At 38.9% G+C, this 144179-nt stretch overlaps 4 protein-coding genes across 4 annotated transcripts in view; 1 reads left to right on the top strand and 3 right to left on the bottom strand.

Moving 5' to 3' along the window:
- Positions 1 to 16848, bottom strand: part of TSPAN13 (tetraspanin 13) — an 18008-nt gene extending 1160 nt beyond the window's left edge. The window contains exons 1-6 of the mRNA XM_058832688.1: positions 16694 to 16848; positions 4720 to 4887; positions 3595 to 3675; positions 2775 to 2888; positions 2330 to 2440; positions 1 to 1203 (exon numbers count right to left, since the gene is read on the bottom strand). The exon at positions 1 to 1203 is cut by the window's left edge and continues 1160 nt beyond it. Of these exons, the coding sequence (XP_058688671.1) occupies positions 1129 to 1203; positions 2330 to 2440; positions 2775 to 2888; positions 3595 to 3675; positions 4720 to 4887; positions 16694 to 16756 (612 nt within the window). The 5' untranslated portion in view covers positions 16757 to 16848 and the 3' untranslated portion in view covers positions 1 to 1128. The remainder of the gene's footprint in view (positions 1204 to 2329; positions 2441 to 2774; positions 2889 to 3594; positions 3676 to 4719; positions 4888 to 16693) is intronic.
- A 17583-nt stretch (positions 16849 to 34431) lies between these two features.
- On the bottom strand, positions 34432 to 91295 carry BZW2 (basic leucine zipper and W2 domains 2). The gene is made up of 12 exons (XM_058830542.1): positions 91155 to 91295; positions 71213 to 71277; positions 64841 to 65017; positions 63659 to 63762; positions 60467 to 60532; positions 53712 to 53847; positions 49621 to 49730; positions 47688 to 47858; positions 47164 to 47310; positions 42981 to 43119; positions 36526 to 36648; positions 34432 to 34888 (listed from the first exon to the last, which is right to left on the bottom strand). Exons 2-12 carry the CDS (start codon positions 71268 to 71270, stop codon positions 34860 to 34862), a joined length of 1260 nt encoding a protein of 419 aa, XP_058686525.1. The 5' UTR covers positions 71271 to 71277; positions 91155 to 91295; the 3' UTR covers positions 34432 to 34859.
- A 174-nt stretch (positions 91296 to 91469) lies between these two features.
- On the top strand, positions 91470 to 115860 carry ANKMY2 (ankyrin repeat and MYND domain containing 2). Its single transcript, XM_058830540.1, has 10 exons — positions 91470 to 91695; positions 94939 to 95003; positions 103033 to 103171; positions 104944 to 105042; positions 107096 to 107256; positions 108385 to 108599; positions 109654 to 109789; positions 111530 to 111658; positions 112000 to 112141; positions 114347 to 115860. The coding sequence occupies exons 1-10, from the start codon at positions 91485 to 91487 to the stop codon at positions 114568 to 114570; spliced, it is 1521 nt and encodes a 506-aa protein (XP_058686523.1). The 5' UTR covers positions 91470 to 91484; the 3' UTR covers positions 114571 to 115860.
- Positions 115861 to 116003: 143 nt separating this feature from the next.
- Positions 116004 to 134482, bottom strand: LRRC72 (leucine rich repeat containing 72). The gene is made up of 9 exons (XM_058830543.1): positions 134446 to 134482; positions 132872 to 132945; positions 129380 to 129449; positions 127360 to 127441; positions 126016 to 126129; positions 121719 to 121808; positions 119612 to 119776; positions 118382 to 118409; positions 116004 to 116932 (listed from the first exon to the last, which is right to left on the bottom strand). Exons 1-9 carry the CDS (start codon positions 134473 to 134475, stop codon positions 116767 to 116769), a joined length of 819 nt encoding a protein of 272 aa, XP_058686526.1. The 5' UTR covers positions 134476 to 134482; the 3' UTR covers positions 116004 to 116766.
- Positions 134483 to 144179: the final 9697 nt, after the last annotated feature.

The following is a 144179-nucleotide window of genomic DNA, read 5'->3' as shown; positions in this document are numbered from 1 at the left end:
AATTCAGTATGATTAGAAACAAATGGAACACTGCACACCTTGGGAATTTAGATGTCTGTTTCAGCTGATGCACCACTTCTTTTACAGGCAGCAAGAAGGACCATGCTTTCCTTCCGCTCAGGCAATACTCTTCTATATGGATAACGTATCATTCTAACTTGAATTATTTGTTTTCAGAAAACAAACTACTGAAACCATTTTTTTTGTTGCTGTTTTTCTTTCTTTTTTTTTTTTACACATCATTCAATCTCTCATGAAATCAAGACTGTTATCTGGATGACACAGAAATATACACTGCCAAGTTATTACAACAATGACTTTACACCATCTGAAAAAAGAGCTGTACAACAACTTTCCAGACATCAAGTTTCTTACATCAGAGATGACAGACATTGATTGTGCAAATACCGAACTTCATTCACTTGTCAAGGGAAAAAAGTTTCAAGTTAATCAGCTGCTGATTACATTCTCCTGGTTTTCTTCATTCATTGTTCTCATAATGACAATATTCATTAACATTGTTTTTATTCTCAACAAAATTCTAAAGCTATCAGAAAACCAAAACAAACAGGGATGGGGAGGGGGGGTGGGGGTGAAGACTACAGTAGTCATTAACATACACTTATGTGCACTATAGAAAATAACATCTCTAGCTTCTATTTTTACCTTAGCAGGAAAGTGGGAGACAAAAAAGTTTACTAGAATACATCCTAAAATCTAAGTAAATCATACCCAACCATCCACTGTAAATTTTTATCATTTTAATGAGAATTCATGTGAATTTTCGTAATCAACCAATACAGCAGAAAATACCTCTGGGTTTTTTTTTTTTACACCAGATAACCCAGTAGTGCTTTAAAACTCATTGTATAGAGCTCACCACAATTAACAAAGTCTTAACAGCAGTTCAACTCTGCCCAGCTACTGAATGCACCCATCTACTTTAAGATAGAGATTCTTAGAAGAAAAATAGTAAAAATTAAATATTAAAACTACACATTTCTTACAGAACTTGAGTTTTATTTTTGGTACATGTAGAATACCTATTATGGAGAAATACCAAATTATGAAGAATCAGTATTTTTAAGTAGAGGGTGCAGAGATAAGATTTAGTCCTTTGTAAACTTATCAAATAAATGCACTAGGGTTTGCACGGGGATCCTTTTGGTTCCTGTATCTGTAAGTCAGCCAGACTCCCAGAATCTGAAAATAAAAACCAAAGATATTATTAAACAGAGGGTCTCCATCCCATCCTCTAGTTTTACAAAATTTGTTTTAAACATAAAATCATGACAATGAATTTCCAGTATACAAGTTTAGGGTATTTTACTGTTGCTGAATTCCCACCTTTCTTAATTAGAAAAAAGGAATGCACCCTCTCTCTCTGAGAAAAATCCTACCCTAGCAACAGAGAGAAAAGCAAAACAAAAACCACAAAACTATAAACAACAAAAGCCAAACCCATACTCACAATGCAATAAAAAATTTCCCATTGTTATAATGTAAGTTAAATTATTTTTCTCCTCTTCCCAAATGATAAATACTCATAAAGCTGCTTTGAGCATAATGATAAAAAAGTCTTCCGAATTGTTTCATTTTACTGTTACCACTTAACTATATGGCTATTCTTGTGCATTTTCAAATCTTGCCAACTACCTTCCCCCCTCCCAGCACCTTCACATTTTTAGCTGAGATGGCTGAGGTCAGCATGATTCTGTTTAAAGTTGCCATATCTCTCTTGCTGCCGTCATGTGTACAAACCTTCTAAAAACTGCACTAAGCAGCAGGAAGAGCATTTTCACATGCTCTACTCTGGGACTAGAAAAGACCTGCTCTGAGGACTTTTATACTTCAATTAATAAAGCAAGTTATGCATCATCACGGTACTAAAGCAAAGAGCCAAAAGGCCTTTTTAATTTTAACCTACTGTTTAAAATACAGTTCACTCCTCATGGAACTCTATCTTTGCACTACAGGTGGCACCAAAAAAGAAACAAACCTCAAACACCATGTGCTAGAGTGGAGAACAGGTGGGAAGAAAAGGGAACAAGGTAAAGCAACAGCACTTTCTATTACTGTTGGAGAATGGTTTATTCTGAAAAGCTTAAACTTTACAGCACCACATTTTAATGCTGACAAAGTCGCAAGAAAAAGCCTTCCTTTTTACAGACTTAAGCAAGCTCATAGCTTTGAAAAATTTGGCCCAATTAATTATTTGACTCCTGAGACGGGACTGAGGTTTCCTATAATAAACCTGTAAAACTGTGTTTCACAAAACAAAGCTTTAGAAGTGGGAAAAAAGCACTCAATTTTCCAACCACTCACTGACCTCTGTGAAACTGAAGAAGAGTCCTATCCCTCCGACAAATCTCAGTACCATTCCAGAATATTCTTCCATTATCGGTGCACATGGTCTACAGTGGAGACTTCTAAGACAATCCTGTAGCAGATACAGAGAGTTGTTAATTTGCTGATGACACTTTGCTGTTTGAAAGCATCTAGTCTGCTCTAGAAGAGACTGCTACCCATGGACAAAACTCCAGTTGTTTTAAAAACTCCAAGAGAGCAAGTAGATATAAATGACAGAGGAGTACAAACTCTGCAGGGTGCCCTATAATTGTCTTTCCAGTAAGTTAAGAGAAGAGCCTAGCATCACTGTAAAAACTACATTAAACATCTGTTAAAATGCTGCTTTCTGTGACTATGAAAACAGTTGTACATTTTTGAACAGCAGTGTGAAAAAGTTATGGTTTTTCCATGCTTGAAGAACTTACAGCGGCGCAGGTTTCATTTGGATAGAAAACTCTGAATCCACAACAATTCAGATTTCTCTCAATATCTGTTCTTGCGCTGTTGGTGTTACTCCATCCCACCTCCAGAAGTTCACTCTAGAAGCCATAAGCAAATACATATTACATTAATTGGACTGTTTTACACCGCAAAACAATAGACAAAATCAAGTTGATAATGTCCTAACAAAAGCCTTCAGGTCTTGATGCTTAACAGGAGAATATAAATATATTCCTTTCCTTCCTTTGTTTTTGCTAAACCCAACAAGATCACCAGTAAAGGGGGATGCGACTAATCTAGCTGGGACTGCCCAGGCTACACACAAAAAACAACCTCATATGCAAAAACTGATTGTTTAGTCACTGTGCCCTTACCCACTTCTTATGCAGTAAGAACTGGTCTTCATAACACACAGAAGACTGTTTTATTTTCACGCGTAACTGCCTAATGTAGTTATGACCTTTCCAGTTACACAAGAACAATTCACTGACTTTATCAAATTTACACCGTGATTACTGCATATTTCATCAGCTTATCTGAAATTGCTGAACACAAGATCTGTTCAAGATATCATGCTGCTACACCAGTAACCATAAACCTAGAAAGGAAGCTTAAAAACAAATAAATTTAAGAAAAAAAAGTCATTTTAGGAGCCAAATGCATTTGTTTCTAGCTACCAGGGCCAAGAATTGACCAAGGTCTACTCTTTAATAAATAGGACAATGCTGATTTTCTTAAAATATGCTCTCTCCATTTTATGGAGGACTACATACAAATACATACGTGCCAGGAAACTTTTCTTACCTGCTGTTCCTCATTTAGTGCCAAACAGGCACAGGAGACAGAAAACTGGACAATAAAGACTAGCAGAAGAATAATCATGTACTGGAAACAATCAATAGTTAAGGAAAGACTCTCAAATTAATTTTGCTTTTATAACATATACACCTAATGGTATTCCTTATTTCACTGGGTAACAGTAAGTCCTTTAAAACAAAAGAACTATGGAAGCAAATTCTGACTGGATGTGGAAAAGATGACCTAAATAATGTTCTCAAACCCTATCACCATGTATTATCTCTTTTTGGCTACTACTATACATAGCTGATATTTCCGGGTTAGGTATTTCTTGTCCAGCAAGAAAACATGAGCAGAGAGGCTAACAAAAGAAGCTTTGAGAGAAAAATCTCCAGCCATTTTCTCCAGCTTTAGGGACTCATGTAATTTCAATACACTTAACTTCAATACAGCAGTAGAGGAAACATTTTTCTGGAAATCACATATTCAGATTACTTTTTTTCAGTGACAGAGCCCTGTAATTAATTACAAAAAATAATTTTAGCGTATATTAAAAATAAAAAAGGTAAGGGTTGCTCTTGGAACACAGTCTCACACACTTTTGGACTACTGCAACTGAAGATAGCATAAAACAAAAAGAATAAACTTTGATACTGAAGATCATGTTTTGAAAGTTGGAGAGTAGTTTCAAAATTTGGCTGCTGTGTACAGAGGCAGATACTTCACACAATTCAGCTGTTTGTAAAGTGGAGGTCAGTTCTTATTCACAGACTACAAAAGTTAAACATTAATAGTTCACCTATTTTAGCTCTGTGTAGGGTTGAGCACACAGTAAGAGGCACCTGTGACACAGTGAGCTACCATAAAAAGCTCTCAAATAATTAAAATAGTCTTATTTTTAAAAAGAGATGTGAATACTTTTATCTTCAGAGCACAAACAATGGAGGGAAAAAAGGAAACTGAAATAAAGTTAAGTGGGAAGGAAGTCTAATTTAGACTGCACTTGACCAAAGTAAGAATGTGAATTTCTGTTGTTTCTGAAACACCTCCCCCAGCAGTCTCAGCTGACAAAGGAGGTTGTTTACATAGCTCGAACCAGGCTGCAATCAATGCAGTGCATCAGAAGGATACAAAGAATAGCAATACTTGATGATGTTTCACTGCACCAATCAATCCAACTAAGGCAATAAAGAAGAGGAAGACTCCCACTGCAATCACCACTCCAACAACTCTGAAACTAGAGATGAGGCCGAAGCCAATTCCCCATGCTGCAATTCCAATCAGCAGCAGGCTCACCAGCTGGAGGGAAGAGAAAACACAAAGTTAGACTGCATATTAAAATAGGCTGTAATTATAACCAGATAATTTTTTTACATTAAAGTTGTTTTTAGAAAGGTACAATTTTTCTTTCTGGTGCAAAGAGATGAAACACAACCCTAAACAAACCAATCCTCCATACCATTATATAGGTAATTTCAGTTCAGATGTTTTAAGGCATACACATTCTCCCACACTGTCAATGTGGAACTGTTACAACTCAAACTACCTGTAAGTCACGACATGTTGTACTGTCAGTGACTGACGAGACACTAAACTGTAGATCATAACAAAATTGACAAATAAGCTAAAAATCATCAGCTTTAACTCAGAGTGGAAAAAGAACAACAATTTCAGATGTTTTGTGAAACTGTGGCAGTATATTTAAAAAAAAATAGAATATACAGCTGTACAGCCCTGAAAAAAGGGCACTTTGCCAAAATTTACTATAATCAGCTGTATTAATTCACTAAAAAAGTTTCTACCTACTTGATGATGTGTAACACAACAGTTTACATGATCACACAAAAATACATTTCAGATCTGAATTTCAAGGACTTTATGCATTAAAACAATGAGGTCATCCTGTCTCTTCTACATATTTCTTCAAGAAAACAGCTCTACTATTAGTAAAGTGAATCCTATTTCAACACCCAAAACACTTCTGCTGTTTACTTCCTTGTAAACATGGTATTCAGGGAAGGCAGGCAGGAATCTGTCCCAGTTACTTCAGAGAAATATTGTTTATATGGGCAGGAAGCTCCAGCCTTTCCTGTTTCCACACCAAAAAAACACAACCCCAAGAAAAAAGAAATTCCAACAGGAAAAGCTGCAGAGAAATCTGTAACGAAGTCCAGCAGGAGGGAAGCAGCAGACAAAGCCAACCCAGATGTCCAAGGCACAAGATGCCCAAGACTCTATGGCTTGAGACAGACCTATGCGTAACATCGCTCGTCACATTCTCTAACACCAATTCAACGTGCAAGTTTTAACTTTCCAAAACTCTGATCTCACCAAAAAATGCCCAGCTTTATAGGTATTTTAAAAAAATCCCAAGCAACAATATAAAACAGTAGGCACTTAGTCTAGTCCAACTACTTGGTTTCATTTAACAACAGGTATAGAGCAAGCACTTACACTTGCTCATCATTTCCATTCAAACAAGGCACATTCTCATGACATTTTACTGCTTACCCAGAGGCAAGAAGGATTAAAAAAAAAAAGAAAATAAAAGAAAAGAAAAAAAAAGGTAATTCCCGATTTACCACTTTAGTATATTTACCCTACAGGTGGGAATACTTGTTGGTTTTAATGCCAAATACGTCTGTCTATTTTTTCCATTTAAGTACATTTTAGAGGAGTAAACTATGTAATGAAGCTTTTGAAACACAGAAATGTAAGGTAACATCAAGAAAGCTAGTAAAACAACTAGATCATCAAGATCAAAACAGGGCAGGTGGATTTTTTTTTTGTGTTCACATAGGAATACGTCTCAAAAAACGTTTTACCAACTTTTTATCCACTCAAGAAATCTATGAGCCTGCAAGCACAAAAGCAGGATATTTGTCCTACCTACACTTCTCTCAACACATAAGCAAGACATAAAAAGGAATTGTTCAATACCAGCCGAGTTTTAGGATGATTTCACATTTGTCTTTGTTTCTCTTAAACAAAAAGCCTAAATTACCACATTTACTTAAAGCCAAAACAACAGGCCAAGGTGTCATGAATCAAATTTATAGAGAGGATTGAAGAAAAAAATAAAATAAAACACCTTAGCTCTAACACAGACAATTTTTCTGAAACCATGCTGCACAAGGCTATAAACTTCCTGGTACCAGTACATTGAAAATTAGCCTTGCTAATCAGACAGTTTATTGCAAGACCTACCTTTCCTGATCTATGCACACTCACTTTATTTCAATGTCTTATTCCACTGGAAAGATTTATTTTTCCATGTAAGTACAAGAAGTAAGTAACAAAAGAAACCACATAGCCCAATTTCCAATCAAAAAGTACTGTCTGACATCCCATGCTCTGCATCAGCTTCTAAGCACTGAACTCACACTGCCACTACATAGATTTTTTGAAAAAAAATAAAAGTCTCACAAACAATGTCAAATTTCAATTTATTTCACAAAGAAGAGCAGATAAAACTTTGTTTCTAATGACTTTCACCCATACTTTTCTGTCCGAGGGCAAATCTTTCACCAATCTGCCTCCAGGATACCAAAATATGAGTTTGTTCAGCTTTGCTCATTTCATAAGAGGTCCAAAAGCATTACATGAAATTAGTTTGTTCTTAAAATACTGAAATCAAAACAAGAGACAAAATCTCTGTCTCTAAGACCTACTGGATAAACACAGTCCGAGGTGCAGGGTATGAGTTGCTTCCTGCTGCCATTACTGATCTCACCTTACATTAATCTGATGATACATGTATAAAATTAGTTGCATGATACTAGAAGCATCCTGACACTCTGGCACAAAAAGCTTTTCTGGTAGAAGCAGCCACATGTTGAATCTAGAAAAGGTCTGGTTTTCAATGAAGTGGGGAAAAAAGGTCTCTCTAGACTTTAAATCCATTATTGAACACCATATATTCAGGAAATAACAGAAAATAGTTTAGTTTCACATTTGATCACATTCAAGTTTTAGAGCTATCAATCTCATTTTCAAGTGTTACCTTCATAATATCAAGGCTCTGTTTTCTTTCACTTGACAAAGTTGTCCACTGTCCAACTCCTTAAAACAACTGGAAATTCAGTGTGATCACAGATCTGTGCTACTGGGCTCTGGCTGACAAACTATGTGAAAAAGACTGTATCCAGTCAGGCAGATCCATGATTTGGATCAAAATCATTACCAGCTACTCCTTTCTTGCCACTTGAAATCATGAAAAATTGACTGTTTCAAAACTGAAATGGAGACTACAGATTTACTAACCACTCCAGAAAGTGATTTAGTATTAAGTTTCTGTCTCCTCCACATGTTTACTGAAAGATGAAATTATGGTTATTCCTTCATAATCAGGTTTGGCACAGACTATCTGAATGAGAGAAATAACTCTCTCTATATAGTGCCGTAATGCAAAAAAAAAATAAAGTAAAAGCACACTACTACAAAAAGGAAAAATAACTTCAGCTGTTTTGAGAGGAGTTTTTAGAAGTCTGTAAAACAATGCAAGGCTTTGCATTGTTTTATGCAAATAGTGTTATGCACTGCTTAGCTACTAGAAATGAACACTCAACAGTGCTTATTCCAGTGTTTTGAGATGAAACTATTTAAATGCAATTTTTCTAAACCTGAAGCTGCTATAACTTTACAGCATAATATAAATTATACTATAAATTATAATTCACTTGAAACAAAATTAGTGACCCTAACCACTTCAAATGAGTAACATGTACATTCCAAACATACAAGCTTTACCTACACGCAAAAAGGCCATGTATTTCTGTCAAATAAAGGAAGAAGGACTCTCTACAGAGCTTCTGAATGTCATATTTTATTTAGCTGAGAGCGCATTTCACAGCAGCAGAAATCTCCCAAAGTAAACAGTGTCATCCTTGGAAGACTGAATTATGAGTGAAACTTCATTTTACCTATACGAATTTACTTACACAAATCTAGCTTTGGTTAGTAACGCTTCAAATATTTGCTCTATGTATTTAACAAAAATATCTGAAACCACAGTGCAGTTTTTAGGGATTAGGGCTAATCCAGTTTCCCACAGGAGGGTTGGAGGGTTGGCCTGTTAGATTGAATGGCCACAGGCCAGACTGCTGAACTTGAAGAGCAGTAATTGATGGCTCAGCATCCAGGTAGTAGCAGGTAAGCACCATCAAAAGGCTGGAGCCAAAATCACACAGTATATTCATCAACAACCTGAATATAACACAAAATGAATTCTCAGAAAATATGTGGATGATACTACACAAGGAGGAGTGGTTGACTCTCCAAAGAGAGTTAAACTCAGATATACCTTGATAAACTTGAGGAGTAAGCCAATCTTAGGAACCTTGCAAAGTGAAAAATTTTGCTCCTGAGTGCTTCAGTGGAGCCTGGGATCAGACCAGTTGAACAACAGCCTTACTGAGATAGACATGGAGCTCAAACTGTTTGTCAGCTTGAATAAAATCCAGGAGTCAGCTCTCACTGCAAACAGGGAAAGCCAAGAGGAGTACAATCAAAGAAAACAATGCTGGTGAGACTGAAGCTCAAACACTGTGCTATTTCAAGTCCCTCAGGTGGAAAAGGAATTTGAGAACCTGGTAAGAGTCAGTAAAACGGCATGGAGTCTTGAGAATGAGAGGTTTGAGAAGAGGTGATGGATCTGGGTATGTTTAATATGACAAAGAGGCTGCCTGGGGATAATCACATACTAACTAAAGCTGAAGGCACATTACATAAACATGCAGTCAAGCTCTTCTGAGTATCACAAATAACAGCTTGAGAGGTTAAGACTGGAAACACATCTGCAAGGTGATGATCTTTGTTCTCACAGGTTTCCAAGACTCTGCAGACTAAGTCACAGACAGAAAGCTACTGTTATTCATAATCCTGCTCTGAGCAGGAGGTGCCTGGACTGATGAGCCCCAAAAACGCCTTCCAACCAACACTCCCTCCCACACACCACAGCCATCCCTTTAACCATGCCACTCTCTCCAAAGCAAAAATGTAAGTTTTAACGGGTAGATAAGAGGTGGATTTAGCACTGACCAAAGACTTATCTGCACCATCTAGCTCACTGAATAACTTCTAAACTATCTATCAGCAAAACACCTTCTTCCATGCAGTAAGAAAGTCTCTCAATAAAAGAGCAACAATTTATTCTTCAGAAGTGGCATAAAAAAAAAAAAATTCTTGTGCTTAGAAGGGATTTAAAAGGTCCCACTCACTAAAGGAATGCTCACATAAAAGCCAACAAGCATTACGAGCTAAGAATTTATAATAACCTTAAACTGGAGTAATTTGTGTACAGAATGATGCTATAAGCACACACTGTCCACAAACCAGAAAAACAATACAAAGCCAACACAATACAATGGAAAGTGTATACATGTGGAGAGGTGACAGTATTTTGTATTTAACATCTTCATTTACTATATATTATCTTCTCCACCAATTTAAACCCTAGCTACCTTACTTAAAGGCACACACATGCACAAATACAGGCTTAGCATAATTCAATATATAAACTAGTAATTTTGAAATTAAGTAAATGCTTTACTAGAATAAACCTTTAGGTAGCACAAATTCTAAGAGAAGATCAGTGGTTTTCCCTATGAGATAAGAGTATTTCTACTTTGAAGTAGAAAATATGGGGAAAAAAATCAAGCATATTGTCAGTAGACAAAACTTTACTCAAATGTCAGTATCTATATAGGGAAAATTTTAGGGAAGATTTAAGTTCAAGATCGATGGAAGAGATCAGACTCCAGTTTAGGTATTATCCCCCTTTTTTATACACACACACATATATATACACACATTTGAACTTCAGATATGTTCCAAAAAATAACAGTTTCTCTAAAAAATCTCCTAATTTGCTCTCTTCTTTAAATCAAAGTTCTCTTGTGCACATAGCTGCTCATTTCCCGCATTCCTGTACTGGAAAAAAACATACTTCTCTCCACAAGTATCCCTTCTGTATTTATGTACAAGTTTACAGTCTACATTACAAAAAAGAAACAAAGATACTGACAAACTATTTCTCTATACAATGCCATGAGAAACAATTCAAATGCTAAAACCACTTCCTCCTTTCTACAACAGCAAGCTGCCAGCAAATCTGCTGTCTCGACTAACTGGCAACTTTTTGGTATTTCCACTAGCTGAGAATGCTGGCTAGGAAGTCATACACTGAAGCTGGTGCTCCCACAGCTTCCTTATCACCTCAGTACAAAGAGGAGTTGGTAAAAACTACATTTCAGAATTTAAATTTCATGAACTACTGACTCACCATTCCCAGGTAAAGAGATTATATAGCATTTATACTCATATCAGCAAGGGAAATATTTACAGAATAGCTGTCAGGGTGGATATGGAACAGGAACTAAAACCAGAGAGATTACACAAATTATGAAATACATCCTCCCTAACCTCTCTCTCCGCATATAAATTCATATTCTACTACTTTTAAGGGTGCTTTAAAATTTAAATGCCAAATGGCATATATACTGAAGGTAGAGGTTTCTACCGCTCTCCCCTTCAACTTGGGCAACCATTTTTGCACAGACATAGATAATCTAGAAGACAATTCTGATTCCTGGCACTTAATTTAAAAACACCACATGAAAACAACAGGTGGTACACAGTGGTGTAACCATAACCTTTAGCAAGTTAAAACGAAGCTCAATTGGATTCTATCACAGCTGTGAACTACTTAACCTGTAAGCAACTTTATTTCTTTACAGTACTCCTTCTGCTTTACTGAGAGCAAAGGAAAGCTCAGGGTACCTCCAAAGGATTTCTAACAGAAAGCAAAATCTTCCAACTTTATGTGACTTCCTTAAATGAAGAGTGATCAGCAGTCTGATTACTGGACAGCCTTGAGACACATAGTGTGGAACAAACAATTTACGTGAAAAACAGCATTCTTGACTCCTGTCACAAAAGCCTGTTCTTTCACTTTCGGGCCTTGTAAAGAGTTATTCACATTATTGGCCATGTAACAAACTACTTACACATTAAAATGTCAGATTTAACCCTTGCTTAATACTCTCTAGTCTTTGGAAATGGAATCTTTCTGCTGTGCAGCAGGAACAATTATGTTCCAAAATGTTTATTTTTACTTGCATATTTATTCATTGTTTTTTAAGAGCTTATGAAATGTTTTCACAAAGCCTGGTGAGCCCACAGATCCTTCTTCCACACATCATATCTCCTTCAACAGAAAAACAAGAGTACAAAACCCCACAACTAATGATGTAAGCTACAAGGCTTCTATGGGGCATTGAAAGGGGTTCTCAATAATTGTGCTGGTTTTAAAGTGCCCACCTGCACCAACAGAATGGCTGAAAAGATGAGCAGTATCAAAACACACTGTGTTCCATATACGCTCTTCCTCTGTGCCCTCTCGTTCTCCTGCTCTTTTCCTAAGGACAGGTTACCTTCTTAGCTCCAAATGCCACTACACACTCTGCACCAGACAACGAAAAACCAAAATCCACTCCCAGCTGGTCTATGGACCCAGCACCACAAACCTCTGTCACTTTGGCTATAAACTGACACACATTATAGTTGAGGGCCTTTCCAAGCCCTGGAAAAACATCTTTAAATATCTATCCATACTTTTGCTGTACTCTTCTGTGTTCTCAAGTGTGAGTACAAAAACCTTCCCAAAATGCCAATAAAAACAAAAAGGCCACAAGACTGGCATGACCAATATCACCTTCCTTGACTAATACCTGGGAGCTTCTGTACCTGTTTTATTTCCACGTCAAGACTAGACAGCCCACAGCTTATACTGCCAACTTCAAAATGTTCTTGAGAACAACAGAAATGGCTCCACCAGTCATGACAATGAGGGAGACCAACACAGAGCAGGCTGGGCTTGGGGCAAACTCTTGATGCTGCACACCTAAATGCTGACTGGAGCCTGTCAGACAGGGCAAGCAGCAGGTTATTTACATCTTACAGCTGAAAACAAACTTAGGACAAACCAAAATGGAACTGCACTCAGAGACTGCAGGTTCACTCACCAACGTGAAAGAAATTGCCAACTGCGGCAAGAATTGTGCTTCTCTAACTCCCATGCGCTTGTACCTAGCTCTGTGTAGCCACTACACCAGTCAGGAAATACCTGAGAACACAGAGACACATTCCCTTTCCCAAGGAAAATCCAGATAATCACCCTGTCTCTAACACCAGGTTTCCCCTAAGCAGCAAAAAGATGAAGCAGACAGATTTGCATGGAAGATGCAACATTCCTCCGCATCAGGAACTCTGAAAGTATGACAAACATTATTATAAAATACCTTAGTAATTAAAAACCCTCTTAAAAAATCTTCAAGGTCAGGATGGATGAGGCTATGAACAACCTGGTCTAGAAGTAGGTGTCCCTGTCCATGGCAGAGGGGTTGGACTATCATGATTTTGAAGGTCCCTTCTAACCCAAACAATTCCATGACACCAAGCACACACAGTTCAAATCTGAGAATTTCTGTGTTTATCTTTGCATATTTCCATAATACAGGGAAAGTGAGTTTGATAAAGAGGGCAGAAAGCCCAAAAGCATTTTCAATAATTACAGCACCCAGAGAACAAGAAACAGTGACAGGAAAAACAAAACAAAACAAGTCCAAAAAACTCTTTCAAACACAATGCTTTGAAAATGGAATAGACACTTAATAGGCAATCAAAAAAACAGGTTCAGAGAACAAAGCAATATAAAAAGTGAATTATTTTGATACGGTGCTTTCTAGTGTTACAAGTAAATGTGGATGCTATTATAGAATAACTTCGTGCTACTAAAAAAATACACATTTCTAATGGAAAAGGTGCTGTATGGTTTAATTGAAATCAAATGGCTGCTCTAGGTGTAAGAAAAACATAAAGCCTGCTCATCAAAATGTGAGATGTTTACATACTGCCAACAAACATTTCATGTTTTCTGCTGCAGCAATAATTAAGTAGCTGCTTGGGTGACAAAATCAGCACACACCACTCAAATGAACTGTCAGTATTTTTTTATTTGAATATTTAATCTTGTGCCTCACCTACCACTTCAACCTTTCACCACTAGTTAGGGACTTCTCTCTCAGAAAATCAGATATGAACAAAGATATTGACTGTTTGCACTTCAACACAAACATTGAAGACTTTATTGGAAGCTTAAGTTTTAAGCTACAACCATATCTCTGAATTTGGATTAATTCTGTGGACAGGCACTTTAAACAGTTTGTATGGATTTGCTATTTGATGGGCAATGTAAATATGACTGACTAAATAAAAACTAAATAGGCCAGATACCCAAAATTAGTATTTTAAAGGTTCTTGTCTTCAGTTCTTCCATGTAAGTCTTTATTCTTACAATATACATCATCACATACCCGGTCAATAAATAGTCTCAATTTTTTTTTTTCTATTCTTCCTCTACCCGTAAGGAACCATACCGAAGTCAGCAAGACTCAGCATAGATGTCAGAATTACTCATATAAAATAGACTGAAAAACAGAATCAGGGCCTAAGGATACCAGCTTAGTCAGGAGAAGAACCAAAAGTCATCATCAAAGTTACATCTGAAAAGAATATTAAGTGAGCAATTAGGTTACTGGTTTCTTGCCTTAACCCAGTAACTGATTTATTACTGCCAGGACATATATTTTTCATGGTGTACTAGTACAAAAACTCAAAAAAAGCAGTACTAAAAAATAAAAAAATAAATTAAGCTCCAATATAACCTCTATAGTCTCAGAGTGTTTTAATGAAAGTTGGAATATAAACTGAAACCTCCAGTTTTCAGGGTTAATTCATGTCATATAGACACATCTATACCTTCTTACCACCACTACTCCCTTCTCACCACTTACTAGTGAATCAACACTACTTTAAAGAGACAGTTATGAAGTTATTGCTCTGTCTTCTGTACTTTTTTTCCAGCTGGGAGAAAATAAATCCATCATTCACTGTGCTGCTCCAACCCCTGTATTTCAGGTTTCTGTCTAACCAAGGAACAGAGAAGCCCACACATTTTACTAGAACTACTCTACCAGGCCAACTAAGCACCTTAAGTGTTATTTCTCCAACTACGGATTTAAAAGCATTACGTCTTGTAACTTGTCTATAATTAATAAACAATACTAGCAATAACAATTAGATATTCTTGTGACTGTCATTTAAAGACGTCATTCCTTCCCTTCAGCAAAAACATACGTTCTGTGTAGGTCAAGTGACAGAAGACCAAGTGACACCCACAAAGTAAAGTCTACTCAAAGAGACATCAGAGCAGAGATTAAGGTTGTAAATATACTGTACAGGTACCACAGACAGAACTACAGAAGTCCAAAAGTTCAACCCAACCTTGCTGCGGCCAGATATGCCCAAAAGACCTACCAGACTCATTACACCTGGTTAATACACGGCTATATGACTGTAGAAATAAATGATGGAGTCATTAGAAAAAAGACACCTGCTGTCCCTATGATATCACAGGAAGATTTGTGCATCCACCTGAGAATGATCCATACTTTTTTCACCCTTCTGTTACCCAAGGAATGATAGCAATGATAACAAAACCAGTCTTGCACTAACTGAAAAGCAAAATTGTCAGGGCATAATGCACCCATAACCCACCTTCTGGGACAGGAAAATCCCATGAAAAGTTGACTGCAATGATATTCTGGGGTCTCTTTCAACCTGAGCTATTTTATGATTCTAACTTAGCTCCATCATGACACTCTACATACAATAAACTTACCTTCAACTACAGATATCAAACACCTATCTGCTCCCCTTTGTTCTGGTTGGACATAGCCCAACAGCAGGAGGTACCAGAGGGATCCAGGCTGACTTTCACAGTGGGTAGGCTGGGCTGCCTAAGCATGCTCCAGATTTTTTCCGGGACATACTTCATTCCTCAATCTCCTCCAAGGACGGAGTCCAATTAATAGTGCAGCCTCTCCTATATAAAGGTTTCTCTTCCACTCTTTTCAGAGGAAAAGGGGGGGTCGGGTAACCTTGTACACCCAAGAATGTAACATCAACCAGCCCTGGCTTCAGCACAGGTGCTTCCACATCCCTTTGTGGTCCATCCTGGTGAGCACCATCAGGTCCAGTTACTGCCAGCTACAGTTTGTTCTGATGAACAGCGTTAGACCTGTTTGTTCTCCCGTCTTGCCTTCAGCCGAGATGGGGCAGTGCTTTTGGAAAAGCACAGATACAACTGCCCACAAACGCTGGCTGACCCCAATTTCAGTCTGCTCAAAGTCACTCCCAAGCACAGTTGTTAACTTGAAATATTAGAGGACATTCTACCTCTCCAGATGTGCTGTGAGAGGAAACCATTACACTTACTCCCGTTTCTTGCTATTTCTGAGCCCTTTAAAAATAGATGGCGAGGAAAAACATTCCTGTAGCTACACCACAATTGGAAATTTTATTTTTATCTGTAGAAAATAAGCCCTCCAACATGCTGGAACAAAATCGGGCACCTGTCTGGAGCTCCCCAGCAAAGTCATTTATTTCAGTTTAACATCCTACTTTTTTTCCCCTCCTCACCTATGTTGCCACCACCCCAGGCAGCCCGACTTGGCAACTCCCAGGTCCATCCCAGGGAACACCGGGGTGCCGGGGGCCTCGTTACTGACCGCACCGCACTTATTTGGGCGCTGATCCTTGGCTGAGGAATAACAAAACAAACCCTTCCCACCTTCACGCCTGGATTGGTGCAGCGCCCTTTCCAGACGCAGAAAAAGGGCACCGGCGGGCCGGGCCCCGGGGCCGCTCCTCCCAGGAGATGAGCCGGCCGCCGCCGCCCCGGGCGGTCAGCGCTCCCGGGCCGCCCTGGATTTTGATCCCGAGCAGCCACGTCCTCGCGGTGACAAAGCCCGGCCTAACCGCTGTCACCTCCTCACCCCTCCCACCCCATCCTCCCCAGCCGGAAGCCGCGACCCCCCAGCGGCCGCAGCGCAGACCCCCCCACCCCGCGGCCACATCCCGCCGGGAGAAGCGCAGCGAACCCCGCCACCTCCCCTCCCCTCCCCAGCCAGGCCAGCCCAGCCGGCGGCGGGAGCGGCGGGCCGAGGCAGTGCCCGCGGGCGGGCCGAGCGCGGCGGGCACGCACCGTGTAGAGCAGGTTGAGGGCGCACAGGCAGTTCTTGGAGCAGGCGAAGCCGCCGCACGCCATGGCTCCGCCACCGCCGCCCCGCGCGGCAGCCGCTCCGCCAGGAGGCCGCGGCCCCGCCCCCGGCCGCGCGCGGGTGCGGCCGCAGCAGGTGAGCGGCGCCCGCTGATTGGTCGCTGCGGGGCGCAAAGGTACATGTATGCAAATGAGGTTGTGACGTCAGTGCCATCACCCGCTATCCGGCGGCTCGCGCTATGCGGGCGGGACCCGCTCAGCTCTGCGGTGACTGCATGAACCCCGCTTCCCGTTCCCTATTCCCTATTTCCCGTTCCCTATTCCCTATTTCCCGTTCCCTATTCCCTGTTTCCCGTTCCTCGCTCCAGTGACCACACGAGCCCCGCTCCCCATTCCCTGCTCCCTATTCCCCATTTCTCGTTCCCCGCTGCAGTGACCACACGAGCCCGTTCCCCGCTGCAGTGGCTGTACGAGCCCGCTCCCCGCCCGCCGGAGCCCGGTCCGGCACCGTTCCCCTCCCCTCCCCGCACGAGCGGCGGCGCCTCGCCGATGGCGGCGCGCCCCTATAATCCATGGCCTGCGTAATCCCAAAGAGAACATCCAGGGATTTACTTGTATAGACCGTGAAAGTATCCGGAGTGTTGGTAGTTTTATCAGCGCTTCATAGAATCATCGAGGTTGGAAGCGACCACCAAGTCCAACCATCAGCCCGGCGCTGCTGCTGTCCTCTTACTTCTATTTTGAATGTATTTATTTATTTTTACTAAATAATCCTTCTACTGTGTCTCCTTACATAACTGTATTTCCTTTGGTTGAGGGTTAAATATTTTCAATTACAATTAATCTACTTTACAAAATCTTCCACCCGTATTGATAATTTGCTGCGATTCAGTACCTAGATTTTATTAAATGTTCCTACTTGTCTTGAATGATATCCTGGTTCACAACTATCCAAAATCCCGTCTTCACAGTCCCCGTGGGCTGCAGCCTGCCGAATGATGCTTTATAATAAACACAACAGATCTAATATCTGCCAGCTATTCCAGTGTGGACATGTATTGCAGGATTAGTGTCCAAGATAGTTTCTTATCTTTTTTGCTGGGCTTCACAAAGAGACATGGAATTGCTTGTTCCTCCCTCGGGATGTCTGTAAGGGTACATGGCACAGTAATACTTTATCAGATTTTGATGCTGGAGAACTTGTGATGGTCAGTTCCTAGTAAGCAAAGGAAGCTGTATCTACTTTCTGATGAATTCATGACAATTCTTAATAGGAACTTGTCATCAAAACACTTCAGGGAGGAAATTCCAAAAGAGGTTTTTTTCCTGTAATTTGGCTGACCTTCATCTGCTAAGGAAGTCCCAGCAGGCAAATAATCCTTGCCAGCAGTGAGATGTTGAACAGCAGCACACTTTGTCTTTCCTAGTCTGTCACTCAGATCTTTTCTTTCTAGTTTTAAAAATCTTTTTTTTTTCCATGCTTTTTGGTATTTTGCTAGACTTCTCCAATTAAATACAATACACTTTTTTTTCCTCATGCAATAACAAAGACTTGTTGCTTTTCTATTGAAGTATATCTACCTTGCTGCTGCTAGATGGACTACAAATTCAAATTCTGCAATATTTGTGACCAAAACTTAAATCTGAATGCTCAACAGCTGCCGAAGCTTTATGTTTGTTTGTTTCTAAATTTGACATCCCTGCTGTGGAGCTTTGTGAAGTGAGAGGAAGCGTTAAAAATCTGTTGAGATTTTTTTTTCTCTGATAATTAAACTGACTTAATGTTGTGGCTAATTTGGTCTATTGGGAATGCAGATTCACTGACTGGAAATACTGCCTTTACTGGGCCATGCTTCTGATCCTTTGGGCCCATCTCTGGCAGAGCATAAACTCAGTATAAAGTCATTTGTTTCAGTGTAATTTTACTAGCAGCTTGCAAAGACTGGTTTCAGAAATTGTCTGCTTGATAGAAAAGTGTATTTTGGATGTATGCCCTTTCCTGAACACAAGCAGCCGTCAGCGTATCAAATGCTTTTGTTGGATTTTGTTGCAAATGCTAACATCTAAAGTTACTGTGCCATTGTTGCTTTGGTTATAGCGCTGAATTATTCAACACGATCATTCACTACCCTTCTTTTCAGAAGATCTCTTTCACTTATCAATTATTAAAAGCTGTACCTCCACTTTCTTAATTAATGCTGGTGTTTCTTATTAAGGGACCCAGCTCCTACAGCCTGTTGTGGGTGGGAAGTACCTTTTACATGTTCACTGCTTCAGGTAGGCACCTAACCACGTGTGATGCAAGGTGGTTCATACCCAGCTCTCACTGTAAACTCTGGGCATAGTTCAGCTGATGTAAGCACTCAAAGGCTTATTAAGTAAATAGCTCTATGACAAATGTAGCAATCCTCCATCCCCCTCCCAGTTTTGTTCACAAGCTATAGTAAAAACTTGGAATAATATAAAATAACACTTTTGGTGATACAGCAGTTGGCTGTGCTGATGCCTGTGATTTCTGATGGTGGTCAGGAGGGTGTCTGTGCTCCCATTTCACATCAGCACTTAGGTTGTATTCTGGCTAGAACTAAATTGGCTCAATTCTTTTAAATGGCTAATTATGACTTGCTAGTTATGAAAAGACTTCCTTGCAGTTGGAGAGAAATCTGTCCTTCTTTGTAGGGAAAATACAGATAGTGATATTTGGATATTTCTTTAAGATTGTTTAAGTACCTGGTCCAAGTGAGGATCCTACCTATTCGTCTTCTCAGCCTTTTGTCTTTATAGGGGATAAATTCTGCACTCCCATGTGTTACACAAATCCAGAGCTGCCAGACATAACCAAGAGCAAAATATGCCTTTTCCTTTTCTTTCCTCTTTTTTGTCTTTATGGTGCTTATTCTCCGCTTCCTTGCACAGTCTTTGTTCTCCTGCCCTTCTATGGTGCGTTTCAATGGTACTGCTGGCAGCAGGAGGAACTACAAACAGTGTGAATTAGTTTTTCTTTCATGGGAAACTGCAGTGGGGGGAGACTACACTGGGCACTTGTAATGCTGCTGACGTGCACTTACAAGACATTTACAAAAAGTAAATGCTTCTGCAAAGGGAGAGGGGAGTGGAAACACAGAGTTACTGGGCCTCAATGTTGGCACGCTTCTTATTAGTCCACAAAGCTTAAAATGAAGCTGTTTGTGTAGTTTACTCTTAATTTTGCAGTAAACTCACATCAGCTGGATTGCTTTCCAGAGGATTGCTGCATTAAGCCTTTTACTGTAACACACTAAATGAAAACTCAGCTTATAGGTAAATCTGTTCTGTTTCTGTAGGCTGTGGCCTCACATGGGCACTGCTGGTTACCGATTATCCGCCTGAAATCTAAAGGTCTGTGTCACTTCTGAGGCACAAATTTGAAAAGTGAAGGCTCAAGTATGTACAAAGTTCTCCTAAAGTGTATACTATTGTCTTAAAATTAAGACAGTGTGACCTTTTTCGTTACTCTCTGCTATTATGGAGTGTCTAAAATGTTGTAAGTGAAATATTGTTTGCAGAAATTGATTTTTATCGCTTTATTTTTCCCAGGTTTACAATAAGCCATTGACAGCACTTTAGGTATTTAATTTCAGTCTTTGTCTTGTAAAGTCATTTTTCTTCCCCTCATTTGTATAAAGTTTCTCATGCACATCAAAATCAGGGAGGGGGAAAATAGGGTTTAAGAAAGCCAGGTGTTTCTAGGAACAGTATTTATTGTGTACAGTTGACATATTAGATGTTTGTCTTGAGGTGAATATTGTATATGCACAGCAAGACAGGGTTTCAGCTGGCTTTCCTTGGAGTAAATAAAGGGTTTATCCTTCCTTGGCAGTTGACCATTAAAGCATGTTCCCATGTTAGTATTTGAGTAGTTAAGTATGCCTGGAGTTTAGTGCCGACCGTAGTATCTGTCTGTGAAGTAAAATGCTGTTTATCATCAATCGTGTTTCTCCATGGATGTAGAGTTTCCAATGTCCAGTCATTTCTTGTGTCACTGGGCTGGAAAATCTGATTCATCTCAGTCACCTGAACTGCCTCAGTTATTGAGTCATGTCAGTTAGTCACCTTAGTAACCTATGTCAGTAACCTATGACTGACCATATGGAATCAATTAAACATACACTTAAATGTTATCTGCTGTAACAATCAAGATTTCTTTTTTTTTCCTCAAGTTCAGTGCAAATGTCCTGTGGACATACCCTGGTTATTTCCTGATGTGTTAGCAATGAGTTGGCTGTGCCATGGTTTTTGCTTGCAGTCATGACATTCTCCTTGCTTCCTGGAACAAAACCAGTTCCCAGCAGTGCTATTGCACTTGTGCCATTCCATCACCAGCCTCAAAGAAGCCCTTTCTGGCACTAGGCAGTGAGGACAAGCATGAGTAGGCGTAGCTGTTGCATGGATCTTTGGTGTCTTACAGGTTGACACACAAGGTGTTGTGGTGCTGTTTCTTGTCAATGATCATTACAAGCCAGACCCAGTGGAGAGGCGAACCTGGCATACAGAATAAATTTGTCTGTGTTCGTTGGATCAGTGAATCTTCTCCGCAGAGAAAAAAAATGTACAAAACTGTCTGGCATTTTTATTTATTTCTTTAGTGAAGTGGAGCACTGTAGATAGAGAAAGGGAAATTAGGACAGGAAAATAGGGCGTTTAAGTACTGTGGCTAGAGCAACCCACAGCTAGGTCAGAAATTAGCTCCTCCAAAAGCATAAAGACATAGCTCCCGTTCAGTTTAATAAATCTAACAAATGGTAACAAAGGAAATAATGGTTTGTTCATCTTTGCTCTTGGAGAGACAAATAATGAGTGTATTCTTTGACAAACTTTCTGACCAAAATTCAAATGGCATAATAATAGCTCTTGGACTGAGAAGTTGAATTGCTATTAGGAAACTACCTAGAAGGGAGACTTACTCAAGCAGAAGCAGCTACAGGCAAGTGCACAACTGTTGTCCTGGATGGAGTGGCTCTTTGCTCAGCCTTGCTTTTTGAGCCATTCTTTATGATCCCCACCACATTTACCACACTGTCGTGGAAAATAAAATTGGAGTGTAACAATAGCATGTCTTCTTATTAACTCAGTTGATGCCCATGCCTTTTGAATTGCCTCATGAATAATGCTTGCAAGAGATTATAGGCTTCGTGAAGTTTGTCCCTCTAAAGTTTGTAGACAGGTGAGGGGGAAAAAAAAAAGAGAAACAACAAAACAAAGAACTAAAATAGCCCCAGGATAGAGACTTTAAAGGGAAAGTGTATATCAGAGGCCAGCCTGCTAAAAATAGTAAAAGAGGCAAATACTTATAAGTTCAGAAGCTATATCTTGGGATTTCTAAAGATCTTAACTGTAAGAATCGCCTTTCATCACATTTAAAATCCACTCTGAATTAAGCTGATAGAGGATTAGGATAAGGAGAGTTTGTTACATCTAACGTATTAAAGAAACAACTGGAAGCTGGCAAGAGCAGTACAATGGTATTTTGAATACTAGTACATAACAGGCTTGACCAAAAGTCCAGTCCTTCTATTCAGGACCAAGATTCAGAAATGTTCTGAAATTGGGCTGCTTTTAGTTTAGCCTGGAAGAGAAAAAGGCAGAATTCTAGATCCTGGAAGTGAAGTGGTCTAGGGCTTCCTTCAGACAAATCTAAACTTACTTGGCCTGTTATTTATAAGGCACTTGTGTGTCTCTCTGGAGAGGTGGATAACTAGTCTGTGTGTATCATACCTTGTTTCCATGGGAAGGGGATCATGGCAACATGCTGGTACCTGACCCACCGCCACATCTGTTCTTCAGGTCTGAAATAAACCCAGCAAACTTCAACAGCAAATATCAGTTAATCACTCTCTGATTATCAAGATATTTGAATGCTTGTGGGCTAACACTGGGGTATAAGATGTGGGAGATTATTTACTCTTTCAGATTAATTGCAGATTTTATTTGGTTTATGTTGTGTCTGCTGTGGGATTTCATTACCATTGCATCCTGAAGAATTCCTATTTATCACATTCAGGTGGAAACCATCACCTCTTCAAGGGAAAATGGACACCATCTGCTGAATGCCCTTCCCGGTGATTTCTTGGAAGAGTTCCAAGAAATTCTAAGAAGCAGAAATTCTCAGTCTTTATAAGTACATAGCCGAACAGAAGAGGATGGTTTGACCAGGACCTTGTATGGTGGAAGTGTAAGGGTGGGGAGAAAAGCTGGGCATCACAAAGGAAATTTGAGCACCAAGGTTCTGATGTAAGTTGATTTGCTAAGTGATCATCACTAGGTGTGTGTGTTGGCTGTGTCACTGTTCCTCCTGTGCCTGTGAGCTGTGCGATGAGCTGTGTTGTGCCTGTCACAGAACCACTGAGAACACAGGTTGGAGGGGACTGGTGGGGGTTGTCTCATCCAACATTCAGCTCAAAACCCAAAGCAGTTTTCCCAGAGAGATCTTCAGACAAATTCTGAATGTCTCTAAGGATGAAGGGCAACACCAACTTGTTCCAGTGGTTGAGTACTCTCACTGTGAAAACCTTTCCATTATCAAAATTAACCTTGTTGCAACTTGTGGCCATTGTCTTACTCTTTTGCTTTGTCAAATGAGAAGTTTGGCTCTGTCTTCATTCTAATTCCTTTCTGGAGTTAGAAGAGTCTTCCAGTTTCTGGAGTGGAAGACTGCAGTAAGATCTACCCCCAGCCTGCTTCTGTGTAGACTAAATAAACACAATTCCATTGTCATTCCTATGTCATTTGTCCAGGAGACAGAACAGTAATTTTTTTTCCTTGTGATATCATGACTGGTACTTTCCTTTGATATCCTGCTAAAGAGGCAGAGAGAGAAGAAGAGGGAGAAAGACAGAGATGTTTAATCCAAATCAGCAAACCCCTGGTGAAACAAATTAACAGGGCAAAAAGAAAGACAGAATGCAAAGCTTTGGTATATTTGTTATTTCTTTCTGTGGTTTCTATAAAGCACAGTAAGTGTTCTCACACCCTGCCCCATTAGCATGGCTTAGCTGTGGTAAAGTTAGCTGCTTTACTCCTTTGGTAAGAACTTTTCAGAATAGATAGTTCGGTTATGAGCAAAACCTTGAAATCATGAACAGTAAATGTCTCAAAATTCAGAAGTTAAATTTAAAGAACCCAATTTCTTTCCTAATATCAAATCTTAAACCAGTGTTATAACTAATTTAGACACCTGACATACATTTTGAAGCAGTTGGTTCCGTGATCGTGTTATATACCTCTAGCAAGTCATTTTCTTTAAAATATCTCATTAGAATAGCTTAGCTTCTTTTCTTGCAAACAGAAGACCTATAGCTGTGAGCTGCCAGTAATGTGAATTCAGCACTTCTGAGTGTGCGTGAGGAGCATATAGAAAAAGCTATGGCTCTTTAGTTAGGAAAACAACCTGCTGCTGCCAGCCAGCTCTGCTGCATCACCACCATCATCTGTGCGCAAGCTGGGAAGCAATTTCATCATCTGGTCTTTTCCCTTGACGGCACTAAAAGCGTACCAGGTTCTCACATAAAAAATTTAAAGCAACAAGAGTGCTCAGGAGTATGTTTGTCTATAAGAACAGCTCTTTATTTCCAGTAGTCTTCTTGCAGGCGGATGACACTAACAGCAGAATGGGTATCTAGTAACATGGAAATAGAAGAAACAAACCTTGTTTGTTACTTAAGTGTCAGATGGTAACCCAGGGTTTGACAGTGGAACACTGAAGTCTCATGCTTATTCTGAATTCTCTGCTTTGCTCTAGGCTATATAAATCCAGCTCCAGTACAGTAGCAGACATTTCACTGTGAAAATCAGCCCATTTGTATTGGTGTGGAGTGCATTTCTGGCTTTATGTAAGCTAAGCAGTATATAGGCTTACACATTTAAGCTTAGCTTCCTATTTTATCCTACAAGTTAGCTGCTTATGGAGTCTACTGCCAGTGCTTTTTGCTATCAGTGTCCAAACATCTGCATTAGGGACATTACACAAGCTGACAGTCAGATACTTGTATCTGCAAAAAATAATTAATCCCTTGAGCACACAGGAATTTTCTGTCAGTCAAATTGTCTTGGTACAATTTCTCTAAAAGAAAGATAAAGCTGATAGGTCATGGCTTATCTTTCACCAAAGTTTCTTCTTGGCGTCACAAGATTTGTTTCTTTTTACCATCTGGCTTCTCAGCATGCAATCCCAGTTTAGGGCTTGCCCTCTGAACGTGCGGGTTTCTGATCAAGACAGCCATCAGTTCAAAATGGTTTTATATTAATTTGCCTGGTATTAGCTTTGGTTTACTTTCGTTTTGTTTTTTTTTTCATTCGCAGTTTTTTACTACGCAGTTTACACAAAGAGAAGTGTTCTGCCGACGTGCAAATACAGTTTCCATTTAATAGTGTACTTCACATAGGTCAAGAACCTTTCTGCAAGAGGGTAAGAGAAACAAGCAGTTAGGAATGAAGGAGGAATAAAGTGGGTTTTATATTGTTCTATTTTTTTTTTTAAGAAAGTGAAGAATCCTAAAATAGAATATTTGCAGTTACTCTGCTTTACAGAATGTACACTGAAATCTAAGCAAATCTAAACCTAATTCTGCAGACAATTTTAAATGGTGGTGGATTTCCAGGTTTAAAATAATTAGTTTACTTCCTAGTATCAGCTGGAAAGTGTTTTTGACACCATTTTGTGTTTTATTTCCACCTTCTATGTATGAGTGAGAGGTGGCAGCTTGGGAAGCTGCCAGCCTGTTGCCACAGGGGTGGCTTTTCTCCTAGAGTTGTATTGAAACTTGATGGCACAGTTTTTCTAGAGCAGCCCAAGTCTTCCTTCTTGATGCCAGTGAGACAGACACAGCAGCTGACAGAGCAATAACTGGGGTGCTGATGGGAAACAAGGCTGCTTCAGCAGTAAGAAACCATTTTAAATATGAACCAGTCTTTTTAGAAGATCTAGCCTTAAATTAGTACGTACTCTGAATAAAGTGCTCTTGAAGGCTACTTTTCCCCAGGAAATATTTCTTCCCATGATTTAGGGACAGCAAGTAGTCAGTCATGTTAGGAGTGGAGAGATCTGGAGCACTGGCACCTCTGGGTGCAGTGTGGTGCTGCCTTGCACCCATTCAGTGGGACTGCTGGCATGAGGGATAAAAGATTTGCTGTCAGGTATTACAAGTGATGATAGAAACAGGCTGACAAAAGTGGGACAGACTTTATTTTATGGCCCTCTTCTCAGCAGCAGCAGGCCAGGATTTGTTTCTAGTCTCAATTCTGGCTATGGGTACAAAGAATTTTTTCTTTGAGAAAGGAAGGAATGGACCTCAGGTCTCTTACCTGCTTCGCATTGCTATACCTATGTTAGGGCAGAGACAGCACCACTGCACCCTGCTAAGTCTCTGCTGTCAGAACTCATCCCATGTTTACAGGCATCTTAATGTCTTCCTAAAGTGTCATCTCCATTTCTGAGTCAAAGGACAGTAAAGACACAGGTCTGACAGAACAAAGAAGATCCCTTAAAGGATTTACTCCAAATGCTGAGTAAATCCTTAACTACTAAGACAGTTCTTCATTTCATTGCTTCATTTGACATTCTTGTATCAAAGGGATGTGCCCTTCACTAACCAAACACTGCACTAACCAAGGCACCTCTGCATTTGGGGAGTACACTTGATATTTTTATTCAGCAGTTAGGGTTTTTTTTCACAGTGCTTTATCACTTTATCTGTTTAATATTATTTTCCTGAGCTGGATGATTTCTTACGTTTTTTTGCCTCTGAAGAATATATTTCTGTCCATTACAGACTAGCACAGCAGTAAAAAGTGGTTGGTGAGAGGTAGCTCTGTAATGATGCTCTCTCCAAACACCTTCTCCAAACAGGAAGGTGTCTCTGGCTGTGATGAGAGAATCTTGTTCATTTTGGGGGCCTGTCTGGATTCTTCCATTTTATGGGCTGGACTAAAACCCCTTGGGAATTCAGAATATCTCTGGCTTCCTGATATTTTAAGTGACTTCTGCTGAGAAAAGTTCACATGACTTTCAGTACGGAAACAAAACTCCAGCTTAAATGTCATCTACAGCATGATTCAGACCTCCCACTGTTGCAGGACTGGCAGGTTGTTGCCCTGCTGTCTGTTATGTTTATAGAAGGCCATACTTTTGTGCTTTTCCGCTAGTTTACATGTAAGTTCCTATCTATACTATTAAAATTGTCCCCAGTGGATTCTTCCTTTGATATGGGAAGATGCTATCCTTTTGTTTCCTCTCTGAGGATTAGTGTTCCCCAGAAGACCATACTTTTCCTCTGTGCTTTTTTTCACTAGTGCATCAGCACCACCATTTGTCCCTCTTCAGTCAGTTGCCCATACAGCTCTCAGACCTCTCCCACACCCTGTTGAAGCCATTTGGAGTTCAGGGTCATGAGAACCAGTTGCTTTAGGACTTCTTTAGTAAATATATCCATGTCTTTGATTTATCCACGCTGATTCTTCTTGCCTCAAGTAGGTGAAGTTGCACACAGGCAGAGCATAAACAAGTTTGGTTTTTTTAGTACTTGAAGGGAAGATAGTTTTATTCAGCTTAAATAAATCATCCAGATGTGTGCCTTTATCATCTGAGCTGCATTTTGCCTGAAAGGATTACCATGAGCTGCTGTTTCAAAAAAGTTTCTTAAGAAACTAATTGTTGTAACAGCCACTAAATTCTAACATAAATATGACACAAATACTACAAAAATCACTAAATTATTACTAGTTATTATAAAAATAATAAAACTCACCCCCACAAAATAAAAACATGCAAAGAGAACTGTGGATGTGATTATACACAAAATGCTATTGAAAGTGGAAACAGAAAAGAAATAGAAATAAAGCAGTCTCTGCTCATCAGTAACAGGGATATGGTGTGACTATAAGAGGGGCAACATGGGAGTGTTACATAAGTGCTCTTTGGTGCAAGAAGGGACAACATATGACCTTGAATTATGCAGGTATTCTGAATTACCTTTCTGTCCTGTTTTTTGTGTCCCTTGCTTCTCTTGGGACTGCTACTTCTCTCTCTCCCTCTGTCTTTGGAGTGTTTACTGGCATTTCCCCTACAAGCTACTGGCCTATTTGGGATCTCTAGGGACTGCATCCCTACAAATCTGGCTGCTGTGATTATTTTAGTACTCGTCGTGCAATTCCCCGAGGAGCAGTGGAACTGTGCCAGATGTGGTTCATGCTCTTTGCTTCCCCTGGGCCCCACAGGAGGCTGTGTGCCAGCTGGAGGGACACCAAGAGGGGGCTGAAGCAATGGCATTGGTGCCTGCCTCAGCCCCTGGGAAAGGGAGGATCCCCTTTGCTTCCTCCAACTGAGGGGCTGCAGGATGTGTCTCTGCGCAGGCTCTTCAGCAGCATGGGAGAGCAGACAGCTCTGACTGCAGGTCCAGAAGTTTAGCTGAGTGTGACAAAATGCTTTCCCAGTCTTTCTGGAAATCTGGGCCAACCTGTGAGGTTGAGGAAATTGAGAAACCACTGTAAGTGAGAGGTGATCTGTCTGGGAGCAGAAGACATTTCCATGTTGGATTTATTGAATTATGTGTGATTTGTGATGGGAGAGAGAAATCATGACTTTCTCAGCTGGGTACAGGATGAGATACCCTTTGATTAGAAATCAGCATTAATGGGTTCTTCTGGAACAGCTTTACAGGTTCTATTTTCTGGATTCACTAATTTCTTAAACTCAAAGCAAAATGCAGAAGATATAAAGTCTGTGATAACAAGGGGAAAAAAATGGTTGTTTCTATTACTCCCAGCATGCTATTATCTTGATAAAATTACAGAAAACTGAGGGTATTTTTCAAAAAGTGGGAAAAGTATGATCTTCCAGGTCTCCCACTGCTTCCATTTCTTAACACCAGAAAAATTTCTGGTTGTGGAAGTAGTGTCATTTCCAGGCTCTTTCAGAAGATGTCTTTGCATTGCTGTTATCCCAAAGGCCTGGATCCTAGAGACTGAAAGGAACAGAGCTGATGTGGGGATGGGCAGCAAGCCTCATGGTAAATTCACCTTCTCTGTCTATGTCATCAGTAAAAGAAAGGGATTCTGTGACAGCTTTTTACCTTTCCTTTCAGTGACTGTCCTACTTATTCCACAAATTGTAAATTATCTGCCTTCTCTTTTCCCTTTAGAATCTCCTTCAGTATCACATATACCATCTATTTTCTCTTGGGTGGTCCTACTGATACAAATCTAACTAAATTTTAGATCAGTTTTTCTCAGTCAGTTTTTATTTTTTCAAGGCTGCTGCTTCTATTTTGGACCTGAGGAAAGAAATGCAGTTGAAAGCTTATTGATTTTTCCCAGCTAGACTAGTGGGTTTAATAATGTAGGTCTGGCTAAAAACCTTATTGTGATCATATCCTGGGATACATCAACAATACTGTTTTGTTATTTCATCTAGTGTAATTTATGGCTGTCAGTGCTATGCAAATATCCCAGCAATAAGTAGGAATTATATGGAGAGTGCTATGTTAGCCCATTTCATCAGGGAAAAAGAAACAGAAAAATCTCAGGCAACTGATGCACTTTGAGAGACTGCAACACAAATGTATCTTTTTGTTATGAAGTTTCCATGATGCAGGCTTTTGCTCACTGTGGATTGAATCAAATATTTTTTTAATTCTTGAGTGCTCCTAAATCAGCAAAATTTAGTGTTCAGGGTGTGCTTCTCCCTGCTGGTTCCAGAGCAGTTTGCAGTTTCCCTGCAGTCCTCTGGGGTGACGGGTGCTGAATAGCATGGAAGCAGACACTCAAATCTTGTAACACTGCCAGTAGAAGAGCTGTGGTGAGTGTAGGACACAGTAAGCAGTTGATAACATTGAACTCTTACATGAGACACTTGGGCCGAGGCAATTGAGTTTCTGGCAGCCATGGGAGGGACAGATCCAAGTACCAAAGTGTTACCTGTCAGTCTGCAGCTGTGTCATATTAGCAGCTCCAGCACTGGCCTCTTCCCTTGTGCTGACTTGGAGATGATGGATCTTGGCATATACAGCCCAGCAATGCCTCTCCTATGGGTAGGGGACACGTCCTGTATGTCTGCAAAACAGAGCCATGTGTGGGGTGCTGATGCTGACCACTGACACCTACAAGTGCATTTCTCTCTCGCATCCATGTGGGAGAGGCAGCAGGAAAACAAGCACGTACACTTCACTCTCCTAATCCTGATCTCCTCAGATGAGTACTAAGGACACTGCTCTCCCAGCATGGCCTCTGGGGCCCCAGGGAGCAGTGGAGAGGTGAGACTCCAACCCGCACTGCTCCTACTGAAGTTCCTGAAGTTCTGTAAACTCAGGACTTTTCTCAACAGGGAAAAATGCTGGTAAACTGGAAAGGAGCACCTGAACCCCCTGCTAGTGTGTGGCGTGACGTGAGCTACCAGGCCTCCCTGGGAGGAACCTGAGGCTGTCACCGTGGTGTTAATCAGATTCCGGCCAGGAAAAAATAGCAAGTGAGCTATTTTAGTTATCCAGGACACCAGTGCAGTGGCTCTGTGACATGGACCAAATATAGGTTACATGCACTTTCTGGGAGTGCTCACCTGCCTGAATCGTGTCTTCTGCAGGTGTTGGCATAACTTCCCCTCCTGGGATTTGTTTTCATTTACATGAACCTATAAAGGCCCATGTGGCTGGTAAGAAGCAAGAATTAACTTTTGCTTAAAATATCATAGCAAAAACAAAAGCAAAAGCTTGGTGGATAAGTGGAAGAAGTCAACCCTTGCTTTTTTTTTCCCTTCAAAATCAAAAGATGTGGCTTTTTTTGGAGAATATACACTTATGTAATTTGTCCTAATTTTGGTTCTTAATAACCAGCACAGCTCAGTGAGAGCTGAATGGTTGCTGCAATTAACCCATGTAAAGTTTTTTGTGGCTCCTTTTGAGAAAGGATGGGTTTGTCTCAGCCCACAGGACTTATTTTAGATAATCACCATTTTTAAGTGCAAATGTGATTTTAAAGGTAGTTATTCTTGTCCATGAACATGACAGGAGCTTAAAAGCCTTTGAGATTCCAGAAGGGACCTGTTAGAATTACCAGGCAGTTTACCAGTGCCTCAGTTAAGGGCATGCTTGGGAGCAACAGATTTTATTCTACAAATGCTCTTTAGATAAACCTGGCACAACTGATTCACTATGCGTCCCCATCTGCAAGCTTAGGCTGAACCCACTGGTTCTGGTAGCTCACATTTTGAGGAAGGGGTTCAAGCAGAAATCAGAGTTCAGCAACCCTACACCCTTACATTAGCAAACATAAGGGACTGGGCCACCTTTTCTTGCCCCCTGCTTGCCTTCAAGTGCTGGCCTCTGACTACTGAAGTGCACAAGCTGCCCTGAAATAAAGCTCTGCTGCTCAAATAGAAGCAGCTTGTTTCTTGCTGCTAATGAAATACCAAAGCTGCTTGTCAGTGCCCTGACCTAGGCACCACCCCTTGGGAGCTGTGCTGGGAGTGAGAACCCCATGAAGAACTGCACCAGGCACCCTCAGCCTGAGTGTTAGCTGGAGAGGGGAGGAAGGGCCTCCAACACATCCCAGTCCATCAGTGCCTCAGTGCTGCTCACTCAGTGCACGGGCATTTCTTCTGATCAGAGCTCTGCCCTTAAACTCTGGATTATGGCAGCATTGAAGGAAAACACAACTCCCACACCCACCCGTTTATGAGGCATTGTTTAACACTACTTTGTCACTAAATGGACTGGGGAGGGAGAAGGCTTTTAAAGATTTGAGAAAACGGCTCTATATTGCTTGAAGAGCCACTTTTGTGGAAAAATCTTAATTGTGCACACACACAAGACCACCTACATATCCCTCCCTCTCCCAAGTGGGGTCATGGAGTGGACCCTGGGATCTCATAGGGGTTCTCACCTGGCAGATGCTGGTTTGTCTGGGTGTTAAATGCCTTCCTTGCTCAGCCAGCCTGCAGCTGCCATAGGGATGAGGTTGGGAGTTTTCCACCACTTCTTTTGGCACGGGTCTGGCTGCTGGGTTTGAGATGTGGTGGCCAAGCAAAAAAGGGGGGATGCTGGCACAGCAGGTCATCATCTTCTTGGGGGTAAATATCAGCCAAAGCACAGTAAGGGTGAAGCAGGACTGCTGTTGAAAACAATGCAGGGAGCGTCAGCTCGATGATGGTTTGTGATCTGTGGGATTACTGACTGCAGTGGGCTGGAAGCCCCCTTTGCACAGGGCTTGACATAGTTAGACAAGCCTGCAATGCAATTAGGTAGTTGGAGCAGCAAGAAATAGGAACTGCATCAGCCCCTTTCAGATTCATAACCAGCACTTTAACCAACCTCACTGTAAAATCTCACTGTTGCATCCCAAGGGTGATGCGGTCTCTCCCCTGGAGAGCACTTTTACACCAGAGGAATGTTTTAAAACAATATAATTGGCTTTCTTTGTTAAAACCTCAGCACGATTTTAGAAGGGAGAGGCCAGAATAGAAGAATCACCTTCAAATTCAGCAACCCCCATTTTAAAGTGCACCCTATTGCAATTTATTGTAATGTAAAAGATGCACAGTTCTGACATTAAGATTGCAGTTTCAAAATTGAATGCAATATATTATATGAAGCACATTTTCTGTGAAGTATCTTTTTATTTTTACAAGACAACTGATTTCATATTTAAAACATGTATTTGGTGCTGAATGTAGCTTTGATTTCTCTAGCAAAGAAACACTAATTCAAGAGCTGTGTTGAGGAAATGCCTTGGGTTGGGAACATTTTTAACTGAAATGTAGATTCTCTGAAGGCTTCAATGGAAGGGCACTTTGCCTGAAGGGAGTCACATCAAAAGCTCTGTCCAGCTTCTAATCTACAGGTTTCCTGAAAAACCTTATCATTACACACTTTTGTACTGACATTCAGTCTGATGCAAACCAGATCTATTTGTATTTGTATCCCTACCTAGTTCAGTTACCAGCATATATGTGAAATGCTGAATGAAAAAATAGACATGTTAAGTTCCCATCTGAACTGATCGCAGACATGAAGTGGGAAAAACTCCTGAAAACTAGATTCAGAAACTTAGTGCCTAATAATTTTCCTTGGAGGACAAGTTGAGAGGGGCTCCCAGGAGCTACACATTAGGCATGATATGAACACAGAAGATGTAGGGCTTTGGGCACTGCGTGACTGAAAAGTGAACAACTCCTGTCAGCCCAGAGTGCAACTCTTCACCCTGCTCCAAATCACAAGTCTCAACTTGGCCAGCAGCCCTGTGCTAAAAACACCCATTTCTCTCCAACACAATGTCTATAAATGGAGCTAGGACAACTGTGTCAGCAATCACAGAATATCCCAACTTGGCAGGGACCTGAAACGATCATTGGGTGCCACTCAGGTGCCTGGCTTGGAGGCACCTGAACTTGGGTGCAGTGGATCCACTCAGCTTTGCTTGTACCTGCAGTGTGCTGGGGGCAGGCACCCCAGATTTGCTGCCTTTGGCCTCGCGGTGCCTCTTGCAGGCGATGATTTCTGTCTCCAGCAGATGGCCCAGCCAGCCTGCAGCCAGCCGTGCCTGGCTCCCCCTGGCAGTCTCACTGCAGGGAAATGGGATTGTGATCTCTGCATATTACTCGAGATTGGCACCTTCAAAATCAGCCAACGTTTAAGGTTATACAGAAAAGTGGGTTTACATACATTAAGTAAAATATTCATTAGTAACTCAGGAAAGAGTGATTTTGGATTTAAGATGTTTTTAGCAATAGTGGCTGTGTATCAATGACTCAATACTACCACGTCATAGTTGCAGAGTTTTGTGCATGTGTTTTCATGCCCAGCAAATTTATTTTCTGTAATAACAAGGACTAAAATGGAAAGTATGGAAAATATAAAAAATGGAAAGCTAATGCATCACTTCTGCTTTTTAATTTGACTGGCTCTGGTCTTCTCAAACTTACTGGAAACATCACCAGGACATATTTCCCCTTCCAAAGATCAATACCTATTAGGAAAATAAATGCTACACTAGATGGAAAGCTGGCACTCAACACTTGATTTCCACTTGCCAACTGCTGTTTACAGTAAAACTAGATACACACTGAGATACAACACTTACACTCATATGATCTGTGGTTTATATGAACTGTTTATATGACTTTCCCTCAGAAAAATCTGTACTGTTGGCTTTCTGTTTTCTAATGACAAAATACACCACTTCATTAATTGATTATGCCCTGTCATGCTTTTCCCCTGTAAGAATACAAACCTGACTTTTCTAAACCTGATGTAAATAAATTTCAGATTTCACATGTAATGACTTTTAGTCATGCACGCTTTAAAGCTAATTTTTCTAAAATGAGACAATTTCTCTTTCAAAATTCAGTAATTACCAATGACTGAGTGCAGTTTGAACTGAGCACAGCGTATTATTATATGTATCATTTGCATAAACTGTACCTGCAAAATTAGGACTCCATAGATTTGTTCCTGTACATTTTCTTTGAATTAAGGAGCAGAAGGAATCAACATTTGCTACAGAACATGGTTAATCTGTCCAAAGTTATATATGTAAGGATGGGAATAAATATTTGACAGTGATCCCTACACCTACAGCTGCTGATTTTTTGGGGAAGAAGTATGAAAATGGTCTGTTAGCATTTTTGTGTAATTTTCACTTGAAGAATCATAAAAACTTTGGCAAGCCAGAACTTTACATATACACTAATACCACAAAACTAAGATATAAAAGCCATTTATTCAAAAAAATGTGGTGGTGTCAAATCACATACACAAGCCAATATTGAGCTACAAACACAGACCAAACAGTTCTATAAACAGAAATTGGAGTGTTCATATACCATAGTACCTGAAAAAGACCGTTAATAAAAAGGAGTCCATAAGTATTTAATTTCACCTTTTCTATATGGCTCCTTGCTGAATGTCTTTGCCTAAGTTAGTGTACACTGAGCCAGAGGTAGAGTCCCAAGTAAAGCATCTAATGCCTCAGGGCTCCATTAAAAACCTTTATTCTTCTAAACAAAAGGAAAGTCTAGTCTATAGTTTTCTGTATGACACTGAAGTAAAGCCTCTTTGCTTGAACAGTACGGCATTCCCAAGCGCATTTGGCATTAACCTAGATTGAGACTGTGCTTTGTGGAACCACCTCAGTTCTCCTCCCCTTCAGACTCCGACTCTGGAAGAGAAGAGAGTAAAACACTTCATATAGGTTGCACAAGGACACTGATGTGAGTAATTCTATAAAAAAAACAAGATAACCTTCCAAACTGAAAATGAAAATTTTCACCACACCTAGTACTTCCTAGGAAAGTTTGGCAGATCAAACAGAGGAAATAAGAAAGAAACACAGCTTCAGGAGCTGCTCCATAGTGAAGTTCTTCATTTATAGATCTGTCACTAAAATTTTCACCATGTTGCTATGAATGATTCTGGTCCTCATCTACAGAGCAATACAATGTGTACCTGAGCTGAGTTTAACAAAGGATCACCATTATTTGCTCACTCATCTAATCTCTATGAACTGCTCTCATCCAGGAAGCACCCTTAAAACTATTTGCTTTGCAAATATCAATCAGCATCACCATCCAGCCTATCTAGAAAGGCTAAGTGGTGTTACCCTACAGGAGGTATGAAACATGTACAAACCAAAATTTTAATGATTTTTATATCATAAGATAAAATTCACTTAGTAATAGAAGCAGAAGAAGTAGAAGTAACCTAGAAGCAGGAATACACATACTGGTTTTGTAACCTAAAGCTACTTTGCATCATATTGTATCTCTGTGTTCACCTGACAGGAAAGGGCTCACTGCCAACAAATATTACACCATAGATCAGATTTCTGAGAGCAAACACAGTCTTCGTGTTCTTACAGAAACATTTTGTCTCCGTTTGTAATGGACTTTGTAATTAAGGACATCTGGCAGAGGGGACATGCAGGAAAGCATAAAAATAAAAAGCAGTCGAGGCATACAAGCAGAAAATTAAAACAGGGAATAAAAAAGAGCTTAATTAGACCAAGCTTGCCCATGCAAAATCTCAAGTGTGAAAGCAGCTGCCATTTTTATACTGCTACCTGAACACGTGAATTGCTGCTAAGTTTCATCTGTTCCTTGTCACTAGTACATATTCCCTCATTCCCTCCAAGTTTATAAAATTAACTATATTAAATGGATGCAAATGAACCCTAATAATTCTATCCCTATCTACTACACGTGGATTTATCTTCCCAACTGAGGGGAATTCTTTTTTCATGCAAAAAAAGATACCTTACTTATTCAATATAAGTATTTTCCTATCAAGAACATGATGGAAAACCAAGTTAGGGACTAAAGAAACTAGTTCCCCTTCTGAATAACCATTTTAAAGCAGCAAATACAAACCACATAATGTTAACCTGACCATTCAGCTAAAGCCAGTTTCAAGAGACAGGGTGCAGGCAAGCTCATGCTGTGCCATTAAACATGATAAGAGCAAGAAAGGCACTGAGACAGAAAACTGTTTGGCTGCAGGTCTTAGCACCAAGGTACTCGATGCTGTCATCACTGCAGAGTTCCTCCCGGCAGAAGCTAAAAGAGTTTATCTATAGACAAGTGGTACCCAATGAATAAAGGACTTCACAGGAACACCATAATCATTAAAAAAGCAGCAAGTGTTGTTAGGCTTAGGCATGCCTGGAAACAATTGAGATGGTCATGCCTGATGTTTTGTATTTCAAATCCTGAATACTTCATATCCTAGTACAACTAAAATGTGGAAAAAAAAAATTGGTTTTGCAAAGAGACTACCATAGTTCTTCAAGTGAATCCATACCTTCTTCAGCATTTTGCAGCCACTCCACAAATTTCTTCATCTGGTCGAGAAAAACACTTTTGCCTTTAGCAACATGTGCTTCTTTATACCACTTGAGGATAGCTTCTTCACTCAGAACATCAGCTGAAATACAGATCAGTGTTTGTTAAAAAAAAAAAGTATTTTTTTAGAGATTAGCAGATTTCAAACATGAGAGGAGAAAGATTTTTTTAAAGGCAGCATAAAGCTAATATGATTGTAGTGGAACAAGCTTTGCATTATCTCTATTAGACTACAAATGCAGAATATTTGATGCATATAATGGGTTCCAGATGCAATAAAATGTGTAATATATTAGGCTTAAAATAAAGTATCAAATACTGTGCTTCCGTCAAGAAGAGTTCTTTATTCATCGGTTTTAAATATACCACATAAGATTGCTGGGTAAAAGAAATATAATAATCAGCCTGCACATCTTGGAAGTTACCACAGCAAGAATTACCATGCTTTTTCTTGCTGCGCTAAAAGTCTGAAGGGACAGATACCTCCTGACTGAACATTTAAGAGACAGCCAGTAGGGATTTCTGCAATCATTTTCCCCTAAAGGTCTTATATTGTTTTTAGCTACTAAGTTTTAAGGTCGCTATTCAGACCACCCATTTTAAGGGATTGGCTTGGATGGAGATTTTTATGTCAAGCATCAGGAACAAAATAGCTGTCAGTGAGGACATGTGAGGCTGAGTACAATTCAGAATAAAGAAATACTAATAAATAGCAAGGACACTTATTGTTACCAACATATGCAAATCTAGGTCTAGCAACAGACCTCTAGCCCCAGGACAAAGCTCCTGTGATCCAGCCAAGCCAAGTATCTCAGTAATTGATGGCTATGGAGGCAAAATCTGGGATCCACAATGGCATTTTGGCAGTTATGTAATACAAGAGGCAAGAACAAACAACATCAACAACAAAAAAATAAAACTGTATTTGTTCTATAAAAAGACTAAAGACAGCTTTCTACACCTCATTAAAATTTCCATTCTTTTTGCCTTTGAACAAACTCCCTCCCTGCTCAAAATCAACACATTTATGTACTTCACTGCTTCCCTGAGCTTCTTGGTGCTGTCCCACACACTAGGTATTTGTTTGCCAAGGCACCGACCCTGACCATCACCTTCTGCTTCAACCTAAAGTTAGAGCAGATGTGGCAGGGAAGAAGACAAACTGAAATAAATGACACTAAAACCCCTAAGCATCTGATCAAACGAGACAGAGGAGACACGTTTCACATATGCTGTTGAATAATAAACAGATGGAAGCAACCAGGGATGCGTTTGAACTTAATCAAAACTATTCCAAGAGATTCAACAGTAACTGAACATGAAATCTCCCTGAAAATTAGGAATTTAGTGAGTGTGTGTGATTAGAAATTACCTTATCTCTCAGGCACTTTTCTAAAATAAAACCTCTTCTACAGTTTACTGCAGCTGACAGTAATGCTGGGAAAATGAAGGGAAAATGGGACTGAGATGGCTGTAGGCTTTTTTCCATATATATAAATTGTGCTTAGTGAACGTACAAGAGGCACAAAAATCCACTGTCTTCCTGAAATCACAACCTGCCACAATGAACTTTTTCTCCAATGTTACAGAAACACCAGAGACAAGAAAGAGGTTTCAAACATGTTGCATTAAATACTTGCTGGTAGTCCTTAGCAGCAGCTCAAAGATATTAGTATTTAATGAATCTGGATTTTAATTTAGCAAACCTGAAAATATTTCACATGGACTCATCAACCTGTGGTTTAATGTAAAAGTGCATGTGAAAGGTTTACATTTACCTCAGAGTCCTAAAGTTCACACAACTACATCTGCAAAATTACTCAGGGTATTACACATAAAGACAGGCAAAGAAAATCAGGGGAGATTTCAGAAAAATAAACAACAACCAAAAAAACCAAAGTAGAGCAACCCTGTCCCCAGCTCAAGCTCTGAGGCACTGTGGACCTTCAGAAGTATGAAGCTGCTGTATAGAAGTGCTAAAGCCTGTTGCTGCATGGCAGGTCACATTATGATACTGTCTGTACAAGGAAGCACCTCCAGGTAGGCACATAGTTCAAAAGCTACAGGACTTAAATCTGTTTTTTTCATTTGAAGCCCATAAGCTCAATGATTTTGTTGCCAAAGGGGAAAGTGCAATTTCTCCTTCCCTTCCCAAAACCCCAATCTGATAAAAGCCACATGTAATCTTACTGTATGCCTCAAAGATTAAAACATTCTCAAGTCTGGAAGATGAAAAATTTGTCAGTATTTAACTCCATGGCAATAATCCTCCTACCCTAACAGAGAAGAACAAAATGCCCTGAACTACAAAAAGGACAACTGCAAAGCTCCTTCAATTTCTAGGAAATATTATGTGTAATACATTCATGCCTCCAGTGCTCATAAGGGATACCATTCTCCTGCCAGCACAAAGATGCTCAATTCAACAGTCATGAAGGACAGGGTGTAGTTAATCATACCTCTAAGCTGCTTTGAAGCAGTGGGAAGGGAAAATGGAAGTAGGATGAAGGGAATGACTCATTTTGTATATATATGGTTATTCCTCATTAAAGTTGATTATAGATATATTTTAATGGCTGAAGCTGAGCACTGCGGTTTGTGGGCGTGTGCACATCGTTTTCACTGCAGTCCCAGGTGATGTCAGCCCCAGAGAGCTGCTTTTCCTGCAGGTGCAGCCAACTGCCACTCAAACCACCCACGGCCAGAGCCTCCAGGGACGTCCCTCATGAAAGGGAGAAGCTGCAGAGCTGAGACTGAACAGCCCAGTCTCTTTTCTTCAGGGGTAACTGGAAAGTTACTTGAAGTTCAGGTCTCGGCTTCGCACTCAATCACCCCGTTCAAATGAATTTCTGCTTTTAACTCAAACCACATAGCCACAGGCAGTAAAGGGAAAAGCACACCCTGGCAGCTGCCAACACAGTCAATCATTCTGCAAAATTCAACTCTATTGCAGCTAACTCAGCTGGGAGAACAGAGCCTTCAGACAAGGGTTCTTTCAATGCAAGGAATGTCACCCACAGTACAGTTAAGGCCTTTCTGGTTTGTTTTGGGTTTTTCCCAGGAAAATTTTGCATCAAGTACTGCAAAAAGTACTTGAATAATGAAGATATTTAAAGATAATTGTGATCCATCAAAAAACAAAACCCCTGTATGAAGTGGAACTTGAAGATTCCATTCTTCTAAGTGTTCCCTGCAGAGTTTGAGAATCTCTGTCAGTCTGCATCATTTGGTTGTTGTATCTCTGTACTGCAAAAGAATATCTCTGAGTCCCAATTATGTCTCAAACCAGAGCCCTACTTCATGTGTACTTGCAATCAGCCATTTCTTGTATTTTGTAAATGTTGTCTTGAATTCTAATGAAAAAGTACAGAGGCTTTGTGTTTGCCTTTAAAAGGGTGAAATTCTGATCCTCATGAAAGAAATGATCATTAATTTCAACAATGTCAAGATTTCACATTTGAAATTTCAAGGATACATACGAATTAAAAGTATTAAAATGAATATGATATGTAGCATGTATTCCAATAACAACAGTACTGATTTTACCAACAGTTAAGGGACACACTGCAACACAAAAGGAACTAACAAACAACATACATCTTACAATGCAAGGAAACCAGCAAGCTTACTGAGTGCCACTCAGAATTCAACAACTCTTATTCTGCAACTGGCTTTTAGATCTTGGCCAAAATGCAGCTGTCAGTTTAACAATTGTTCTGGCTTTAAGTGAAAACTAGAGAAGCAACATCATAGCTGGGGATCAGCAGAACTGGAACAGTTCCAGAGGACTGGACAGCTTATTTTTCTCTATACTGTGTCAGGAACACAAGGGTAGAGTAGTAATAATAAATAATAATGTCAACAAGCTTTAACCAACTACAGAACTGCTTTTGCAAATGATACCTACAAGCTGGTAAGAAGCTGTTGCTACTTAAGGGAAAAGAGGGCTTGGGTTTACACTGGAGAAAAAGTGGATGCTCCTTCCTGTTTAGAGACAGAATAATAAAAAAAACAACACCACAGACTTTTAAGATGTTCTAGGTGCTGACGAGCCCCAGCTGTCAATGTATTTAGGTATTTCCAGGTAGTTCACAGGAAAGTAACCAAAGGGCTATTTTATGATGGAAATACGGAAAGCATTGAGATGCAAGATGTTGGACATGATGATGAGAGCAGTCATAGAACTAAATTAGTCAAAGCACGACTGGCATTAGGTGCCTATCATCATTGCTGACTATTTTTATGCCCAAGAAGCACTCCCTCATAATGAGTAACAAGCAACAAACTGTCCACATTCATGCTGGCACAAAGCTGCATTTCTATATGCCCATTCAGATATTCAGACACCTTTATTTGTCACTAGATGAAGTTCATTAGGGACCCTGAAACCTCTCCATATCTTGTGCATGTTACACTTGAGAACAGAAAGGAGAACAAGGGTGTCTGCTGTTCCCTCACCACTGACACAGCCAGTAACAGCTTTAGGGGGCTTTTTTCCTCAGCTATTAGGAAGCAGAAGATACGCTGTCACTGGGAAGTTATCTAAATAAAGAGTACATCTCTAAAAAGACTTGATGGCTTGTTTTTAGTGGATGGATATGAACTGGGGAGAAGGAGAGGGTGAAATCTACCAGCACTGAAACAAAGAAGAGGCAGGCAGCACAGCACTCCACAAGCCACACCATGAGCCATTAAAGCTCAATTAGAGTCATGTAGAAGAAACAGGAATTGAAGGCCTGGTGCTCCCAGAATCTTCCATGGTTGACAAAGTAACATGTCCTCACCTAATGGACACTGTTTAACTCCAAAGCTGCCAAAACCAGATGGAGCTGATGCTCCCTGCATCGAGCACCCAGAAGGGCCCTATGGCAGTGGCTATAAGGTCAGGCAAGCAGCTGCCAGCAGGCAGCAAGTCTGTCAAACAGGGCAGATCCAACTTCAGCCTAAACAGGGTCAGGAGGGGCTGGCAGCTGTGCTGCCGCATGACTGCATCAGATGGCAGAGGCAGGTGCTGCAGCACACCCACCCCGGATATTCCAAGCAGGAATACAGGCACAGCACATATTGCATATGTTGGACAGATCATACAGTAACTCCAAACACTCCTCTAGACATCATGGGAATCCTAAACAGTATCGTGGCACCTGTAGTGCTGAGGCTGAAGTCTTCCCAGCCCTCTGAACAAGCCTGCCCAAGTAATCTCCAGAGTCAGAACAGGAGCACCTGGGGCTAGCTGAGTAGATGGAAACTAGGTTCTTCAAGCACCTTAAGTTTAATATACAATTTAGTGATTTATTTTCTTTTTAATTTTGAAATGCTTTGGAATGTCAGGGTTGCTCTTGCAGGCTAACACAGTAATGAATCTACAAAAATTCTGAAGGCAATCCTACACAAGACTATTTCTGGTTTGAGCATCAGTTATGCTTTGAGCACACTGCAATTATGCCTCTCATTCACCATGTCCGAAGCAAATGTTCTTTTCCAAAGAAAACTGAATCAAGTGATTGCTGCAGCTTGCAGCTTCAAGTTGTTCTACAGTCATTAATAGCATTTTACAAATTGTAGAATTTGAGGGCAGAAGGACAAGGTGCACTGCTTTTTCATTTATCGTTGAGGCCACGCTGTATTGAAAGAAGGACAGAAATAAATCCACATGACTCACTTCCTTTTACCTTTTGAAACCATGAAATTATTTTAACAGTTGGAACTCATTTGCCTTGAACATGTACCTGGATTCAACAGGGTGAACAAAGATCAACATTAGGTTTCTACTCCTGCTGATTTTTCTCCTCCAGCTATTTATAGCAAGAACGTCAGAACAAACTGTTTGGCACCCACCCATCACACGCGGTGCAAGACCATTAGTCTCTATGACAACCTGATCAGAATAAACTTGTGAAAAAGTCAATTTCACAATAAAAATGAAATCCATCAAAACTATAGCACCTGCAAAAAACTGGCAGGAAACAAAGAATAAGAAAAGCTCCTTCTGGTAGGGAGAGAGTAAAAAAAAAAAACTCCAAACCCCTGAAAAATCTTCCTGCTAGGAGGGTTTGCATTTTCAAGGTTTCTTAAAGCCAAGCTCTGCTCTACTTCTGAAATCTGTCAGAAATTTATAGAAATGTCTTCCTAGAACTGGTTTTATACAAGGACTAAACTGTACTTGAAGTGACTGGACAGTGCTTAATCCTACTCATCTTCTTGAATGTGGGATGAAAGCAAGAGAGGGAGAGAAGAGCTTGTTTTGGCTTTTCCTGCTGCCACACACTCCTTTGAACTAAGCACAAAGCACAGAGTATTCCAGAGTTCAACACCAACACAGTCTTCTCATATGCACTATATGAAACATCATAGGAGAGTGGTTGACAGTGAGAATTCAAGTGCAGAATACAACAGTGGATTACACACTTTTACCTTTATAAAAGAGTACCACTATCTTCTGAAAGGCTTTCATGAAGTGGATGTTGTCATAACAGTACTCCTGTACCTTCTGGAGTAGGATCAACTCTGACTGGCCTTGAGTGCTGAACACAGCAAGCAGAGGGGCATATTGCTGAAAGGAAGAGAGGGTAAAAAACAAAATGCATGTCAGTACACTTAAAAATGAACTTTTTTAGAATAAGCATCATGAATTTCATCCCTGAAAATGTTTCACTGAAACCTTAGATTTACTTGCACACTGCATTTTCTAAAACACATACAATGCATATACACAAATACCAATGATTTTTGTAGCATGTCCTGCATGCTGTAAGCTAAAATTCAGTACCATTTAGTTACTGAATTCTGTAAAATCAATTTATAAAGCCCACAATCTGGCATTACTTCTGTCATACATTTCACAATGCAGCATTCTGTTCATTCAGGAGTGATGCTTTACAGATGTTCATAACGTAAGACATCCTAGGATGCAATACATGAAAAAAAGTCTCTAGTTTCAAAGGGGTTTTATAAGTCCCAGGAAAACTGAAATAAAGTAAATTATTCCAAGTTAACTGTGATCAACTGTCCTTATTTTTTTTTCATTACCACAATCAAGAAATTCATTATACTCTTCGGTAAACAGCAATATTTTCCAAGCACAGTATTAACTGCTAATGTTACTTGAACAAGACAGTAGTTGTCTTTTCCTGGAGTTTACTAATATAATAAAAAATAAAGCAAGAATGTATTTGTTATGCAATTTCCTCCTCTTATTTCAGATCCTAAAACTAAAAATTACACTGAAGGACCATATCTTTCATTAAAAGCCAGTGTCTATATCCATATGTCTCCAATTTCCTGTCATCTTAGCCTGTGATGAGTCCAGCTAAGACTGGACTTAAATTTAAGGTAATATTAAGAGCATTTTTCAGAGATTAAGTTAAATTACATTTGATCCTCAGAGACTATAGCCAAATATACATTACATATTACTATTTCTTCTGCTCTTGCACTAATCAGGCTCAGCCTTTTTCCAGGTTTTCAGTAACCCTAGTTTGGTATTCTGCAGCTGGATTTGTAATGGCCTGATAACACAGAGTTCTGGTCTGAGTGACCAGGGCTGCTGCTCGTCTTTGTCAGGTGACAAACTACCCATCACCCATAGCACTGATGTGCATGTTTAAAAGTACACTTCAGCACCTCTCTGCAAGGGGCTAAATCATGAGGGTTTTACCCAATATGGTCCATGGAAATAATTACTAAAACACACAAAAATCAATTGAAATTGAAAGGTTTGCAATAATTATCAGCTATTTAAGAGAGCACAAAATCACAATAGCAACGAGCAGCTCAGTAGGCTTATGGTATTTAGTACTTTTGGAAGAAACTCCCTTAAAATGGCTAGATATATATCTAACACCAGAGGCCAAGTTTTTCCGCTCCTGGCAGGTATAGCCACATCTTTAGAAGCAACATCAGTGCTTTGATAACAGCACTGAAAAACGCGTGCAGGCTGAGTAGCTCTTTTCCCGTTTTAGCCCTTGTAGCATCGAGCTGGTATCTAGGCAAATTGCAGGGAGGCAGGGCAAATACATAGAGCAGTTGGTTTATTTAATAAAATAAACCCTCCGCAGAACTCGCCCCCATCCACATATTGTGAAGTGCTGCTGTCTATAAACATTAATAACTTCTAATAAAAATCCTATGTTTTCAGTTTGGAAGTAAACTGTCCTCATTTTGTCACATCTGACTTTATCCCCTTCACATTCCTCCCTCACTTCTCAACTGGTACAGGTTCACAGTTATGAGTTTCACAAATGTCTCACTGACTAAGAAACGTTCCTCTCATTGCTGGCTGAGCAAGTGGCATTATTTTCCATTTGCATCATATTATGGAGCAGGGGGTCAGCACCCACACTGTTGTGAAGTTCACCAGAGCCTTGCCTCCCGTGTATTGTCTGGAGGATTCTCCTCACCCATGGAGAACATCTCTTCTTTGCACTGGAGGAGGCCTAGGCACTAAGCCCCAGTGTCATAGTGAGGTTACTGGGACAATGAAGAGCTTATTCTGTGAGATCCATGGTTGAACAGCTTGCCCTGTCTCTTCCTGAGGTCAGCTCCTCCTGGTCCTGCCATATGGATGGCACACATGACTTTTACTGTACTGCCCAAGTATGCTGGTTCATGGCTGCCTGCCTCAACCTTGCCACCAGGTAGCCACCCATCCAGCAAGGCTTTTTAAGATCTGTAAACTAGGTCAATGCTCTGTGTTCTGACACATCTTTTCAGGGGTGCCTTGTGTACAAATTACAGAAATAATCTGGTAAATTAGAGACTGGTACCCAGATATCAAAGCTCTGGCAACATTCTTTGTGAAAGTTACCTGTAAGCTAGAGCCATATAAGAATATATCCCACCATCTAACATGTCACACACCAAGTACGTATTTATACACAGCCCAATCACAGCACCAGGTCAAAGCACTCCCTGACTGTTTCCTGGGACATTGACACACAGGAGAGCACAGGACTGAGCTCTGTATCTTCCTAACAGTGTTAATCCATTTTCTGGAGTTGGCTCATACACTGAGATAGCTGAGAGCCCTACGAGAAGAATCCAAGATCTGTGGATGAAAAATGCTGTCTCATTTTTAAAGACTGAACTGTAAAAGAGCAGCTATCAAAGTCCAAATTTCTATTGCTATTGCTTCTATTAAAATCTTACCCCTGAGTGCAAATAGTAAATACCCCATATAAATTTTCTTCTGTTTTTAGAAAGTGGATGTACCTAGAAAGATGCCTGTCTTATATAGGCAAGATGCCTTACCTAATTCATTGGGGATACACACAGCCGATGGACCAGGTCAGTGAGATGCATAGGAATAAACATCCAGTCAACAGGATTTTTACAAAGCCAGCTGTGTTTCTCTTTTCCCAGAGTTCAAATATTCCAGAAAGTGTTTGTTAATTTGCCCTTCAGTACTAGACAATAAATCTCAATGGATACTTTGTTACAACTCAAAGAGAGATAATAAAATTTTACATCAAAAGAGCAAGAAAAACAATGTCTCTCCTTCTTCTGGAAACTATCTTGTCTTTTGCCTGCTATTTGAGCCACTTGAGAGAACTTGAAGGCATTCAGTCTTACCATCAAAGACTACACAATATCCCAAGTGACTGCATTTCTAAGATTACTGATTGGGAAACCAAATTAAGACAAAAGGACAACAGCAGTAGGAGCTAAACCAACATGGGAACACCCAAATATGGAGTGACATCCAATATGAAGAAAGATCTACTTTACCATAAAGAATAAAGCCCAGATTGCTTCTGTTCAAAAGCAAACCTTTGAACCCCTGGCTGTGAGGGAGTATTCTCTTATCAGGTCATAGATTACCTGCTTAAAAGGGCTAAGTCTGCTGAAAAGCCTCTGCTCTCAGACTCACTGTCTTGCACTGCACACTGACTTCAGACTTAGATGAAGAACACCAGTGATGGCAGTGATTGATGCCTGTCTTTCTACGTATTCAGTTCCCTCATCCTCAAGGGCAGTAACTGGATGAGAGTAACCACACTCTATGCACACACATACAAGCCAGCTCCTGGCTTGTCACTTGACAAATCCCTGAGTATCCAGCTACAATAGCCAGCCATCGGCAACAACCGATTCATGATTCTGGACTCGGCATTCCTGCCTGGATCTATCCAGCCCTCTGCACAGCCAGCACAGCCGCCTCACCATGCTTCCAAAATATCTTTGCTTCTGGCAAAGACATTGCAAAGGCAGTTCCTACAGGCTTACTAGTCAGGTTTACTAGCCAGCTCTGAGCAGGTTGAGTCCCAGCAGATGCTTAGCCCTGCCGCAGTGCAAGGAGCCTCTCAGGGACCTGGCACCCTGGGAAAGCACAAGGAAGAGGTGCTCAGGCTGTAACGACCTTGGCTGTAGCCATTTCTTGGCTTGCCCTGGCACTGTGGGACTCGAGGCACTCAATGATCTGAACTACCTCCGTTTTGCATCCATTTGACTTAAGTCAGACAATACACAACGCTTGGTATGCTCAACGTCAGCCTTCAAAAATCTAAATCTCCTGGATTTAAACAGGTAAAAACTCAACAGCCAAAGAATGTGTTCTGTGAATTCATAGCTTTCTTCTCCTCTTCACGCATGCACTCACCTTTAGATGTTTGAGGGCCTGCTCTGCAACCAGCTCTTCTTTCTTGTTCCATTCCACAGCATTCATGACACAGGTCCAAAGGAGACCAATCACTGCTGGCTCTGGCAGCTCATTTCTTTTCATTTCCTCTTTTACATAAAGTACTACCTGGAGAAGGAAATAAGGGACATTTCCAGTGAACCAGAAATGATGCTGACGTTCCAAATACTTGTAGTCACTTACAACACCATGGTGCAGGAGTATAAAGACAAAATTAGAACAAGATTTTGTCCCTCCCCTCCAACCTAACAGTTAATGCAGTTAAAGGAAATACATCCTCAAGGACAAATGAAGGAAAACCTCCCCATCCCACAGACAACTACACTTGGAAATTGACAGGATATTTGCTTGCTTTAGTCTTAAGCGCAGAATGAACTGATGAATAAAGTAAAATAGTTTAAATAAAAGCAGAGGAAATCTGTTCTGTTTATTTTACTCTTTGATTATGATTATATAAACAGAAAGCTGTAAAAAACCACTTTTACCTCCTTAATTGGGCATTCCTGAGAGAGACGTTCTTGTAGTTCTTTTTGAAGTTCTTTACGAGTCCCCAGTGACTGCTGAACTCTAAGGAAATCTGAGAGTTCTTTTAGACCTGCTTCAGTAAAATACTTGGCAAAATGGTCCACATTCTGCCGGTTGGCTGGAAATAGTTCCTGAAAAGACAGGAATGCTCTCTGTTAAATAACCAACCATGACTCTTGACAGAATGGAAAGAACATTTTTTAAGAATGAACAGTGAGAATAACCTGTTACCTCACTTAAAACACTGCATGTATCCACACTGGAAAAGTCAACACTTCATTCAAATTGCAGTGTTTCACTGTAGTGGAGGGAAAAAATGATGTCCAGTTACGCAAATAAGCTAACACCCACTCCATGTGAAGTGCATGTACTTATGAAAAGCCATGAGCCAAACATGTTGCTCAAAACAGTCCTAAGAGGAACCATACTTTTTCCAGATTTTAAGAGTCTTGTAAGGAAAGCACAAAGGAATAGGTGGCAAAGCTATTATAGGCAAAGCACATTTATCACACCCTCCCAGCACATCCACACTTATCTCTTAAGAAAAATACATTCAAGAATAGATAAGTGGCCCAGGCACCCTGGCCTACCACTAATGCATAATTTAACAAAAATCACAAAATCCACTATGTACTGCTAACATTAACTCCTGTAGGCATTTCTAATTAAAAGACACTGTCAATTTATGAAAGTCCAGCTACTTAGAAAAGTTAAAATTATTCTAAAAAATCAATATAGCAAATGCTCCATCTTGGAAAGCATTTGACGGCATTTGCTCCCATCCATTCTTGGAGTTTTAATAATGATCTGTGGGATGTATAGCATTCTTTTTAACAAAGAAGCTAGAGACCCTCCATCTACTTACTGACTAATGAAATTCAGAAGAAACTTTCATGAAGGCACCTATGCTAGGCAACATCATCTGATACTTTACAATTGTTTAATAGAGCAGAGTAATGAGAGCCAACAGCTGAAAGTTTAAGTCAGTCAAGCTTGAAATAGAAATAAGATGCAGTTTTCTTCCCTGCCCTCCCCCTCCAATGAACAGTATAAATAGCCTATTTGCCAGCTTAATGGCAAATTATTTATGACTTGGACACTTAAAATCAAGTACAAATTCAAGTGATGGAGGGGCATGGGACGCTCCTTACTTTTGGAAGATGCTTGCTTAATGATCTATTATTGAGGTAGAAACAGGAAATACTGCTGAGTCTCCAGGCAGTGCTACCCAGGATGTATATTTGACTGCATTATAGCAACAGCAATCTTTCTGAGGATTGAAAAGCCCCAAATGATCTTCAGAAAGACACTGGGAGAAAAAGGCACATGGAATTGCTACATATTCATATATTCTCTGAATAAATTGCTACAAACTCAGAATACAGGTTTTGAGCCTTAAGGCTGAAAGCCTCCTGCACTGTACCTACTAGGTCTGCTGTCACCACTGCAGGACCATTTATGCTACCTAGATGGCTACTGCTGAAAAAAAATTAGCTTACTATTAATTTACTGTACTATTTAAACACATTCAAATCATAACTCCTTATACTTTATATACCATTAACAAAAAGAAAACATATTTAAAGAAATAGATCTTCTCATGCCCATTTGCTGGTATGTTTTGTTAGCAGTGGTTAGAGAAAAAACAGTCTCTCAGAAGGCATCTGACTACAGGAAAAATAGAGACAGAATGTAAAAACATGTGATACTTAATATTCCTGAACCTGTATCAATGCTACAGCCATAACAATATTGCTGTGTTTCAAAACATTTTAGAAACGCTAACAGAGTCTGAGGGGGAGTTAACATGCTTACAGCAAACTACCATCTGCATTTCATTTCCTTCTTTTTCCCTGGGAGAGATAAAGATTATTGAAAATATATTGTACTTACTAGCAATCTCTTATCGAGGTTGGCTTTTCTTAAAGCAGAGGTAACAGAATTGGCATCTTTTTCTGCCATCCATGCTTTAAAAAGCTTTACAGCAAAAGAGGCTGCAATCCCTATTAGAGAAAAGCACAAAACATGTTTCAGCAATTTTCAACATAAATTAAAGTTGACTATAAGAAGTTCAAGGTTACAAAAAAGTTACAAGACTATGGAATGAAAATACATTTATGACAACAGAAACAAACACATAGAGCTGAAATGCCTATTTTTTTCTTTAATGCAAAATTAGTTTTCTGAATTATACTATTGTTTGAAAATATTTTCATTTAGTATTGCCCATCTCCATTCAGCTGTTCAAAGATTTTCTTTGCAATTATTTTTCCTACATTCCCAATTCACAGACTGAGTACAATGAAAAAGGAAAAAAATATGCATTAAAAGGATAGGAAACAAAGGCATGAAACAATAAAGGATAATCAGGAACAAGAATTAAAAAACTATCTTCAAATGTTTTTTAGCAAATCCTGGAATAGGGTTAAATACCTTCACAACTTCAAGGTGATTGATTGTACTATGTCCTCCTAGGAGGCATTTAGTAACCAGCTGTACCAGGCACAAACACTATTTTTAAGTGAAAAAACTCCTTCCTCAAGGCACAACTTAGTATTTTGTGTATTAAATCAAATTAACTCTACCTCCACTAGCTGTGGATTTCCCAGGGGAGCTAAACCACTGAGCCCACACCTCCTATTTCCTAGAGCTGCACCACTACCATGACTGCTCCAGATTCTCCACTGCAAGTGCAGGGAGCTGAAGGAAGTTGAAAAATCTCAGAGATGGAGCTCATCCTTGAGGAAGGTCACCTGTAGGTCAGTTATGATTCTCCACACTATACTCATACCAACATCAGGGCTACTGAAGGCAGTGATAATGGTAATGCATAATAAAAAGTACAATCCTAGGCTACAGCTGGCCACTGTAGTTTTCTGTCTCACCTCCAGATGGTCCAGAAGCTCTGAGAGCTACCTGGGACCTACTGGTGAGAAGGAGCTTCATCACTCTTAGCCACTTTATAGATTGATATTCATTATTTTTATTTCTAGGATACTTGGACTAAATGTGTCACCAAACAAGAACAGAAGAGACTATTCCCAGACCACTGTAAAGCTCATTGACAGTCTTTACACATCTTGACTGTTATGGCAGTTTTGGCAAGCTTATTTCAGGAGGTTAGTTGTAAGACACGATCCTTAAGGAAGTACTGAACGGAACCAGGGATGCACAATGCCATGCCAGGTGATGCCTGCAAATACTGCTTTGGGCTTGTCTTACATATTGGACATGATGCAGCAATCCTAAATACTGCAAGCTGACTAATCAAGATTCACAAAGCCCCGTCAACCAGTAGGTGACTTAGGCATAGCTTCCACTGCAAACACACTTTAGCATATCCATGTGCTCATGTGCTCAATACCAAAATTTAATGGAATGGTCTCTGCCACCAAGCATTGTCCCAGTACACATATCGTACACATTTTTTCTAGTTTTAGCTTAAAACAAAATAAGTTTTATGCCAGTATCAGTATTAGAGGGTGTGCTGTTTTCAGCTGGGGTAGAGTTAATTTTTTTCACAGTGGCTGTATGGAGCTTTATTTTGGATTTATGCTGAACACAGGGTTGATAATACAGATATGTTTTAATTATTGCTGGCTTATAAAGAGCCAAGACCTTTTCTACTTTTCCAACTGCCACACTGGCAAGGAAGTTGGGAGGAGACACAGCAGGAATAGTTGACCCCAACTGACCACAGGGATATTCCAGACCATATGACATCATGCTCTGTATATGAAGAGAGGGGAAGAAGCAAGAAGGGGGGAAACATTTTAAGTGATGGCTTTCGTCCTCCCAAGCACCCATTACGTGTGATGGGTTTTGGGATTAAATGCTGTCCTGGAGGTGGCTGAACCCCTGTCCATGGGAAGCAGTGAACTAATTCCTTGTTCTGCTTTGTGTGTGCAACTTTTTCTTTCCCCATTAAACTGTCTTTATCTCAACTCATGAGTTCTCCAGATTTTACCCCTCCCATTATGTCCTTGATCCTGCTGGTGTGGGAGTGAGCAAGAGGCTGTGTGGGGCTTGACTGCTGGTTGGGATTACACCATGAGAGAGGCGGGTTGTTCTAGGGCTTCACTACCCACATATTTTCAAACTTCTCATTTACAGCCCAAATTTATCACTGGCCTGTTCCTATACTCTGTGCACGTGCTACCACTCCTTTCCTTTAAATAGCTTTTCTCTTTTTGTTTGCCTCATTCCTTTTCCCCCTTATTTGCAGACAGTAACTCCAACCATTTATTTTATTGACTAATCCCATTAGCTGTTCTTCGCATTTCCACTACTTAGCCAGCACAGGAGACAAGAAGGGTACACTTAACCCTGACAAGATTCCACCAGCACCTAGACCTTTCTCTCTCTCTACCACAAATATGTCAGCAATCCACGAAAGAGTATTTTGTTTTCCATGTATATATAACAGTGGAATTAATGACAATGCTGAAATAAGGTAATCTAAAAATAAATTAGGTATTTGTGCTCAAACTTCACAGATCTCCTGTCCACACAATCTATCCATATCTCACTTCCAGCCATTTCTTAGCCAATGTTACAATTCCCATGCTGTACAACTCCCTCAGCTCACCTAATTGTTTCCTCGTGTATTTTAGCTTCACCTGCCTGCAGCACTATTTTTCTGTAAATCAAAGAAATCTTTGAGTTTATGCATTTATGAGATACTTATTTTGCCTTGCTTTGTTCCCCTTTTTTAAACTGTCTTTGCATCTTCAATTATTCTTGCATAAAATATCTACCCCAAGATACTGACTGAACAATCTCTCTTCAAATGCTGTCATGAATACATATTTAGTATATATAAACCAAGAACTAAAAGTATATGTAAGCTCTGCCAAAAGTTTAGGGCTCCTAAAAACATAACTTCATAATGCAAATAAGAATTGCATTCTTAAAATGCTAAATTGAAAATAAAAAAATTTCCATGATTTTTAAAAGCTGGGTTTTCCAATGTCTCATCTTCCTGTAACTAGGAAGACTTTCATTTAAACACATTGCAGACAATCACCCTAAAAACATGGATTAGTGCTTTTGTTTGAGATTTTTGCTAGTTAAATTCTGATTCCAAAAGCTGTGAGTGATGACAGAGCAAAGCTGCAGCTGTGGCTTTTCTTTCTGCAGCATTTAGAAAACAAATGCAATGGTTAGCATGCTGCAAATTAGAACATGAAGTCAGAATAATATTTTTTAAAATGAAAATTAGAATACATTTTAGCTAATAGGGAGTTCTTTAACAAAACCAAAAAGAGGTCATGAAAACTGCTCAACACTACCAGTACATTTGCAATCATGCCAGGTAGTCAGAACTGTCAGAGAATTAAATTGTTGAGAAAGCAGTTGCAAAATCAGGACTCTGACGTAGATGGCTAAAAATATATAACAAAAATCCTTTAAAAAAGTAATCTCAAAAGACATTGTACCTTAAGACTGAACAAACGCATGTACTCATCATATAATAAACACAAATTAATTTTTGTGATGAAAGTTTATCAGTCACTGATCACTACTAGCATGAAGGCAAAATGAGGGATTGATTTTTCTTCTGCAATATCCCATTGGCCTGCATGGGATCTCTGTCCCACTTCTCACTCACATGATATTAGCAACACTTGGAGAAATGCCAGCAGATCTCTTAGGAATAGATATTATACTTCACACCTTCATAATACCACAATAATACATAAATTCTACAATTTTGCACACACAAGTATGACTTCCATAAAACCATAAATCCTTTGGGGTTTGGTTTTTTTTTTGTGGCTTTTTTCTTTCTGAGTGGTCTCTTACATGATATCACAATGTATGTTGGGCAATGCTGTCTGTATATGCTTCTGCTTTAAAATACTGATTTCTGTTGTACAGTCAAAAGTTTCCAACTTTCATTTTATTGCAACATATATGATAGGTTGCAATAAAATACATCTCCTATAAAAAAGCCAAGATAAGAAAAAAGATAGGAAAATTACCTTCTTTGACTATATTGTCAGTGAAGAGGCTTGTTAAAATTGTAGCAGGAAGAGTCCCATTGGCTAACAGGATGCCAGAAAGCATTGCCAGTTTTGTCTGCTCTGTCTCAGTAAAGGCTTTAAGAAACAACAGGAGCTGTTGGCCAGACAAGGAAAAAAGAAGTATTTATTTGAGGCATAGGCAGAAATTAATATTAACAGTTTTATTTCTTATTTCTTGAGAAGTCTCAATACAAATAGCAATCACATCAGAATCTATCCAGAAGCATGACAGTGTCATTTCACTGATCCCTTGTAATTTCACTTTTTCTAAGACGAGACAGTACCTGAAGGGAGCCTACAAAAAAGACGTAGAGAGTTTACAAGAGCAGGTACTGACAGAAAAAGGGGGAATGGCTTCAAACCAAAAGAAAGCTGGTTCAAATGAGATATTGGAAAGGAATCTTTACTGTGAGGGTGGCAACACTTTGGGACAGGTTTCCCAGAGAAGTTGTGGATATCCCTCCCCTGGCAGTGTTCAAGGCCAGGTTGGATGGAGCTCTGAGCAACCTGGTCTAGTAAAACACCCCAAAACCAGCGGGTTCGGAGCTAGATGGTATTTAAGGTCCCTTCCAAGCCAAACCATTCTATGATTCTGTGATTCTCTGGGGATATGGCCTTAGTCAGGTGTAAAACACCTTTCTTCTCCAAATATACATATGTGTGTATGGGTGGGTGGGTGTGGGTGGGTGTAAGTAAAGATAAAAGTACTTGCTACAGGCTTGAGACAGACAGAAATTACGGGATCACAGACAGGAGCCTGCCTATTCACATCTTCAGACTTCCACTAAACCACATAGCTGCAGTTTGTTTTCTAACTTTCAAAAACTATTGCTCATGCAAACAATAAAAGGATAGGAAAGTTTCCTGTTTTTCTTTTAGGGAAGGGAACACATCACAATTACAACGTATTTTTTACTGGCTAAAATAAGAAATATATTTCAAGTTCAGACATTCTTGATAAAGCTGATGAAGGATAGACAGGAACACAGGCTGACTTATGACCTTGCCATTCCCAGTACTAATTACAAGGGAAAACAAATAGCTTGAGAAAAAAATACAAATCTCATCATCTTGGAAGATCTGAATTACATATACACTTTTTAATTCTAAAACTGGCAAATAAGTCTATTTTTAAAATCTTAATTTCATATGTTAAAATTATTGACTTGAGAGCATATTGATGACATACTTTATGCCCTTTTTCCATTATATCAGAAAAAAAAGTCATGCAGAATCAGATTTTGTGAATGGCATTACTGTTAACAATAACGTTAACGCGTCATTAGTGATCACAATATGGGTGATGTGAAAAAAGAGGTGAGACAATAAGGGACAGCTTCATTTAGTGCAAAAAGCTGCAGATTCCATCAGATGCTAGCTTACAAATTTACCACAGGAGAAAAGGAAAAAAGAAAAAAGGTACTGCATATATAATTTTCCACAGTTAAAAAGAACACTAATTTTTTCCTTCATAAGGAAGAACAAATTGAAACCCTCCAAAAGAATGTCCTGACCTTCTGCTGTCAGGACACCCTTTTCTCTTTTCTACATGAGCAACAAATGCAATTAAAGTAAAACAGTTTGTTTTGATAGAAAATTCTCTCCAGGTTTCCACATTAAGGGTATTTCTTAATTACCAGATTCTACCCATACGAAGGGACAGAATATTACACATGTCCCTATCCTTGTTTGTTACCATGGACAGTGAGAGATCTTCTCCAAGATATCTAAGCAGTTTATCAACAACTGTAAAGCTTTCTAAATGCAAGAAATGATGTTTTAAAAATTCAGGTAACTAACAAAGTTATTAAATCTCATGCAGTGTTTTATGAATAGTTCTGCTCTGCATCAGTGAACAGAGCTGAAAAAAAGCCTCATTCATATGATAGTACTTACATAATAACATCAGCTTTAAATTACAGCTTACACAGGACTGAATGACTCAGCCACAGACAAATCACTCAGAATTTTTTCAGTGGGCTTCAGCCAAATGGCTGCAACATACACTTTTAGCTTAAAAGAACAATTATGAAACTACCAAATCTCAAGGTGCAATTTTATTTCAGCAAACTGTGACTCAACCACAAAATGCATGAAAATTCAGGATGTAGAATGGAGTTATTGTTTCTAAATATATGAATGAGAAAAAAAATGGTGTGCTGTATTTCCAAATGCATCAGCTAACTGGTGTGTATAATGGTGTAGGCAAAGGAACTTCAGGGCCACATTTAATGGAAAAAGAACATTTTAACAGAACTTCAATATAACCCTAGTGTAAACTGGAAGCCTGTGGATTTAAAGCTTTCTTTATACAAGCTTTATCAATAATACTGTACTAAAATGAGATCTGCACAAGAAAAAAAGATCAGAATTACACATCTTTACTGGAAGTACTGAGACTGTTAATAAAGAGGAAACAGCTTCAGATTTCTGCGCACCCCACTTCAATCTTTTTTCTTTCACTTCTATGCAAGCAATAGGTGAGGATTTTGATTAGAAAGTGGTCACACTGACAACTTTAATGCAACAGACTAGATTTTGATATACTTCTGAGCTTCATCCTTTTATCAGTAATGCGTAGATCATGAACAGTTATTTTGACCATTCATGTTGTCGACCCATTCATGTCAAATTTGAGCCAGGAAAGCACAAACCCAACTGCAAAGCAAAAGTCACAGCTGCAGTCCAAGATGAAGACAGACTCTATGAGAGGGACACCCAAAAATTGATCAACTCTAATTTTGAGAAATCTGTATTTGTTCAAATGTTTTGGAAGGTCTGAAACCACATATCTATGAAGTTTGCAGGCTCATCTTATTCCCCTTCCTCTGAAACATGCTCCTTCCAAGTCTCTCGCCATTAATGTGGTTTCTGGTGTTCTTGAACTGCACCCCACTGCAGTATGTTTTAAACACAACCCTCATCCTCTATGCATCCCTCACGACTTAAAGTACTGTTGGTGCTACTAATTTTTGTTTTACTACTATTTTTCAGAAGAAGCTCAAACCTAGACTTGTCCTTTTCTGCCATTTAAGGATACCATTCTATACTTTCCAGCAATTGTGTAACATAGTTTAGGGGGAGACTGGGTGATAGGAAAACTCAAAACCTTTCATAAACCCTTTTTAAAAACTATGAAACAAACCTAAATTTCAGTTCAAAACTGTTACTTCAGATTTCTACTGCTGATTAATTTAAGCACTCTTTTACCATCACAATTACAAACCTCAGCAGGGAAGTCACAAAACATCCAAGACACTTCAGAATAGTTCCCAATCACCCACAGAACATTCTCCAAGCTGATGTTTCCCTGCTGTCAGCCAAGCACAAACATTACTGCTTTCGCTAGATACAAACTGATTCCAGGCATAAAAAAGGGAATCTCTGGCTCACAATTTTGTATTTCTATAATATCTGTAAGAACTCCGAATTATTTAAGCAGGGATTTAGAACACCTAATAAGCACAAGACCAGACCTAATGTGATGTTTCCACGTTGTTTTTTTTACTAAGGAAGAAGTTTTTTAAGCACAATTTCTGAGCATAGAAGATGCGCAAAAGTAAACAGATGCATGCAATATTAAAAGGAACACAAGAAAAACAAGTGCTTCAGATCACTTCTTGTGATCTGGAAATCTTAAATGGTGAAAATTAAGGCACTCTAACCCACACAGGGAGTGTGGTGGGTGAGTTTTTATGTCTTCATTATCTGAACTGGTCTGTTGCTGACAGTTTATCACATCTGCAGACAGCACTGAATTGTCAGCAATGGAGAAGGCAGCTAATATAGCAATGGATACCTGCTGAGTTTTGCCTTTCATTTAGCTGACTTAAAGCATTTCTGCTTACTCCCTATTCAATCTCAGAATGTTATTCTCCTGTTATTTCCTAATTCCTAGCTTAATTTATGGTTCTTTCATTTGGAAAATAGGAACACAAATAGCAGATGTCACAACATCTCCCAGAACTTCAGATGTCCTCTCATGACTAAGAAATATTTACAACTGTTAAGACAAAAAATAAATTTATCTGTACTTTATCCCCATTTTGATACTAAAAAGTTTATATAGAAAATTACCTAAACATGCAAATATAATAAATAGACAGGTAACAACTGCATTCTTCATCCACAGAAATACATATGTAGACAAAAATGAACACAACCTTGGAACTTAGAATTTTAGTGAAATTATTGCAAAATGTCATGGGCCTATGCCAGTACATTGGGCCATGCTCATATGAACTTAAGCTGCCTACATCAAAACACAAGTGAGCAATGCATCTAAACATCTTTGTCTTCTGTTGAAATTGCTTGCATAAAACAATTAAGATGTAAAACTTAATATACATGGTTTGCTTATGCCATTAGAAAAATGAGTATCTGGCAATTTTGAGGAAAGAGTTAAGAAATAAAACAATTGAAAGCTAGAAGCAGAGAAAAAGGAGAAAGATGATAGAAAATAATGTCCTAATGACGAAGTTGTGATCTAGATGACATAAAGCAAATACTTGTTCAAATACTGCTATCTAAGATAATCTCTCTTGAAAGAAAAGTCCCATTAACACCATCTGCCTCTTTAGGGTGAAACTGCTGGTATTGCCTTGGTTTTTTTGGCATGCCTTTTTCTACAAGAAGAGCTAATTTTCCTCCAAGTGCTCTATCTGCCTCATGAGTCTGCCAGAAACATCACTTCCATTGCTGGGACAATGACCGACAAAAAACATCAATGAGTCACTCTTTTACCTATCTAACCACTAACTGCAGCAGTCTTTGGCCTAGCAGAAACACCTTCTTGGAAATACAAATATATCTATCTTCTGGGCCCTCCATGGGCAGCTACTCCTGTACAAATTACAGGATGCAGGGATTAAAGGATTAAGTGATTAAAAACCCTGAAGCCTCATAAATGAGAAAACAGCCAAAACTTTTGTGTAGCTTCACACAAGCAGGGGGAGGGAGAACGTAAGCAAATGGCACCTACAAGTAGTCCTCAAGGGTTTTAAGAGCAATGGCAGTGGAGGTGCAGTACACAGGCACAAACACCCTCACAACCACCTTCCTGGTTTCTAGGTCTCTAAAAACTGGATTAACTGAGGAAGAGGATATACCCTGCATCCCCAGGAGCCACACCAAGATTCACAGCAGCACCATGTGTGGTGATGGAAGGGCAGATGGAAAGATTTCCCCACAGCCTAGGACCATTGTGCAAACCTAATCTCAGGATTTGTCATAGAAGATGTAGTCTGACACTGAAAACTATCCAAAAAGCACGTACATAAAACTAAAGTTTGTGGTCTGCAAGATGGACAAAAGCCAGCTCTGATCCCACACTGGCATGGCTAGGACGTTTCCAATGGATTTCAAAAAGTAGCTTTGATTGGCTAGTCTGATTGGCTAGGGCGCCTCAACTGACTGCTTTCTCTCAAGCTGGCATGTGGCTAAACTTCCCATCAGAGGCACTTGTTCCTTTACTAAGAGTTGAATTATTATGTATTAACCATAGTCTCATCTTGTCACTAAAAGTGCAAAGAGAATTTTTGGAAGCTTAAGAGGATGCAAAGCCAAGCAAGTTGCAGAAATGAGCGGAGGCGGCTTGAATTGACATGGCATTTGCTTAATATGCTGAGCACTCTCTGAAACTTGAATGCTGTGAGTCAGCGCTTCTCATGTCAGTGATTACAGTAATTAACAGCAAGAACATTAGATTTGTGTGGGGATAGAGGTAAATTTAGGTCTTTAGAATGATGTACTGAGTAATCAGCATCAGTTGATAGGCATGCTGGCCACAAGTGTAAAAATAATTTCCTGTATGAGCAAGAATGTATAAATCAGAGCCAAATTAATTCTAGCACAAGAAATGCTGGTGAGGTATCAAGCTCCAAATGTGCCCTCATTTGACCCTTCCAGCAACCCTTCTAATGTTTAAATAATATGGAAACACATTTTTATGTTTAACATCATGATACTTTAGTCATGGGAGAGGTTTTGCCAGTACCAGTGTAGCTGTTAAGTTACAGGACAGTACAGTGTTAATTACTTACACAGGCTGTTAGAAACAGATATTTACATCTGTTACTAGGAACTCAAAATAGACAAAATAAAGCTGTATGTTGTTTTTCAAACGTTTTTACCCTTCTCCTGTCTCCTTGGAATTCAGTATCACAAAACAAAACAGTATCCACAAAGAGCCACAACAGCCTTAACAGGCAAATCCTGAACACTTTGACACTGGTGAGGTCTTTCTCTTACACACATCTGTGGCCTCAAATACAAAAAACTTGTGGTTAGGATTCATTTCACAGTGCAGGAGTGGTTTAATACTCATACATCAAGAGACATTCTGCATAGCAGATTTGCATTTATTTTTTGGAAAAAAAAGATATTCTATTTGCAGAACAGTAACACTTCTCATTAAGAGGTATATCCCCAAGTGTATCAAACTTCTGCACAAAAAAAAAGTCTGGAAAAAGAAAGTGAGTTTGGTCAGAGCAACCAAAGGAATCATTAATTCAGAAATACTCTATATCAAGTGCTTCCTTCAGTATTCCCACAGCGCTGAATTCGCAGAGTAAAGCTGCCTCCTGTAGATTCCATCCTCTTTTCCAGCAGAGCTAAATAAAACACCTAAAAGCACCACATTCATACATATACAATTATGTTAGAAATAGAGATAAAAATATTAGCATTCCCGTAAAGACTGCCATCAACATTACCTTTTTGATTTCATCTTCAAATGCTTTCTCCAGATATTTGTATCTCCTGATAAGTTTATTGAAGACCTGGGGATAAACACAGATTAACTTAAAAAGTATAACAATTACAGCCACCTTTCTTTACAAAAAAACGTAAAGGGAAATAAGCAGCTTGCAGAATGATATTTCTCTAGTGTTGTCTGCCACATGGAGAGCACAAAACACCTTTCTCTCAATTTTGTGATTCTTGCTTCATAGAGCAATGCTTGAATTGGAGAATTTACTGCAGATTCAATCTTTCATATTTCTCAAATTTTTTTTCTTCTCTATTTTTCACCCTATCCATAGACAAAAGGAAGGAAGAAGAGGAGGAGGAAGAGGGCAACTGCACCCTTCCCCCAGTAATGCAGCCCTGGGGAAGCTCTTGGCTGTAGGCTGATGGAGTGAGGCAGTCAGGATGCTGGACATCTTCAATAGATGCAATATCTTGGCAAATCAACTAACATAAATGTTTACAACAAAACACACTACTGTCAGAGAAAGAGGAAGAACATTTGCCAAAGCTTCTACAACAATTACATTATTGGAACCACTTGTTCTCCAGTTTTGACCATTTGTTTCCCATCATGCGACCACAGATTATGAAAACAGAAGCAGCACAGGTGCAGAGTTCATTCAAGGTGGAGAAGGAAGAGATAAGAAATGAAATAAACAAATCATTGCTTGCACTGCTGTACAAAGGCACAAAGCATATGACTCACTGTCACAGGTAAAAAGGTTTATGTGGGGAGCAAATGACATTATTGCCACACTGGATGGGGGAGGATAGAAAATTAGCTTTAGAAAGCTTCAATTTGCTTTCCAGAATATAAAATACATCCAGACATCCTAACTGGTAGTATTTTGGCTCAGAAAAAGTAGAAAATCAAATGTGGTCATGCTAAGAAGTAGAGACACACAGAATCTTAATAAAATAAGATAGAAGATGAAAATGTAAGATTCTTGTTAATATTTCCAAACAAAATTCTGCATAATTTTTTAAGTCTCTGTAAATGACAGAAGCATGACTTCATATGCAAATAATCTGCTAAAATATCAATACAAACTTCAGTCTTTTGACTTGAAAACTTTTCACTTTTAATTGTTTCCATAACTAAATCCACAAAAACTAGCCATGCTACTGGTTCATGTACTGGGAGACAGAGTAAGAAATTACCCTCTAGGTATCTTCTAGATTAAAAAAAAAATCATCTAAATATTATTTTAGTCTAACTCACATTTTCATAATACAGTAAGAGCTCTATTTTTTCATTATGCATGAAAAAATGGCAAGGTCAATAGAAGGACACATCTCTTCAGGCATTAATTACAAAATGTTGATTTATTTTGGTGGCTTTTGGTTTGAAGTGCAGAAAATCCATTGAAAATTCCACTCCTTCAAATCCTAAAGCGAATCTTTCCTTTCTATTTTTTAATATGCAATTTTTTACTTTAAATTTCTCCTTAGAGGACTGGCATTGACAATTTTTATACAAAAAATCATTAAATTATTAAAATTCAAGAAGACAGAATCAATGCCTTTACCAATAACAGAGATTTTCCTGAAGCAGTATACCCTGTTTTTAAGAGATGATAAAGCTGATGCATAAGAAATATTGACTCCCTTTCCAAAAATAAGTATATTTCACTAATTTAGATTATCAAAAATGATTCTTAAAGAAGCTTTCTGCTATTAAGCAAACATTTTTTACCAATGTAGATTTTGATCCCAGCACACTTGAAATCAAACTATGCACCTTTCCAGGAACTTATCACCCTAGACACCTTAGAAGGGAGAGCAGCTTTTATGCTCTTAAACTCTGTCTCCAGCATTCCAATATCCCAGCTATTTAAAAAGATAAATACATATTTTATTATCAATAGACTTTTGACATATGGGAGTTGCAAAGGGATTGCACTTTTATGCAATCCTACTGGTATCTGGAACTGCATGGTGGTTTTGAACTTTCCACAGAATTCTCACTGTACTTTTTCATATAATTACTATCTTCCATTAAGGAGTTATGTAAAGTTAGCTTCTTTTCAAGGGTTTAGTGTTCACTGTTTTTTTGCATTAATTTCACATAGGCCTATTTATGTAAGCCGTATTCCTGCAGGAAGAAATTATACATCACATATGTAGGAGAAATGAAAGCTCTTGGAACATATACCCAACTCCTAACTAGTTATGCAACTAAAAGTTGGAGGCGTGAGCTTTATATTTTTTGTCCTTCATTCACTTCATAGAATTGTTTAGGTTGGAAAATACCTGTAAGACTACAGAGTCCAACTGTTAACCCAGCAGTGCCAAGTGCCACTACACCATGGCCCTAGGCTACCATATCTACAGATCTCTTAAATATCTCCAAGACTGGTGACTCTACCATCTCCCTAAGTAGTCTACTACAATGTTTGACAACTCTTTCAGTGAATATTTTTTTCCTAATATCCATCTACATCTCACCTGGCACAACTTGAGGCCACTTCCTCTCATCCTGTCACTTGTTACATAGGAGAAGAGACCAACCCCCACCTGGCTACAACCTCCTTTCAGGGAATTGTAGAGAGCAATAAGGTCTCCCCTGAGTCTCCTTTCCTCTAGGATAAACACCCTCAGCTCACTCAACTGCTCTTCACAGGGCTTGTGCTCCAGACCTTCACCAGATCCATTGTCCTTCTGTGGACACACTCAGTGTCTTTCTTGTAGTGAGGGCCTCAAAACTGAACACAGAATTTGAGGTGCAGCCTCACCAGTGCCAAGAACAAGGAGATGTACACTGCCTGGTCCTGCTGGTAATACCATTGCTTATAAAACCTGAATTTCTGATAAAGCTCATGTGTTTCTCAAAATATGGTTATATAAATATTTCAGTCTGCACACAGAAAAGGTCAACAAAATTAATAAGGGTGATGTCTAAATAAATAGACCCAATCAGTGGTAGACTGTGAAGCAAGACTGATTTTTGTAAAGAAAGCATTGCTAACTGTGATCAGATTATCTTAGACATCCTATTTTCTCACCTAAAATGTATATTTTAGGGCAGATTAATGATTAACTGGATTTTCAATTGGTCTGTAGTTAGCCTAGTGCAGCCTAGACAGTCTGCAGATGTTCCACTATAATCCCTTTTGACACATAAATGGAAAACACTAATCAGGTGTGCTTTTACTGACCTGAGCATAATTTCGGATGGCATCATGATCTTCATCTGCAAAAAATACACAGTGGTTGGTCATCTTGGTCTTGTCATTGTCATCTATGCGTGTGCCTCCCGGAGCTATAAAGAAAAGAGGAAAAAAAAAGGTAAGGAATTATTTCTTACTAAATTTAAAGAATGTAAAATTTATTATGTCTAGAAAGTCTTACGCCAATATCACTGAGGCAAAAGCCCCAGTAACAGCAGGGGAGTGGGAGAAACAGAGACAGACCAAACTTTGCTAAAATGGTGGTGGCATCTGACAGAAGGAACACCTGGCTGGTATGCTGCACCACAGGTCACACAGTCCTCACAGGACAGAGTGATTCAGGTCACCCTAAGGAATCTCAGCTGGTCTTGAGAGTACTGAGGGTGATCAAATAAGCATGGGTTGAAGCACAACCCTTACACATTATTTTAACTCTTACTTTAAACACCATAACAATGTAAATTCTTCTCCAAGAGAAAAGTGTTAGCACTGTGCTAGTAATCTGAGTACTTGGAACATCCTGCTAATCCCTCTAATGCTTATCAGCCTCGTGTAAGCATCCAAAACACTGGCTTATTTTGTTGAGTTTTTTTCCTAGGTATTTCCACTAGCTGTTGCTTCCTGCATTACCTCAAGTCTTACAAAAACATCTTTTCCTCTTACATACCAAAGAGCAGGAAGCAGGAGTCAAAGTAGCATGACCAGTAAAAGGAGGTAACTTACTCAAAATAAAGAAGAAAGCAAAAACTATATTTTTGCCACTGATACCTGGTAGAAATGTCCCATGAACATCCACAGAGCACACCTCATTATCCTTCACTTCCCTGAGCTACCTTTTGTTGCAACATCTACAAAGCAAGATTTGCAGCAGCTCTTAACCTGGAGTGCATCTTTTTATGCTAATAAATCCTTCTGTTTCCCCTATTTAGCATCTCTCTCATTCTCTGCTGTTGCAGTTATATACTGGTTTAGCTCACTGAAGGCTTCCCAGAGTAGTACCTAGAAAGCATCGAGGTGTTACTGCATGACAAACAACAAACAGTGCTATGATATGAGATGCAAGCAGTGGAATTGTAATACAGGTTATAATTTCCACTGTAGAGGAAGATAGCATCTTAAAAGAAGCAAGTGTGGTCGTCAAAATTCTCTGTCAGATACTCTGCAGGTTACCTAACATGCTGCCAGCTACCAAAATATCAAAGAGTGTGTCAGCATAGCGGCGATAATCAAGTCGTGAGCCTGCTGCATCCAGAAACTTGGCTATAGCCTCCAAGTCATTCCCAGCTTCATTGAGGCCTTGGACAATTGTATCCCTGAAGACTGTGGGTTCAAATTTCTCCTTTTCATCTGAAACAGAGAGAAAGAAAGAAGAAGGAGAGAGAGAGAATGTCAGTTTTAAACTTGTTAAAATCCTGTATCAGTCCGCTGTTGAAAGGACCATGGCACCTATAATATACTCTACTCATTCTGGTCAATACACCAAAAGTTTGTTTGGCCTGTATGATTTCTGGAAATTCTGCAGTGTTTACCCTCACTTCCCCTCATCTCCCAACACCAAAACACACACAAACATATGGGAATAAATAAATAGATGAAAAGCAACTATTGAAGCTGTTTTCAAACTTCATACTCTTCTTCTTGCTGAGGATATTATCTCATGTGTGTAGCACTGTGCATTGCTAAATCTGCAAGCAGAATGAAGGGAATGGCAAGCTATGAGTACATAATCTCAGTGTATGAACATTTCACTTTTCATCTCTTGCTATTTTTCTTTCAATAACTATGGTAATATAACTGAAATGTTTTCAAAAAGAAGAGTCTTCAGGAAAAAATAAAGGAGATTGAGTTACTAATAAAAACTAGTTTTTGAATAAACATTTAAAGCAACACAACCAAGAATTTATTTTTTATATTCACAGACCTAGGCAGCACTAGGAACACAACACTCTCATTGCATTTTTCACAGCCGTCCCTTGTTGAATTCAATTAAGGCACAGCCTGACCCCCAGACAATGTCCCTGTGTCAAGGTCATTAGTCACAACAGAAACAACTGCAACCTCCAATAACTCTTATGCAGATTTACCCATATCTTTTGCTGCCTTTTTGCACATGCAGTTAACAGCTTACCATGGCCATTTGAAGCTCCTCAAGAAAACCTGCCCTGCCTTTATATAAGGGCAAAAATGAAAAGCCTGCTACTGTTAAAATAACTTTGAACTTGAAAAAGAAAATTGCAAGCTGTTCTGGGTAGTCAAACCCAGGGTTGTTACCACCTGCTGATACAAACACTGATACAAGTTCTTGAAAAACTGGAAAATATTACATTCATAGGACCAAGACAGAGGTATTTACTGATTATTAACACTGAAAGAAATGAGGATTGGTTAAATTTCTGCCTAAATATGTGCTAATGCAGTCTGAAACATGCCAGCTGCAATTCTTGCAGGCTTCTTGTGACAAGAGGTTCTGGCCTTTATACATCCTCTGGCTGCCAGCTTCTGTTCCCTGCTACTCACAGTGCTGCTTTTCATCCCCGACCTTAAACAAGAGATCTTGCTTTTTAACAGCCTCTTTTCCCTAATCTCTTCCCTCCTGCCACAGTACCTTCATGTCAATTAAATAACTATTTTACAGACAATTCTTACTTTTAATATCTTTTCTATTTCTCATACAGAAACGTTCTCTCTCCTCTGCTGCATGTACCTTGCATGCATGCTCATTCTAGCACCTTCAGTACATCACTTGCACATTCTCCTCTACTTCCAACGCATCCCCTTCTTCCATAGTAATTGTGGCTGGAAGCAGTCCCACTCAGTGTCCCAGGCCACTGGGAAGCTCAGGGGGCTAGTCCACTTGCCCTTCCAAAGAGCCTGGCAGCACACAGCCAGCTGCAGTTCGAGGGCTTTCTCTCAAGCTAAGCACCGGAAAACTGTAGCATCCCCTTATTTTCCAGAAACCCCCGGCTATGCCTAGCTTTTTGTGACTTATTGAGTCTACTACCCATCTCCACATGGATTTCTTCCCCATCCCCCAAGTCTGATCTTCTCAGACCAAAACTGAGACAACTCCATGGACACCCATATATATGCTCATGCAACCATCTGCTCCCAACTCTGGCGCATCCTGAAGTGATGCATGCAAACAGAGGGCCAGCCTAGATTCTTCACTACCACGCGCTCACCACCCAATACACTACTTGATACTCCCCTTTTCTGGACTGCAAATGACTTTCTCCCAGGCTTTTCACCTTGGCTGTGACAAAAACCTGGAATCTGTGTTTTGAGGAACCACCTCTGCTAACTGTAGGGCACGGCCATCAGGGACAAACCAGAAGGTTCAGAGGGTAATTGAAGTACTTGCCTTTGCTCCAGAGAAATGGCCACAGAGAAGCATACTACTGGAATCCCATCCAAGCCACCAGACCTGTTACCAAACACTCAGCTGCAGTTTTCCTCCAACTGGAAGTACAAAAACCAACCCAAAACAAAGAACAAACCAGCCAACCAACCCACAAAAACAAACCAATCTTTTACTGAAATAAGTACTTCAGTATGTGTACTTCAGGCAGTTTTATTTGTGCACAAGAAAAATGGTTCCACCCTTAAACAAGCATCTGAGCATAATTATTCTCCTTTGGATTGCCAAATAAATATGTATTATTTGAAGAGTAAAAAAAAAAAAAGCTTGATGACACCACATCAACCAGCAAGAAGACAGATTTTGTCTTATGAGTTAAAAAAAATAAAAAACCTGTTTTATTTTTTCAAACATATTTTGCCTAAAAATGTAAGATGTTCCCATCTAAACTGGAAGGTTTTGTATGCTTGGTATCATGAGTACACAGTGTTCAGTACAAACACAAATACCATGATTAATATTTCTTAGCTATTTTAAATAGATTCTTCCCCTGCCCCAGAAGTCCTCCTCCCATCTGTAATACCCTACTATTTTCTTGTCTATCACAATCCAAAAATTTACACAGGAACAGGAGGTGAATTCATTGCATGAAAAAGGATTTATAATTTTATTGAAATATTTTCCTACCAAGCTAATGTACAGAAGAGGAATATGCTGATGTAGTACAAGAGGGTAAGTAAGAAGCCATCACCAATAAGGGGTGACAGTCTGTTGAGCTGTCAAGTGCACAATTACTAAACAAGCACAGCTCCAATCATAGGCTAGCAGAGGCAGGTGTAGCTTGCAGATGTGATGCACACAATATCTACTGCAGCAGTGCTATACACAGCTTTTCATTTTCAGCATGTTCCCAGATCCTTATTTCCTATCTTTTGCTTCCAAGAAAATCACAAAGTACATTCATAGTGCTGTCCTTAACTAATTTTATCACTTCAACAGAAAGCCCACAACTGTAATTCTGTGGAACAAAAAAGATAACATGAAGTAAGAAAAAGGGCTAAACAAGGTAACATAAAGGTGTTAATATAGACTTTTTATTAGATAATTTTCTTATCTCCATAAACATAGCTCCATAAACACAAGTACTGGCCAGACACCAACTACTGCTGACCCTCACTGAAAAAAGGAATATTCAACAGGTACAGAGATTACACCAAGAACTAACCAAACTATTTTATTTGCCCAGATTGATAGGAACTGTGAGATGCACCTCCTTCCCTTGGAAGGTTCTTCCCTTAACAGCACCATTTTTCTTCCTGCAAATTCTTCAAAAGTGATTCGAATGTCTGCCACTACATATGCTGCATGCAAGGCTTATTTCTTTCATTTGGTTAAACAATATAACTAAAAAGAGTGAGATTTACAAGCTCCTCCTTCATGGTTCTAGCTCAAAGATATTTCACACACTAAGCATACTATCAAACTTCAAATTGAAAAACATCGTATTATTCTTTTTTGCTCTCTGAAAGCTCAGAAGTTTTTCACAACCCAAGATTAGTTGCAGCTAGCTGACCAGTGGCAAGAGTTCACATATGCAATTAATTTTATTAGATGCCTGACTGCAGTGTCACACCTTGCTGAGATGGCAGTGCTCCAGGGATCTGCAGAAGGGAAAAAGGAGTATCATGGGACACAAATGGGTGAAAACAAGCAGCTCACTGTCACCAGCAAGTCCATGTTTCAGACGCCCTACCTGCCTGTTACACGCCACAGTACAGTCTCCAAAAACTGAAATGTCATGGTCAAACCAGATCTACTGCACTCTGTTCTACCTGGGTGATATTTCAGGATTCCCTGATACACTGAAACTCAGCATAAAAAAACCCTAATAGTACCATCTATTTTTAAGTCAAAGACGTAACAACCTGTGACACTGCTGTGATATAAAAGTATATGGAAACCTAAGGGAATAAACATACTTGGAAGCCATTTCTCTTCCTCAAACACTGTGCCTCTAGAAAGAACCAAGTATCTACAAATTTCTAAGTAAGATATTAAAATACTAAGGCAACCAGGATAACACCACTTTTGAAGAAGAGATTTTATGCTTTGAGTACAGAAAGTGTTTGCATGTTAAAATGTCTATATTAAAGCCACTGAATATCCACAGTCCCATAAGTAACCTCTCTCAAAAAAAAATCCCAACCAATCTTTCAGACCACTACCCATCTTTTCTTTCTTCCATGCAGCCAGCAAGTTACCTAGGGCTACTTCCAATCACTGCAAGTAGAAATCCAAGTGATAGGCACAGAATTGCAAATCAAATATCTTTATTTATTCTAATTATTGCTTGCATTAAATAGGAGTCAAAGACCAAATCTGTATTAGGAAAGATTATGCCAAACTCAGTGAAAAACATAAGGTGAAAGTCTCTATGAGAGATAGAGAGAATATTTTCTAAGACAAGTTTATCAAATAATATATTTACCACAATTAGTGGTAAGGAGTAGTGGTAGGAGTGACCTGGACTGAAAAATACATGGGATCAATCCAGCAGTGTACATGTGTGAGTGCTTTTACTGGCTGATCGGACAGATGGATTTCTTTAGGGATTGTTAATTCCACTCCTCTGGCTACATCTATATGGTTGTGAATTAATGCAGTGTATAGCTCCCACTGCATAATGCTCTCGACTGTGCTGATAGAAAGTTAATCCCACTAATTACTGGAGCACCATGATATTTAATTACAAACAATACTGCTCTCTTTTTTAATTAGTTATCCTTACAAATGTTGTATATGCACCACAGGGAAGACATTTTGCATTTAAGAGACTGTACTAGTGAAACAAATTGAAAAAGTGCTGGGTGCAAAGGAGGAAAGACGAGAGGAAGCTGGCATTGCTTTTTAACATGACTGAAATCAAACTATTTTGCAATTCCTACCTAAGCTTCGTGATCATCCTAGATCTCTAGACACTCATCATTCAGCTCTTCAGAGTTGTGATAGAATTTGAAACCTTCTAAGAAAGGTTACCAACTCTTTTTGTTTCTCTCACCCACACTAAGAAAATGCTCATATTTACATTTTCTGTCACAAGACATTTAGATAAGGTACTTTTGATCAGAAACAGGAAAGTGAAGATGGAGAAAGTCTGTTTCATGACAGATAGGAGCCCTGCCTGTGTCTGCTGTAATAATTGACTATTATACCACCAAAAAATGTGATCCTTCTTTTCACAAACCAGACTTTTGGTTTTGTTTTTTGGTGGAGGAGCAGGAAGGGAATAAAATAATTAATGACATGTATGTTTTCTCTTTGCCTCAAACTGTTGGGCATTCATCCCAGCCACCTAAACTGCAACAAATGAATTCTGAGTATAGTATGAGTTAGGATAACGCCTGCTGTGCCAGAACACCTGGGTGGTCAGTACAATCAGCACCACTCAGCTATCTTTAAAAATTGATACTCTACTGTACTCAATGAAAGAAAGTGTTGGTCATATTTACAGAAAATCAGTATCACAATGAGTAAATTGGGACACACACAATTGTTTCATTTTAACAATTAAAAAAGATTACACTAACACAGAAGAAATAAATATTTCTGAAAAAGGAAGTTTCTGACCTCCTTCTGACCTGAAAGAAGGTCCAGTGAGATGACCTGACCATCTCATAGAGAAGAAAGGTGAGAAAATTCCTTTTTAGATATGAAAGGTCCACTTACAGACATGGCACTGACATAAGTCAAAGAAGTAAAAATGAAAATCAAACCAAAAAAAGCCCAGGTAATTTTCTTTATACAACCTTTAAATAAAAGCTCATACCTTGCTTTCTTAGTTGAAAAAGACATTTTAAGAAACACTCAAACAAAAAAACAAACATCTAACAAGTTTTCTTTATCATATGTAAATATACTATAAATTCCTTTAGTATCTAATTTTTTAACTGAAGCCTCAACAGGACTTCATAGCTAATAAACTCAAATTTTAAATAAAGTCCTAGGGTATATAGTGAAAATAACAGAATTCATAGGGCTTAGTTAAAAGTAACATCATTAATCTTAATATGGATGAAAAGAAGGGGAGAAAAATCCTTTAGCTGAATTTCCAACTATTCCACCTGCTCTGTTTCTAGTCATTTTGACAAAGAAGAAAATAAAGCAAAAAATGTAATGCAACCTACCCCTCTTCCTAGTTTTGAACCGCTGGCCTGTTAGCACCGGCTTCTGATTCTTATTCATAAAATTTCTGGAGGAAGAAAAAAAGGGAAAAATATTTATACTCTAGCATTTACAGCAACAGTTTAATTCAAAGGCAAAATAAAGACTCGGTGTAGCAAAATCCCAACATATGAAAGGTAAAGAAAGTTCCTAACACATATTCCAAGAGTAATTCACATTATCTTTAAGATGAAGAGCACTACAATCCCAGGATAGCTTCAATGAGATGTGTTTCTCTTAAAATCTGGCTGTTGGCATCTCTGTAAAAAACTGTGAGGGTCCAAAACTGAACAGGAGGGTGATGGAGTCACCACCCTTACTCCTGGTGCAGTTACAGCACCACTGCCAATGCAGCTCATGGGGATGCTGGGGGCACAGAAGCCACTAAGGCAGAGGACTGGGAACCATCCTGGTGAGGCTCAGCATGGCACAGGTCTCACCCTCTGGCATGGTACCAGGCAGATGGATGCCCAGGGTTATGCACTGTCCTGCTCAAGACAGGATTTTGTGGTCTAACCATAAAGTGCTTCAACCACCAAATTCTAATCAAACATTTCTTACAAGCATCACTTGTAAGTGATCATCATTACAAGCATTGTATCTTAGCAACTTTTAATCATGAAAAGCATGTGGGTGTTATAAAAATAAGAGAAGATAAACAAATCCCTTGCCTAGTCAACTTTGAGCATAAATACAGAGTTAAGGACTTACTTGGCACATCATACAAAAGTAAAAAATACTGGGCTTGTATTACTACAGACCTTTACAGCAAATCTTAACACAATGTCAAAAAAGTTGGGAAGTGATAATGTATCAATGTTATTTTATCTAAAGAAAACGAACTATTTTTAAGTTTTGAATATAATCAGTTTCATCGCACCAAACACAGTTTATGCAAAGAGCAGCTAAACCAAGAGCCGAATGCAAACAGCAGCAATTAAAAGGAAGCTTTGTAGCACTTAGGACTCACCACAGGTCATTACCCTGTCCTGCCCACAGCACAGCCCTGAGACTTAGAGGCCACCCACTTCACACCCTGCAGGCCATTCGGTCACCGTTACATATGAATTTCTTGTCCAAAATTAAGCGTGTTCTTCTAATAACTTTAGTTTTACATAAATCTGTATTATTTGTGTTTCCTCATTGTGGACTCTGCAGGTCTAGTTTAGAAGCACACAGATTTGCCAACATGCTTCCTACCACAAATGAAAAGAAAATCTCCATGGCTGAGAAAGAAGCCATTAATCACACAGTACTATCCAAACAGTATTTTCTCTACCCCTGAAAGTTCATTTAACTCCCTTAACAATGCTCCAGCTATACAATATATTTTCATTCACCAGGCTTTTAGTGGCAGCATCCCTAGCTGGCCACTTTGGCAGCTTTTCAAATGTTTTACTTGGCAAAACACTTCCTTCCAGTCTATGTTTACCACTAACCCACAGTCAAAAACTCTGCATGCAGGCACAAGAACTGGAAATAGCCAGTAAAGTTCAGAGTCAAGACTGGGTTTGCTTCCTGTAAGTCACAGAAACACGAATACACAACAAGCAGTTCAACTGAGATTCACACTCATCGCTGAGATTTAAAGGTGCATTTGTAACAGACCAAGGAGCATTTTGGAACAGGTGCAATACTTAACAGCCCTCTGGAAAAACGCTCTGCTCATCTGCAAAGAGAGTTAAACGTGGCAAACAAGGATATCATGGGATCTTTCAAAGTGCTGTAGGATCCAAGAGTGCCTTCACAGCAGAGCTCAAAAGGCTCTTTCCCCTGATGAGACAGCTCGGTATCAGAAGAACAGGAGGTGCTTTACAAGTTAATTAGGCTGATAATCTAGCAGGCTACTGGGATAAGCAACAGCCCAGCCTCTAGACAGCCACTGGCTAGATTTGACATACTTACCTGCTTTGTCTTCCTGACCTTCAGTTATTTGTAACGAGAATGATCTGTAACATTCACCCAGGTATTTCTGACTTGTTTTTATGTTTTGCCTGGACACTTTCCACCTTATTTTAAAAATTTTCATTTTAAGAGATGGCAAGTGGAGCCCAAGAGGTTTGCAAAGAAAGTGTCAAGCGAGCCACAGAGCAGGTAAGAATTGTAAGAATTCACTTTTCACAGTTCTTCCAGAGTACAAACATGCTGTCAGGCTGGGGTCGACAGTGACCACTTCCTTAAGGAACAGAGAAAAGCCTTCAATCCAGCATATTGGTAGAGTTTCCCAGTTTCTACGAAAGAAAGGCATATGCTAAATTTCTAACACCAGACTTCTCTCCTTGGATGCAGAGTATTTGTAAGCTGCAAAAATACTTGCATGCACCTGAAGTTCGACTATGGATTTTAACTGCTGCCTGTGAACATAAAATATGTCCTTTAAGACAGCTGGGAAAAAGATTTTTTTAAAATGCAGTTAAAGCAGGACTCACAACTTGTGGCAGATTTAATGACTTGAGGTTCAGTGCAACAGAACAGACTCTTGAACAGTTAATTACTAGGAACACAGGATATGCCTTCTTCTATATTTAGCTTTAAATGTACTGTGCTTTAATCTGCTCAAGTGAGGGTCTGGCTTTATAAGGCACTGCCTCAAGCACTGGCCCAGGATCCTTCATTAAGAAACAGCATCTTGAGACTGAGCAAAACCAACCCAGTGATCTATAAAACAATCCAGAATGGCATCAGCTCCTGAAAATGAGATTTTAAAGCACTGTTACTAGCACAACACATGTCTGGATAAGAGTTTAAAATTAACATAAGTGAATACAATGCAAAAACTTTTTTTTAAATCAAGACAAAATCAACAATAGCACAAAAGTATTGGCTGAAAGTTGCAAAGTCAGGGTGGCAGCATATAAACTTGCACAGCACATTTGACTGCATCAGAGAGTGCAGCCTGCCTCCCAGGTGTCAGATAGCTGTAAAACTTTGAAATCACATAACACCTTGAAATATTACGTATATTCTCCATTTTGAAAGGTACAGCACCTGGGCAGCTCAAAGCCGATGACCAATTTTGAAATGGAAGCAAGAGAAGTCACAGAGGTTTCAGTGCAGCCCAAGGATCTTATGGATATATATGGGTAGGAAGGGAATAGCCTCCAAAAGAAAACCCAAATCACCAGTCAAACTTGTATCTTGCAGCCCAACATCCTCTAGGATTCATATCAATTGTCAGCAGGAAAGCAAGCAAGAGATACGGAAATGACAGCTCACTCCTTTCACAGACTCCACTCTTCACCAGAACATGGAAGAAGCTCAGCAATAGAAGCTTTACTCTCGATTTACTGCTCAGTACTCAAGCAGATGTCAGAGCAGTACAGAACCTGGCACTATGCTCCACAATGGGTTCATTTTCCATACAAACCACAGGTCTAAGCCTGCTAATTACTAACTCGCAGCTACAAAATTCATCAGAAAAATAAAAAAATTAATGACTTTAAAGTTTACCAAATTCCACTCCCACTCTTGTTAACAGGCTTGTATTAAATATATTCATACTTTAAAAATTCATAAATTGGTGAGTTGGCACATTCTCCTGAGACTGCTTGAAGTCCAGGACCTAAGCTTTCTCTACAGTTGCTCCTCATTTTCATGCTGAAGACCCTAAACAGTTAAAATAAAACTGAGGGACATCTACAGTTGTAGATATCCAGACATATATAATAAGCAGTTACTCTAATCAAATAATCGTCACACAATTAATAAAAATTGTAGCATTTTAATTAATAAATCCAGCATTAATTAATAAAATTAATTTAGAAAACCTGCAACAGATGAAGTGAAAGTTTTTTCACCACTTCAGCAAGTATGAACTTGCTTAATAAGTTAGAAAAATGCAGTCTTTTATCCACACCACAGGGAAATTCTTATGATGATTAACTCCTGAATTATTTAAAGCCTTGGTAAGGCTGAAGTTTCCACCATTTGTTCTTGGAAACATTTTACTCAAATTGAAAAAAAAGATACTGAAAACCTTTATTCAAAGCAACACCATTTTTCTAAGCATCACTTTACACTTCTTTTGACCAAAATATCAGAATCAGCTGAGATTATTCAAACATTAACATGCTCAGATGAATCTGGGAACAGTTGCTCTACAGCAGCAAAACTTCACTGTCCTAGTTACAGAGAGAAGGGAATCAATGCCAGACAACATAAGAAAAAGAACAACATTCTAATAAAAACTACCAAGATTTTATGGCTCTATCTGTGTAGGGCACAAAATACAGCCCCCAGGGCAGGCAGTGAGCCTGGATGGAAGGGGTGGATGGGTCAAGCAGCACTGCTCCACAGCATGCTGCTGCTGCTGCTGTGGGGACTGGCACCGATGGCATTTGACTGACAGGGTGATGGAGAGAGCTGCCAGAACACCACCAACACAGCACCACCAGTTTTCACAGGAACAGATGCTTGGCAGGAACTATTTCCATCTCCTCCCCTTCCTGAGATATCATGTAAGACAGGGGTACTCATCACAAAGGCAAATAAAATAAAAGCATAGATGGGTAGAGTTGCTATGAAGGAAACATCCCAACCAACATATCAAGGGCAATCTTCTCTTTCCCCTCAAAGAATATCCAGGACATTAAAAGGCTTTACTGGGTCTTTTTTATTCAGCAATGTTACTGGATGTCTTCATTCTCTCACAGTTACAGTTCCAGGCTTGAGGTAAAGAGGGGTTTCCACCCCTTTCAGCAGCAAGCCAAGAAGTTACATTAAATGCAAATTACTGAATTTGAGCAGCATAGAGGAAGAGCTGCCCTTGCACTTTTGCCAGAGAGGAAACACGTCAGCATGCAGCCAGCAGCTGTCTGTGCTCTCTGAAAAGCAGCAGTTAGATTATGAGCTAACAAAATCTGTAGGTGGAAACTTATAAATCATTACCAGTAGAGAGGAACAGAGCAATGTGTGGGACAAGAAGACAGAGTAGATGCAATCAATGCACACACAGGTTCTCAACAAATCCTCATCAGGCTTTCCACTTTCCACTGGGACACTGTGCCCTTTGTTCCTAAAACATAGGATTTTTTAAAAGAAGTGACTAATAAGCTGAAGGTTTGTAAATTCAACCATGGCACAAATCACCAGGAAGTGCAGCACTGGCAACCAGGTATGTCTTGCACACTTGCCACAAAGGCACCAGCACAGCTGCCATGTTTAGGAAACCTTTAACCCAAAGGTGTTGCTCATTAGAAACAATAAAGCCAGAGCCAGGCTCTTGCCACATTAAAATCCCCTCCCTGATTTTATAGCCTCAATGGCAGCCAGCACACAGGGACAAAATAGTAACATAAGAACCTGCAGAATAAATACAATCAACACAGGGTTTTAATGTTTACATGACATACAAATATTGCTGAACGGCATGCCCTGTCTTTCCCTAAAGAGCCTTCCAGAAGCTCTCAAAGCACTTAAATTTTTAAAAAATGTTTATTTTTTAATCACAGTATTGGTCTGCAGTAAGAAGTACATCTACTTTAATAAAAGTATTTGTCCCTTATTAGCATGCCTAGTGGGAGAGAGATAACAGAGAGATGAAACAAAAGGAATTGATTTACTTCTGCAGCAAGTATAAACGAATACCTGAAGAGAATGAAACTGACCACACGTTAAAAAATAAATAAAAACCTGTTTTCATGCAAGATTCTCCAGGAATGAACTGGGCATGCAGCTTGTGGAGAGTTATCCTGGAGAAGGAGGAGGGGGAAGGGAAGGGAAGACCTTGCTGCTCTTTGCAGCCACCTGAAGGGAGGCTGGAGCCCAGTGGGGCTGGCCTCTTCCAAGTAAGAGCAGCAAGACAAGAGGAAATGGCCTCATGTTATGTCAGGAGAGGTTTAGGTAGGGTTGGGTAGCAGGAAAATTTTCTTCACTGAAAGCATTGTGGAGCATTGGAATAGGCTGCCCAGGGAAATGTAGATGGACTTGGTAGACATGCAGATGGCACTTCAGGACTTGATAAACCCAGAAAAATGAGACTCACTGAAGTCTGCACCATAAATCACATCACCTAACAGCTAAACTGGGATGCAAAGGAAGATGTTTCTTAAAAAACAGTCAAAAATCCCACCTCCCATTGCCACCAGTGAATGTACAATCACATACTGCATCAGAGAGCCACCTCACTGCATTTATTTCAGGAGAGTGGGTATTTCTTAGGTCACTAACCAGGAATTTCTACAGAAGTGGCTCAGATGAGTAACACTACTGAAGCACTTTCAACGCACTTCACAGTGTCAAGAGAACTGTAAACTGAGCACCGAGACAATGGACTTCACTGTCGTGTCATCAGGAACCATATAAAAAATGTGTGAGTCATGGCACAGTCAGTGAAAGAAAAGACAAAAAAAAAAGAGAAAAAAAGAGCTAAAAAATTCCTAATAATTGACACGTAAAATACAAGTTAAGAAAATTAAATCTCACACTCAGGTTGACACACAAAAAATGTTGTCTTTCAGTAACAAGATTTCTTCCAGCAACTAAAGAGGAGGAATTAGGTGTAATTCCTTAAGAACAAGGTATTAGCAGGAGCTTTTCTCACTGTTGAGAGCTTTCTTAGGTGCTGTACTCTTAACTGGAACAGCTTTCGATAATGGAGATGGTGTATTGCTACAGACCAATTCATACCAAATTAACATTCATTTTAAGGTAATATGCCAACTCCAAGCTTGCATACCTTGCCAACAGGAAAACCTCTTAGAAAAAGAAGGGGATAAAAAGGGTCAGAGAGAGATCAGGGTCAGGTGAACTATGAAAACAAATGGAAGAAAGAACTCTTCCAAAGCTAACAAAATTTTTTCCTCACACAAGATACCATTTTCAATGGACTGTGTAAATGCTAAAACAGGGTTCTTTAATTTGGAGACATTGGATGTCCTGATTATCCTGAAAAATACAACTGTCTTAGCAATTGCCATAGAGATGATTTTGTTATAGGAAAAATGGTGCAGCTGAAATTCTGCAAAAACGTGACTGTAAAAGTACTGCAGCAATTTAGCTCAATCCTTCATTAATGTTTGGGGGAGAACTGCAGTAGCCACTGTTCACAGTACATTTGCAAGAAATAATTAATGGAGTTACTTTACATAGTTCCCTTGAATCAGATCTCTAATAAACCAATAAATACAGGTATTTGGAAGAAATATGTTCAAAAAATGAGAGCCTGAGAGGCTTCATGCAGAGGAAAAAAGCTTGTAAGACACAAGACAACACAGTAACAGTTCAGTAATGAAGGCAGGAAGATCACCTTCCTCATGTAGAGTACCACTGTTCAAGTCCATCCTGCTTCATTTTTTTTTAATGTATCAGCCCACTGAAAGTTTTTACAATGTTGACCCTACTCACTCAATTTCAGTATCAACAATAAAATCAGATGCGCCTCTTCCATTCTTCTTGCTACCTCAAAGCTCTGAAAAGCAGCAAAAGCACTGGACATCTCTAGTACCTCCAGGACACAGCACTGGAGCACTTGAAAACTGGTAAACTAAGGGGCTAAGGCTAAAAATAAAAACAAATAAATACAATCTGTGCATTCTCCAGAAAGCAATGGCTCCCAGATGCTAGCAGTTCATTATTCCATGAACTAAATACAGTAATGAGAGGAGGGATGTATTAATAGCCAGTACCTCCTACACACCTGCAATTGGTAAAGGCCTTGATTTTAACAGAACAACTGCTTTAAGCATTAAAGCAAGTTTCAATTCAGAAATCCCTAATTATTTCTTCAAAGCATGTGCAAGGAGTTCACCAAGATAATGTATGTTTTTCTTTCCCTAGATATCTGAATTCTGATATTTCTGGCACAAAGGGCCAGCAGTGAAAATATACAACACTTTGCACTGTATCTAGTATTCCAAACGTACCAGCTAAACACTGATTATGCTGTTAGCAGTATTCACTTGGACAAAAGGAGGAGTCTGTAACTGTCTTGTGTCACTCTGCATCTCAAAGGCAGTCCCATATTCCCTGTGGCTGCTTCTTCCTCCTTAGAGCAGGTGAACATTTTGACAGAACACACTAGTTTTGGTAAATAAATTTCTGGAGTGGGGAATAGAAACTGTCAATGCTCGGGCTGCTTCAACCTGCAAACAGTTATTTTCTAGGCAATGGTAGGCTCAGCTCCCCTCAGATCAAGCTAAGATAATCCTATGGCAATAGATACTGATGCACATCTAAGTTACATTTTGGGGAAAAAAATAGAAATGAAGGCCACCCATGGGGTGCCTACACAATCAACTGTTACGCTAGGTAAGTCAGAAAAATAGCTATTACAGACTGAGCAGACACTTGCTATCCTACCCACTGCTTGGCAGCTCCCATACCAGCACTCTCAGGCTTCAGAAAGGCATTTCTTCACTTCTACGTGGAAACCTGAAAGCTCTTAGATTAATTAATGGAAGAAGAGTGTATCAATGGCTATTAAACACATTAATGGTACAACCTTCTAAGTTTGAAAATTGCTGTAAGCTTGACAGGACATGAAAGAGAAATGAAGCACCCCCATCTATCTATATTGTTGTTGTTTGGGGGTTTTGGGGGTGGTTTTTTTTGTTGTTCTCTTTGTTTTTCTTTTCTCAACTACCAACACTACAGGCCACTGTCAGAGATGAAACTATATAGATGAAACTATAGATCCAAGGCAAATTTCTCCCAGTAAGCCAAGCTTTGGTATGAGAAGGCTGCCTCTTAAATCCACAAATACACGAGACAAGTATTACTCACCCATGACAGCATACTCCACCCAAGAGTATTATTACAACAGCCCTGAGAGCTCAGTGCACCTGCGTAAGGTCAGGTGAGGAGAAGTAATAAAAAAAATATCCCAAGAGGACTATCCTGGGTCCTTGTTGTACTACTAATTTTGCAGGAGGACTTTAGTTGCTTTTTGTAAGATGAGGGAAAACATTCAAACCAGTTTTCTTCAGAGAGTAAAAATCTTCAAGACATATTGTGATTCAAGCCACATAGTTCTTCCCAAAAAAGGGTGTCCAGGGAGTATCAAGATTGGTAATGGGAATCACATTGATATTGTGATTGAACTGTGTATTGCAACTGTTTTACTTTGTTATGTGTCATTTACAATTGTATAACATTCTCAGTATATTCTGTATTACTCTGCTAAATCAGAAATCCCATGTAATATCAACTATCTTCAGATGAGGAAATTAGATATTAAATATCATACCCTCTACAGGTGGAATATCTAAACTGTGCTGATCACAGCAACAACACTATTCACATACCAGAACTAGGAGATCAGTTTTGGTTTGGTAACCCAAAGCTCAAATGCCAAGCAATCACATATGGCAAAGTTTCCCTTATTTTGGAATATCATACACAGACACAGTCCTGAAAATTCTCAAAGCACTGCATCTTCTCTCAGTTTTGATAGTTTAACTTTTCTTAATTTTCTTCCATCCTGTACCTAAACATAAGTGACATTAAACACAAGACTTATCTGAAAATATAAATGCATAAAACCAAGAATATTTCTTTGATGGTAATGTGTATTCAGGAGACTTTGAAATACATCAAACTGAACCCAAAGAATTCACAGTCTATCTATAAGCACTGCAAGCAATGGCTATTATGAATGCTTCTTAAATTCTGCTTCTCAAAAAGTGGTAATTACATGCAATTTTGATCATAATTGCAATCAGATGAATACTCGGTTCTCAGAAATACATTTACATATACAGGTGGCCAAAATCTCAGAACTAAGAAACATTGCCACAAAAGGAAGTCAAATAAAGCAACAATATAAATCACTGGAGGTAGAAAAAAATAGAGCAACTAGCCTCTAGTGTCACTAATTTGTATCCATTTTCCAGTATTAGCGTCATCTCCTAACAGCTTATTCACATTTCAAGAAGCTAGTAGAAGTTATTAAGACACCTGTTTCACCCAGATGTAGATCAGAACAGGTATATAATATTTTTACCCCACTCCACCAGAGGAGTGCTGAATACACCACCCATGCACTGGTAATGGAAGCACAGAGAGCTGTCAGTCAGCTCAGCTCAATGCAAAACCCAGAATTTAATTGATACTACTGGCTGTGAGGACCACTCCCTGTTTCACTGTCAATCATTCTAGAAGGCAATCAGCTAAGCCAAAACCCTACTGATTTTTCTTGACTAAACAGCCAACTGTCAGAACCCAAATACGGGGTACATTCGACTTGCCTTTAAAAATGAATGATGACACGTAGTCTGACCCCACAATTCTTGCCTATTTTCACCATAAGGAGAAACAAACATTTTCAGAAAATAGCTTATCTAAAATATTCTGCTTGCCCATCTTAGAGTGAGATGGGTGAACAGCTTCACAGCTTCAGATTTAAGGCACTTTTTAGATATCTGAATCAGATCAAACTTCACACCTGCAGATTTGCCATCTGTGTGAAAGTCTATAGCTCAGTGATACCTATAAACATCTCAGGCAGAGTTAGGAATTAGTTGCCCACCCAAAATTAACTATAAGGCAATTATTATTTGTATACTATTTGGTTCTATACTTACTTCAGTAGACCTGCTTGTTTGTCTTTCTGAAATAATTCACAGAACTTTCATTGTTGGCTGAAAAGTTTCAAAATCCACCATACCACAAATATGTTGAGAGCATAGTCTCAGCATCAGACCACAGCCATCCACCCACTCCCAACCCAGTTTCTGAAGCCAAGCATTACTGCAGGAGTTATGGATTTCTAACCAGAATATGTTTAGTATCTTTTAAAGGGCATAAAGCATCATTATGCCAGACAGCCTTGCTTCCTTCAGAGAAAGCATGCATCCACTTTGTGGTTGTTTGGCCTACGTCAACGCCAGCACGGCACAATGATACTTGACACCATTAATAGGGAAATCTATTTTCTTGTTTACAACATCACTGTTCATGCACCGGAAAGACCAATAGCAGCAACCTACTTCTGCACATAACCTAATAAGGGTTCCATGGAATGTGTATCTGTAGGTGTATGCATACATACGCACGTACAAGAGAGCAAAAACATCAGTAAAAGCAACTTTAGATTTCTACAGCTCATTTCCTATGAAAATGCAAACTATGAAGAATTTAAAAGGTTTACTAATGAGGCAGCTAAAGGATTTTTTTTTTGCTGGACCAAGAAACCACAATGAAGGGCTTGGCTGGTCCCTCTGAGGCTTCAGAAAGATATGGCAGTTAACCTAACTAAATCCTAGAATGCAGAGCTATTCAGTCATTGGATACAGCCAAACTCTCCAAGTCAGTGAACTGACTGCTGAAGGTCATGCAAGCCAACACATTTGTATCACACCTCAAATGATGTTCTGCATTGTTTGATACACTTTGTAGAGCTGAATAACTAGGAAAGTTGGCATATGTTCTTTGCTAAGGGAGGATAAAAATGCAAAGGTAGAAGTGACAACCTAAATTATTTTTTTCCAATTCTAAAACAGAAGAGAGCAGATGTTCAACATGACTCTCAATTGGGGACTTTGCAATAACTGGTAATTTTTTGCTTTTCTGGACAATGCTTCAAAAATAAAGTTGATATATCAGTTGATATTTAAAGTTGATATTTTATGTTGATATGAACCTTTACTAACCAACTGTTAGGAACATGAATTAAGGTACTTTACTTAGTAATTTATTAGCCTAGTTTTCAATCTAAATTAAGTAACTTATCTTGGGATTACCAAAAAAAAAAAAAAAGTAACAAGTGTGTTGAAAACAATAAATGGGGAACATAGCCTACAGTTCTTGTCCCTATCACCAAGATCTTGCTCTCCCTCAGCTTCAAAAGACTTTATTTTGCTTCCTCAAACCATAACACTGCTTCTGCAGTGCCAATACCTACTGAAAAGGTCAACAATTTAAACTGGCAGGACAAAGGAAAATGGGGAAAGAATGAGGCCTTCCCATACCTCAACAAAATACAACTTAGGGAGAGCACTAAAATGCTAAACTAATCCCAGCATCAAACAGGCTACCCATGAAACGCTTTGGCTTGACACATTTGGCTTCAGTGGGCTGGGAACTACCACTCATAGATAAAAGTTCAAGAATCACACAACTTCTTCACAGGAGAGACCTGAGAGTATGATGCCTTGACAATTTAGCAAACAAATTTAGTGCATCACCAACCAGCCAGTCCACTGTCATCATGAAGAATCTTGGAGGCACAACAGCAATGCAAATTGACATACTGATGGCAGAGTACATTGGGCAAAAGGCACTTTTCAGCAAACACCAACAAACAATTTAACAGAAATAAAACAACTGACAAAATAAAGCCCTTCCCTTGGCTCTTCTAGATAATTATGTGCATTCTCTCCTTCCTCTAATTCAAGAAGTCTTTTAACAAGGCCCCACAAAACAAGACAACCAAAATCAAAACCTGGCAAAAGACCTCATGCATGTGCTTGAGTACAGAAGTAGGTGTTTCCTCATGCTGGGAAGGGAACTGAGACTGATGTGCAGGATGATAGATTTCAAGGGCAGAGCCAAGGATTAACATGGTCCTGGGGGCACACTGACTGAGGCCACTTTTCATACAAAATGTAGAGAAAGAAACCCACAGACATCTTGGCAGAATATGGTATTCAACAGCACAACACTGGGTTTCCACAGCACTGGCTGATGATTTTGGGAACCTCAGGTCACAGTCACAAGAAACCACACATTATGAAAATATAGTCAAAGCAGACCTAAGACAAAAGAGACTTAACACAGGCTTCATAAAGCCGCGGAGACATGGAAAAAAACAGCAACCAGACTCAAACCAAACTCACATCAATACTGATGCATACAAAGAAGGTTGTAGATGGAAAAGAAACTCACCATGCCTCACTAAAGGGCTGATTTTTCCTCAAGTGTTTAAAAGAAATAACATACTTTGTTTTTCTAATTTTCTGTTGCTCAAGGCAACAATGGTAGTGAAAATAAATTACAAGCTCAGTACCTAATGCTCAGTAGTATCTTCCCAGGATTTCACCCCTGTGTTTTACCAGAAGAAAATGGCTAATGTATAACTTGAATGCACTAAATGTATCTTCCCTCTTAAAAACATTTCTAGAGAACTAGAGGATTTTATTTATGGAAACAAAACCTAAAATGAAAGGATCACTTTAGCTTTCAAATTATAAACTGTTGGAACTGCTTAGACTTCTTTTCTGCATGAAAACACATCTAAGGAAAACACATGAGACAGTAGTTATTACAAGCAAGTACAACCCCAAAGCCATATTTAATTTTTCTGCCTGCAGGAGCTGAAGGAATTGTAGAAGGGTGTAACTCATTGAGATTTAAGACATCACAGAAGATGCTTCTTTCCAATGTCCCTGGCCAACCTCTGTCCCAGACTGTGTCTAGCATTTCCTTTGCCTGACCTGTCTGTCCTCAGTCCTAATTCTCACTAGAGGTAATCCATCATCTTACAGGCTGAATAAAAGCAGTAATCTTTGTCTGCCACTATGAGTCTGCAAAAACTGTAAGTGATCTCTACACAAACTTCTGCATCCAACGTAAGAATAGCTCAGATTTTGCAGAGCAAGTCCTTATACAGATTGCAAAAACATACGTACACATGAAGGACTCAGTGAATTTTAAAAGTCACTCTGTATTTTTTGTAGCAGAAAAAGACCCCACGTTTCTAATTTCAAAAGCTCTTAGGCACATAGCAATTAAAAGCTCTCACAGACAAAATAGGAAATACTACTGATTTAATTCCTGGAAGTATTTTCCTGACTTGCTGTAATTTAAAAACCAAAACAAGTAACACGACATTGATTATTTGTTTTATATGGCACATGTGAGGAAGACTTTTCATGTAATTAAAACCAGCTTAGCCAACAAAAATGCATTTAAAGACTGAGTGAGAACAGTCCTGCAATCTGATCTACAAGAGCTGCCACACTTGGACTTAACCATCCCCATCACAAACAGTGATCCAAGTTGGGAATTTTTACTAATTGTTATGAACATGAGTTCCCTGTATTGTGGCTGCACTATACAACACCGTTTACAGAAGACCAAAGCTGTTAAACCCTGAAATGCAAGTGTTTCATTCTGCTCTCATCTATACAGCATGTAAGAATGGTAAAGAGCATAATTGGTGCAGTAAAATGGCCATCTCACCACTGAACATGGGTACTGGACTTTTTGGCTTTTTATTTTGACTTTTGCAGTCTCTTACAAGATCTACAGCTGCATTTAAGAACTATAGTACAGCAAGTTCAAAAGGGTTTTCAGGCATGGCAGAGTGTTATTCCACTCCACAGACTTCTCTCTTTTTTCATTTGTCAATTTTCCTCTCATACACCAGCATTACCTTTGAGTGATCCTTGAGTATTTTATCTTTGAACAGATAGTTACTACTTTAGCAGGTAAGTACTGTTGCAGTTGAGGGGAAGAGTCATCTTTAATCAACACTGGATCACACAGAAAAAGAAACCGTTTCAGAAATCAAATCTACAGCTTAATGGGCAATCATGGCAGTTCAGAGGTGATTTATTGCTCATCAAATATCAAAATGAAATTACCTCACCTGTAAGCTCAGGCAGAGACAGATGTGGGTGACAGCCTATTGCCTTATGAGTAACACAGACATAGGAATTCTTGGATTTGCACAGGAGGAATGAGGACAGAAAATTCGATGAAGAATAAAAGACTATGTCTCTTAAAGAAATCTGAATTTAACAGTACACATCCATTCAATGCGTTATCTAATTTCTCTGTTCTAAACAATAACCTTAAGCCTACTAAGAGGTACATATATCTGCACATGACTGCAAGCAGAGTTTAAATAATCCTGTCTGAAGGTTAAAAAAATGACTAGCTAATTATATCTAATTAAATCTTTAACCCAAGTGCCTCCACCATTCTTCACCAAAAGGTTTGATTGACTAAATGCTGCTAACACTGTTTTTCCCAGAGCTGCACTCATGAATCCCCAAAACCCGTACAAATTCTATATGTGCTGTAGTTTTCAATCTCCTTCTTCACACAGATATATTTCCCTTGTAGCTTTATATAATTTTATTTACTTTATATCTCTGAAATTTTGAATTTATTTTAGGAACAGCCGTCTGGAAAACCATTGCGAACCAACTCTTACAGAAGCTGTGTTAATGCATTACTGGGTTATTGCTACCACCTGCAAAGCTTAAACGGGAAAGAACTTAGTCTTGCAAAGTGCTCAGACATATACATATTGCTCTGCTATCATTAAACACATCTCAGTCTTTTAACAGCAAAAGTGGCTTGCATGCCATCTCTTCCAAAAAATGCAATTACCTACCTATGTGGAATTCATAGGCATGAAACTCTTTGTTTAAAGCTTAGATTTCTTTTAATTCAATAAAACCACAGTGACTTAAAGCTACAACACAAAAAGCACAAAACATGTATTCTCTGAGCAAGCTGCTCATACTAGAACCACCTGGAACAAACAATTAAGAGACTCTGAATTCAACCTGCAAAAGAGCAATTTTTTTTTCCTATGCTGGGTATATAAAAGAAGAAAGAGGTACACATATCTGATTTTGTTGTGAAAGCAATGCTGACTTTTTCAAAGGAAGCTTTTAACCAGATAGTACAAATGCACATTCATCTAAGGCACTTACATCGCCCATGATCATCCTCACAATACCTGAGCACCTCAAAATTTATTCTTTGTTCTGTTAATCCTCACTCCCTATAGGAAGATTCTGGTTGCCCTGGCATGATTAGCAGTTAAAGATACACAAAAATAAAAGCATGTGCTCAAAAATGCACTTTGCAACATATACAAATAAACTTGTGAACAGTTTTCTTAGAAGAAAATTCTACAGATGACTGTTACCGTGAATATATTTTAGGTGCAAAACCACCAAAGCTGGCTCTGCTCAATCAGGTCAAGTCTTGGAGCAAGCCAAGAGCCAAGTTAAATCATACTAAACCCAGACAGGAATTTCTTACAATTTACAGACATACAAGCCCCAAACTGGTATTTCACACTGCTCTGACCTGTATTTCCTGCCGGAGAACACTGCTCACCTCAATCGCGCTCATCCTAGTCTGGATCAGACAGTCTTTCGGAAAATACTTTGGTGTCCCTCTGTCCCATATATATAAGAATCCTTCAAGACCGGATTCAAGAGAAGATGGAAAGAAGCATAAGCCTGATCTTGCCAGACTTTGGATACAGCTACAGTCAAGTCTTGGGATTTGCTCCTAAAGTTCAAAACATAGAGAAAGTCTAACTTTGTGCAAGGTCTCACAAGGAATTGGTAGCAGGTGGAGATCTCCATTGAGGTCCCAGATTAGCATTTTAGCTACAGGAATACCTTGTGTGTAGCTATTGTGGATACACCAACTGTGTTCAAAAACATGTATCAGTGCTCACCAGTTTCAGTTATTTTTCTGTGGTTTTATAATTACCCTCTGGTACAAAACATGCCTTAGCAACATTGACATAACAAAGACCAAGTGGCTGCCCTGAGACTCAGAAACAGATGAAAGTTGATAAAACATCCCTTACAATAAAATAAAGACACTTAAATAAGTCAAAGAGTTATACAATGCCAATCAACTGGGCTGGGGGAGGCGTGGATGCACAGAAACAACTTATCCACAGATTACTACTGTGAGATCTGAGAAGAAAAAACAGAGGATGTTTCTAGCAATAAAAACCCCTTGAACTTGCATGAACTTGAATTTATCTAAATGAATAATCCTATTAGATTCTCTTAACTTTGGCCAGGATACAATTATAAGGATTGGAGACAGCAGGACCAAAACCCAGTGGGGGTCTGTCTGCAAGGCTCAGCTCCACTTGAAGGGGATTTCCTATTGCCCAGGGCACGCAGGAGACAGAAATAGTTTACAAAAACACACTTGGCAACAATATGAAATGGATTTTACATAGGAATGACTCACTGCACCTACAGCTTCAGCTCAGCAAAAAGGTAATGGCAGGGGACACCACAGGTCTGTCAAGACATGATTGCACATCAAGGCTGAACAGGAACCAACTCCTCATCGGCTCCCAAAACAGGAACTGGGGGCTGGGGACTAAATAAAACCATGAAGCAGCAGGCTCAAAAACAGGAAAGAAGTGGTCATCTTTCAAGCAGTCATGAAAGTTATAATCACGGGATGCTGCATACACACAATTTACCTAAATTTAAAGAGACTACCAGCCTACCTTAGGCTGTCAAATATAAAGGTAAACACAAAGACACTTTGCTGAGGAAATCCCTAGCTGAACCAGTGAGATGGGAACTAGGAAATAAGTCATAGAACTATGCGTACTTGTTTGACCTATTATTTTATTTTCCCCTAGACAAAATGTAGTGGGTCAGAAGGTTTCTGACCCAGCCAGGCCCAGGCACTGAAAGAGACTATGGGATCCTTTGACCTCTGCAGAGTACATGCCCAGAATTCAGGCAACCCTCCAAGACAGAAGTGAACGTAGGTCATTTGAGAGAAAACAGTGAAACCAGTTCAGCATTTCCTTTCCCTGTCTTCCATGTCCAAAGACTGAGAGTGTCACGGTGCACTCTCCAAGGCATAGGGCAGTCTCTTCTCCCCAAATTGACCCAAGAAACTATTATTGCTCTGTACATTCTCCCAAAATGAATGTTACTTAAAGAAAGCCTTGTTATCTTCTTGCATGAATCTTACTCTTGAAAATTGCACATGGGCACTTAGGATTGGTATAACACATTGGTAACAACAGCTATCACAAATCTCCATGAGCACACCTCCATGCAGTAAAACCATCAAACCTCTGGGGAAAAATGTCACCACTGGTTCCTGCTTCACAAATCACAAGTACCAGATGTATCACCTGACGAAGAAATAAGGATTTTTTAATATGTGAATATATAATTTAAAATCTAAAATATTCTGAATCATAGTGAGGTTAACATTTCCTTCTCCCTCTGTAATACCCAAAATATAAATTATTAAATACCAAGCAGTAATACACACATCTTAAATATGTGAAACAAACAGATGCAGCAGATAAAAGAAGATGCATTAAGGGGCAAGATACAAAGGCACAGAACCTACATTTTCATGTTCCAGTTTGCTGCCCTGCCACTAGCTCCCCACACTGCCTTGAAAAAAAAGTCACTTGTTTCCTCCATGCTTCACTTTATATTCATAAAATGGAGGCAATGCCACTTCATCACGACCTATTGAGAAATGTCTGCATACTACAGGATTAAAGGTCATACAGAAGCCAGGTAAGAGTAAGAAACATGTTTTAACTAGCACTGAAAGTATTTTATTTCCCTTGCAGATGGAGCACTCCTGTAGCCTTAGTCACCAAGTGAGATCCAGTGAGGCTGCCAAGGAAAAACTGTGTGCCTGTTCACTCTGTGAACAAGGGTGAGATAGCAATAATGACATTCTCATACTAAAGAAAATGAATGTAATATGCATACTTTTGTGCGCTGAATGCACAACAGGTTTAGGGCCAGTTTTTTTGAATGCAAAAGGAAGCTTGAAAGCTGTTATTTAATAGTGCCACAGAGATTATCAGGGCACTGTAGTATAACAAAATTTGCTCACAGCAGGTAAAATTCACACCCTGCAGTGAACCAACAAAAGACCACTTAGACCCTAATTTCAGCCCTTACGGTTGATCCAGTGACATACTTCTGTTAGCATTACATGGGGATCAGAATATTAAAAGCACTTGTGAGTCAACGGCATTTCCTTCAAGACATTTTTGGTTTCCCACAGAAAAAGTCAAGGGAATCTGTTATAATCTGAAGTCCAAACCAATATCTTTTATTTACACTTGTTGATGCAAGTAAAACTAGATGGTGGTACGCCCCTGTATTTCCATTATTTTTAAAATCATGGAAACGTACACAATCTGGCTATTTTGTTAAAACAAAACTGTATCACATTTTTTACCCAAACAGTTACAAAGATACGCTATATTCAGAGAGCATTCTCTTCTACGAGAGAGACCTCACCATTTCCGAAAGTCAGTCAACAAGTCACCAACAGGTATCAAAATAGAGAGCAAGATTAGTATTAGAAAGAGAAATTTCAATATATAAGTAAACATGAGATGAGGTGCAAATACTAAGGAAAGGAAAAATTCGGCTAGCTGATAAAGCTATGCCTTCAAAAATTAGTTACAGGAAAAAAGTGGGTTCCTTAAACGGAAGGATACAAAAAGTATACATTGAAGAGTAGGGCAAAGAAGGGTAAAAGTCAGCACCAAGTACCAGGGTCCTGCTCTTTTTCCTGGTATAAAAACAGACAAAAATCAGTGATGTTAAACCTCAGTCTCTCTCCCTTGGAGGGAATCTGCAGGATCGTCCCTGTGCCTACCGAGCTTCCGCTTGAATAGTGGAAAGTTGGATCTGTAACAAAGATTATTTTTCCACCAACAGTTTAATTTTAGAAAGGCGCCAACAAAAGGCACCGCTCTGAACACCCCGAGCGCGTTCCTTCCCCTCCCGATCCATCAGCGCCCGTTTCCTCCTGGAGACACGAGGCCGTGACACAACCACGGCTCCATTCGGCCGCTTTAGCCGAACAAAACGCTCTTCCTGCCTGGAAAAAATAAGACAACAAAACCCCCAACCACCCAATCAACCGATGCCATAAAAAGGCAGGAAAGCAGGCGCACGGAAGGAAGGGCCGGGGTGCACAAGAGCCCGCACCGCCGCCCTCCCGCAGCGGACCCGGCGCCACCGGTGCTCGGCAAACCCGCGAACGGCGGCGCTTCCGAACCCGGGGTCCTGCACCGACACCGGGACTGTGACGCCGCCGCCCGCCCTGCCCCGCCATGGCCGCCGCGCCCGCCTGCCCGGAGCTGCCCCACAGCAGCCGCGGTCGCCTGAGCAGCGCGGCCGCGGGGCTCCGGCGAGGCTCCGGCACAGCTCCCGCCCGCTGCTTTCCCCGTCCCGGCCGCACCTGTCGGGTGGTTGCGCGGTCCGGGGCGGGGAGGGCGAGCGAGCGCGGCTGCAGCTGCGACGGCGGGAGACAATGGAGGAGTGAAGGACGGACACATTGACACACGGGCGCCTCCGCCCGCCCGCACCACTCCTGGCACCTCCCCGGGGGGGAGGAACAAAGGAACCGCGGAGAAGCCAAAAAGGAGCGACAAAAGAAAAGCGGGACGCATTTCTCAACCTGAAAACAGAAGGCAAGAGTGGACAGACTCCTTCTCTCCCGCGGCACTGGGTGGTGAGGCTGGCAGAGGGCGAGAGGCTGGCACGCAGTGACCCCCATCCCTAGGCAGGAATGGTTTGCCCCGCAGCCGGCCCCGGCAGGGCGGGGCTGCGGGCGGAAGGCTCCATGAGGAGCGGGGCGGGGGCGGTGCCGCGGGCGGGGGAGCAGCGGGCGCCGTCCCGGGCTGATCCCGCCTTACCGTGCGCGGGGGCCGCGATGGCTCCCCCCAGGAAAGGCGACCTGAGCGCGGAGGAGAAGGACTTGCTGGCAGTGATCGCCACAGGTGAGCCCTCCCGGCCCTCGCCGCTCGCGGCCCCGGGCCGCAGCTGCCACGGGCCCCGCTGGCCGTGCCCCGGGAGGGATTTCGTGTTCCCGCACGTTGGGGGCGGCGGGTGAGGCGCCGTTACCGGCCGCTCGCCGCGGGCTCCCCGCGCCTCCGGCCGCGCTCCTCAGGTCACGGCGCTGAGGGCCGCCGGCCTTCCCGCCCCGCCTTGGCGCCGTCACCCTTCTCCCTGCCATGTTCCCACGGTTTGCTGCCCTCTCGGGCAGGCCCGCGTCAGCCAGGGAGTGCAGTGGGGGGCGCGTTGTGGTGCACTCGGGCTGGGGAACCTTAACTGGGCGGGTCTAACTCTGCCAAGGAAAGCTTGCATCTTATTGGCAATGACTGTTGACATTTGCCTAATTGTTGGTGTTCATGTCCACTGCCGGAAAAAAAAGTTTTCTTGGGGTTAATCCAATCGTCTAGCATGCTGTAAGGCTTTCCCGCGTGCTGTAAGGGTTTCCCCATGTGCTGTTGCCGGACCAAGACGTCTTTGCAGACACGTTATTCTCACATTTCCAGAACTTGAGCTTTTTGGGATGTTATGCACCTTTTATCCCGTATAATGTTCTGTTTTACTATCCATTATACTCTCATACTGTCCTCTTAGAGAGAGGAGAGGGGATCAATGTCTGTCTGAAGAAAGGGTGTCAAGATGATGAAGCCAGGCTCTTCCCGGTGATGCCAAGCATGAGGCAGTGGGCAGAAACTGATACACAGAAAACTCCACCTGAATAAGAGGAGGAACTTGTTTACTGTGCAGTTGACCACGCACTGGAACAGATTAACCAGAGAAGTTGTGGAGTCTCCCTCACTGGAGATACTCAAGAACTGTCTGGGTACAATTCTGTGCCATGTGCTCCAGGATGAGCCTGCTTGAACAAGGAGGTTGGACCAGATAACCAGACTACTGTGGTGGTCCCTTCTAACCTGACCCATTCTGTGATTTTGCATTTCATGTGAGTGCCACATTTTCATTGCACTGTCTGGCAGACATGCTTGTTGCCAGAGGAACTTTCTGTCATTTGGGTTTCTTGGTCCAGCAACATGAATTTTGTAACCCAAACTAAATAGTTACCCTCCAACTGGTATTTTGAAAATCATGAGTAACATTCATTTGTTGGAGGCAAACTAAAACCACTTTGTGTTCTGTGCATTTCTATAAGTAGTTTCCAGGCAATTTGAACCCACAAATGGTGGTGCTTCACTCTCAGTGGTATTAAAATGTTCCTCTGTGTCAGAGACACAAGCGTAGGACAGTCAGCAGTGAATTTATTGTGGACCAGAACCAGTTTGACTGACTCACTTTAATAATAAGAGTTTCAGACCTTGGTCTTGCAGACACCTCTGTCCAGCTTACCTGATCTGTCCAGCTTCTGATCAGGGTCATGGGATAATTCAGGTTGGAAGAGGCCTCAGGAGGTCTCTAGACCAACCTCCTACTCCAAACACATCAGCTGTGAGGTCAGATGTTATTTCTTAGGGCTTTATCCTGTCAGGTCTTGAAAACTTCCGAGCAGGAAGGCTGCACAGTGTCTCTGGGCAACCTCTTTGCCTTACCAGTTTCATAGTGAAGATGTTTTTCCTTGTATCCAGTCTGAAGCTTCGTTTTATTTCAGCTTCTGCCTGTTACCTCTTGGCTTCCTACCATGCCACTGCTCTGAGGAGCCTGGCTCCAACTTTTAGATCTGTCCAATTCTACAAGTCTGACTTCCATAGTTTAGTGTCTTGTTTGAAAATCCTTCAATGTTTTGTCGTACAGAACTCTGTAAATGCAACTTTGTTTTGCTTGTATTAAAATTTGCTTGAAGATCACCTCTTGAAGACTTTCTCTTACTGATGTGTTTCTTTGGCTGGGATATTCTTCTGAAAACTGATCCAGTTCTTAAGACACTTCTAACATGTTTAGAATATATGTATGTCTGGGGGAATAAGTTAGTTGATGGTTCCCTGACTGTCAGTCAGGGGTCTTTATCAAGTGTGTGAGATGACTCGGGTGATGGTCTTTTTTTTCCTTAAATTAGTGAATTAAAAGAAAAATTATAAAAGCCTCTGTAGTCTAGTTAAACCACACCAAAAAGCCTTATGAAAAAAAATTTGTTTTAGTATTTTAATGAGATTTTTAGCCAAAATTGAATGTGCAAAATCTGTTTTGCTGAAAAATTGCTGGATGACCATCTCCTTCTGAAAGAGTGAAGATAAACATGGAAATCATTAAAATAAGGGATACAGTGCTTATTTTTATGAAGCACATGCTGAAAGAGCTTTGATTATGATTGAATCAGAAATTAGAAGTTTCTGTTAATTTGCAATAAATATTCTCCAAACTCAGACTCTTAGAATGTTCTTTTATTTCTATATCTGCCTGTAGAAGCTGCATTGGCAATATCTGAATAGTCCACCAGTGGGTTTTAAATCAGGTTCTTAGACCTGTGGCTTAGCCAAAAGGATTTTGATAAAGAATTGAAAAATAGTAGGACAATAGAATTGAAAAACAGGTGTAGCCTGTATTTTCTGGCTCATTAATTTTTCAGACTTCGGTCTACTTATATGTTTGGCAATTTTTAGAAATGTCAATGATCAAGCTACCTGAGTCTTTGTCCTTTCTGTCTCTATTCTCTATTACCAAAAGCAAATTCATTCCCCTGTGAATGCCATGTATTGCAAATTTCAAATTGAAACAGGAAAAATGATGTGAGTAAATGATAAAGCGTGCTTCATTCAACCCAAAAAGTCCTTGAAGTGGGGTAATTTCCTTTTTTGAGAATATAGTCAGCTCTTTAAGACTAATGATGCTCCAAAAGAGATGAAAGTACAAAATGTGTTAAAATGCTCAGTATCATTATACTCATTTGGAGCTGTTCATGTAGTGTTTATGATGAGACATATGAGTGCCCCATTCTTGTGTGTGTAGGTCAGTTAATCACAAAAAATGGATGTTTACTTGTAGTTCACGATTTCCAACTGTTCTTTGGTGTTGTGAGTTCTTGGCTTTTAGTTTCTAGAACATAATACTGTTCATTCCTAAGCTTCTTCACTAAGTGTAATTAATTTATTGGTGGTTAATCTACATCCCAGGCAATTAACATACAAGGATTTTGATTCTAATGAGAAATGGAATTGACCATTTTCCTCCAGATTCTCAGTTTATTATTATTATTATTCTCACCCCCTTTTCTCTCTTTGTCTTTTTATTTTTAATCAAAGGAAACACTGAGGAGGCTGGAAGGCTACTGGGGAGCAAGAATGTCCGTGTCAATTGCCTGGATGAGGTACTGCAAAACTGTGCAAGCATTATGCTGAGTTTAATAAGGAAAATGCTAGCTCTGAAGATCTTGCTGTTAAATAACATTTCTCTAACAGCCATTGCTATAGCCCTGAGAATCAGAGTTAGTCTCAAGATATTTCCAGCCTGTAGCTGAATAATGAACCTTTGAAGAGTTCTTAGTGTTTTTTTAAGAAAGTTCAAAGATTAATGTTACTTAAAGTACTACACTGTATTTTGTCTCAAGTTCCAGCATGAGCTTTGTCTGTAAGGTAAGACAAACACTGCAGCAAAATATGTGCGGGTGCTCCCTGACTTCTTGTCACCTTCACAAGCAGTAGTCCCTGTACTTAGTCACTCTGTGGCAGACACAGCACCTGTCCCCATCCCATGCTTGGGTCTCATTGCCCAAAGCCCTGTCTTTGTCAAACCATACACATATTTGGAAGGTGAGTAGCTCGATCAGGAATGGAACCACAGCCTTTTATACAGGTGGGTGTGGTAAACGTGTAGAAGATTAAATCCTGAAGTGCTACCTGAAGATGGGAATAAGTTTGTGGAGAAATGAACTTTATGTCATGTGCATGTTTCCTTTTCTTTTTACAATGTTTTTCTAAAGCATGCAACATTAGTATGAAATGTAATGTGCAAGCAAAACTAATTTCCTATCATTCCTGTTAAATCCATGTGTAATTCATTGATTTAAATGTTAATTTGTGGTTTTTTTCATAGCTTTATAGTTTCACAAGAATCACTGGGAAATACAGGGAATGTGTCTAGTCGCTAGCTCAAAGCAGCTTCAGATCCAGAGTCAGATGGGATTGCTCTGAGTTTCGACCTGTTTGGCCTTGTAAATCTCTAAAGATGGAGACTGCACAATATTTCTGGGCAACTTGTTCTACTCTATCACCGTGATTTTGTTGAAAAAGTATTTCACTTACATCTGAACCTCATATTTGGCTCAGTGTCTCTTGCCCTTCTACCATGAGAAGTGAAGAGTTTGTCTTCTCAATGATCTATCAGCTAAGGCAGGCTGCTGTTGGGTCCCACCAAAGCCATTTCTCCTCCAGGCTGAGCAAGCCCAGCTCCTGCAGCCTCTCTTCACTGCACAAGTGCTCAGGTTCCTACCGTGTGGTGGTACTCCATTGATTTTGTTGCAGTTTATCCATGTCTTTGTTGCACTGGAAGGCTCAAAATGGGACAGGGTATATTGTAGATGTGGTCTCATGAATGCTGAACGGAGAAAAATTGCCTCTTCTATCAGATATCTTCATGGAATATTGTTAGCCTTTTTTTCTGCCACCAGATCCGTTTTCTGATTGTTCTTAAGTTAAATACTAAACCTGAATTTATATTGTATGAATTTCAACAAGTTTCAGTAAAACTAGTCAAACTAAGCTTTACAATGAACTTTAGGAACCCAAGACACAATATAAGTATGCTTGCAAGTGTGCTTTATTGTATGGACATCAAAAGGTTTTCCTTAAGTGTAATTGCTGAAGTCATGCTGACTTGTCATGCAGACTTGCTGACAATGATGGCAGCCTTGCTGCACTATCATCCGGGATTAGTGTTGAGAGGATATGGCTTATTCAGAGAAACCACATCCGAGTTATGCCTCAGGCTATTGATATAGAAGAAATAGTATTAACAGTATTTGCCTAAGGCTCACGTCTGACTAAATGCACATAACGCACGTAAAACTTTAAAAGTTTATGCAATGGACTTCTTGCAGACTTGTTTTTATCCCCAAGAATGGTGTGTAATCATGCATATTAAACAGGAGAGGGTTCAGGTTTGTTTAGATTTCTTTAATCCATCAGCCATGTCAGCTTTACAATTTTTTTTTTATTACCCATTTTTCCTCTTATATCTATACATAAGTAAGAGTGTGTGAAATCCCAGTTAAACATCAGCTTCATCTGTTACTCATTGTTGCCACAACTGGTGACTGCTCTCAGTGCATCAGGTCTTATTTTTTTTCTCTGTTGCCTTAGTTGTTATCCTGAAATTCACATTTATATTACTACTGTTACTTATTTTATTAATGTTAAGAAGTAAGGAAGCCCAGAAGATGGAATGTTTAGGTATTGAAGTGTGAACTCAATTCAGTTAGGAACTCCTTTCCATCCTTAAAGGCTTTTTTACGTGAGAGACTCCACAGAATGAGCACAGGTTTAATGTAATTGTCTTCTAGCTGTGGTACAGCAAGCATGAAACCACAGTTTAATAATTTCAGGCTTTTTCACAGCACCCAGAAGAAGGCTGTTATATAGTACACTTGCTAATTTACAAAAAAACCCCACAAATAATCTGTTCTTTTCATTTTTGGTTTTACCATATTTTCTAACTGCTTGGGTCTTCTTTCTTGTAGATTAAAAACTAACAGTCAGCTGTCTTTTCTCTATGTACCTTTAAACAAGGACCAAGTCAACATCTTCCAGATGTAGTGTATCTGGCTGCATCTTTTAAGTAGCTTGCCTAAAGTTACGTTTCTGCAGCAAGTGAGCTATAACAGTGGCTCTTTTTCAAATCCTTTCCAGTTTTTTCAGCTTCTTACTTTGAAAACATACATATGAGCTGGATGCAGTATTTCAGCATTGCTTCTGCTGCTGGTACATGTATTTAAAAATAAAAAATTACTCCTCTAAGTCTGCTTGTTTTTCCTGCCCTTGTTCTAAGACTCCCTCACATCCTTTACCTCCTGCTGTCTGGTAAGCTCTGCTGGGAGTGTCAGCACAGAGTAAGATCCCTTCATTCAAATGTGTTTTCCAGATGCCCATCTTCTAGAAGATTAGAGATATCCAGCAGATACAGTCCTGTTTTTTTCTTAGCACCCTTTCTGACCAAATAAATTGTTTTGTTGTTTCTTTGTGGATTTGGGTAGATGAAGAAATGAAGGTTATTTAGGCTTAATCACTGTCTTTCTGAAAGCAAGGAAATTCAATAGCTTTTCTGCAAAACTGGTCTTTAACAGTTTGGCAACTTTAAAACTTCAGGGACATTTAAGTTCAGGTGTCCTGATGGGCTGTAGAAATGTATGTAAAATAAACACAAATATCTTTAACTCAATTGCACCCTACTTAGTCATTTTTTGTTCCATTTTAAATGGAGTGGTTGCTAATTTGGAAATTTAATATAAGAGAAAGTTTTCAGGACTTTTTTTTCCCCTGAGAGTGCTGATCTTGTAAATATTTTGACTTTTTGTCAGCACTTTGCTGACTTGAACTCCATCTGCAGCATGTGGCTAAAACATTTCAGATTGTTATAGAAAAGCAGGCTCAAGGAAGCACATGGGCTTTCCAACTCTGAACGTTTCCTCTGGTCGTGTTGATAGTTAAGGTTGCAAAGGAGGACTGTAGTACTATATCTTCTATTTTCTGGAGATCAAACCAACAGACTTGACCTGAAAATTTCATAATTTTTCTCTATTTAGAATAACTGTAAAGTGGCTCATAATCTTCTTACACAGAGAACTATCATCTGGCACTGTCAGCATTACTTTTTTCCTCTAATTCAGCTGTTCAATAATGCATCACTTAGGAACAGTCCCCTTGTCTTTGCCACAGAACTGAACACTTCCTGCGAATTACAGCAGCAGCCTGCTTATTCATGGCTGAGATGCGTAGCTTCATACTGAGTATGTTCAATGGAGGGTTCTTCAGGTAATCTATTTTGCTATTCTAGTGTGAACATCTTATGCTAGCAGAAAAGGCCCAGATCCCTGGTCTTTGTTGAGGAGGAGGAGATTTGTCTCTTAATGTTTTTTCACATAGTACTTCAAAATACATAAACCAAAGAAAATTCCACTGCTAGTAAGAATTATCTGGTTTCAGTTCAGGTTGCTGATTGATATAGGCTTTAACTTTTCATCACTGCAGATGAACTGAAAGATCATCAGAGGAATCTAATGTGTTACATATGTGAAACCAGCAGCTGAGCAGGATGACTATAAAGGAGAGCTATAGCTGTGATCGACACTTATTGAACAGTATTTCATATTCTAATTAGTCCATACTTAGCTATAGCTAAAATTATTTGTGCATGTAACTGTTGACCTCCTTCCAAATCCTGCCTTTAGGAAGTTGAATATGTGTAATGGAAATCTTATTCAGCAGTTTGAAGAGTGAAATTTCTAAAGGCTTTTATCCAGTGAAGAGTCAAGTTGTATTTCTAGATTAGCAGCATTCAGTACCAGAGAGTTGATTTTAAAGATATACATCAACAAGTATTTCTGCCTTGTAGCACCTGTTCTTTTTACGTCATTTCTAGTAATGTACAAAATACTGTCTCAAGTAAAAGTCAAACCTAGAGTTATGTGTTTTGTTTATAATTTGAACAATTTTCTGAATCTAAAGAGTAAAATAAGACACTCTGTGTTAATGTGGGGCTGGGTTCCTCGTTGGAAAATGAGCTGGGAAAGGGAGAGGTGAATGTGTTAATATTGCTGGCATGCAAGTATCTAAAGCAGTTTTTCAGTTAGGGTTTTGACAGCCCTTTCCCTTTTTTTTTTTTACTTTTCCTGCTCTGTTTAAATAGCTGGTAATCACATGTGCAGTGTCTTAGTGTACCCCAATACCTGCTGAGGGACTGCTCCAGTGTGATCCAGCCTGTATGCCACATCTTGACAAGGTTCCATGGTAGAGAAGGATGAAGTGAGTGTGGGAATGTTGGGAGCAATTGGATTGTGCTTTTCCCTTGAGTAACAGGTTTATGTGGCTATTTCAGAGGTGAATTTTCACTATGTTATCCACAAAACAATACACACATGATGTCTGTGTTCCTACACGGTCAGCGTGAGTGCTTAAATGTTCACAAAATGGAGAAGTTTTGTGACAAATATGCATGTCGCTGGAGTGGGAGGTAGTTTGTATATTTTTTGTTTGTTTATCCCACTTCTTGTTCCTTTGCTGTCCTGTGTTTCCCCATTCCTCTGCTTGATGAAGGTTGAGCAGGAGTTTTGTTGGAAACTTCCTTTGTAGCTCCTAGGAGGCAGAAGGCTGCTTTTCCAGTTTATTACTTTATAAACTTGTTTTTATTCATCCCGTTGAAGCACACCTCTGTTGCCCTGAAAATTAAAGCCTTCTGGTAATGTTTACATAGTTTTAGTTACTTTCCCATGAAAGTTCTATAAACATAAGTTGTTTATCACATTCCTTCTAAGAAACATCTTTTGATGAACGTTTCGCATGACCAGTGTGATTGGGAAGTTGGTAACCTAATTATCCAATCCCTGGTCATTGTTGAGAATCTATAAATACTGGAGTCAGAGAATAAAAGTTAGTTCTTTCCTGTTCTAATGCTGAAAGGTGTTTGTGTGAATCGTTTTGTGTCCTTTAGCAACACACTTCAGCTGGATGCTGAAGAGAGATTGACCTGCTTTCTTCTTCCTCTGTGTCTGGTGGTGGTGTCCAGCCCCCCCAGGTTTTGGTACTCATCTGCCTACCCCTCCACTGACCCCAAAGTTCATTGTTTGGGTTTTTTTTCCATCAGTTGACTTCCCCACCATGGCAGCAGTTCTTGGAATCCCATTCCTCAGTCTGCTTTTGGGTTATTTTCACATGAGGAAGTGGGAAGGATGGTCTGTAATGGCTGGGTTGGCTGTGCCAAGAGCCCTGTTGTGCCAGGGAGACCTTGTTTGGTGAGCTGGAGAACCCAGTGAACCCAGAAGTGGCAGGTAATTTTTAAAGGCACTGCAAACTCTATTCTTGTATGGTGCGACATACAGGGAATACTTACAGCCCTGCAGAAGAGATGTTACAATATAACATACCTGCAAAAAGAGAAAACTGGGAAGAATTAATTTTTGTCCTGGGGAACAAGATTAAAAAGCTCGATTTTTTTTGGTAAGAAGAATGTTGCATTGTAACAGCTAGGAAATGGATCCTTCATCTGATGTTTCGTAGTGGAACAAAAGTTGTTTCATTTGTATGCTTAATAAACCATCTACAAGTTTTGTCTTTTAAGTATGTTGTATTGACAGTCCAAACATCATCTGTGAGAAAACAGACTGTTGCTGGACCTGTCTTTGACATTCAGGCTGAGAAAAGTATTTGCAGTCGAGCCAGTTTCAGTATAGCAACATAAAATAGAGGATACCAAGCATTTCCAGATTAACTTGTGTCTAGCCTGACCCTCTTTTGTTTGCTGTGAATGTGAAAAACTGATATTAATGTGACTTTAAATCAAATTTTATATCAACTGTGCACATATTTTCTGCCTGATATTTTTTTTTGATCCACACCACAGCCTGACACTTCCAAAATTTAATCAAAGGATTTTAAAAACAGTTTTCTGGGAGGAGAGGATAAAACAAACCAAATTCTTTACTTTGTCATATAATCTTCAGATCTTAATTGGAACAACTGGCTTTCAACCAAACTTGAAAGTCATTGTTTTCTAAAAATTCTTTCTCTCATCTTTCCTCGGGTGCTGTGTTTATATTACCTTACTGCAATGCCTTTCTGTGCTGCTAAAGGAGACAAATCCCTACTATGACTCCAGACTGGGATTGGCCTGTAAAATAGCTTTTGATGTAACATTATAAAATGTAATATAATAAAATATATTCTACATAGTAGGACAGAAAGTCTTTACTCAACATTTGTGACGCTTCAAATGAAATCTAGCAAAAGAACTCTGTTTCATATTCATGACGTGATCTCTTTAGGTATTTTGTTTCTTCAGTGGCAGTTTATATTGTTGTTTACCAAAATATGTGGATTACTGGAATATAATGCATCAAGTAAGCACTTTTTATTATTTTCAGTTTGGATGGAGAGTAATGAAACTGTAATACCTTAAAATTATTATACTTTTAACTTTTCCAATTTCCCTCACCTTTAGAAATTTTTTGAAAATTATGCTGGTAAATTAAACTTTGTTGGGTTTCACTCAGTCATGAATTGAAACAAGAAATATGTTAAGGCTCAAACTGACAATTACATTATTTCAGAATATCACATTACCAGACATTTACAGAGCTGGAGTAATGGTGTACATGAATGTACTCAAGCACACAGCCTTGACTGGCAAAGAAAGGAACAGAATGCCGTTTTGATTTTCTTCAAGGACAAACTGAAGCATTCTCCCTGGTATGCAGTGTTGGAACATGTTCTTGGTCAATTACAGTGTCTTGGCTGATAATGTGAATCCTGACCTGATGTTAACTGAAAATAAACAGCATATTGGGAAAAGCATACTATATTCTGAAAATGGAGTGTCATGCAATTTTCTCAAACAGCAGCATGCTTCTTCCTGTCCTTGGAGAGGGAGAGAGCCTGCACTAGCAGTTCACCCTAGTTCTGAGAATTTCCTCTGGGGTTTGCCTGGCTTTACATTTATAATCACACCTCAGTCCTTCCATGCTGAAGCGAATCCTTTTGTACTGGGGCAGTTGATCAAACCAGCCAGGTTTGTTAAAGTCTGATGAGAGCTGTATGTCTTTAAGAGGGCTTTCAGAGCTCTGGCTGATCATGAATATAATGCCAAAAGGGTGGAGAAGTGGGAGAGAGGTGGATGGCAAAATTATCAGTAAACACGAGTAAAAATGAGCAAGATGGGTTTCAGAGACTGCAAATCTTCATAATGTTTAAAACAACAACAGCCTATTTCTAATTTTATTGCTGTTTATCATATAACATACAGCTGGGGAGAAAAGAATAACATAGGAGGCTAAAAAGTTTTCTAATTCATGCTTTTCCAGCTAGCAAAAACCTTAGTTGTTCTTCAACACTAGTGTCTTATAAAAAGGACAATGATAAATTGACTGTAAATGGTTTTCATTTGTTCAACACTGCTCTGTTTTCAAATCTATAGAACAACATAATCAGAAAACTGACAGGGAAATCTGCTGCATGTTAGTAACCATATCTTTTCATGAAGATTTTGTGAGGTTTTTTGTAAATAAAATACTATGTGAGGCTTTGGTAGTTATATTGAATATGTATGGCCAAGTAAAAATGATCAGTGGTATGACAATCAAGAGATGTAACGTTCTTTTTTGTATGCTACTTGTTTCTTCTTTCTTTTGCCAGCATGGCATGACCCCTCTGATGCACGCAGCTTACAAGGGGAAGGTGGACATGTGCAGATTGCTCTTGAGACACGGAGCTGATGTAAACTGCAATGAACATGAGCATGGATACACTGCCTTGATGTTTGCTGGACTTTCAGGTAACTTCTTACTAAACTTAGATTACTGATTTTTATGACATCAATGGGTACATTTTGCCATAAGTTAATAATTTAAAAGTAAGTGTTGATGTGCTTTTATTATTCAGGTTTGCTGTTATTTATGTGAACCATGTAACTACATCATGACCAGTAGAATCCTGTGGGCAGTGCAACAGGAGAGCCTCCGTTCAGGCTTATATAAAAATTGATTTTGTTCAGCATTTTGAGGCATGCAGTCTACTTGTCCTGTACCTACTTTGTCCTGTTTGTTAGAGATCTCAGTATTAACTTTCCTGGGATAGTTTTCTTGTGCAGTGGGATACATTCTGTTTACTTAAACTGTGTTACACTGAAAATACTACTTTTGGTAGTATTTGAGACTTCCCAATCTAGTATTTTTGAAGTTCTGTCTTTCTCCTACATTATTTTTCCAACTATCATGTGGGCTTTTAAAAATTTATTTAGTGAGTTTTAAAAACATGTTTTCCCGCAATAATTTTCACTCTCCTCTTACATTATTTTTTTTTATGAGAGTGCTTATAGCTGTATATATCTTCTCCTGTCTCAAGTGGTTGTTTGCAGCTTTCCTCTTGCTATTCTTTGTCCCTGGTGGCAGGAACAGTAATTTCCTTGGGTGAGAAAAAGACACTGCATTTCTGGAGAAAAGATTCTATTTGGGAATATTAGGTTATTTTAAGTATCATTTACTAGGCCACTTACGTCTTCCCAAAAATGAGATTTTAGGGGAGTAAAGTTTCTTAGCAGGTAGAGTTTAAACTGCTTTCTTTCATCATAAGTACAAAAAAAAGGCTTAAGTGTATGTGAACCTTAACTAGATAATCAGATTGTTTTTCAGCTATAATCTTTTTGGTAAAAAGATTTTGGAAATTCCAGTGTTTTGTGGTATTGAGCAATATCACAGCTGCAGCAGATAGATGAGAACAAACTCTTGGAGGCCGTTAAATGACTGCAGCTTTATGGAAAATGCTGGATTTTTACCATTTTCTCACAGCTGAGCTTTTACCCTGTCATCCTGGGTGTGAAAGCTTCTGAACGTTGACTGTAGGGTCTGTTATCTGTGAGCATAAAAGGTATGTGAGCACTACTGACGCAATGACTTTGTTTTTAGACATTGATTTTCATCCACCATCTGCTTTTTATATTCACTTCTCTGTACTTAGCATCTGCACAAAAACTTATAAACTAAGAATACCTTTGATGCAGAACCAGCAGAAGTGGTGACAAATGTCCTTTTTTAGTCTCTGAAGGGCACCAATTAAGTCATCTAATCTTCCCATCAAATTTTAGCTTCATTTTACTTGGTATTTAGCCCAGTCTGAACACCCAGTTCCTACTGTGGAGAAAGGAACAATCTGTTCTGTTCACTGTGTTCCTGCTACATCATAGTCCTGAATGTGTTTTTCTTCTTAGAATAGCAAATGTAGTTGAACTGTTAAATTAGGTTAGTAGAATTTCTCTCTATACTGCTTTCCAGAGGGACCGTGCTCAAGTGTAGCTACATGAGTATGACTCCCATAAGCTCCATGGGATGCTAAATGTGCATTAGAGAGCAGAGTTACACCTGCTGGAACTCTAAATAAGCACATGCCTTTCTCTTAATCCCTGCTTAAAATAACAGCATTAAGAACATTCATTTTCCTCAGTGTTGTTCCTGGCCTTTAAGAAATTCAGTACATCTTTTTCTGAAGCACAGAGAATTGCAAGTTCTTATTTGTCCTTGCTCATTCCCCATATCTTTCCTGCCAATTCAGGAAATAAAGAAATCACCTGGATGATGTTAGAGGCTGGAGCAGAAACTGATGTTGTCAACTCTGTGGGAAGGACAGCAGCTCAGATGGCTGCTTTTGTGGGTAAGATGAAAATTATTATCCTTTCCTAAACTCCTAAAGAAGTAAAGTGTTAGCTTCTGATGTTTTTTGTTGGAGAAACATTATTTAATGACTTGTTCTAAACTGACATGTTGTTAAGCTTTGTTTTCCACACCTCATCATGTAAGAGTCAATTTGTGTTCTATTCCCTTGTTTGATTTAATGAAAACAGAGATGATATTACCTGTGAGAGCAGGTGCTACTGCTCAAGTGTATAAGTTTTTGCAATGTCACCACTTTGGAAATAGTAAGAGGAAGCTGGTTACATTGGAGGGGTCTGAAGTGCAGCACCAAGTGCTAATTGGAACTTCTCTTGTGGGAAAGGATGACCGTAGTGCCAGGAGTCAGGAACTCAGCTGAGCTTTGCAGCTGTGTGCTGGCAGTGAGCCACCTCCTGCCCTTCTCCTCTGCTTCTGGGAGAGAGAGAAGTCTTGGAGCCTCTCCTGAGGTAGTCACTACTTACTGACCTGAACTTCACTAGAATAAGAGAAAGATTTGTCATTCCAGTATGTGGAATTATCCCTGGCAAAACATGCAACAGGTTTTTTTTCTCTTGTTGTGTTTCTTTTTTTGGGAGGGGGATTGTTTGTTTGTTTGTTTTTATAAGCGCTTCTAAAATTTTTTACCCTCCTTGACAATACTAGGTTCCTGGCTTAATGTTCCACTTTTTCTCTAGCAAGGAGAAAAAATATTATGAGGTTAAGTGGAGTATTTTTCAATGGCACAGCTATTGCTTCCCAAAAACCAAAAATGAGGACCTGTATTTTCTTTCAAGCACAGCCCTCTCATGGTGTTTAAATGACTGAGGATTCCCTTTCAAGTCCCTTTGGTGTTCTGAATTCAAGCCTACCTTGCCATTTAGATTTACTTCCTTGAATATGAATTTAGTGCTAAGTTTCAGTTTCCATTTTATCTCATTCTGCTGTTTCAAAGAAGGTTGGCATTGCTCACTTGAGGTTTGAACAGCAACACCTTAACTATTCACTAATGTATCAGATAATGTCTACTCCTATTAATTATTGTTTGGATATGGACAGTCTTTTCCAAAGTGATGTTGTATGGAGTGAACGGAGAATATTATCTCCAACATAATTTTTGAGAATTCTTGTTTAAAATCTCATCACATCACCAAGGTAGCATAAATATTTTCAGGCATACCGAGATAAACTACTCTGTAAGAGTCTGCACATTGGAATCTATTCCTGTTCCTTTTTATTCTTTGTCCAATCAACATGAATTCATCTGCCTGTGTGTGGGAAGTGAGGATCTTCTTCCCCTGTCATTTGTCTTACAATGTGCTCTATTAGCTCAGAACTGTCTCTTCTATAACAGTGGAGGATTTTAAATGCTGGAATTTGGTTGGCTGTGTCTTCTACTGATTATAGGATTAGTGCCAAGATAAATCAATCAATTTAAAGAATGTGGTCCTGACCTGGAAAAGATAAGTTTTACTTTCCCTTTAGTCAAGTAATCCATTGTATTGTCAGATGTAGGAAACAGGAAGAGGGTCATCTTGTTATTTTCATTACAGTCCATTAATTTTTGGTAAACTTTAAGCATGTTCTGTTCTTATAACTTCTCCCACCTTAGATTTATACAGTAATACCTGCTTCAGGTCTGAAAACTTACAAGTCTCAGTGCAAATGTCATTAATTTCAAAAGTTCTTGTCTTGAGAAATTGTAACACCAGTATAAGACTACTAGTATAGTATGATTTGGGGGAGAAACAACTATTCTCTTAGTTGTGCCTTACCAGGGAGAGAGGATACAAGAAGGGGACAGGATATTCAAAATGAATTTTCATGAGGCTATTCCCTGCTGGGAGTCAGTAAGTTAATAACACTTACTGAAGATTAAAGCTACACACAAGAGAAGGACAAGAGTTCCCTCTTTGCAGTGCAAAATATATCGTGCAAAGCTCCTTTGCATGTGGGTAATTCTCACATGTATTACTTGTGTTAGATTTGGGTTTAGGTTTTGGGGGTTTTTTTGTTATTGTTTCACTGGTAATTTTTTTTTCTTGTGTGCCTTTAAGGTCAGCATGACTGTGTGACTGTCATCAACAACTTCTTTCCACGTGAAAGGCTGGACTACTATACTAAACCACAAGGCTTAGACAAAGAACCAAAACTGCCAGTAAAATTAGCTGGGCCTCTGCATAAAATTATTACTACTACCAACATGCATCCTGTTAAGGTGGAGTAATATGTAAATTGTATGTGTTTGTTGGTGTGGGAGCTGTTTCTTTGTGTCAGAAAGCATTTGACTCTTCTGCATGTTCAAATGAGATGAAAGCATTATCTGCTAATTCAGCTACTTGTGAAAATGAGGAAGAATCAGGCTCAACAGTTAGATGTGATAAAAAAATAATTTCAGTGTTTGTATGCACCAGAATCTTCAACCAACACCTTCAAGTGGAGAGATTCTTACTTCTTATAACCATAAATAGCTATCTTTTTTGTCTTTATTTCTCAGCCCCACTTGAATTGGAAACAGAAAAATTTCCTATCTTAACAGAATCTCATTGTTCTCTCAATGCTTTTCTCAGCACTTAGCTTCCCACCTTCATGACTGGTTCACCACAGTAACATCTACCACTGCTGCTGTTTCTGAAAGTGTGTGCAAGAGAATGTTTATTTTACTTCCCAGGATATTGCTGACAATAATACCTTTTATGGTTTGCTCCTCCAGTGTAGTTCAGAGAAATTAATACACCTTAATTCAAATACAAATTCCTTGGGCTTGCCAATCAAAGTCCAGAATTTGTTAACAGTTTCCAGCCAGAAATGCCAGAAATATACTGCAGATATGCAGTACACAAAGGCACTAGTGCACCAGTGGCAGCTAATTGTGTGAGTAGAGCATACAGTTTCTTCTTAGAACATTTTATTCAGTGCTTTACTAGGCTACAGGAAGTACTCCATGATTATGTGAGGCTGATGTGTTCTGTGAAACTGCTTAAATCATACCATGTTTATTTTACTGTTCAAAAGGAAAGAGATTTTAAGATAGTATATGGTAGTTTTCCTTAACTGCCTGTAGAAGTAGCTTTGATTCTTCAGGTTCTTATTCTAAAAACAAACAAACAAACTTGCGATTTTTAATACCAGTCTTAGTTTTAAATGGTTTCTTGTATGGGAACTGTGAATTACGGTATACTGAATAAAAATGCTAAATAATGACTGGAAAAAGAAAGGGAAGGCTACGTAAGGACATAGAAGAATATTAGAAACTCTACTGAAATTTAGCTGCAATGAGCTATATAAGCTTTAATTCCAATGCACAAGTCTAACTTGATTACATTTTCTTCAATCTTTCTCCTAGATTGTGTTGCTGGTGAAAGAGAACCCTCTGTTGGCCGAAGTAGAAGCACTGCAGAAATGTTACAGGGTTCTGGATCTCATTTGTGAGAAATGCATGAAGCAGAAAGACATGAACGAAGTTCTTGCTATGAAAATGCACTATATCAGTTGTATCTTCCAGAAATGCATTACATTTTTAAAAGAGCGAGAGGATAAACTAGATGGGTTTATCAAAAGGTGAGTATTTCTTCAGAGAGATCTGAAAGCATGTGCATGCCCTGGCATTAGATATACCAGGAAAAAGAGGACTGAAGGAATAGATTGGATTGGCTTGGATAAAGGCTACAAGAAATAACTTGTTAAATTATCCCAGCTGCATTTACTTCAGGATGGCACTGACTCCCATTTTTCAGTATCTGAAGTGGCACTGTCCTTTCCTGGGTACAAAGGAAACATTCCTAGAATTTCAGCTCTACTGGAACTGGTTAGAACCTGGCATTTACATATACACCATGAAGCAGTAGACAGGAATGTGTGATGGGAAAAAAAGGGGAGTGATAGGCTTGACAAAATAATTTCTCAGTGTCCAGTGTGGTTCATCTGGGAACATTTCTTGTTTTGCTCTCCAGCAGTCATGCAGGTTGAGATTTTTTTTTTCATAAACACTTAAGCAAGTGAGAACTGCAAATCCCTCAGACTCTGGATGGGACTTAGACTCCTAAATCACTTAGTCAGATCTTCAAAATCTACTGAGTTACAAACCAGCTGCCTGATCATACATATCAAAGTAAGTGACCTGGCTTTGGCTGTAGGATCACATTCCCTATACACCTCTGTGGGTTTTTACTTAAATCCTCTGTAAGACTGAAAATAAATTATGAAGTTACATGAAGTAAACATAATAAAGTGGAACTTGTGTTTTTAAGGTATTGTTCATTTATCAGTGTTCATTATTCTAATGATAATTTTTAAACAGCACAAAGCATTTTGGTATTTTTGATGTAGATAGTCGATAGTTTACCTATAGATCATTATTTTTCTCTGTGGCTGAATTAGTAAGTCCTGGTTTCAGAGTATACACTTATGTACTATGTATTTTATAATGATTGTGTATTAGAATAAAAACACTTTCATTTTCATTTTAACATACAAACTTAAATATGAAGTTGCCAAATTATTATGAATTCTTCTCTGTAATCTGAAAGGGGACAGAGTATAGCATACTGTATGTGTTTGCTCTTGAATATTTACTATGCGATTTCTTATTTTACATGCATTTAAAAAAATTTAGCCTCTTGAAAGGGAGAGATAAAGATGGTTTCCCTGTGTATCAAGAGAAGCTAATTCGAGAAAGTATCCGGAAGTTTCCTTACTGTGAAGCTACGTTGCTGCAGCAGCTTGTGAGAAGTATTGCTCCTGTTGAAATAGTAAGTTTTTCCTGTCAAGAAAATCCTTTCTCAGGAAGTTGCATAGCAAATCCAGACTGAGACATCTTTCTGTCTTCAGCTTCTGCAACATATTATATTAAGCAGAGGGTTTTGATGTCCCTAAGCTCTCTGGAGCTGGATTTTACATATTGTAGGAAAATGCTCTAAGATACTTCAACTAGTATTTTTTCACGTGCCCATAATGAATGCTTAAACGCCTCAGCTTTTAAAGAAAACTGATGCCATTTTTTTCTTGTGTCTGAGCTTTCTTTTCCTCCTCTGGGATGTCTGTTCAGTTTTTCTATGCCAGTTCACTTTTTGAAATGGTAGATTCAGACAAAAATGAAGCTTAATTTGCGCTGTTTTCACAGTGACTGAATTCAGTTTAAGATTGAATAATTTCCTAGATTTAATCCATTCATTTGTTCTATTGTACACAAGAAGTTGGTAATATATGATGGTAGAAAAAGGAGAAATATTCTTTGAGGTTCCTTTTATTACTGAGAGGGAGAGGCAAGATGATGCAATGTGCAGCATTATAGCTAAATTAGGAAATCAAAATTACAAGTTAAAAATCTAACTTCAGTTGTGCTCTTATGTCTTTGCTAGCACACTCTTCATTTTAGGACTATTGCTTCATAATAAATTTCACACGAGAGTGGCTGTTCTTTTTTAAGCATGTTCTCTCTGGTCTCTGAGAGCGAAATGTTGTACGCACAAACACTGGGGAATCTTGTGACGTGTTTGGCTTATTCAGAGCCAATTAAAAATAGCCTCCATCTTAAGTGGCTCCAGGTCTGCTAAAATGTCCTGAGGCTTAGTGAAATCTCTGTTTGTCTAAGAAAGGAAGATAAACACAGTGTGAAAACATAAGCCATTGTGATGCATTACAACTTGCTTTAGAGTAAACATTTTCCTTCCTGTTGCTTTTTTCTTAGAAGAGCCTGCAGTCTTTTCTGCCTTTAAAGCAATGATGGCTTATTCCATTGGATTTCTGTCCATTATGCAGAACTGGAGAAGAGGAGATGCTATAATTTTTATTTATGTTGAAGCCTTTGACCTTTGTCATTGCACAATTACTTGGATTCAGCCTGAGCATGTCAGTGTTGTCATAGTAGTTTGTACATACATAGATTGTACATACTCCATGGTAGTCTAACAGTTTAAGGAATTACTTACAGCCAGAACAACTTGGTGTTTTTTCTTCAAATATTTACATCATTGCCCAAAAGAATAGTTGTAATGTATGGTTAGCTAAACCTTACTGCTTGCATTGCATAGGAAGGATGCTGCAAATAACATCTAAATAGTAGTATGCAAATAATTGAAAATTTCAAGTTCTGACTATTTGGCCTGTAGCACCTGCATGCACTGAGCACAACAGTGACAAATGAAACATTTTTTTTTGTGTGCCAGCACAGAGACTGAGCTGCAAAAATCTGCTTCATAGGATCTACAGCTGTAAAGAACATGGAGCTTATTAATAACTCACAGAGGAAATATTGCAGAAACTCAGGGCTTAAGTTGACTTCATATACAAAAGCTTAGATAACGATAAATCTTAAGTTGTGCACGTTAGTTGAAGTTCTGTTAGTTGAAGTTCTGTTGGTTTTATGTTTTTGCTGCTGCAGCAGCTTCAGTGAGACTGACGCTTGTGTTAATCATTTCTGGTCTTTCGTTGCACGTCCCTCTCTGCAACAGTGCTGGGTTTAAATCTCATTACCACCTCTTATCTTTCAGGGCTCTGACCCCACAGCTTTTTCTGTGCTTACACAAGCGATTACTGGCCAAGTGGGTTTTGTGGATGCTGAATTCTGTACAACTTGTGGGGGAAAGGGAGCAGACAAAAGATGCTCAGTATGTAAAATGGTAAGAATAAAAAAAAATAGTTCCACTGAGGTGCTGAAGATTTTGGATGCTTCCCTATTTACTGTGTAGACTTAGGAGGAATGGCATGCATGCCTGCACTAAATATGTTCAAGCCATCTATTTCTGGAGAAGATGGCTGAAATTCACAAGTAGGAAGGAGTATTTCGATTTTCAAGTATGTATGCTTAAGAATGAAGAAAGAGTAAAATTTCTGTATGTTCAAAGTTAATAAAAAACTGCTCTGTATAGATTCTTATTTAACTTGATACACTAAGAAATACAAGGTAATTGTCTATTCTTTTAGTACATGAAAATGAATTGGTAACTCTGATAACTTTCAGGTGATCTACTGTGACCAGAACTGCCAGAAAATACACTGGTTTACCCACAAGAAAGTCTGCAAGATCCTGAAGGAAATTCATGAGAAACAAGAACTAGAAGCTGCCAAAGAGAAAAGGAAGCAAGAAAAGAAGCAAAAGAAAGGTTAGGATCTGTTGTTCCCTTGCTGAAACTAATGCTGTGTTAACTACATCACAAAGAGAAATTTTACCTGTCTTAAAGCTGTAACAGCTGAGGTTAGGAGAAAAATCTTTGATGAAACATAACAGTAAAACTGAGTTTGTTGGGATTCTGGCCTTTCAATTTACAAATGCTGTATACTTTCCAAATGTGGTTTTTAATGACGCAGTTACACAGATTTCTACAATGAAAGCATTCTGATTTACATTGCACTGTTTCAAAATCCCGATCTTTAATCAAGCTGATGCAGGACTTGAATGCTGCTTTATGTTTTGCTTTATGTTATGTTGGAGGTGTTAGGACAAGTTGGATAATAAGCAAGCAGCCTGCTCCTTCCAGTTGCAAAGGTTAATGTAGATGTTAAATCTCCCATAATACTTCTCTTCATAATCACAGTATCAAGTTAATTGTGTTGTGTGCTTAGAATGTGAGGAAAGCAAGCAGTGGTCTTTAAACTGCTCATGGTGGTTTTCTCCCTTCAAGAAATAAGTCATTAAAACAACAACTGAATAAACACTGCATTTCCCCTTCCCATGTTTCTTCAAATGAAATAATAGAAAAGTAGGGGATGAAATCACTTTTTCTCTTCTACAACTTACTGGATTTTTCTTCCTTTGTTTTAAGGATTGTAGAAGTGCAGTGCACAAATCATGGTTGCCTTACAATGGTGATGCTGTTCGCTTCAGCTGTACTCAATATAGCAGGATATAAATCAGTAATAAATCAGTAATAATTGAAGTTTTCAACAGTTTCCTCTGTTGATCCTGTTACAAGAGCTGCTCTTGAATGGGATCAGGATAATGTGGAAATTGGAGGCAAGGATATTAGAATTCCCTTGATATATTGCATACCAGTACAACAAAACTTAATGAGCTGTAAGCAGTGATGCCGCATACTGGTGCCAAACACACACTCTTGCAGGTTCATATTTTCTGAAGGAGTCAGTGGCCAGATGCTGTCATTTTCAGAGGGAGAGGCAAGGTGAATGGCTCTTCTCCCTCCCTGCCTAAAAAGGAAAGCTAACGTTTTTTGTTACGTTTCTACTCCACTATCTACATCTTAATCTTCATTAACTGATTCAGGTACACAGCCAGCACACTATAGACCTTATGAGATTATGCACTGTTAGCAAGACACTGAAATCATCTGAGCTTCAGGTCACCCTGTGAATGGTGGTGTATCAGAGCATTTCATATCAACAGCAGTTTTATTTCAGAAAGTTAGTAATACTCCCTACAAATCCTGTACATCAGGAAAGTAATAATTAAAAAACAAATGCGACAGCTGCAACTACAAGCAAACCCAGAGTTTCAGTATTTCCAGTGTACAGGGGTGAGTATCAACCAAGTCCACACTTCAGCCTGTGCTGAAGGCTGTTAGCTCATGTAAGACCTTGGCAAGGTTGTGGCTAGCTAGCTGTGACTGGTTTTGGCTGGCTGTCAATCACAACAGAGAACGAGAAATTAAGATTTAACTATTGTTCCCAATTAGGGAGTACTGCTCCCAATTAGACTTTCCCCTCCTTTTCAGAATTCCTATCATGCAAGCCCTACTTAGTAGAATCAGGGGGAAAAAGTTTTTTAACAACTTTATTTTCTCAGAAAACGTTGCTTGAAGAGTAAAGGTGCAATAGCTGGTTCTGTTTCATGCCATCAAGTTACAAATTTTAGGATGACTTATTTCAACCAAAGTTCATTGTTTTTAAGAACATTATTTCTTCAATGTGCTTCATGCAGAAACGCTTCCTATGTAGTTGTGTCAGTGTCTTTGATTTAAAACAAACCCCACCTGTACTTGGTGTTTAACTGGCTTGCAGCCATTCTTAGAAAAGCTGGTGATAGGAATAGTGTCAATAAAGCATGTTTGAATTGGAAGTTAAAATAACTGTAGTGTCCTACTCTGCTACTTTCTATAATAATGAAAAAAAAAAAAGTCTGGCAAAATGGAAGATAAGTTAATAAGAGCTTTGTATAGGGTTAGTTCCAGAGTAACCTTATACCAACTTAAGCAAAGCTTTTGTGCTTTGTGTTTTCTCAATGAAGATTTTCTGAATTAATCACTTCTGTAATTGATGCAAAGTATCTTAGTGTTGTTGTTCTTCAACAATAAAAATGTTTGCTTGCAAAGAAGTTCAGTGTTTATTAATTGTGTGATTTCTCTTTTGTTTAGATGAAACGCAACTAGTAGAGGGTAGTTCTGCAAGTGAACAACAGTCAGATCCTGGTCCAGATCCTACAAAAGAAGTGGATCCAAATCATCCTACTGAAGGAACAGAAGAACCTGAATTTACCAAAGAGATGGAGGCACTAGCCCTGCAATCTGAAAGTCCACTGGAAAGTGAAACTGCCTTAGATGACATTGATCTTCAAAAAATTCAAGATTCTGAGGAGTAAGAAGAGGGTAGGAAGGGACTGAGAGTTCTCAAGGGTACTAAAGAATTTTTTGTGCTGACCATGTCTGAGTTCTTGGAGGATGGTTTATGCAAGACTTCCTTTAAAAGACAGAATGTCTCTCTTCATCAAGAGATAGAATACTGGGTACTTCGTCTATAAATACTCCAGGTTTTGTTGTAAATTGTCAAGATAGGTATTTATTATCTGCTAAAAATTAGTGGCATAGATCCATCTGTATGTATACCAACAATAAGACTAGTGAAACTGGAGTTTCTGTGGCTAATGAACCACTTAGTGAAAAATGAACAGCATTTGATTTGGATTAATTTTTTCCAAATTTATTTTAACAATAATTTAATTTTTTTTTCCTGCAAATACATAGACCTGTAGTTAAAAGCACCAGAAGGCCAAATATTAAATTGGGGTGGTTTTTTTCAGCACTTTATGAAGCTTTATCTGAAGGAATTCAATAGCAATTAAGTTTCTGAAGATTCTCATCTGAACTCTCAACTTTTCATGACATTTCTTGTAAATATTTTTGACTAGTGAAAGCACAACAATAATGTCTATTTTGTGGCAATTGTAGTAAATGAAACTGCTGTTTCAGGTGTCTCAAGCTGATGGTGAAATGTGTATTTCACTATTGGTTTGGTCAGAAATATTCCAAAGTCTAATGAAGGGAAGACCTGAATGAGTCAAAATATTTTGACTGACAAGAGTAATGCATTCTAAATAATTTTTCCGGTAAAGATGCCTTAGAGCACAGTGGGATGTTTGTTGCTTATGAATTATTTCATAAAAAACGCATAATATTTTTCATGCTGAACTGGTCACAGTGAATTAGATGAGAAAATTCATGTGTGCATGGATACAACTAGGATTTCACTTGGGCTTTCAGCTAAATATCAGATCTAGAAAATAGCTTCCCTCAACTTTGTTTTTCACTCAGATTTATTTCTGTGTCTCATGAAATCAGTGGGAATGCCACAACTGAAAATATCACTTGCTGCCTAAGGATGGCAAAATCAGAGACTGTCTTATTGTCAGCTGAATCACTGGTGTTCTAAACATGGCAGTATTCTTCTAATTAGAGGAGTAAGGACCATCCTCAAAACAGAGGGAAAATGCTATTAATTTTTTTTACTATTTAATATGTTGAAAGTTTTTGTTTAATATTCTGAAAACTGTAAGAGTGAGGATACATGAATGCACCTGTGCAGGGAATGTACCTGTGTTTTAATTTCAAGGATTAGTAGCTTGTGAAGAATAAAGGGAAATTTTTTAAAAGAAGGGGGCTATGTGGCAATTCTGTTTCCTGTGTCTGTAACACATTCTCATGTGACATGCAGGGACCTCCTGTAGCTTGAGTACACAAGTTTAACTTCATGACAGTTGGCAAGCAAGAGATGCCTGCCTGGAACTCAGATCTGTAGTCATGCTGTAGTCACCCTCCACTCTGAGGTTTGGGAATGCAGAAGTGCTGTTGCCTCCCACTCATAGCACTGGGGGCTCACAGAACTTGTTCAAGGATTCTCTGAAAATGCAATCCCTTCAGGGCAAAAGAGTCAGGGTTTTGGAAGTGTGCTAAAATCCCTAGCACCAATCCTGCTTTCATTCTCCCAGTGGTGGTACCCTGCTCATTGGAAGTCTTTGAATTCCCCCTGACAGGCCACCGGAAAACCTCATCTCTGACCTGCTTCCAACAGGAAGGTTGGACTAGATAAGCTCCAGAGATCCCTGCCAACATAGACTGTCCTGTGGTTCTATGCTAACTTAGGAGACAAGGAGCTCAGAAGACAAACTACAACCTGAAAGAAAGGCTTTGATATGTTTAGAAAGCATCACTGACTTTAAGCCTTGACAGAATGGAAGGAGAAATATGTGAGGAAATCTATTTTGAGAAATAAAAGTATTTATCCTTAGTTTCATAAAAATTAGTGTGCAGTTCAGTACATTTGGATAACAAAAGTATGGTAAGAATTTAATTTCAAGCAACTTTTATTATAACATTGCCACTATTTATCATTTGTTATCTTAATTTCTTCACTCTCCATACTACATATGATAAAAGAAATCTTACACTAACTTTTTTTTCTGGAAATTCACTTAATTAGATGTATGTTGTTATGTACTTGTTTTATTGAGCTGTTAACCTACATGTGGGGTTAACAGTAGAGAGAGAAATTGGTTTTTTTCTCATCTAAACTGGACTGTCAGCTTCTCAAGGGGCTCCTCTGCTTTGTTTTTAAGCCGCCTTTCTTGACAAGTGGCTACTTTGTTCCAGTCCACAGAGGAAAATTCCATTAGAGATCTTGTCGTTGCCCTTACTAAAACTGCATCTTCAGGGTCCTCAAATGGTACTCTGCAAAAAGAACAAAGCACATCCATTACCTGAACGTTTCCAAACCACTTCAGAACTAATTTACAACATGCACTCTCTGGAAAGTGAAAGTGGCAGTCATGATGACACTAAGAGGGAGGACTTAATAATTTTAAATTTTTGGAAGGTTTTGTTCTACCAAATTTAAGAATGCAGAACAAAATAAGAAAAGGTCAGAGTCATGGGATTCTATTTGAAAAAAGTCATGCTATGAATTATTATAAAAACTTTTATTGTAGACTTAAAAATGGTCCTTTGTTTTCAATTTTTTCCCTCCACAAAAGTTATAATTGCATACTTTTAATGCTCTGATTCAATGGACATGATTCAAATTATTTGGTACCCATTCATGAAAATGCACATTTACTTCACTGTGGGTCTCTTAACTAGTCCACAAATATCCATTCTCAAGCTCTGAATTCAGAACACAGTGAGCTTGTGTTCATGTATCCTGCCACAGCTGCAGTCTGGGAGAGCAAAGCAGCACTGACAAGGACCCAAAACTTTCCAACTCATACAGTATTAAAACTTTATCTTGAAAGACCTTATCTCTTAAAGATGTCCCTGTAGTAACACACCTCATAAAAGCCACAGGACTATCGCCTCTGAGTATCATGCACTTTATCATGAAAAGGCACCTTGCAAAGCCTCAGCATTTCCATAAATGAGACTTGAGGCAGCTGTACATCCATTCTACCAATGAGGACTAACTGCACTGAAGGCAGGTAAGAATTAATTTTTCAGCAGAAATGAGCTTGATTTTTAAAGAGCTATGCTCAGATTACTATAAGAGGTAGGGTTGTATTACTTTCTTTAATGCATTTTTCAAATCTTTTCATTTGTAAAGCTACAAAGTAAAGCCAGGCCTGATACCTAAAGTTTGTAAATCTACTCTTAAAAAGCTTGCATCTAAAATGTCATCACATTAAAATGCAACCTTTCTTCTGTCTCAGTTGAGATACAGAGATAAGTTTTACATTTATTTCTGTGATTTCAAAACTGAACAGAATAAAAATAACATCACGTACACACTAAAAAAGTTTCATTCTACAAGTCATAATATTTTCCAGAGAGTGTATTTTTGAACAGCCAGCCAGAAGAACATTTTCTGGGACATAATATGGAACAGCTATTCTGATGCTCTAATACTTTGAGCATGCTTTTTCTAGTGATCAGTGTTTGATCTTACAAATAAACGGCATTTTTATGTACCCATTTCCAAATGTGGAATACTTTTCAATACTAAATTTTAGACAACAAACCTAGTGTAGAGTTGCAGCTATATTGAATACAAACTCCTGAAACTGTTTCAAAAGCTCATTTTTACGGACATTTTCTCTAGTTTGGGTATTTTTTAGGCATGGGATAGAGGAACTTAAATGCTTAAGAGATGCAAAAGGAAGAAGACACTGAAATGAAAACATTACTTACTTATTTGTGCTATTTCCGAATTCATGACCTATAACAGAAAGTTCAAATTATGACGTTAATGGCTGTACAGCAATTTGAGTAGCTGCGAATTGATTGCTATCATGATCCTAAATTGCTTGTTCAAATTAATTAAAAATTAGCACATGATTTGAAATGTTTAAGATAGTATTTTATTAAATTACTATGGAAGGAAGTATTTCCTGGGATTTAAGTGTATGTAAGTTTTTTAAGTTTAAGTTTTAAGTTTCTTGTGTTCTATTTCCTATAGATATCCGGGCTTTTTTCCTTTCACAGAAAATGATGCCACTGTATATGTGTATGATTGCAGGATAGAGATAAAGACAGCTGTCTGCCTGCCTTGATAATCATCAGCAAAATAAATATTAAATGTGTTTAAACTATCCTCCTTTTCGCAACCTTTTCAAAATCATTGTTAAATGCAGTGCGTTCAGTTTTACTATTGTGATATATACATTTAAATAAACTTGCTGGTATTTGATTACTTTCCAAACTTCCATCTACACTGTTTGAAATGCTGCAATTTCAGTTACCTATGCACAGTGGTGGTTTTTTTATCTTTAAAACATCAAAGAAGCTGATGATATTATATGGGATTTCAAAGCTGGTTCTGGATTGTTATATAAGTCCAGGTGGTATTCACCTGCTTTCTTGTGCCAGGATCATGCTGTCTTCCAGATGTGAATGTTTTAAGAACTCTAAAAATTGTGTTATATGGTTTGACAAGACATTATTAAATATTCTCAGCTTGGAAAGCATAAAGAGGAATCTGCTTACAAAACCAGGCAAGATACGTAAAATTTAGAACACTAGAAGACAATATTTTCAAGAGATTATTTTGTAAAAGCACTAGAGGGCATCAAAACTCTATGATGCTGAGCACTGAGTCAGAAGTGTTTTGAAATGTTTTGAATATAAGTAAAACTAAACACAAGGATCATATTGACAAAAAATTTGCCAGTTATCTTTAAGGACAATTCTGTAACTACAGGGTGTGATTAGAATTTTTCTGCCACAATACTGTCAGTAGAAGGATTCATTTGTTGTCTGCTGCTGCTACAACTACTTACTTTATGTAGCAAACCAGCTGAGTTCTTGATGCATTTATATTTTATTACTAAAACCAATAATGTTTTATGAGATGAATGAAAAAAACTGTTTATAATTCAAATGATCTAAAAATGTATGCCTTCCTTTCAGTATTATGAATACCTGAGGGGATTATCGGTCTTCTGACTGGTTGAGTGCATCTGCTAGATCCCACTGTTGTCCCCAGGGATGTATCTGCTCTCTTCCCAAAAGCTATTGACTGCATGACCCAAGCCCTTTTAGGGTTATAGAGGTGAAGCGCTGACTCTCTTTCTCTTTGTGTAACCACTGTTAAAAAGGGATATAAAAAAAATTAACTTAATTTCTGTCAGTTGAAAAGGCAGCATACAAAAGGTGATTCATATATTTTCTGTGCAGTTTTTTAATAGTTAAATGTTAATTACACAATTTCATGGCAATTCAAAACGGGAACATGGACTGATACTTTCTAAGGTTTTAGGGTGAATTCCTGTTCAATAAAGTATTTTCTTCTGAGTGCCGTAGGATCAGAAGTTTTAAATGAAGATGCTAAGAAAGTAAGACTTTTTGTGTTGCTTAAATGAGCTCTCCTGAAGAAGTCAGTAACGATTTGGAAGTGTCTTTATGAATTGCAAAAACCAGTCCTGGATTAAGGCCAGTTTAATTCCCATTGGTATATTACAGAGAAAACCCTAGGAGTGAAATCAAAATAAAAGTTTAAATTTTTCCTGTTCTGCACTTTAAAAGAAATAACTTTAATTTTTAAACAAATCGTTTGAGGCTGTTAAATCAAATCGGGGATAGTAGCTTAAATTTTATGAACCTTATACTAATCTAGTACTTCAGCTATGGAACAGAAGTCAGCTAAACTTTTAGAACAAGCAACTGGCAAGAGCATTTTCAGTTCAGAGAAGTTTTGGAGTCATGGTGTCTAGGGGACCAATTAGGAAGGAACTGCAGTAGTCATGCCTGAAGGTAACAGAACATGAGCACATGTCTTGTGTGGAGACAGCCAGGGCTATGCTGGTAATGTTCTACAGATGGTGAAGAAACTTTGTAATTTTTCAGAGAAATAGTTCACTAAATAGAAAGTCCAGGATACAGCTTGATACAAATTACTGCCTCAAGTCTTAATCCAGGACTGACTACAGTAGAACTGTATTTAGGAGATGAAGTCCAGGAAGTTTTATGGAAGTGTTTCTAGACATGTAAATGCAACACGTATTTTTCAGCACATTAAGCTTCAGTCATCACTCCCCAGTCAAAAAGTGATATTTAGTAATAGCCTGACAGATGTGTTAAGCACAAGTGTAACACAAGAGCAAGTGCTCAGGAGAGTGGAGTACCTGTGCAAAATGACTGTGAGCAAATGGGCACATGGTCAGATCCAGCAACTCCTCATCAAGCCCTGGCACCTGCTGGGGCCCGTGCACCAGCTTTCCTTCAGGACAGCTGCACAGCTTCCCGCCACCTGCAGATGTCCTGCATCGGTCTTGCTCAGTTCCCCTTTCATGAAGGTGCTGTTTTTTCCTTGCTACTTTCTTACAGAGCTGAGGTAGGACTCAGCTACTTTCTCAGTGCTCTCAGTAGTTTTCAGTCCTGTCAGTCACAGTTCACCAAGCACCAGAGACAAAAATCACCAAAGGTGATTTTCTGGGTACATTGTGGCATGTTTATGGATTCACTGGTTTAAAATCTGGCTATTCTTAAGACAGTTTTTTTGGTTTGGTTTTTTTTTTTTTTTTCTGTAGAATTTACAGCAGATAAGCTGTGAAATATCTCTTGATAATTTGTGAATATTTATTATATTTGAAAGCTTGATCTGTGTTTATCAAAAAATGTGTGTATACATACTTAAACTGTACAGAAATGTGTAGATAGCTCAGGATATCATCCAAACCTAAGTAAGCACACTCACCCATGTGAATATACCAGTCTGAATGCACACAGGTAGGTACACGATTTTAAGCACAAGCTTTTAGCTTTACCCATATAGACCAAGATACAAGAAAAAACAACACAATTTAAAAAGAAAAATAAATCAAAAACATTTGTCAAAGTGTTTATGCCATGCAAACTCTTTTTGCTTGGCAAATTGTACAAAAGCCAGGTATCTTGTTAAATTAGTTCTTTTTTTTCTACCAACAAATGCATGTAAAAGAACAGATAGGATAATTTGACTTATTTGTCCAAACTGGTTAGTATCAAAAGCAACTGTCAGTGCATTGTGAGAGAGGAAAGCAATCCTTACACTTCCTGTCAAGGAGCTGAACTGAAGGAAGGAAGTATATCACATAAAGCCGGTAGTCTGGATCATATGCCAGAGGGTTTTGGAATAGGTCTGCAAAATGTATACAGAAAAAAAACCAACGTCACAAAAAACAAACCCAGCAAAACAACAACTTTGCAAGGCAGGAAAATTAAATGTCACTAGGAGTCAAAGACTTTGTACAAAATATCAAATTCAAATTTTTCTTAGGCTGGGTAAACAAAGTAGTCTCTTCACACATGTGAAATTACTCATCTAAACACCGTCCGCAGAAAGTGACTTACTGCAAGAGTATACAAAATAGCACAGGCAAGAACTGAGTAAAAGTGTCATCATGCATTCCAAACCTTTAGAGGTTTTTTTTTTCTTTTTTTTAAGATCTACAGAAAAAAAGTTCCCTTTGATTTTCTTACATATTGTTAGGTAACGCCTATTTTAAATAGCAAAGGTCTTTTATGTGTGACAGCTTAAATGTAAGACACAAAATTGGTAGGAGGATGGAGTTACTAATATCAGATGAGCTTTAGGACACCTAAGACATTATCAGAACGGATAAAAGGCTGTATCCCACAGATACAATATAAAATGCAAATACACAGCCTTCTGATGTTTTGACAGATGATGAGTTTGAAAATAAACATAAAAGAAAAATGTTTCAGAGGGCCTAAACTCCTGAGAACCTGGGTCCCAGTTGCTTTTCTTTAGACTGGAGATACCAAGCTCCAAAAGCCCATTAGCAACTTGGCTAAAATGTTCAGGTTCACATTACCTGTATAACCAAACCTTTGCAACACAGAGACAGGTATCAACCCTGTGCTGCTGCTTTGCCAGGTGTGGAACATTAGCCTCACATGCCAAATCAGTTTGTGTAGTGACAGTGATAACTGAGGCTGATTAAAATAGAAACTGGCTCATTTACACATGTGCTAATAAACAAGCAAGTGTTGTGGGGTAGGGCCTCTTTTCTCAATAAAAAATATAATGCTTTGTATCTCCTTATACAAATTCTTCTAAGAAAGTAAAAATAATCAGGAGGCTGTCACATTGAGACCAGAGCAGGGGGCAAAAATGTAAATTAATAATCTTTACAACTACTGCTACAGTCTACAGTCATTTGTTTTTCTGAGGTGAGGCTGTGGCTAATACTTGCCCTAGGGTAACAAAATTATGTCATTTTAGCAGCTGGGGAGAGGAAGATGGTATTACAGAAGCAAGTCAGAGATGTTAGAAGAAAAATGTCTGAAAATATTCCACACAGATTTGTAAACCACAAGATGCAATTTCATGTTCTTCAGGACAAATACAGCTGCTGAGAGGGTTCAGTGCTTGATGGGATTTAGCAGGTATTTTGAAGATGCAACAAGGCTGGAATGAGCATTTGTCCTCTTCTTCATAGAAAACACCTTTTCATGTATTCAGAGGAGAAATTTTAACTCTTTAACAAATTTTTAAAAATCGCTGTACTTAAAATTAGTAAGACACCCACAAGGTGGCAGCAAAAGAAAGTTGTATTTTAAGAGGACGACTTCTTTCCTAGAAGGTGTTAATCAGAAAGAATATTATGTATGTATCTGATAAGTCTGTTCTTGAGTCAAAAAAAATATGCCATAGCACTCCAAAGAGAAAAACGTTTCAGAAAGATCTCTAAAAGCAGGTATGTTTGGAAATGGAATAGAATAAAGATTCAAGAGAGATTTTTCCAAGGCACAAACCAGGTCTGCTATTAAACGCTTGTGAATCTGGATGTTGCTTGGACAATGTGTCTCTACTCAACAACACTGATTTGTAGGTTTGTTTTAGAGAATGTGCATTTTTCTACTACTCATTTTTACAGTAAATTCAACCATTGTACAGATCAAGATGGTTTTGTTTTACAAAACATCTGGGATCAATTCCTGGCTGAGCTATCAACTTTCTTGTCAAGGTCATGCAATTTTAGTTCTACAAATTAGGATAATGCTTTCTTCCTCCACAGTTTTGTCTGTTTTCTCTATTTGGAGTGTAGGAAAACAGTGTGCCTCTGCCACATGGGGCAGAAACATAGTGAACAAGAGAGTTTTCTGAGGTCTAGCAGCAGGATGTTTTCAGCTGCGGACAATAAATCAGTTGAGGCAATTTACAGAGTACATAACAAAAATCTTGGATTCTAAAAGGGAGATGTGAGCACAAGGTGAGCCCATAAAGAAACACTCTGAATCTCCCAAAAGGCTGCAGTTGTAAGCAGCATGTGCAGTAAATCTTTTGAAGCCGAGTGTCTTCCCTAGACACCTGATGAAGGATGGTTGTTATGCTACACATCCAGTGAGGGCAGTGGCTAAAATCACAAAAGAGCCTTCAGGAAGAAAAATGCAACATTTTGGCAGCTGGATGCTGCTCCTGAAGAGAACAATAATAGTGTGTTTTAATAGTTCTATTGTCCCCAAGAGTTACAAAATAATAAAACATTGTTAAGTATCCAGGAGCTCTACTGAAGGCTAGCAAGTGATTTTTATTTTTTTTTTTAATCAGATTGGCAATAAAAAATATCTACCTCATAACAGTGAGAAGTCTCACTGGTTTTGTTTTACAAAAGTGAGTTATGGGCACAGCCCTTTTCAAAGCTACACAGTGCAAATTCTGCACCCATTTAATTTTAAATTTAATATTTATTAATATTGCAAGAAGGCAAATAAACTATATAGTAATAAATATATAGTATATTACTTTTAAAATTTATTTTGTTCATTTACTGATTTTATTTACTTCAAATATGACAGGGCATTTTATTAAACCAATAGAGACCTATTAATTCAAGAATTCATTGTTATGAAAGCCCCTTGAAGCAAACACATAGACAATTTTTTTCATGACTGCAAAGGTCAAGAAGGAATGACTTTAAAGTTATGGTTATTAAGGTTGTTAAATTTCTTCCACTGATTACTGTTTACTCTTGTACAAATCTTTGAACAACAACTATTTTTTTAATTAGGGTAGATCAGTATATTATATATTGTTTGATTGTTCTTTCAAACACTTCCTTTTCTATGGTGGTGGCCAGTCCAATTTGCATCCAATTTTCACTGTGCCTTTGTAAATGCCATTTATAATAACTCAGCAGCACTTTAACTATCTGCTATGTATTTCCCACAGATGGGTGCAACAAGTATAACAAACTTCCTGTGCTTGTTGAAGCTCCTTATTATTTTGTAGAGATAACATTAATTCAAGTGACTGCACCATTCATACACAGGATGTCTCTCCAGACACTGCCTAATCACTTCAAACAACTACATTCTTAAATGGACTAATTTTTCTATCTTGCGTATAATGAAAAAAATTTCAATAGTCTGGCTGCCATGTTGTCTTCCTAAGCACTTGATTTGTTTTTCTTAGTTTTGGTCCAGGGTCAAGTTCAATTAAAAGTTTAATTTTTCATTCTTATTTTCCTTTCCCACAATCAGACATTCCGTTTTCTGAATGCTTAAGGAGGTGACATTCTGATATTCACCTCCTTAACCATGTCACCAAGGCACAAAACTTGTTTACTGTCTTCTCCAAGTACTAAGCATTTGGCATGACCTATGTTGACATTCCTTAAGGAATCATGGAAAAATACTGCTTATATTTTCACTTTCAATAGCTTTATAGCATATAATCCTACCTTCCCTGGAGGCTACTTCTTACATTATAATTTGGTGGTGCCAACACTGTCTTGTACAACTTCATTTGAAATTTTAGACATGGTGCTATTTTAATTTTCAGCCAGTATATCAGAAAGTACGCTCCTTAACAGACACTGTTACAAGAAATACCTAAAGTACATTTATTCTTAGACTCTAAAAATCCACAGTCTGCCAAAAAGATGCAGAAAGGAAGTTCTATAAGCAAGAGAATTAATGAGGCAGGAATTTGGGTTCTATAACCTATCACTCACACTCTCAACAGAAATAACACCCATTTTTCAACTCTTTTCACCTCTGTGATAATCTCACCATACTCCTGTGTTCTATTACAAAGAGGCAGCTGTAAACTGCTTAGACACTTTCCAAGCTACTCATCCAAGCTACCGACAGCCAGCAGCCAAAAAGTTAACTTCTGAACTCACTTAGCAGTTTCTCCTCAGTTGAGGTACTCTTTGTGGAATTTGCATGTCTTAGAGATCTCTTTTTTTCTGTCAAATTTGGCTGAAATGGCTAATTAGCTTCAAAAGCTATTGGCAAATGATGTGGAAATAGACAAGAAATGTGATAAACTAAAAATCTACTACTTGCTGTTCTGCAAAATAAAAACAAGGTATTACTTAGAGTTTGCAAGCTTATCATTCCTTTCAATTCCTTCACGGTTTTGCCAAGTTTTCTTAACTCATTGTTGTGAAGAAATAGAATCTGTAATGAACATAAGTGTTTCAGAGCACCTGAAATAAAATGAAAAACAATTAATCGTTCTCATCATAGCTGCCTTTATTAGAACATTATTTTGCTATGCTGTACACTTTTGGTATTTTAGTTCTCTATCTATGCCTGTGTTTTTGTAACATGTTGTATGAGATGTTAATTAAAACTATAAATTAAAGATATTTCAATATCCTTTTCACCTTTCTAATTTCTAGTCACATCCTTTAAGCACATGCCTATCTTTTTTACATTCCAATTTTTTCCATTTGTCCACATCACCCTTGCATTAACAAATCAGCCTCAACTGCAACCTCTCTTCTACCTCCCTTATTCCTCCTCTATCCCTGTAATCTTGGTTAATTCACTTCCTTTTAACTTGACCTAATATTACCTTTGCCTCACAAATAATAGTATATCCCCAATACTACCTTTGCCTCACAAGTAATAAATAGTGAATTCCTTAGAAAATATTTCTGTTTCAAGTAATTATTGATGTATTAAAAAGCTATTACAAAATATTGTTTTGACCCAGACTGTGTTCACACCACATCAAGATTAGACATCTCATTTTCCAAATTATATACAGTATTTTATCCACATTTCTCTAGTAATGATACCCTTCTGCTTACCCATATTTTGTTATCATCTGTATCCATGCTAATATCTTTCAAAGATAAAGTTTGCTTGAAATCTCAGAGAAACTAAATACCATTTCTCATTCCAGCATTTTACAGGGGCAGAAAAAAATCCCCACATTTAAAATGTCTAAAAATTTAGAAATGCATTATGCTTTGGCCTGTTCATTCACAAATTCACAAGTCTGGTAAAGCCATTTTAATCTACAAGGGCAAGCAAAACTAAAATAGAAGTATAAGACAGATGCATTTTTAAAATAAACCAAGGTTGGCAGTAACTTTGCAAAAATATTCTGGTTATAAATTCTCAATATTAAATATGGGGTCATGTAAGAACAAAAATATTTCACATTTGCCTGACATAGAGAAAATGACATTTCATCCCTTAGACCAGAATAAACACATCACCTTAATGTCACCCAAGCATGCTGAAAAAATTAAATATCTAATAATTAACATGTATTAATTATGAAGACATAGGAGTGTTCAACATATTACTTGCTGTCATCCAGTTTTATAAATGTGAATGCAAATACACTCAAATTATATTTTCAATACAGAAAAAAGACAGTACAGCACTCTCCTCAACAACCTAAAAAGGGAAGATTGGTATACCTGATATATCTGTCAGCTCATTATTGTTGAGATAGAGTTCAGTCAAGTAATAGTTTTTGGTCAAGAAGGTTAAATCTTGGATCTGAAATCAGAGTTAAGCAAATTATTATACGTCACTGTGAATGTAGTGTTGGAGAATTATAAATGTAGCATCTTGAAAAGTGTTTAACCACAGGTAGTTTCTTATATTTCTGTTTAAGACTCTTGGTTTAAGGACTCTCTTGACAACTGAACCTTCATTAAAAATACTAATTACAAATTAAACAGTACACCCCTAACTAATTTTTTTAACTTCAGATTTAATGTTTGTATTTGGAAACAGATTTCCTTGAATGACTGGTCTCCACATTTTCTCTTCCTTCTATTCATATTTGAAACCATTTTTATTGTGAAAAGATCCTTGTAGAGCATAATAATTCTATGTTGATTTAAGAATATTCCTGAAATATATAATTAGAATAAACCCAGCATCTTCTTTTTAAGTTATTTTTTCACCAGCAGGTTCAAAGAGCACAAATTTTTCTAATTTACCAGAAATACCATCTAATCATATTTAGAAAATCAATTAGAGTTACAGAAAAAAAATCAGTATGTGTTTGGGTGTATTCCCAATAAAGAGTTATCTTCAGTCCCTGCAGAATCACACCTCCTTGTTTGGAGAAGCTCAATTCCAATACACTTTTGACACCAGTGCAAGGTAAAGTATCCGCAGTGGGATAGCAAGCCAACCTTTATAATCACTGAGAACTGGGAGTACTAACGGTGCTGAAGTTTCCGTCCTACAGTTTAAATGCAAGAACAGCAAACAGAATTTTATTCCTGACTCTTTGAATTCTGTGATAAAAAGTAATTTGTTAGGAAAGGAATTATTTCACTCCTTTCATTTTGCCACTAACTCTGAAATAAATGTGCTTTGCTCTGTGCATTAACAGTATCTGAAAGCTGGACGGAAAAGTGTAAGACAACTTTTCCACTCCCTTGTACAGTGGTCTTCCCTATTTTTGGCAAGTTTTGTTTTTAGAATCATCCGAAGTTTACTTTTTTCTGATAAAATTATTGAGTACAGAAAAATATGCTCCTCCTATTGAGGCATTTAAGTGAGACTTTTCCTATGAAAAGCCACTGAGTGACTTCTCCACACAAGTTATATAGAACAACAGAAGAATGTTCTTTGTTACTGCTTAGGTAGGAAAGTGAGAATTGTGCAAAATTCCAATTTATTTATTTATTTTTGATCAGCATGATCAGTTCTGCTTAGTCGTCAGGCAATTTCTTCTTTTTCTTTAGTGTCCTTTAGCTATATAAGGAAAAGGCTTATTATACCTGTGATTTTAGTTCAACATTTTAATGTATACATTTGCTTTTTTCAAAAATAGCTAGTAAAGTACAGATCTTTTGATGAATTGGACATAAGATGCCATATTACTTATGCTAGCCTGGGACAGAAGATATACATATGCTCTGAAGTGACATGGAATGTAAATTTATTTTTTCTGCTGCTCACAGATCTACTTACTTACCTGAGCAAGCAGTTCTGGAGATTTAAGAATTTGGGCTCACTATGAAAGTCATGTGAAACTACTGTACCTATGCATAGGGAGAAGCTCATTTCACAGAGTTTTATGTCACTCTTGTGTGCATGACATCAAAAAGGAGCCACACCTCGACCACCAGCCTGTCAGGAAATAAACTATGCATGTCTGCAAGAATACAAATGAAGAGCCATGCACTTCCTGCAATCCACTCCTGTCCTACAGCCACATCACCCCTCAGTCTGTTCCAAGAACTGCCCACTCTAGCTACACTGGGGACTCAGGAATTAGCACAAAGCCTCAGCTTCTTAAATTTACAAAATTTAAAAAAGTTTTCTCCAAATCTGTTATATTTGACTGTTAAGTTAGCCTGGAAATTAATTTATTAGTTTGACAATTATATAATACTTTATGTTAGAAAAAAACAAAAAATAATAAGCAGGGAGTACAGATACATTGTTCTGCTCTTCAAAGGAATATCTTATTACCTTATTGTTGTTAATCCACAAATACCTTAATCTGCGAAACTGTGCTAGACTTGGAATACTTCTTAGTCCTCTGGTGAATGAAAAAAAAAGAGTCACAAATTTCTTAACATTAATAGTGCTTACTAACTTTATAAATATTTAATTTTTCCATAAATAATATTATACAAGAACTAGAAAGGCACACTTCCTTATAGTTTATAGAAGAGAAAGACACAAAGAAAAATGGCAGAGACAGTGTAAGCACTCTGCACACCTGCAAGCATAGCAAGGCAGCAGGTGGTAAAGAAACAGGAACAAAATAAGTGATATATTAATTGCTTTTCCATAACAGCATGAGTTATGAGTCTGAGTCACATGTACTTTGCAGTTTGTAGAAATCCTGTTCAGAACACAGAAGGAGAAGTTTGACACCCTGGGGACATGAAGCTAAAAGGAAAACTACTTTGAAGGTGCAGCAGGGATGTCCATCCACAGTGCCAGAGAAGCCAACAGAGGACAGACATCAAGCACGTCAATGTGCATTTTTTATTATTTTTCATATTAGTGTATATTGTGAAATATTTTGCCTTTTTTCCACTCATGCCCTATTCTCACAGACATTAGTACATCCACTGAGACTGAAATGATCTCCCACGTGCTAGTATGGTTTATGTTTATTGTGTATTTGTGTATCTAGCACTTTGAGCTTGCTAGTGTACCATAAATAAAAAATTACCTACTGACCAAAAAATATTAGTGAGCTGCCAAGTGATTTTAACTAATTGCTCTTCTTTATTTTCATTGCTATAAATAAATGTTCTTAATTTCCACTAGAAAAATTATAGATGACTTTTACCTGACAATTTTGAATCACCTTAATAAAAATTTCCTTGTGGATTTTAATGTGTTGCAGGATGAAGGCCAGTGTTTCAGAAAGTAACAGGACTGAAAAAAAAATAACCTCATATCAGCAAGCTAAAGGTGTGTTTGTTTTCCAACTGTGAAGTCTGGTCTCTGTCTTTCCAAGTTGTCTTTTTATTTGTTGGGTTTTTTTTTTCCCAACACACCCTCCAGGTACAGACAAAGGGAGGGTGGATGCCTTTTCTCATCTTGCTTTTGCAAATGAAAAGTCTGTCAAAAGCAAACCCTACAAAGTTGAGGTGGTGTGCTTTTAGTCCCTTGTATTACTGAAAATCAGATTATCCTCTCATGTTGTTACTGTAAACTGTTTATTTGGCTTCCTCAGATAAGCCATAAAAACTAACCCTGCAAATACATACTTAATGCATCTACTGTCACAAGTAACAGAAAAAGACATTACTGCAAGTAACAGGGACAAGCAGATGGCTGTTGACAGGACATAAAGAGCTCCTACTAAGCTCCCATCCAATTCTCCTGTGCATCCCTGAACTACATTTCAGGTAGCAAAGCCAAAATTTCTTATATTCTTGGTCACTGCTACTCTATAACTAGTTTGCAGTTTTACATTTAATTTGCTTTATTCTCTCTCTAGTAACAGCCTCATCTTGACTATCTCCAAACCTCAGTCTGTTGCATTTTTGGTTTTGTTTTTTTTTGTTGTTTTTTTTTTTTTTTTCATATTAAGGCATTTAATTTGCCCCAGGTAGAGCTTAATTCCTCTAACATTTTAAAAGAGCCTGTCCTTTTCTAGATGCCTTCCAGACTTTGTACATCTTTTATAAACTGATCGTTTTTGGCCTGAAGCGCTCCTTTTCTACCTACTGCTAAGTTAATCACTTTTCTTGGGATGACAGCTTTCAGTGTCCAAAATACATTGTTACATGTCCCTTTAATAGTGGTTTAAAAATATTAACTCATTCCCTCTTATTTGATTGACTTTGGTTCTTTTTTTTCCATTTTCTTATTTCAGCTAGCAGAAAAATATGTCAAACCAACAGTAAAGGAGGCATGATCTGATACAGAGCTTGGCTAGGGTTCAAGTTTATATAAACTGATACAGAATAAAAGGAATTAACTTCTACCCAATTATGAAAGAATCCTTCTTGAACTATCTTTACCAAAATGGTTTCATGGGAAGACAGATCACTTCTGTATCTGCCATGTGAACATTTCTTTTCATTCTATACCCAAAAAAAAAAAATACTTGAAAGCCAGTGAGAGCACACATTTAAGCATTTAAAACCAGAAAATACACCAATTAAGACTGTACACACAGTCTTAATTCTTTACATGTGTGGTATAATAATTGTATTGTTTAGAAAGTATGTATATATGCACCTTGTAATTTTCTCATTATTTAAACTTCTCCCTTAAATTTTACCCTTTTTTTTTTTTCTTTCTAAAATGCATGTTTGAAAAAATTTGGCAGTAACTATATGTTTTATCTCACAAAGCATCAGATGCTTTCTCGATGTAAATCAGGACATGTGATAAGGAATTTAAACATATCAGTGAGCACATTTAGATTTTCAAGACCGTATGATTTCCACTAAAAACAGACTAGACCACACTGAAATCCCTTAATTCCTCAACACCTCTTTTTTTTTTTTTTTTTTTTTTTTCACTCATTGGACCGAGATACCTTGAAAACCTTGTCCCTGAATTATTAAACTACATTAGTTTTCCTATATGCTATCAACACTGTGAGCAGTGGATGCAGTTGTGAGGCTGCAGACAGGTATGCAACACTTGGAATTGTGCCCTGGCCAGAAATTCAAAGTACGCTTTCCCAAAACTTTGAAGTATGTCCTGTCATGTATCCATCCCTCTATGGCAGCCTCTCAGCATGTTCATACTACAACATACACCTATATCAGCCTAGATCACCCACAGGTTCATGAAAGCTTTGCCTTCCTTCACTTAGCACGTTGTCTTCTCCTCATCTGCCCTACATCTCAAGCTGTTTCATAAAGGTCTCAGAGGAGATCAGCTCTCTCATCAGTACTGCCTGATCAAAATAAGTGTTCTTGTGCTTGTGTTCACTTCATGTTGCCCTGCCCTCCCTCCAGCTCTTAACAGTACAGATGCAGGTAATTTGAAAGGTGGTACCACTGAGTTTTGCCATTGCAGTAACACATTTCTTCAGGGAGGTCAGAAATTCGACAGTTCTTAGACTGGGCAGGTCCCATGTTCTTTCATTTGCCTCCCTGTTATTCCTTCCACCCAGCCTTACAAGCCTGTTAGAACAGGCAGAGATCAGCCCATCAAGTCTCATTCCTCTGCTCCCCATGGCAGAAATTCATGTACAACTCTGTGAACTCGCAGACCCTCAAGCAACTCTAGGTTGCTGGAGAGAGATTGTATATCTAGAGATGAGGCTGTTAGTTGTGAGCACAGTGCTGCTGTGTGCTGGTGCACCTTCACCATTTCTTCATTCACAACATGTATGGACTATGTAACAATATGATTTCCTGGTATTTCACACATAAATGATGTTCAGGGAGTTCCTGATACAGAAAGCACTATGAAAGATTACCATTTACTGCATGCTCTACTTTTACTAAAAGTCAAAACAATAAACATTTTACTTACTGTCTAGCCAGATACAGTGCTACGACATCCACACTGTTCTTATAGCCACAGATCTTCAGCTGGCTTTCTATTGCCTGACAGTATACAGCACATTTGTCAGTATAATATGTTGCATCACTATGGATTCATTACATTGTAACATATATGAACTCAGTGTTTAAAGTAATGTGCAGACCAGAATTAATACATGTATCACAGCACTTTGCAAACTGTAACACAGTCTAAGAGCGATAGAGATATTAAATTTCCAGTTTCTATTTTAAATTGATAAAAATACTCTGGTGATTAGGCTACACATATACAAGTCTTCTTTTCCTGTGGAGAATCATAGTTGATAGACATGAAGTGAGAAATTAATGTAGGTTAACTGGAGAATGGGCTTCTCACTCACGTCAGCTAACCCAGTCCTTATTTTGCATTACAGTTGTAACTTCATTTTATGCAGCTTTAGTTTAAAACTGCACGACCTTCTAAAACTCTGAAAACTCCGCTTGTACATTTAACGCTGAAAAATGCAGACATGATTTTTTATTTTCAGAGTATATTACTGGTGTGTCATAACTTGCAAAAGCAACAAAACACATCAACATGAGAATTATGGATCTCTCTTACTAGTGACTGATAAAAACTAAAATGTGTATTAGAAAAAATGAGTTTAATACATGAGCTATTGTGCCCAGCATCATTATGATCATTATTGTTTAAAACACAAAATTGATACAAGTACAAAATGGCTTGGAAGCACTGACAGGCATGTCTAGAGTGGCCTGTATTGGCTGCAAAACCACTCCAGCGTGTTCTGGGTGAACTAAACCTACACAAAATAACTTGCAAATGTGTGGGACCCGTGGCACTCTGACCAAGGCAGGCAGGCACTCGCAGGCCGCTCGTTCCACACAGACTGTGTGGGACCCTGCCTTTTTCTCAGAACTCGGCACGGCCAGCTGTCAACTGCAGCCGTAGGGTAGAGGAAAGATCTGGCATAAATGGCCATAGTTTTGTTTCTGCAGGTGTAAAATCCGCCCACAGAACACCAAGCGATCCCTTGGAGAAACGCAGCCGTGAGACACCCCAAGCGTGCAGATGCCAGGCCCCGGCAGGGCGGGACACACCACTGGGGAGCGCCGAGTGACAACGGCGAAGGCACACCTACGGCAGAGAGCACCAACCCCGCGTGTCGCGTTCCACAGGAGCGCTGTGCTCAAACATTCGTATTTCGCATATCCCGTTATGCCCGATCTCATCCCCTCCCCACCCTGGAGCCCCGTCCTTGTCAGCGCCGGCTCTCCGGCGGGGCCCGCAGGGCTCAGGCGTGCTCAGCCGCTGCCTAGGAAGGCCAGGAAGGACCGCTCCGACTCCCTCGGAGGATCCGAGCCGTTCGCTGCCGCCCCGGGGCCGGGCGGGGGAGCAGAGCGCCTGCCGCCACCGCCGGAGGAGGGAGCACGCCTCGCCTCGGGGTTGGGTGGCGGTGCCGAGCAGAGCGAGAGGACGAAGCCCGGCCCGCTAGGGCCGCGCGGCTGCTCCGGGCCGGGCCGGGGCGGGCCGAGGGGAGAGAAGGGGCCGGCCCCGCTCACCTGCCCGCCGGCCGTGACGGACGCCGCCATCTTAGAGCCCCGCTGTGGGCGGCCGCAGGGTGGGACCGCGAGACGCTGGCTGAGCGGGGCTGGGCCGGGCCCGGCTGGACTCGGCTTTCCCCGCCGCGACCCCGAGCGCGCCCCTAGAATCACGGAATCGGCTTAAGAAAGTACATCTGAGATCATCAAGTCCAACCCATGACTGATCACCACCGCCTCAACTAGATCATGCCACTGCGTGCTACATCTAGTCTTTCCTCAAACATCTCCGGTGACTCCACCACCTCCCCGGGCAGCCCATTGTAATGTCTAAGCGCCCTTTTTGCGAAGAAATTATTTCTTCCTCTGGCCCAGTTTGACACTATGTCCTCTGGTCCTGTCAGTGGTTGCCTGGGAGAAGACTGACCTCCGCTGACTGGTACAGCCTCCTTTCTGGCAGTGTGGAGGGCAATAAGGTCTGCCCTGAGCCTCCTTTCCTCCAGGCTAAACAACCCCAGCTCCTTCAGCCTCTTCTCATCAGACTTGTGCTCCAGAGCCTTCACCATCTCACTTCTCTTCTCTGGACATGCTCCAGCACCTCAGTGTCCTTCCTGAACTGACGGTTCCAGAACTGGACACAGTAGAAATGGTGTAACACTGCAATAGGAGCCCCAGCCTGGGCGTGAATCAAGACAGGCCTTTGTGCTGGGGAAGGAGCTCGATGGCGAGCGAGGGGTACCCACACCGGGAGCCAGGACTCGGGGAGGGCCAGCAAGGGACCCCAGTGGGCAATAGCAAAGGGGAATTGGGAAAGGCCTCTGATACCTCTGGGCTGTCTCCTGGATCATATTCACTCACAACTCAGAAAAAGTGTGCTTGCTTTTTTTTTTTTTAAAAAAAACCAAAACTATATTTGTATGGTTTCTTTATTTTTAAGCACAGATCCTATGTCCATGTATGTATAACACAGAATCACAAAATTAATTAGGAAGAGATCTCTGAGATCACTGAGTCCAATCTTTGACCAAAGCCCACCATGCCCACTAGACCACGGCACTAAATGCCACAGCCTGTCTTTCCTTAAAAACCTTTCAGGGACTGAGATTCCACCACCTCCCTGGGCAGTCCATTCCAATGTCTAATCACCCTTTCTGTGAAGAAATTCCTCCGAAATACTGTCACTTATAAAGAAAACACTTGTGCATTTAATTTACAGCTAATTCACACCGTATGTATTACTCCCTTGCAACTTGCAAATCACCTTGGTGCCTGAGAGCCGCTCTCCCTTGCCGGCTCCTGGAGTGGGCCCACTGCTGCGACAGTGCTTTGGATTGAGTTTGGCTGTAAAGGAACACAAAATGTTTATGACATCCACATGTGCAAGCAACTGTTGCCATGTTGCTATTTTTATAACCATTTTACTGCATAGCACAAGCTGAAGAATAGAAAAAGCCATTTTCAGTGTGTGTGTGTGCACGCACTCATGTGCAAGTAGGACAATAGAAAATGTTTGATCAAGCTACAACAAAAATATATCTGAAAACTTGGAGCTTTATTTAGAATTTAATTTACGCCGAATACTCAAGTTAGCAGAAATAGTCACTGTAAATTATGTGTAACTGATATACAAAGAACAAGAGTTGTGTGTGCAAATATATGAATAAGCTGTCCCTCATGGAATTAATTATGTGCATGCCTTTGCTTGTTCAGACCACTGAAGCTAGATGTAGTGTGTATGATGGAAGAATGGAACTACAGTACAAGTATTATATTGCAAATATCTAATTTTCAAGGAAAAAATTCTGTGGGTGGCTTCCATTTCAGCGAGGTAGCTTTAAACAAATAGAAACCTCAAATAAGAAAACTAGACATGTTAAAGGTATAAAACTGACAAGAGAAATTCTTTTAATCCCTTATTTTAGCTTCTGAAAATAGCTCTAGGGTATTTAAAATCATGAAAAGAGGAACTGTAATGGGGAAGAAGAAACTGGTACAGAGTCCTGTTTTTTTTTTTCATTTGACATTCAGGTTCAGTGTTTTCAATGAACAAGATAGAGCTACCAGTTTAGAATTGTGAAAGGCAAGGTAGTTATTAAAGTCATGTTTAATAATAAAAGTAACTTAACAGCTAATCCAATTAACATGATAGGACAAGAAAAATTAGTAATTTTTCTTGTCCTATCAAAGAAAGAGGGAACCTCTGGAAGGTATTTTCTTGTATTCCCTCATAGAGGTGTGATGTACGTGGGGTGAGGGATTTTTTGGATATGTTTTGGGGTTTTGAGGTGCTTGTCTGTATTAGCAACTGGTAGCTACAGACTTAATCGGGATGATTAAATAGAGACTGTCTCAGACTCAGTAAAGTTCATATCTATATCTTTCTGCATTTGCAAATTGGCTTTTAAAATCTCCTGTGAGTTTAAAGGAACTTGGACAGAAAATTAATATTTTTTTATTCAGACTGAACTGTCACCATATTTTATGCTGGCTTGGTATTGTTTGGGTTTTTTTCCAAAATACATAGCCTATCACTTGTTTATTACTATTCCTGAATTGCTGTCCATAAGTGAACAAATGATCATTTTTCCTTTGGGTTACTAAGAATAATGACTGACTTGCTATACATATTTTTTGAAAAAATTTCTCATATGTAGTAAAAATACTTAATGTGCTTATGCATGGATAAGCAGTTGCAACAGGACAACGTGACCTTATAGTATATGATAACAGAACATAGAAACAGAGGAAAGCACAGACAGATCTGCTTTTACTGACAAAGGTGATAGGGCAGAACAGGAGGTTACTGATTTTGTAAATCATCATGCTACAGGTGCCTTGGGAAGTGACACCTTTTGTTCTCTACAGAAGCCCCCTGGTATGTCCATGCTTCAGCCACACACCAAGGTTATAGGAGATTGTCATCGTATTGCTTTAGAGACCATATTATAGATGGATTTTCTAGGGACAATAAAATTCAGATTAAACCTGATTTAAAATGTAACATGTCTGTTGGATGCTTTTTCCACTGCCCACATTCTTCCCCATCTCTGGGGGAAACTCTTCTGTGGAAGAGTCCTATCACAGTCTAGCAACTGAGACTTGGGCAATAATGATTCGATGTGCTAAATCATTCTGCCATTTTTTTACTTCCCAATGATTTTGACAGTACTTTACTGAAAAGCCAATAGCACAATAGCTTTTTGTAACTTAACCTGTTGTTCAATGGCTGTGAAATATGAAACATACTAAAACCAATGCCTAATATGTGATATTTTTAATCACCAAAGTTTACAATCTTCAGAATTCAGCTATTCTCTGCCTATGATATTAGAAAAGATACTGTGCTGTATGGCTTTTCCATAAGGGTATTTTTAAAAGCTGCATCTACATTTTATAGACTCACTTAATTTACATTGGAAGGGATTTCTGGAGGCCATCTACTCCAACTCCTCAAAGAAAGTAGATTCAACTACAGAATTATTTTCCATCTCACATGTTTGTGCACTTCTGCTACTTATAGAACATCCATCAAAGAACAAAAGCACTATCCGGGACAAATTTAAAATTGCCTGTGTTATATTAAAGATACATAAAAATTAGTACAATTAACTTGTTTTTGAGGTTATTAAGTACATTTCACCTGGAAAGTGAAATGCAAAATATTCCAGATAAATGCGTATTTCCTTTTTTTCTTCTTGTAACCGGAAATATGTTATCAGTGTTTATCAGGTGAAAGCCAGAAGCCTGAGGAAAGATCAGTAGGATATCCCACCTGCATTCCAGCTATTGCTCCAGAAGAGTGCAGTTCTTTCATAGGTCCAGTAGCTGCAAGCCCTGTGCAGATGTTTCAAATACTCAGCTCTGTCTAAAGCATTCAGGAATTTGAATCACTTTTCTCACTCATGCTATTAATCTTGCTGATGGCACTGATAACAGCCCAGCGACCCTTTAGCATGTTCAGGAGCAGAATTTGGGGAGGTGGTTTTTTTGGTGTGTGTGGAATTTTTGTTTGTTTGTTCTTGTTTGTTTTTCAATAAATAATATAAAGTTGATCCTATATCTAAACAGTTCAGACTATTTTCAGCTTGAAGGTAATGATTAACTGGAATGGTTAGACTGCTGCCTTGGAAACATTATTTAATTTTTCTAGTAGTATGTGTAATATAAATTAATATATTATACACAATGGTGAGTGTAAGGAAAGAAGATAAAACAGTCCAGCTGCAACCTATAGCAAAATTGTCCCAGCAGACTGCATCATATGGATGAACCACCTTGTTTGAATCCAGCTTCATTCTGACTTGACAACTGAATACTACCCTGGAGAATAAAGATCATTACTACTAATGTGACAAGCCTGCTGGAGAGGAGGTCCAACAACTCTGTCTTATTTTTCTATCATCACAATTTGGACATATCTTTCATTTCAAAATAACCAACTCTTAACTTTGTCTCCTGGCCATTCTGCATGCTGGAGTGTTGCTGCAGTTCGGCTTCCAAGTCTCATCAACAGTCAGGAAAGAAGTAACTGTCTGCTCCAGCTCTTTTATGGGTATGTAAACAACATTCTGCAAACAACATCCTTATGGCAAATTATCCTACTACACTAGTCTCAGAAATGTACATCCTAATCTTTCAAAATGTTGTATGTGCACTTCCACGATGGTTTATAGCTATTCTAATATATATATGAATATATATATACACTAATATTGATGGATCTTTTTAATAAAAACATATCATGTCATGTATGCTTAAAATTTTTAATATTGCTTCCTAACAAAGTTGACTACCTTAACCTTTAAGTAGTAAGAGTTTTCTAGAAGAATATCTGCAGAGCTCTCTACAAGTAGAAGTCAATACTGTTCTTACTGATGACTGATCCTGTGTCCCTATTAATTCAGACAATTCTCTGTCAGTGAGCTGTTTTGTAACCTGCAGATACTGATAAAAACCCTTAACTTTTAATTTTCAAATAATATTTAATAGTGATATCTGCCAATGTAATTATCAGACGTAAATTTCTGGTGTTCTGTCTTTTTAATATGTTGACAATGAGATTGTGCTTATATGGTGCAAGACTGAACCACACAGAGATGCACAAAAGCAGTTCTGACTCAATTTCCTTAGGTGTTGGAGGGTCCATATCCATTGCTTACCCTAAACATTCTCTGTGGAGCCAGGAGGGTTTAAAGAAAGTGCTCAGAGAGCGTAATCAAGCATTCCCAATAACAAGGGTTGTAATTTAATTGGTCACTTAATGCCATGAAGACACTGTGTGTCCTGTGCCAAATTCATACATAATATTAAACAGACACAAATGATTATATGCAATGCAAAATATAACTAAAGTCTGGAGAAAAGTTTGAGTTTATACATGTAAGAACTTGCATGTACATTCATTCAAGGGAAAAGGAGTGCAATCTTAATACTAGCACTCTTAAAATTATTATCTGAATTATAAAAAAAATATTTATTTATATAGTACTGATCATACATAGCAATCTAAATATGGGATACATTATGTCTCTTGGCTACCTGGCACTGAAATTAGTTCTTCATGCGTTCTGCCTTAGGAGAAACTGACTTATCTGTCTCACTGATTTGATATTTTGATATCCTGTAACTGCTGTTTAGTCTATCAAACCTCTACTGACCTTAACTCTGTGGATGAATTACTTGCACACTATGTTACTACTACTGTTCTAATTCTACAACCATGTACTCAGTACTGTACCTAGGCTAAAGCTAAAAACAAGAGACTAAGTCTAGTAAAACAGGGTCAAATGACTTCTGGACACCATAGCAGTGCTTCAAAGGCAAGTAATGGATTAATTCTCAGTTGTCTCTTAAATTTTTGTACATGGCAAAAGCCACCATTGCAGTACTGTCCTGGACAGAAAATAGGGCTTAGACTTGGAACAGATCTTCTAGATCAAGTCCCCTGTTTTCCTCTTAGGTTCATGTAATGACATCCATGAATTTGTCATATTTTTGTCAATTAGCAGCAGAATGAAAATACCATAGTTATGTTTCACAACTGTTTCTGTTTTTGTCTTCTTTCTTGCACTCATGTTGGAGAAGAAGGGAGCAGTTAATATTGAATGGTGAAAAGCTGGAAGAGGTGCTTGAAGAGTAGCTTCACAGACTTCAAGATTTTCATGAACTACATAATTTGTTACTGTTTTCAGAGGTTTCTCTACAGCTGGTAGGAATGATGATTTCCCTGTCACAGAGAACAGTTTAATAAATTTAGATTAAAATTTTCTTTTGCCTATATTCTCATTTTTCATTTGTGCAATGTAGGGGTATTATTTTTATTATTTGTATTATTTGTATTATTTGTATTATTTGGGCCCATGACTAATAAAGATACATGTTCAAGTTCACAGAACTGCACTGGGCAGAAAAGTATTGAGAGTATTTCTGTAAAAAGGGTAGGGAACTTGAGAAAGTAACAGTCTGTGTAGCAGAACACAATTTGAATACAATATGAACCCTTTGGAAATTTGTTAAACATAGAGGAATTGCTGAAAAAGCATGAATTATAAAGAACATTTAAACAATTAGAATTCTAAGTACACTGGTGCCTTTGAGAATTTTACTTTTTATCTGTCAGCATGTATGGATGCTAACTATGAAGCAGGCAGCACAGTGCCTGTGGAATAGCAGGCCGCATAGCTTTCTCAGTCTTGCCTGAGAAAGTGGCCTGGGAAATCATAAGGAGGAATTGAAACAATCCTCAGAGATAGAAAACAGCCTTGCAGGTGCTGTTTGTCTGTTCCTTGTTTTCTTGCAGGAGAAGGTCGAGGGGTGGTGAACCCCACTGACCAATGATGGTGATGTGTTAGTTTACTAACTAATAAGGGTTTTACTTTTCTGTACTTTCACATATCAGCCTATAAAAAATATCTGAGGCAATAAACGGGGAGAAATTCTCCTGTCCACTCCCAAGAGAGTCTGTGTCGTTCTTCAGGCCATTCCCAATAGAGCGACAAGCATGAATTTGTGATTTCTTTTTAAAAAGACTGGCACACGTTATAAAATCACATACGGATAGAGCCCATTTCCACTTCTACAGAAAAATCTATTTTTTTAAAAAAATGTGCGAGATGTGTTCTGTAAAGTATGCCAGCAGACCTTTAAAGGAATTGTCATCTTAGACGTTTGTTCCACCTTCAAATAGTTTGGTGTATGAACATGGCTTTAATTCATGCTATACCTCCTCTCCTAAATGTATCAAATAATTGCTCCACAGTAGGCTAACTTTTAAACCCCTGAATTCTAGGGGTTTGTTTTATTGGAAAAAAGTACTGCTTCATGATTGTGCAATCTCTAAGCAGCTGCAGTATTTTTAATGGATTTACTGTATTTATATTTCCCCAGGCTCTGGCTGGTTTGATTCCTTCTTAGGTGAATGTTTACAGTAGCTGCAGGTGTCATATCTACTGGAGCGTTTGCTTGAGGGAAGAGAAGATTTGCTATTAGTTAAAGGTTATTGATACAAGGGAGCTTCTTGTTTTGTGTGGATTGAGGATTAGGAATATTTTCCATTAAAAAGTATGTGTCTCGTGGAATGAAAAGAATTGTAGTCACTCACACACACACACACACACACACACACACAGACACACAGACAGCACTGGCTTTTGTTATTTTAGCTCATTCAAGGTGTTAAGATTTTTACCTAAAAAAATGCTACCCAAATATATTGATTTGTTAAAATGGAACATTTTTAGAAAGTCCTACAGATCCAGGAAATGTAACTTCAGAATGAAAGGAGAATTATAATAACAGAACTTTCAGATTTCAAAAATGCTCCTTTGAAAAGAAGCATTTCACATGTTTAAAATAGTTGGTACGACAAGGGCAGGAATAAAATACTGTCTAGTCTGTACTGTAATAGTTTTCTACAAGATTTCCTGTGTCTGTCAGTGCTTTGCTGGGAATTTGCTTGAGTTGGATATATATCTGCAAGCTTTTTACACAGTATCATTTTAACTCTCAGAACAGGCTAAACCATATACTGTTAGAAAATTAATAACTGCCAGTTTTTAATAATTAAAAACACTTATGCTTTTTTGTGCTAATGTTAGGTCACTACAAAGCAGTGCTGAATATTTAACACCACAGTAGATGGAATTGTAGTTAAAGACTGGGTTTTTTCCAAAATAATTACCAGAAAAAAAATCCACCACAAATAAGAACAAGCTGAACTGCCATTCATTGCAACTGACTTTTTGGTTTTGGGTTTTTGGTCTTTTTTTCCCCTCTCTATTGCTGTGCTAACCACATACATAAACAACTCTGGCATACAATGTGTGTGCTAAAATTAAACAGTACATCCTGAACAATTTTCTGTGATCTTTTCCCATACCGCCTAAAAGAACCAAAGGAGTCCCAATTAATATTTTGGAAACAGTGTCAACAAAGGTAGAAAGCAGAATTCTCACAGAATTTCAAAAGTAATACAAATTAATACTTGGAACTGGCACCTGAGAGTTCCCACAGTAAAACAAATGGGTGTTCCATAACCTCAAAGCATCCTCATCCCCCTCATCAAGGCAGCATGGACAAGTGCCTTTGCATCCTTCCTGATAGCACCAGGGTGTGACACCTCTATCTTCAGAGATGTCAGCCTTCTGAAGGCTCTGATGGCTTTCAGAGCTTCACTGTTAGGCTTTAAAGTTCTTAATTGTGCAGCTTCTCATTATACCCTGACTACCAGCAATACATTTTCATCAGCAATCCATTATCACTTACGTGATATGATCCATGTAATTTTGTATCACGAGGATATTGGAGAAACAGTAGACAAGAAGAAAGGAAAAAATTAAGCAACAGAGATAAAAGATAAGATCAAACCTACCAGAAATAAGTGTCCCTGGCTTAATAATCCCATTATGAAATGCAATTTTGTGAAAATTTTATTCAATACTCAAAAGCCAAAGACTTTTATAAAAGGGAAACATAGGAGTTATAAAACTTAGTATTGCTATGCCTGACTCGTGAAAACCCTCTCACTTACAGAAATTCATAATTTTGAATGAACTTGCCATGCTGTAAAAATTAGCTGTCCAGAAGGGAATTAATTGAAATCAGTTCACAGTGCATTGTACAATGAGCTAGCCAACAGCAAGATGCAATTTGCAGCTCTGACATCTGCTAGATGACCAAAGCACCCCAGCACTCTCTTCCTCTGCCTGTAAAGAATGAGGAGAACATTCAGGGCAGTGGCACCAGTACCCAGTAGGATTCCCCATGTCTCAGGCTCTCCAGCATCAGCACAACATGCCAGTTCCATCAGTTCTTCTGTACTTTCCTCTGAGAGGGACTCATTTATGCCCCAAGTTCAATGAGTATAAAGGACTCCAAATTGCTCCTCTGTCAGATTTGTGGCAGGAATTTCAGTTCAAGGCTTCCATGAGCAAAATGTAATTGCTTGTTCACTGGATATACTGCAATGGTGAACCTATGCCACTTATGGCTTTAGGTCTCAAATTTCTTGTAGGATATCTAGGTAACTTAGAGCTTTTCTTGTGAGCCAGCAACCAAAATTAGTCTCATTGGGTTCTGTGAATAGATATTTCCATCAATAAATCCTAAAACTTTATACTAAATAATTTATTTTATCAGTGTGAAATTCAAAGCACAAAATAGTAATGATGGAAACAAAACTAACATCTAGTGCCTCTCATCTCGATGCCCAAATAGCAGAGCTCTCTGCAATTAGAAGGGGGGAAAAAAGGAAGTGG

Source organism: Poecile atricapillus, chromosome 2 (genome assembly GCF_030490865.1).
Source record: "Poecile atricapillus isolate bPoeAtr1 chromosome 2, bPoeAtr1.hap1, whole genome shotgun sequence".
NCBI lineage: Eukaryota > Metazoa > Chordata > Aves > Passeriformes > Paridae > Poecile > Poecile atricapillus.
Note: the sequence above shows the minus strand (reverse complement) of the source record. Positions and strands in the feature narration are given on the sequence as shown.

Excerpts from the sequence above, each read along its gene's own strand:
- ANKMY2 (XM_058830540.1), top strand. The coding sequence starts at position 91,485 with ATGGTTTGCCCCGCAGCCGGCCCCGGCAGGGCGGGGCTGCGGGCGGAA. Across the intron at positions 108,600-109,653 it reads CTAGATGGGTTTATCAAAAG|CCTCTTGAAAGGGAGAGATA; the intron begins GTGAGTATTTCT and ends AAAAAAATTTAG. Across the intron at positions 111,659-111,999 it reads GATGCTCAGTATGTAAAATG|GTGATCTACTGTGACCAGAA; the intron begins GTAAGAATAAAA and ends GATAACTTTCAG.
- BZW2 (XM_058830542.1), bottom strand. The coding sequence starts at position 71,270 with ATGAATAAGAATCAGAAGCCGGTGCTAACAGGCCAGCGGTTCAAAACT. Across the intron at positions 43,120-47,163 it reads AGGCCCTCAAACATCTAAAG|CAATATGCCCCTCTGCTTGC; the intron begins GTGAGTGCATGC and ends TCTTCCTTTCAG. Across the intron at positions 34,889-36,525 it reads GCTGCAAAATGCTGAAGAAG|AGTCGGAGTCTGAAGGGGAG; the intron begins GTATGGATTCAC and ends CTTCTCTTCCAG.
- LRRC72 (XM_058830543.1), bottom strand. The coding sequence starts at position 134,475 with ATGGCGGCGTCCGTCACGGCCGGCGGGCAG. Across the intron at positions 129,450-132,871 it reads GCACTGTATCTGGCTAGACA|AGGACTAAGAAGTATTCCAA; the intron begins GTAAGTAAAATG and ends TTCATTCACCAG. Across the intron at positions 127,442-129,379 it reads TGTGGATTAACAACAATAAG|ATCCAAGATTTAACCTTCTT; the intron begins GTAATAAGATAT and ends CTCTGATTTCAG.